Source organism: Geotrypetes seraphini, chromosome 4 (genome assembly GCF_902459505.1).
Source record: "Geotrypetes seraphini chromosome 4, aGeoSer1.1, whole genome shotgun sequence".
NCBI classification, from domain to species: domain Eukaryota; kingdom Metazoa; phylum Chordata; class Amphibia; order Gymnophiona; family Dermophiidae; genus Geotrypetes; species Geotrypetes seraphini.
The window spans coordinates 13,683,366-13,788,260 of record NC_047087.1 but is presented as its reverse complement, the minus strand read 5'-3'; the positions used below and the strand labels follow the sequence as shown (position 1 = coordinate 13,788,260).

The 104,895-nt window shown below is 45.7% G+C and overlaps 2 protein-coding genes across 5 annotated transcripts; both read right to left on the bottom strand.

Annotated features, from left to right (window-relative positions):
• Positions 1-5,527: 5,527 nt before the first annotated feature.
• LOC117358884 (meckelin-like) lies at positions 5,528-94,312 on the bottom strand. 4 transcript variants are annotated; one of them, XM_033940703.1, is made up of 28 exons: positions 94,005-94,312; positions 91,388-91,464; positions 90,169-90,253; positions 86,946-87,021; positions 81,514-81,568; positions 81,075-81,113; positions 71,229-71,288; positions 68,397-68,500; positions 68,161-68,257; positions 64,647-64,724; positions 64,360-64,425; positions 56,125-56,269; positions 49,887-50,004; positions 47,380-47,470; positions 44,484-44,540; positions 39,325-39,423; positions 38,946-39,044; positions 35,542-35,637; positions 29,342-29,444; positions 26,954-27,072; positions 24,965-25,105; positions 18,892-18,972; positions 15,058-15,174; positions 13,379-13,495; positions 10,738-10,842; positions 8,036-8,138; positions 7,057-7,199; positions 5,528-6,508 (listed from the first exon to the last, which is right to left on the bottom strand). In XM_033940703.1, exons 1-28 carry the CDS (start codon positions 94,192-94,194, stop codon positions 6,428-6,430), a joined length of 2,742 nt encoding a protein of 913 aa, XP_033796594.1. In that variant the 5' UTR covers positions 94,195-94,312; the 3' UTR covers positions 5,528-6,427. The 4 variants fall into 4 exon arrangements, with proteins under 4 accessions (XP_033796594.1, XP_033796597.1, XP_033796596.1 ...); XM_033940706.1 differs by lacking the exon at positions 94,005-94,312 and adding an exon at positions 91,779-91,914; XM_033940705.1 differs by lacking the exon at positions 38,946-39,044.
• A 3,841-nt stretch (positions 94,313-98,153) lies between these two features.
• Positions 98,154-99,667, bottom strand: LOC117359112 (extracellular calcium-sensing receptor-like). Its single transcript, XM_033941297.1, has 2 exons — positions 99,566-99,667; positions 98,154-99,094 (listed from the first exon to the last, which is right to left on the bottom strand). Exons 1-2 carry the CDS (start codon positions 99,585-99,587, stop codon positions 98,154-98,156), a joined length of 963 nt encoding a protein of 320 aa, XP_033797188.1. The 5' UTR covers positions 99,588-99,667.
• Positions 99,668-104,895: the final 5,228 nt, after the last annotated feature.

The window sequence follows — 104,895 nt, the reverse complement described above, 5'->3', positions numbered from 1 at the left end:
GTTCCTTTTCATTCTGATCTTATTGGGATAAATATTCAGCCAGTAGTTTTCTTTGTTTCTTTGGCCGCTGGTGACATTATTCCTGGATATTCAGTGCTGGGCCATGTCCAGATACTGGCATCAAATATCCAGGTTTAGGTGGTTGGCTGGCTCTTATCTGGTTAAGTACAATATTCAGCACTTAAGTGAAACTGGATCAAGATAGGACTGTGTTTTATGCAGTCTGATTTGTCTGGTTAATTGAGGTGGTTAAGTGTTCAATATCAGCACTTAACCACATATGGCTGTGCAATTCTGGTCGCTGTATCTCAAAAAAGATAGAGAAGGGCAATAAAAGTGATAAAAGAAAAGGGACGACTTCCCTATGAGGAAAGGCTAAAGCAGCAAGGGCTCTTCAGTTGAGAGACGAGATGATTCAGGGGTCTATACTGAGTAGTTTGTTTACTCTTCCCCAAAATGCTAGGGCTAGAGCAGGGATCTCAAAGTCCCTCCTTGAGGGCCGCAATCCAGTTGGGTTTTCAGGATTTCCCCAATGAATATGCATTGAAAGCAGTGCATGCACATAGATCTCATGCATATTCATTGGGGAAATCCTGAAAACCCGACTGGATTGCGGCCCTCAAGGAGGGACTTTGAGACCCCTGGGCTAGAGGGTATGCAATGAGACTACTAAGTACCGTAGATGGGTGATCATCTGATATCTAGTGATCACGGCATGGTGTGGATTAATATTAAGACAAGTGTGGAGAGGGCTTATTCAAAAGTGAATGAGAACATCTGGAAGAAGCAGGAAAGCAGTGGGCAAAACTGAAAGGAACTATTGTAAGGGCAACAAACCATTCTGTAAGGAAAAGTAAGAGGAAAAGAAATCTGCTTTGCTTCTCAAAAGTAGTAACTGAGAAGGTAAAGAAAAAGAGGTTAGCTTACGTAAACTACATAAGATTGGAGAGGAGGAAGGCAGGCAAAATATCTGGCAAAATGAAGAGTCTGGTTGAGTAGTCAGGAAATCTTAGATGCAAGGGGAAGAAAAATTGCATACACGGTAAAACGGGAGGACAAGGCATTTTGTACATATATTAGTGATAGGTAGAAGTGCAAAAGTGGCAATGTGAGACTCAAAGGTGAAGGGGAGGAATATGTAGAAGCTGATAAAGATAAGGCCAAATTGATTCATAAATATTTCCGTTCTGTGTTTACAGCTGAAGCGCCAGGAACGGGTCCACAGAAGGCACATGCGAATAGGGATGGAGGTGTGGTAGACCCTGATTGATTTTCAGAGGATTGTGTTCGTGAGGAGCTAGGCTAGCTAAACTAAAGGTGGACAAAGCGATGAGGCCAGAGGAAGAGATAATGGTTACTGCAGATGGGCAGACTAGATGGGTCATTTAGCCTTTATCTGCCATCATATTTCTATTGAAGTAAATTAACGCTTTTAAAACGGAGAAAAGTGACGTTTCTGGAATCCAGTGGATTACAGGACCTGAAGCAACAAGGCTTCACTAGAGGCAGGCCTTTTCAGACAAATCTGATTAATTTCCTTGGCTGGGTGACCAAAGAATTGGATAGAGGGAGATTGCTAGATGTGGTATATTTAGATTTTTGCAAAGCCTTAGACAGTGTTTCATACAAGCATCTAATAAATAAATTGAGTGCCTTCAGTTTGGGACCCAAAGTGATGGACTGGGTCGAGAACTGGTTGAGTGAAGGTGACAGAGGGTAGTGATCAATGGAGATCGCTCTGAGGAAAGTGGTGTGTCCTCAAGGTTTAGTTCTTGGGCCTGTTCTTTTTAACATTTTTTTGTAAGCGATATTGCTGAAGAGCTGTCGGGTAAGATTTGGAAGATACCCCTGTTGGTGTGGATAATATGAAGAAGCGAAGCTTGAAGAATGGTTTGAAATTTGGCAGCTGGTGGTTGGATACTGTTCCATCCCAACTTTTTGGACTTTATGGGTTTTTTTTATTGGGGGGGGGGGGGTTCCTTGTTCATTGGTGGATTTGTAGGACATTCCAGAATGAAGGGAGGTGGAGCGGAAAAAATATAAATGAGGCTCTCTACACAGGGAGGGACAGGGGAGATATGATTCAGACATTCAAATACTTGAAGGGTATTAATGTAGAACAAAATCTTTTCCAGAGAAAGGAAATTGGTAAAACCAGAGGACATAATTTGAGGTTGAGGGGTGGTAGATTCAAGAGCAATGTTAGGAAATTCTTCTTTATGGAGAGGGTGATGGATGCCTGGAATGCGCTCCCAAGAGAGGTGGTGGAGAGGAAAACGGTGACGGAGTTCAAAGAAGCATGGGATGAACACAGAGGATTTAGAATCAGAAAATAATAGTAAATATTGAAATAAGGCCAGTACTGGGCAGACTTGCACGATCTGTGTCTGTATATGGCCGTTTGGTGGAGGATGGGCTGGAGAGGACTTCAATGGCTTTGAGGGTGTAGATGGGCTGGAATAGATGTTAACGGAGATTTTGGCAGTAGGAATCCAAGCACAGAACCGGGTAGAGCTTTGGATTCTTGCCTAGAAATAGCTAAGAAAAAGAAAATTAAATTGAATCAGGCTGGGCAGACTGGATGGACCATTCGGGTCTTTGTCTGCCGTCATCTACTATGTTACTATGTTAAAGAATGATGTACCTGTTTACTAGAAATATTTTTGAGGTAAGCTTCTAATCTTCCCTTGATAATACTGCCTTTCTGTGGGACAATTGATAATTTACATCTGCTATGTATATAGTACTACAGCAGGGTTGCCTAAGTCCGGTCCTCAAGATCTACTGGCAGGCCAGGTTTTCAGGATATCTGCAATGAACATGCATGAGAGAGATTTGCATAGAAAGAAGGCAGTGCATGCAAATCTCTCTCAGGCATATTCATTGAGGATATCCTGAAAACCTGGCCTGCCAGTAGATCTCGATGACCGGACTTGGGCAGCCCTGCACTACAGTATAGAGGAAGAAATATGAGGGGCTCTCTATGCGATTAATTGCACAATTAAAAATTTTAATCAATGTACAGCCCTAATAAAAATGATAAATGAGTAAATGAAATGACCAGAGAAGAATCAAGTACAAAGAGATTAAGCAGCATCAATGCGAACCCGAAAAGACGTGAAGTTTTGGCACAATTTTTACTAGATGTGAGGTCTAATTTGATACATTGAAAGATTAAAAATGATTCTATATTTGTGATTTTCTTCTTCTCCCACTCCCGAGGCTTTGGGCTCCTTTTACTAAGCTGCGGTAGCGTTTTTAGCGCACGCTACGCAGAAAAACTAACGCCAGCTCAATGGAGGCGTTAGCGTCTATCGCTAGTGTAGCTTCGTAAAAGGAGCCCTTTGTTTCAGATCTTGGATTTTCCTATAATGGTGAACTATTGAAATTAGTTTGATTTAGCTCACACCTTTTTCACTAATAGCTGATGGTGAGACTGTAAATCTTCCAGGAACAGGGAAATTCCTAGTGTATCGTATTTTTGTTCCATAATGACAGTAAAAGAGAACCCTTTGTATTTTAGAATGCCAGCTAGAGAATGACGAGGGGAAAATATTTGTCCCCATCCTTGCGGACTCTATCCATGTCTCCACCCCCTCCCTGTGGACTCTGTCTGATCCCTTCCGCACAAGTCTTGAATAGCTATTTTATATTGAAATCATTTTATTAAAGTATAAAAAGCAACAATATGCTGTACAACTGTCATTTTATAAATCACAAATACAGAAAAAGGATCAACAAAACCCATCTCCCCATTATCAGGAAAACGGAATGCTACATAGAAAATTCATCCTCACAGAATACCTTGGTCACACACACAGAACACAAATGCCAAATGCATAATAGCTGACCAAAAATGATAAAACATAAACCAAAATCCCAAGAAGCTGCACCTTCCATGAAGTACAACACCAAAGAAATAAGAGAGATCTATTTCCTCCTATACTGTGTAAAATATAAAGATCACACATGCCAGGGATGGTGTTAGGCAAAGGAGCGCAATTAGGGCAATTACTCCCTTGCTAGAGAAAGCCCTAAGCCTGTTGGAAGTTGAAGATGGCACGGGCTAGTAGTGGGCTTTGGGGTCCCCTCCCACATTTCTGCTCTGGGCCCTACCCATGTCTAACACCAGAACTGACAGGATAAACAGTTCAGTTTAGTCAAGCCTCGATTTGCGAGAAACCCAGTTTGCGAGTGTTTTGCAAGACGAGCAAAACATTCTCGCAAAACTTGTCTCGCAAACCGAGTGTTGACTCGATTTGCGAGCACCCACCCCGAGAACCGGCATCACTCCCCCCCCCACTCGCAAAGCCCCCCCCTGCTCGAATTGGCACACACCTTCCCCCCCACCATGCGAACCAGCACCCCCCGCCCGACCTACTTTAACTCACCCCCCGTCTGGCGCCGGCACGAGAACCGGCATCGCTCCCCCCCGCTCGAATCGGCACCCCCCGACCAACTTTAACTCATCCACCCACCCCCGTCTTGCACCGGCACACAGCCCACAGGACGTGCCGGTGCCGCTTGAAGATCTTCCTTCTGCCTCTGCCGACTATGAGCATGCATCTGCGCATGCTCAAGCCCTTCTAATTCTCCCTCTCGCTGAGATTCTCGGAGAGAGGGAGAATTAGAAGGGCTTGAGCACGCGCAGATGCATGCTCAAAGCCAGCAGAGGCAGGAAGAAGATCTTCAAGCGGCACCGGCATGTCCTGTGGGCTGCGTGCCGGTGCCAGACAGGGGGGGTGAATTAAAGTTGGTCAGGCGGGGGGTGCCTGTTCTCGCAGAGGGGGGTCCTTTGCGAGCGGGGGGAGCGATGCCGGTTCTCGTGTCAGTGCCAGACGGGGAGGTGAGTTCAAGTTGGTCGGGCGGGGGGGTGCCGGTTCGCACAGGGAGGATTGCCGGTTTGCGTGGGGGGGTGGGAGCAGCGCCGCTGGCCCCGGGGGCGGGGGGGGGGGGGGTGGGAACGTATCAAAGCGAGTTTCCATTATTTCCTATGGGGAAACTTGTTTTGATATACGAGTATTTTGGTTTACGAGCATGCTTCTGGAACGAATTATGCTCATAAGCCAATGTTCCACTGTATTCTAATCACAAAATAGTCCCAGGCTTTGGTTTCTGTTTCCCTCTGTCATCTCTTAAACTCATTCACCAGGATCTCCAGCTTATTTGACATTTCTTCTTCGCTGTGCTCACCATCTTTTTGTGTACCTATCTTTCCCTTCTCTGGGTCCCCTATACCTCCCTGTCCAGCATCTCCCGTGTCCCTCTCCCTGTTTTTATCATCACTACTCTATGTCCTGCGTTATTCATCTCCCTTCTGTGTTCCTATTCTCTCCCACATCTAGCACTTTCCCTCTGTATCCATATACCCACTCTCATGTCTGGCATTGCCCCCTCTCTGTCCATGTACCATTCCCATACAGCATCTCCCTTTGTGCTCCTGTCCCTATTCTCCTCTCCATGCCCCATTATTTCCCCTCTGTTTCTAATCCATCTCTGTGTCTCACCCTCTCTCTGCTGTGTTCTGTATTTCATTCCCTATTCCTTCATTTACTTAGTATGGCATCACCTCTTCCCTCCAGCAGCCCCTCTTCAACAAGTGCAGCATCTCTCCACCTTTCCTCCAGCTCCTCATCCTGCAGGTCCTATAGCTCTCTCCCTTCCCTTCAACTCCAGCCCTCCTCTCCATAGGTCAAGCATCTCTCACTCCTTTACCTTCAATTCCAGCCCCGCTCCTGTGCCCGTTTTTGTCCAGCCCTGCCACTGGCAGAGTGAGCCGATCTCTATATAGTCTTGCTCAACAGTGCTCATGATCTTCCCTCTGCCGGGCTCCTCCTTATGATTCAACTTCCTGTCTGTGTCATAAGGAGGAGCCCAGCAGAGGGAAGGTTGCGAGCACCGTCAAGCAAGCCTGTGTGGCGATCGGATTGCTCTACAAGGTGTGTGCCAGCGCAGGGATGAAGCTGGCTGGAGCCGCCAGATCCGCAAGTGACGGGGGTGGGCTGGAGTCGCCAGACCCAGGATCAAGGGAAGGTAGGCTGAAACCACCGGATCAATGATAGGAGGAGGGTTATTGGGGGAGCGGTGGGGTTCCCTGGAGGAACAAAGCTCTTGAATCAAGTAACAATATACCCCAAACCAGAGTGTAAACCCCTAGAAAAGTGAGGATATGTGTCTTCCATGTACTTCTTAGGAAAGTTTTTCTGAATCTTTCTTGGTTTATAGTTACATTTAGGCTTGGACTTACAAATGTTTGCAGCAAAGTACAAGTATGGGACTTTCTTCAGAGAGGATTTTGCCCCAGTCTGTCTTAATACAAAAAGTTTTTATTAAATAATCAGTCCCTGAATTAAGAATGTAGCTCTCGCAGACGAAAGCCTGTTTTTTATCCTCCGCTCCTGCCCTGTCGTGTCAGGAATGTTCATTGTTAGATGAGAAACTGTTCTTCTACCATTGTCTCCGCAGACAGGTTTTTCCTTCCAATTACCTGGCGCAATATTTCCAGACTCTGTAAAACAACAGACGGATTAATCATAGATTAGTTGTAGAAAAGAGAGACGAGGACAAGTTTTAGCATAGCATCTTCTTTGCAGTATTTTTTTTTTTTTTTTTTACTAAGAGAGAAATTTCCCCTCCACCCATTCTAACCTTCCGTTTCCAAAAAAAAATCTAATAAGGAATAAATTCTAAACAGAATCACAAACAGAAGAAAATGGCCTAAAACCTTGCAGGGCAGCACATGTCACTGAACCCTACAGCTATCCACATGAGAAAAGCCTTCAGAACGAAAGGCTCCCAGTTGTGTTTCTCTATGAATACCAACATTCTATCTATGGCTCTTAAAATTGGACATGTAAATTTGCATGAACATCCAATTTGCATAAGCAATTGAACTCTCTCACCTCCCTTCCCAACAGAACTTCCACCTCATATGATCAATCAAAACATGAAGAGATGAGATGTTGCCTTGGAAGTGCGATCCCATTCATGTCAGTAAAGCCTCGAAGCTGGTTTACAGGGAATCAGGGTGAGGGGCAAGGCATGTGCGAACTTTACCTTTTGGATTAGATAGGTAATAATTGCTGCCAGGACAAAGTTTTGAGTACCGAGATCTACGACAGAGAACAGCAGGGTGTCGAAGAGGAGCAGGACCAGCTCATTGTTGTAGAAGAGGGTGCGACCAAACAGGGCTCCATCATCTAGAAATTGAAAGACGTTGAACTGAACCTCCCTGTATACTTGGGTAATTGCATGAACATGCCAAGGAGCAAAAGGAATTGACCCCAAAATATCCACAAAGAAGAAAATCCAGAGAAAACCAAAAATAACTGTGGAGTGACGATGTTCCTAAATGGACTTTATTTGAAAGTGTCAAAGTTCCAAAGATACACTGAAAATCATTGACATAAAATAATTCCAGCCACATAAAAGCCTTAAAGGACCTAGTTCGCTAGGGATACAGGACCCAACACGTTCTGCGTTTCGACAAAAGTCTTCTTCAGGGGTCCCTGGGGGTCCTATAAAGGTGAGTACGTAGGAAACAATTGTCTCACTTCCGGCTCACCACACAATTGTTTCCCACGTACTCACCTTTATAGCTAATATAGGGTCACCATGGGTTCAGAACATAAGAAATGCCATATGGGGACAGACCAAAGATCCATCAAGCTCAGTGTCCTGTTTCCAACAGTGGCCAACCCAGGTCCCAATCACCTAGCTAGATTCTAAGTAGCAAAATATTCTCATATTTAAAGCAACAGTAACATCTGTGGGTGGGTGTATTCAGGCCTGCAGCTAGTTATATGTGGCTACACAGGGTGCAAGGAAGACTGGGGTACCAAAATTGCTTCCCTTGCTGACATCATGGAAATGGGCAGGGCAGGGGTGTGTCAAGAGCACATGGGGCACCTTGCACAGGGCATATTTGCTGACTGCAGCACTCCTGTTTACAGGTTGGTAGTTTGTACGTGAGTTCAGAATTGAAGAAAACTCCAGCCCGAGGTGGACTGAAGCCCTTGGACCTGTCGGCACCTACCATTATAAAAAATGGATTTGTCTACCGGCTGCTGAAATTCCATGTCCAAGATCCGTTCCAAGCAAAGCTTATCTTTCACTATGTAATCCATATCTTTATAGACCTGAAAGAGAAGCAAAGGGACAAACGAGTTCCGCAGTAAGAAGATAAGGTGGGAGTCAGACTAAAAATGGCACCTATAGTTAAATGCCCAAATGCATATCCAGTTATAGACTAGGGTCAGTTACACATGCAACATAGTTAGTTAATTGGCACTTAATTGGCTGATCTTTGTGTTTTGATTGGGTAGCGAGGGAGTTTAATTACCCTAGAGGGCTATAAGAGTTCAAACCTTCTAGGGAGAAGATTCTCAATACTTATCGTGCCTTTAATGATGGTCGCTAAACCATATTGTACCGGCTGGTTTTCAAAACAGCTCACTGTGGTCTTTTCTGAGCTTCCTGGCAGACTCCAAATCTGCCATGCAAATGTATTACAATGAGGTCATTAATATTAAAATGGTAGTAAAATGAGCTCATCAATATTTAAACGAGCACTCTGGGCAATTATCATGACTTGGTGATTCTCCAAGTGCGGTGCTGGCTTTTGACAACCAAAAATTAGCAGCTGGTCCGGAGGTGCCAGTACTGTGCAAAGCGCATCTCAGGCGTGCGTTTCTGGCTGTGGCTCATCGTAGAATTTTAAAAAAAGACACCATTCACATAAATTATAGTAGTTTTGGGGACAAAAAGATCTCAAAAGCACGCACTGGGCTTTTTTATTTATTAATTTGTTTAATATCTTGTCCTCCCCAGAGAGCTCAGAATGGGTTACAATATAACATATTTAATTTAAAAAAACGTAAGAATAGCCTTACTGGTTCAGACCAATGGTCCATTAAGCCCAGTAGCCCATCCACACGGTGGACAATCCAGGCCACTAGTAGCAACATTCCATGCTACCGATCCAGGGCAAGCAGTGGCTTCCCCCATGTCTTTCTCAATAACAGACTATGGACTTTTCCTCCAGGAACTTGTCCAAACCTTTCTTAAAACCAGCTACGCTATCCGCTCTTATCACAACCTCTGGCAACGCGTTCCAGAGCTTAACTATTCTCTGAGTGAAAATAGATTTCCTCCTATTAGTTTTAAAAGTATTTCCCTATAGACAATTAGGTTATTTATTTTAAGTACATAAGAATTCTCATATTGGGACAGACCGAAGGACCATCAAGCCCTGTATCCTGTTTCCAACAGTGGCCAACCCAGGTCCCAAGTACATGGCAGAAACCCAATGAGTAGCAACATTCTAGAGTTGATATTGTGATGTCATAATGTCTCATTCCACCAATGCCTAAGAGCCAAATTCATCAGTGATGTCACAATAGCTTGATTGTCCTATACTTGGCTCACATAAGAACAGCTATACTGGGACAGACCAAAGGTCCATTAAGCCCAGCATCCTGTTTCCAACAGTGGCCAACCCAAGTAGTAAACAGATTTTACAGTTACAGGGAGATACTTTTAAAACCAATAGGAGGAAATATTTTTTTCACTCATACAGTTAAGCTCCAGAAAGCGTTGCCAGAGGTTGTGGTAAGAGTGGATAGCATAGCTGGTTTTAAGAAGGGTTTGGACAATTTCCTGGAGGAAAAGTCCCTAATTTGTTATTGAGAAAGACATGGGGGAAGCCACTGCTTGCCCTGGATCGGTAGCATGGAATGTCGCTGCTCCTTGGGTTTTTGCCATGGACTAGTGTCCTGGATTGGCCACAGTGAGGATGGGCTACTGGGCTTGATGGACCAATGGTCTGACCCAGTAAGGCTGTTCTTATGCTGCTTATCCTCTCATCTAAGCCTGAGTCCTTTGTCTCACTGCTGCTAATTCCTGGTTACCTCTACAACCTTTTCTCTGATGGGTTTTTCCAATACGTGTGCCTATGACGTAGCTTTTCCTGGCACATGTGCTCATTTACACCTCTTTCCGTGGTCTATTCCGTGCATGTGTTGATCGCTATCACCAGCGACTCATCTCATGTAAATTCAGTAACCCTCTGCGAACCTCATTTGCATGTGCGTTTTTTTGAGAATCACTCAGCTTTTTGAAATTGTTACATTTACGGCGGTGATAGCGGCCCGTCAGATTTTACCGGCGTTATTCGAGAATCTTCCTCTAGGGTGGCTGTGTTATCTGTGTTGGTTAGTAAGAACTGTGGGGGGTGGGGGGGGGAAATAAGAAACAGAGAATGAGGTATTGGAATACTGTAAGGGGAGATAATTGTTTAGATAATTGGATACGTTGCCTATAGATGTTACATCTTATACACCAGAGAAGGAAGCTTTCTCTGGCATGATGTAAACACTATAGAGCAGGGATCTCAAAGTCCCTCCTTGAGGGCCGCAATCCAGTCGGGTTTTCAGGATTTCCCCAATGAATATGCATTGAAAGCAGTGCATGCACATAGATCTCATGCATATTCATTGAGGAAATCCTGAAAACCCGACTGGATTGCGGCCCTCGAGGAGGGACTTTGAGACCCCTGCTATAGAGAGTGTTAGCATAACTTTGAGACAGTGAGTTCACACTCCACATACCCAGGATAAGGAGGGAGGTTCAAGGCTGTCATGCTATGCACAAAACTCATCCACCCCCCAAGAGATACCTAAGGAGAATTTCTATAAAAAAATAAACACACACAAAAACAGCTCCCCACGGCTTGCTCACATGTTCTATGAACGCTGCAAGAAAGAGATTGAAGGTGTGGTAGGTCTTTATTCTCTGCTCCAGCAGGGGGTCATCTTCCAGCCTGGAGTTTTGCCTTTTGGGTAACTGTAAATAGAAAGAGAAAAATCAACCAGTGGGCCGTGAATCTATGGAGCACGGAGTTGCAAAGGATAGTACAATTTCCGTTTCATTACAGCGGCGCCGTTTTCACCTGAATTCTGTTCAACCACTGTGAAACCACAGCGAGTATCCAATTTAAAAACAAGCCAGACCTTTTTTTAGCTCTGCATTACGCAGACCACAAAGCAAACCTGGAGTGAGCACGCTGCTGTGGTCATTTGACAGAAATTCCTTGAAGCATTCGGTGCCTGCAGTGTGATTTCCACTGGGATGCTTCCAAAGGCAGCCTGCATTTTCCACTCGGCTTCTTGAATTGTGGGATCAGTAGATGCAGGCTGTTATCTTACCTCCTGTTGTAAGCTTTTGGACTTAGAAGCACTAGAGTTACCAGATTTTACTTTAGTGTAGAGTCCTCCCCTGAAATTCACAGGGGTTATGTTCCTGGAGTGACCGCGAATCGTGAAAAACCGCGATTATTGGATGCGGAACAGGAGCGGAGATCGGAGGCGGGTGAGGGCTGCAGGGGTGGCGGCTGCTGCAAGTGCCAATGCGGGCGGTGGTGCTTGCGACCCAGGATCGCAGGTCAGGCAGAGCGGATCAGTGATGTTGCTAGGCCGGAGGATGCGCACAGTGGGGTCTCAGGTCACAGAAGAGGCGGTCGGAGGATATTTTTCTAGTACTGTAATTGCAGAGGGAAAAAACTGTGAAAGACTGGGGCCGCAAACCCTGAACCGCGACATCACGGGGGAGTACTGTAATCTGGCCCCCTAGCCCCGCTCCCCAGGCCCGCTCAGTTTCACTCATCCCCACCCTATTACGCCCTAGGCCTGCCCCAATCTTGCCCTAGAAATCTAAGTAAATTATATCTAGCATATGTCCTCGATCCAGCTCTCTGGTCACCCAATCAAAAAATTCAAACGAACCTGATTGAATTTTTTGATTAGGTGACCAGAGAGCTGGATCGAGGACATATGCTAGATGTAATTTACTTAGATTTCAGCAAAGCCTTTGATAGGAGGCTGTTGAACAAACTTGAAGGGCTGAAGTTAGGACCCAAAGTGGTGAACTGGGTTAGAAACTGGCTGTCGGACAGACGCCAGAGGGTGGTGGTTAATGGAAGTCGCTCGAAGGAAGGAAAGGTGACTAGTGGAGTCCCTCAGGGTTCGGAGCTGGGGCCGATCCTATTCAATATGTTTTTGAGTGACATTGCTGAAGGGTTAGAAGGAAAAGTGTGCCTTTTTGCAGATGATACCAAGATTTGTAACAGAGTAGACAACGAAGAAGGAGTGGAAAATATGAAAAAGGATCTGCAAAAGTTAGAGGAATGGTCCAATGCCTGGCAACTAAAATTCAATGCAAAGAAATGCAGAGTAATGCATTTGGGGATTAATAATAGGAAGGAACCGTATATGCTGGGAGGAGAGAGCTGATATGCACAGACGGGGAGAGGGAAATTGGGGTGATAGTGTCCGAAGATCTAAAGGCGAAAAAACAGTGTGACAAGGCAGTGGCTGCTGCCAGAAGGATTCTGGGCTGTATAAAGAGAGGCGTAGCCAGTAGAAGGAAGAAGGTGTTGATGCCCCTGTATAGGTCATTGGTGAGGTCCCACTTGGAGTATTGTGTTCAGTTTTGGAGACCGTATCTGGCAAAGGACGTAAGAAGACTTGAAGCGGTCCAGAGGAGGGCGACGAAAATGATAGGAGGCTTGCGCCAGAAGACGTTTGAGGAGAGTCTGGTAGCCCTGAATATGTATACCCTAGAGGAAAGGAGAGACAGGGAAGATATGATTCAGACGTTCAAATACTTGAATGTTATTAACGTAGAACAAAATCTTTTCCAGAGAAAGGAAAATGGTAAACCCAGAGGACATAATTTGAAGTTGAGGGGTGGTAGATTCAAGAGCAATGTTAGGAAATTCTACTTTATGGAGAGGGTGGTGGATGCCTGGAATGCGCTCCTGAAAGAGGGGGTGGAGAGGAAAACGGTGACTGAGTTGAAAGAAGTGTGGGATGAACACAGAGGATTTAGAATCAGAAAATAATATTAAATATTGAACTAAGGCCAGTACTGGGCAGACTTGCACGGTCTGTGTCTGGCCGTTTGGGGAAGGATGGGCTTGAGAGGGCTTCAATGGCTGGGATGGTTTAGATGAGATGGAGTAGGTTTTAACGGAGATTTCGGCAGTTGGAACCCAAGCACAGTACCGGGTAGAGCTTTGGATTCTTGCCCAGAAATAGCTAAGAAGAAAAAAATTTAAATTGAATCAGGTTGGGCAGACTGGATGGACCATTCAGGTCTTTATCTGCCATCATCTATTATGTTACTAGCCCCGCCCCCTGCTGCCTGCATGACTCGATTTTGAGGAAGCTTTTCAAAACCTGGACAAAGTTCCGGGTTTTGAAAAGCCGTCTGAAGCCCTAGACATGTTCTCGAAAAGGAGGCCATGTCTGGTGAAATCCAGACATCTGGTAACCCTAAGGTCATTTCCCCAGGCCTTCCAAGGGGTAGCCTGAACAAGTACCTCTTGCAGTGGTCCACGGATCCTGTCATACTGCTGCCTGACTCGGTCACTGAGGAGAATTTCAAAGGTCTGAATCTCAGAACTGGGTTCCAGGCCTCGTAACGGACACAGATTCTCCTACCAAAGCAAGCGAAAGATAGAGTAAAATGTGGCACAAGCTGTTTTTATGATCACCAAACCAATAACAAATAATTCTTAAACAGTTACAAGAAAACTTTTCCAAACTGAACTAGAAGTAAATCAGCTTCTTTAGTCTTGATAATGGCATCAAACCAAAATGCAAATGGGTCATTCCATAACAAGGCCCAGATGCACTAAAGCCAGCAATCGTCGCTAATCCTGTTATAACAGCTTTAGCGACGATCGCATTTGCCAACCCGGTGCAGAAAATGGCTCACCGCGTAGTTTTCTGCACGATTGCTCATTTCCCGATCCGACCATGTAAATAAGCTCATTAATATTGAAATGCCATGTAAACTAGTAGAGCGATTGATGCTCTAACATGGCTTCCACAGTTTTAGCGATCCAAAAAAAGTGACTGGTCGAGACCAATCGCTCACCTGTCTAACCTTAGTTTAAGCCTTTTTTTTCTTAATGGGCACAGATACTCCCTCCTGCCATGGAGACTCCCCCATGCGAAAGAAAGTTGACAGGAGGGAAGCCTACTCTCTCCTGCCAACGGAGGCCCCCACTGAACCATCCCCTCCCCTCCCCCTCCGCCCCCTAAAAAAGAAAGGCAGGAGGGATGCCTACTCCCTCCTGCCACCTACTGCTCCCCTGAATGACACCCCCCGTTAGAAACAGGAGAGAACACAATTCCTCCACCTTCAAGACCTGCCAATCCAAAATGGTGGGCCTTCTCTTCTCGGTGCATCATATGATGCATGGGGAGGGGCCTAAGGCTGTGACTGGCTCAGATGCCTTAGGTCCTTGGGAGGGGCTTAGGTATCTGAGCCAATCAGGGCCTTAGGCCCCTCCCCATGCATCACATGAGCACCATCTTCGCAGGGGGTGCCGGCACATCTCTGCTCCCCACATACCTCTTTAAATGTTTTCTGGCTCATGCAGCCTCTGCCACCTGCCGCTCACGCTGGCATCAGTTTCCTTCTGACATCACTTCCTGGCCATGAGGGAGCTGATGCCAGCGTGAGCGGCAGGTGGCAGATGCTGCTCACACCGGAGATCATTTCTAGAGGTACGTGAGGGGGCGTTTAAGTGGAAAGGAAGAGTGGGGAGGGGTACACAGCGTGGTGATGCCAGGTGCCACTGCCACTGAAGAAGCTATGGGTTTCCACATTGATAAGACTGACTTCTATGAAGTTTTATTTATGCAGTTACCTTGGCCACTTAAGTGCTGAAAAATTGACACATAACCAGCCAGACTCCACCCTTAGAATGGCTCCAAAATAGCTGGGTTTTCTTTAATTGCTAACCGATCATTTTCAGCAGCTCTAACTGATTAAGTGGCAGTGAAAATGACCAGTTAGCCCCAAACAGGTGATTTAGCCAACCAGGAGCTGTTTATAAAGGCGGTAAATACAACTTACAAAATAAATTGCTTTGAACAAGCCTTAAATGTAACTTGGCCACGAGGGTCTGTCTCCCCACCTGTATGTCGAGAATGAGTTCTGTTTCGGGTGGGGGAGTCAGGGCGCTTTGTACACGATGGCCCGCCTTACCTTCTCTTTCCTAAGGTGGTGGATCATTGTCTCCATGTTGACGTCAGCCTGTCCATGAACGGAACGCCCGTGGATATAGAAGCCATAACATCTGTGCATCAGGATGAAAACAGAGACCTGCAGAGTCCAAGACAACAGCAACTACCTTGCAGTTCATTGCGAAGCACAATGTAAGTTAAGTAGCCATCACTAGAAATTCTAACCTCAAAAAATCACCACCATAAACCTCAACAAACAAATAATAATAAACTTGATTTTTGTATACCGCCATACCCTTGAGTTCTAGGCGGTTCACATCAAGAAAAGCTGAACAGTCAGCGAATCATATAAATGCATAGCATATACATATCATAAATACAAAATGATCAAGATATGAATTTATCAAATAGGTTTTCAGTACTTTTGTACAGTGAAAGGAATCTAAGTATTTCTGAAATGGAACAGTTTTCAATTTATGACCGAAAGTCGTATAATCGTTACACAAGGGCATTCCAAATTCTCACTCGGTTCAAATATCTTTGCATATCTCATCCCTCTGGAACTAGGAAAATGAGGCAAAGTTCAACAATCCAGTTATTCATGTTACTTGTTAAGTTCCACTATAAGATGTTTCCCCCCCCCCTCCTCCCCTGAGATAGGCAAGACCTGTACTCCGACTATATGAATGTGGTAAAAAGGTGCATTCTTGTCCTGATCCAGGATATACGCCGTAGAAGTCCACCCAGCATCAGACACGTTGTCCCACCGCTGGAGTCGCCGTGCAAATTTCCTCCAGCCTATCCCGATCCATCTTGTCACGTACTGGATCCAGACCGTAGAAGTCCATCCGGCATTGGCTTCACTGCTGGGGCTGCCATTTAAGACCTGTTCCTTCTCATCATCCTGAAGTCAGAGCTCTGTAGAGATTTACGTCAAGAATCCTCTGTGTCTATCCCACACATTTTTGAACTGACACAGTTTTTGCTTCTACCACCTCTTCAGGGAGGCCATTCCAGGCATCCACCACTCTCTCCATGAAAAAAGTATTTCCTGACGTTTCTCCTGAGTCTACCACCGTGCAATCTCATCTTATGTCCTCTCGTTTTAGCGCTTCTCCTTCTCTAGAAGAGATTTGTTTGTAGAATAATACCTTTTAAGTATTTAAATGCATGTATCATCTCTCTATTCCTTCTTTCCTCTACAGTATGCATATTCAGGTATTTGAGCATCTTTTCATACGTCTGTCGGCGCAATCCTGATGTCATTTCCGTCGCCTTCCTCTGGACCGCTTCAAATCTTCTTACATCCTTAGCAAGATTCGGCTTCCAGAACTGAACACAATATTCCAGGTGGGGCCTCACCAATGTCTTGTACAGAGACATAAACACTTCCCCTTTTTCTGCTGGCGATTCCTCTCTCTATGTAGCCCAGTATCCTTCTGGCTACAGCCACTGCTTTGTTAATTTGTGAGATGTCCAAAAGGCAGGCAGTGATGATGTAACCACAGATCACCTACCACGGCACGTTACTGTACAGCATAGGAAACCTGTCTGTATGTTCATAGAACGGAGCCCCTTCATGTATGTTTACAGAACAGAAATCTTCTTAGTCACCCTTCCTATGACTAAAACGAGTGGCCCAAAGCAGAACAAGGCAAACTACCCTGGCACGACAAATGTAGAACGAGAACAAAGCAAACTACCCCAGTGCTTTTGCGCCATCTACTTGGTATGTCTTGTAATTACTCACTCTGTTCACTGACACATTGCCCTTTTTGGTATCCACTTATTTTGCATGTTTCAGTTCGGCATATATTTGTTAATCCTGTGTAATGCATGTTTTTTGTATGACATATGGTTGTTGATCATCATATTTTGTCATTTTATTTGCATATTTTCTCAGTTGCACATTATATATATACAGTGGTACCTTGGATTACGAGCATAATCCGTTCCAGGAGCATGCTCGTAATCCAAAATGCTCATTTATCAAACAGAGTTTCCCCATAGGAAATAATGGAAACTCGCTTTGATACGTTCCCCCCCCCACGAGAACCGGCATTGCTCCCCCCGAAGGCCCCCCCTGCGATCCGGCACCCTCCCCCCCATGATGCGGCACCCCCCGACCGCGATCGGGCACCCCCCTGCCACGATTGAGCACCCCCCCGCTGCGATTGGGCACCCCCCGCGATCCGGCCCCCCCCCCGACGCGATTGGGCCCCCCCACCCGCCGCTTCATACCGTCATCTGGGCACCGGCACCGACATGTCCTGTGCTTGGTGCCGGTGCCCGAAGATTGGCCTCCTCTTCTGCTGGGCCTTGAGCATGCGCAGATGCTCAAGGCCCAGCAGAAGAGGAGGCCGATCTTCGGGCACCGGCACCAAGCACAGGACATGCCGGTGCCAGTGCCAAGATGACGGTATGAAGCAGCGGGGGGGTGCCCAATCGCGTCAGTGGGTGTGCCAGATCGCAGGGGGAGGGTGCCCGATCGCGGGGGGGAGGATGCTGGATTGCGGGGAGGCGCTCGTAAATCAAGCCACGCTTGGTTTCTGAGGCACCGATTTTGCAAATGTTTTGCTCGTCTTGCAAAACACTCGCAAACCGGTGCACTCATAAACCGAGGTACCACTGTATATGTGTGTGTGTATATATATATATATATATATATATACAGTATAATCTCGTTATAACAGACTCACTTATAATGGAACTTGGTATATGGTGGACGAGGTCCACTGGTCCCACCTTTATGAACATGCAGAAAATCACCGCATATAACGGACTTTTGCATATAACGGACAAAAAATTTTTGTCCCCAGAGCCATTTTTAGCTGTAGTTTTGTTCAGCTATAACGGACATGCAAGCTCCGCCTACAAGGCGTGTGGTGTGCTGGTGATATAGTATCAAAATGCAGCCCTGAAGAAAATGACAGATTATTTTTCTTTCCAGTACAGTACGACATAATGCTTTAGAACAGGGGTGTCCAACCTGTGGCCCTGTGAAGCATTTTGTGCAGCCCCGGTTGAGGGTGACGCAGTGTTTTCCTCTGCTGCCCCTGGGTGTTTACCGTGTTGCCGGCTCCCTCCTCTGTCTTGCTGCAGCATTTGCGTGGCCCCAGAAACATTTTTTTCAGCCAATGCAGCCCAGGGACACCCCTGCTTTAGAACCATCTTTTAGGATTCTGGTTTTGTAATCATTTCGTGCCATACCAATGTTTTGCTGAGTTTTGTTCTTGATGTTGCCGATATGCTTGAGCAGTGACTGTTGTTCATTGACTGTACGTTTCAAGTTCACCTAAATAAAGTTTTTTAAAAATGCAACTCTGGATATAACAGACCGTTTTTCCAGGTCCCTTGAAGTCCGTTATAACGAGGTTATACTGTATACATATTCTTTTGTTTTTTGCTCTTATTTACAAATGTATATGTTTTGTAGAAAATCAAAGATACCCCTGAGGTAGGCTTCTGCCTTGAAGCCGAAACCCGGACCGTGTCGGGTCTTGAAGAAATCAGTAGAGACATTGACTGTTTCATAGTTCTCGTCTGTTTTTAATAAACTCATTTCTTATCCCAGGCTGATGTATAATATTAGTGGCCTGTATTTCATAACGAGAAGACTTGCTATTACGAAGTAAAGAAAACATAAGAACATAAGAATTGCCGCTGCTGGGTCGGACCAGAGGTCCATCGCGTCCAACAGTCCGCTCTCCTGTTCCTAGAAGTGTTTCTCTGTCTCAATTCTGGGATAGTCAAGGGGAATGAGAGTAATGACATTTTCAGTGCAGAGTGGAGCAGCTGCTGAAAACTCAGAAACCTGGTTCAGTGACATAACACGTACAAAAGAGGAGATACTCACGTTACTCACGGAACACAGGTCTACAAACTGCTGAATTTTACCCTCGACAAATCGCTCATAAACAGCAACCGTGAAGATGACCTGGAACACAAAGGAAAGTGAGACAGGGGCTGCAGAGCTCAGGTCAATTTCATAACCAGCACCCGGAGTCACCATGCAGGCTCATCTTAACTTTCAAAATTTATTAGCAATGCCAACCTTGAACCATATTAACACTAGAAGAAACGCTATCTTTTCAGTAGTTGCCCCACCCCTCTGGAATTCGGCACCAAATGCTCTAAGAGAGATAACCAATCTTAAGAAATTTAAATCTTTTCTAAAAACATTCCTTTTCAAAGATGCCTTTCAAGTGTAAATGTCCTTTTAAGGATTTTAAACATAAGTCCGCTTGTATTGGGCGTACTTGTTTTTAATCCCGCCCTTTTGTTTATACTTTTATATCTTACTTTTCTTTAATCATTGTAGTTCTCCCCTTTTTTCCACTCATACCCGTTTGTCTAATTGTGTTTGTCATTGTTTTGTCTAATCTTGTATGTTTATTTTGTTAAATTTATGTATAATTGTATTATTTGTTTTTACCTATTTTAAAATGTATAACCACCTTGAAATAAATGATAAGGTAGTATATTACATTTTTAATAAACTTGAAACTTGATCCATAACAACCAACCAGCTTTCCTAAATAATATTTTAATTCCATATACTCCGTCCAGACTACTTAAGATCCCAGGCTTACCATTCCCTCACTCTGCATCTTAAGCACCACACGTACATCAAATTTTGCAGTTACTGTCCCCACCCTATGGAATTCATTACCCCCCGAAGTTCGTGATGAGAACTCTCTAGAGAAATTTAAAGGAAAACCAAAAACATTCCTCTTTAAAGATGCTTTTAATCTTTAAATCTAACCCGTTGTTGCATTTCAAGTTCTCCTTGCTCTGGCTTTCAAGTTGATTAAAAATTTGTTATCCCACAAAGTCTCCAACCAAACTGACATGAAAGGAAAAGGCTAGAACTACAATAGGTTGAAAGAAAAGAACATTTAGGGCTCCTTTTACGAAGCCGGCAGTTTAGCGCACGCTAATCCATGCGTTAAACCGCTAATGTGCCTTCGTAAAAGGAGCCCTTAAGGAAAAGACAAAAAATAAGGGGTCCTAAATTTTTTTTTTTTTAAATCTAAGCTGCTATAATTGCCACGGAGACTGGGCTAGTGGTCAGTTAAGTTGTCCTTAAAAGGTCAATCATGCTGCAAAAAGCATTGGTTTTAAGCTGATCTTGAAATACCCCTTTCTTTGGATCACTCTACTCTTTTTAAAATGGATTTCCTACCTCCAACCCTTTCGTTCCAGTTAGTCCTGATAGTCACAGGTTCGCCTCCCTTTTTTAAATTATTTGTTCTTTATTTTAATTATTTTGTAATGTACAACCGCCTAGAAGTATGAGAAACGATATCAAATTCTTATTAAACTTGAAACTTTGATGTTGAATATTTCAAAGAGAAAAATAATGCTTGTTTCAAAGGAAGCAGAATTTGAATCTATCACTGCATTTTACTGTTTTAAATACATTAATGCATTTTTCTTACAGAGGTGCATTATTTGGGGGTGATATTAGATCCGCAGTTGGTTTTTTCGGTTGCATTTACAGAATGTAGTTAGGAAAACATATTATAAACTGCAAAAGATGAATAAGCTTTGGTTGTGTTTGACTGGTCATGATTTCAAAGAAATAGTTCAATCTGTTGTGTTAACTGGCCTGGACTCAAGGATCTACCGTATGAGGAAAGGCTGGGTAAGTTACAGCTATACTCACTCGAGGAGTGTAGAGAGAGGGGGGATATGATTGAGACGTTCAAATATGTCACGAGTCGTATTGAGGTGGAAGAGGATATCTTTTTTCCTAAGGGACCTACGGCGACAAGAGGACATCCGTTGAAACTCAGGGGTGGGAGATTTCATGGTGACACCAGGAAGTACTTCTTCACCGAGAGTGTGGTAGATCATTGGAATAGTCTTCTACCGCAGGTAATCCAGGCCAGCAGCATGCTGGACTTCAAGAGAAAATGGATAAGCATATGGGATCACTTCAGGGAAGAATTTAGGGGGTGGGTCATTAGAGTGGGCAGACTTGTTGGGCCGTGGCCCTTTTTTGCCGTCACCTTCTATGTTTCTACGTTTCTATATTTTGTTTCTGGTATTATCATCTTCAAACATGAGCGCTTTACGGGAAGTACAAAATTCAATAATACATGTCCTGTATGGGGTTAACAAATTTGAGCGTGTTTCTTCACATTTTCTTTCAATATATTGGTTGACTATGGAATTTTGTGTGATTACTTTGGTTTTAAGCAGCATTCGCCTCTCCAATTACCAGTTTTTCCACATGTTCATCATCATAAGACTCTTAGGGATGAAGACTTGTCGAAACGCAGATGGTGTTGGGTCCTGCGCTACTAGCGGACTAGGTCCTTTTGATTTGTATGTAGATTATTTACTATTTTTTCATGTGGATTATTTTATTGTATATTTGGAGCTTTGATTCTTTCATTAAAGTTCATTTCAGGATCATCGTCCTTCCACAGTGTTTTTTTGTTTCTCTTGCACTTGAGCTTACATCCCCAAATTAGCTCCAGGACTGTTTGGCATCTCATTTGCCATCAAGGTCTTTGCGCTCTGCAACTCAGTCAGGCCTAGTTGCTCCAACTCAGAAAAAACTGCATTTAGAAATAATAAGGAAGAGCACGTTCTCATGCACAGGACCAAAAGAGCGGAATAAGCTTCCAGTGTATCTCTGACAACAAAGAGATCTGTGCCACTTTAGGAAACTGTTGGAACAACCTCTCTTTTGTCAGATGAAATATGTGCTTTAATATGCTGTACTGGAAGAATGGATTGGCTGCTAATGTCTGTTTTAGACCGATTTACTAAGAGTTTTGACATGTCATATTTGATGAAGTTTTTGATGTGTGAATGGGGGAAGCCGCTGCTTGCCCTGGATCGGTAGCATGGAATGTTGCTACTATTTGGGATTCTAGAATCTTGTCATTTTTGGGGATTCTGAAATGTTGCTACTATTTGGGATTCTAGAATCTTGTCATTTTTGGGGATTCTGAAATGTTGCTACTATTTGGGATTCTAGAATCTTGTCATTTTTGGGGATTCTGGAATGTTGCTACTATTTGGGATTCTAGAATCTTGTCATTTTATGGGATTCTGGAATGTTGCTACTATTTGGGATTCTAGAATCTTGTCATTTTGGGGGATTCTGAAATGTTGCTACTATTTGGGATTCTAGAATCTTGTCATTTTTGGGGATTCTGGAATGTTGCTACTATTTGGGATTCTAGAATCTTGTCATTTTTGGGATTCTGGAATGTTGCTACTATTTGGGATTCTAGAATTTTGTCATTTTTTTGGGATTCTGGAATGTTGCTACTATTTGGGATTCTGGAATGTTGCTACTATTTGAGATTCTAGAATCTTGTCATTTTTGGGGATTCTGGAATGTTGCTACTATTTGGGATTCTAGAATCTTGTCATTTTTGGGGATTCTGGAATGTTGCTACTATTTGGGATTCTAGAATCTTGTCATTTTTGGGGATTCTGGAATGTTGCTACTATTTGGGATTCTAGAATCTTGTTATTTTTTGGGATTCTGGAATGTTGCTACTATTTGGGATTCTAGAATCTCGTCATTTTTGGGATTCTGGAATGTTGCTACTATTTGGGATTCTAGAATTTTGTCATTTTTTGGGATTCTGGAATGTTGCTACTATTTGGAATTTTGCCAGGTTTTAGTGATCTGGATTGGCCACTGTGAAGACAGGCTACTGGGCCAGATGGACCTGGTAAGGCTACTCTTACGTTCTTATGAATGATAAGTTTATATTGGGGGTTTTTTAATCATGTTTATATTGTTGTAATCCACTTTGAATAAAACTGGAATATAAGCAGTAACCTATTTGCGTGCAGCAGTTACCAGCCACAGAACGTGGCTCTGAAGTCACAGAATAGGCAAAATATTTTGAGGACCACTTTGTATAGCAGAAACTCCGGGCATTTTTTTTTAGGGCTTGCTGGGTAGGTGGTGGATTTGTAAACTCAAACTTTTGGTATTTTGTGGAGGGTTTAAGCAGCTGAGATGAGAATTATTCTCCCTCCAATTACCACTATAAACCTCAGGTCAGCTAGCAGATATGGATGACTCAGCAGGTGTAAATGCCAACATGGAAAAGTGTGAAGGGATGCATGTATGATTCATGTAGAATTATGTTCAGAGCTTGCCTCATTATCATTTCTGCATAGGTTTATGTTTATTTAAGATTTGATCTACCTAAGTGGTTTACAAAGTATCAAACTAAAATGAAATTAGGTACTTGAGAAAAACGACCTTATCTGTCCCAAAGGCTCACAATCTAGCTAAAGTACCTGATTAAACTAAAAATATGTAATAACAACATATAAATCGACTCAAAACAAAGAGAGTTGTTTCCAAAAAGTCCACAGAGAGAAGAAGAGTCCAAACCAAAGCAAAAAAACACTATGGAATAACGATGCTCCTGAAATGGACTTTAATGATGCAAAAAGTGATGGAGTACAAAAAGAAAAGAAAAGAAAAAGACTTTAAAATAATAAAATTAATACAACCAAAAAGACAGAATAAATGGATAGAAATGCTGAAGTGACAAGTGACTATATAAAGGTTATCATTTTTAACCATCTATTCTGTTTTTTTGGTCGTATTAATTTTATTATTTTAAAGTCTTTTTATTTTATTTTTGTACTACATCACTTTTTGCGCACGTTACACACAATTTTGGATTCACTACTATGGAATTTTCTTTATATTTTTCATACCATTCCTCTGTAACTTACCATCCACAGGACCCCTGAAGAAGACATCCTGTAGAAACGCGGACTGTTTATTTTATTTTTATCTTTCCTCTAACTCTACTTTTCACTTCTCTATTACCCTCCAGGTAATAGAGCCAGGTAGATTGTGAGCCTTCGGGACAGTAAGGGAATTTTTCAAGTACCTTTCTTATTTCTAATCTTAATGTATATTTTCTGTAAACCGCTTAGAACCTAACGGATGTAGCGGTATATAAGAAATAAATTACATTACAAATTACATTACTGTGTTGGGTCCTGCGCTACTAGCGGAATAGGTCCTCATGATTTCTATGTGGATTATTTACTATCTTCTGTGTGGAGCAATTTATTGTCTAATTGGAACTTTGACTCTATATTAAAGTCCATTTCCGGAGCATCGTTATTCCACAGTGTTTTCTTGCTTTGGATAACAACATATAACACATTTTCAACATCAAAAATCAAAGAAATAGAAAATTAAAAATAAAATAAAACAAATTTGAGATTGAAAAGTCTCTGAAGCGGCCTGATAGCAAACAGTCCTATTTTAGTGCAGGTCTTAATACAACTCCAGGCACAGCCCACGTCACAGAGCTTGAGAGCATCAAAGAAATCAACATTTCCAAAACATATCCACTAAAACTGTTCTATGAAATAAATAAACCCAAATCAACACGAATCAGTACAAATTAAAACTGTGTGTGTGTAAATGGCAGCTAACCCTTCTAAGATCACCTCATTTACTTAAGGAGTGCAGTCGTTATTTTATATGGAACTGGGCAGTGGCGTAGTTAGGGTGGGAGGCGCCTGGGGTGGTGGCCCCCCCATCCCCTGTGCATGCTCCCCTTCACTTCTCCTGTACCTGCTTAGCACCGAAATGTGAGCAGTATCTCTAACTTGCTGCCCACCCCAGTGTCGGCTCTCCCTGTGACATCACTTCCTAGTTGCGGGACCCGGACGTAACATCAGAGGGGAGCACCAAGGCCGGCGTGAGCAGCAGGTTGGTGGCGGGGAATTGAAGGCGTGCGTGTGGCAGGGGAGGAGTGGGGGGGCAGAGAGGAGAAGAGGTGCTGGCGCCCGGGGCAGTCCGCCACCCCCACCCCCTAACTACACCGCTGGGAATTAGCATGTCCATGCCTCAAGCCTTCCACTTTCCTCTGGGGAGCTTCACAGGGCATTTGAGGACAGGCCGCATGACCCACCTGCACAGCACCCACTGCCAGCCACATGGAGGCCGAGATCCCGAATCGGAGGATTGGGCTCCAGGGAGCCAGGTAGGCGTTAGCTGCAGGTTGCAAATCTAGATTCAGATCTCTTGCTGCAATATTTTTCAGACCAACCACCTGAAAATACAAACCAGAGTGAGAAAATCTGCAGTGACCTTTCAGGCATGGAGGAGGAGGAGGTGCACTGCCAGCCTAACATCAGAAGCTTTCATTAACACAAAGATGGCAGTCTGCATATGGAACAATCTAATGTATAATTAAGTGGTACAATGTTTCTGATCTTTTTGAACTGTTCAAAGACTGTCTTATATTCACGTGGGACCCAAAAAAGGTACTAGGTCTTATTTTCGGGTAGGGTATATTTTTTTCATGTACATGATCATCTCTCCCTTCCTCTCCTTCACCCCAATTCTTCCTCTTTGCTTTCCCCCGCATGTGCAACATCTTTCCTCCCCTCTCACACATCCCCTTGTGCCTTCCCTCTGAAGCATCTTTCTATCCCCCCATCCGTCCCATCCCCCTGTGCAGCAGAACCCTTTGCCAAGCTTCCATCCTTCCCTCCCTTCCATCCCTTGTGCCGAACCGTTGATCAACCACTGCCACGCAGCCAAAATGCCGAGCCCCCGCTGACCCTACATCCTACCCTCCCAACTGATCCCCGCCGATCGCGGCCATAAATACCTTCTGTCAGAGAAGCGTCGGGCCAGCAGCATTCACAGGCTGCTCCGTGGCCTTCTCACTGGGGTCTTCTGTGTGCCGGTTACTGGTGATATCAGTACACAGAAGTCCCCAGCAAGAAGGCCGCTAAGCAGCCTGTGAGTTTTGCTGACCCAACGCTCCTCTGCCGGGAGGTATTTATGGTTGCGGTCGGCAGGGATTGGTTGGGAGGGAAGGATGGAGGGTCAGCAGGGGTTTGGCGGCACAGCGGGGGGCAGGTCGGGGGGAAGCGTGGCTGCCTATGACTAGGGCTTATTTTAGGGGGTAGGACTTATATTAAGACCTACCCCGAAAATCATGCTAGATCTTATTTTTGGGGAAACACGGTATTATAAACCTAAGTTCTACTAATGAATGCAATAACTTAAGCAAGAACAAAATAATAATATTAATTTTTATTCTTATATACTGCCAAACCATTAGTTCAAGGCGCTTTTCAGCAAGAAGGAACTGCACAAACAGTGAATTACTTACATAAACATATCAAAATTTCTCAGAAAATACAAAATGGCAATTAAGTCACATATTTATCAAACAGATAAATTTTAAGAATTTTTCTAAATAAATAATAAGACTGAGCTTGGGGAATAAGAATATTCCAACATGAATTCATTGCACTAGCCTGGAATGCAAAAGTTTTTCCTAAGAATCTCATATAATGACATGCTTTTACCGATAGAAATGTAAACCAGTAAGTTTTTCGTGCATTCTTATTTGAATTAAAAAATTCAAAGCGGGAAGAGAGGTAGGACAAAATAACAGTAATAAACAGAAATTAAACAAAGAAAAGAAAAAAATGATACATGTTGGCAATACCTTTGGACAAAATAATAAAAACTGGATACAATTAAAAAGTAGTTCCAAATTTTAGGATTATATATTACTTTACAAATATTCTTATATTCTGCCTGAAACAATATTCTTTAGATAATGAGTAACGAACTGAACTTTCTTCACACATCCATCACCAATGAGTATCCAAACCCTTCCTTAGTCTTTGTTCCCAGTTCTCAAAGACTACCAATGGGCCAGGATTTCAGGAAATCCGTAATGAATATGCATAAGAGAATTTGCATGCTTACTTTATTGTATGCAAACTCTCTCCATTAGGGAGATCCTTGAAACTTGCCTGTTGGTAGCTCTCAAGTGCTGGGAGTGATGACCAAGGATGTAGACTGCAGGGTTAAAATCCTTTCTGGAAGATAATAGCATTTCAACACTGGCACAAGATTAGAAATAGGCCTTTACCTCCAGGAGCAGTAACACAGCGAAAAGCTGAAACCGCGGGTTCAGTTTCCTGAGGGTTTGGATTTCATTCCATTCATTGGCCACCAAGAAAGTTCTCCAGATACTTACGGAAGGGCTTCCTGAAAAAATCAAAGCAGAAATTTCAGTTTTATAGCATTCTAGGATCTGCCAACAAAGCACCTCCCCCTATGCCTCAGTTTGCATCTTGGGAATTTACTGCTACAGAATACAATAGTCTGGCACTGGCATACTGAAATCCTCTCTCTATTGACAGGTCCAGTTCTAGAAAAAGAATAATATAATAACTTTATTTTTTCTATACCGCCATAATCTTGCGACTTCTAGGCGGTTCACGGTAAAGATTAGCTGCACAGACAGCGAATCACAGTGTACAGATGAAGAAGAGGTCACTGGGCGGTCAGTGGTTACATGGTACAATTTGGCAAGAGGAAAGATATACATAGGTTACAACATAATTTTGGCATGTTACATTGAAATGGTTGAAAAGCCAGCGAATAGCTGGATACAAATTGTGAAGAAGACATTGAACGGTCAGTGAGTACAGGATGCCGTTGATGAGGAAAAGTGGATTCAGTATGGTCAACAGAAGCTTTGAAAAAGAATGTCTCATAACACACTAATAATAGCAAAAATACAAAGCAATTGGACCATCCAGGCCACCCTGTTATTCTGGTCTAATCACTAAGGATAGATCCAGGCTGCCAGCCTTAGAAACTTGATGGATAGGCTAGTGTTCCCTGGCCTTCTTCCCTGGCCTGGTTCTCTTCCATTGCGGGTAGAGGAGCATACAAGATGCCATACTCAGTCCAGCACTCATCTCCGTGCCTAAGGGTTCTTCTGTGTCATGACTAAAGAGTGTCCCTTTATAAAATACACATTAGCTTGGAAAAGATATGAAAAGGATGGAGTCGGTCCAGAGGAAGGCTACTAAAATGGTGTGTGGTCTTCGTGATAAGGCGTATGGGGACAGACTTAAAGATCTCAATCTGTATACTTGCAGGAAAGGCGGGAGATATGATAGAGTCGTTTAAATATCTACATGATGTAAACGCACATGAGTTGAGTCTCTTTCATTTGAAAGGAAACTCTGCAATGAGAGGGCATAGGATGAAGTTAAGAGGTGATAGGCTCCGGAGTAATCTAAGGAAATACTTTTTTACAGAAAGGGCGGTAGATGCGTGGAACAGTCTCACAGAAGAGGTGGTGGAAACAGAGACTGTCTGATTTCAAGAAAGCCTGGGATAGGCACGTGGGATCTCTTAGAGAGAGAAAGAGATAATGGTTACTGCGGATGGGCAGACTGGATGGGCCATTTGGCCTTTATCTGCCATCATGTTCCTATGTTTCTATAACCATAAAGTTCTATGACCTCACAATGCAGGTGTAAAGAGCCTTAGCCAATAAGAAGAGGAGATGCAAATGTTAAAAGCCTTAGCCAATAGGGAGGGGAGGAGACAGTGGATGCTGCAGATGAGCAGACTAGATGGGTTGTTTGGCCTTTTTCTGCCATCGTGTTTCTATGTTTTTAATAGGCTGAATATGCTGGCTTATTTATTTTATTTATTTTCTACATTTCTATTCTGCACTATCCAAAGTTCTAGGCGGATTACAACAGACATACACAGCATTAAATGAAACAATAGACGATGAACAGTTAGTGGTAATTAGCAAACACCACCAAACCAAGGCAGGATTTTTAGCACACTGGAAGTCTGAACTAATGGCTACAAAGTGCTTAGCACATAGCTTATAAAACATCCCCCTAATCAATCCATAATAGTAATTTTAGAGAGTGTGAGGTACAGAATAGAGAATGACACGGGGACAAATTTTTCCCCGTCCCCGCGGGGACTCTTTTTCCCGTCCTGTCCCCGCAAGTTCTTTTCCTTTCCCTGCCCCATTTCTGCAAACTCTGTCCTCATCTCATAAATCATAAGTATTTGAGGCTTGTGCAGTTAAGGCAGAGTTTACAGGAATGGGACAGGGACAACGATAAAACCTGCGGGAACGGGAAAAAATTGGTCCCCGTGTCATTCTCTAGTACAGAACAAGCTGCTTCAGGAACACTGAGCTGACCACAAGATTTGGGGCTCCTTTTACTAAGCCGCGTTAGGGTTTTAATGCGTGGAATAGCGCGCTGGACCTTAACACCAGCATTGAGCTGGCGTTAGTTCTAGCCGCGTAGCGCGGGTTTAGCAGCTTAGTAAAAGGAGCCCCTGGTGTCAGGAAGGAATTCTTTTTTTTGCAAATGACTCATCTCCAGATCACTGCACAGAGCGAGAGTTCTCCACTGATCAAGGAAGTCCAAGAGCTCTAGTCTTCTTTCAACCCGGCTGATTATCAGACTCTGGAGCTCCATCAACTTGCCTTTCGCTGCGTTAAATGTTGATCTACCTTTTGGCTTTTCCCAGTCTATTAAAAAGATTGAAATTGATAACTGGACAACAAGGATATGTAGCACTTCCAAAGTCTGGAAAAAAAAAAAAGAGAGAAAAAGATTTATATTGTATAAAATACATAACATTAGCCCCAGGTACTTGGGCAATTATTTCTCTTTTTTATTTAGAAATCATTTTGTAAAATCTAGTAACCCCTCAGCCGATATTCAGCCTCCAGCAGTCAGCGTTTTCTTTTTAACCCCACGCTGGTTGCTGGTGAGCACCTTTTATTTGAAATCTTTTATTAATCCAATCAAGATAACGGCAGTTAATTGAACAACGATGATCACAAAATGGTTATGTTACTACTGAAGAGCATTTCCCCTTTCAAACTCCAACAGTAATCTTCGCCCACTCCAAAACACGCCAGAATTAAACACCAATAACACGAGAAGTCTTTTGTCTTATAACTTCCCACTACATTGAGGCCCCCGCCTTAAGAATCAAAATCCCAGGTCAGCGTTTTTATTTCTCCTGCTGGCTGTATTCCTGGGTATTCAATGCTGAACCATGTCCAGGTACTGACATTGAATATCCGGTTGTATGTTGGCCACTAAAACTTATGTGGTTAAGAGCGATATTCAGCCCTTAAATAAGATGACCTGCCTAGGGTATACTCGATGAAGTTACAGGGATATACAGTACTTTTAAAACCAATAGGAGGAAATATTTTTTCACTCAGAGAACAGTTAAGCTCTGGAACGCATTGCCAGAGGTTGTGGTAAAAGCAGATAGCATAGCTGGTTTTAAGAAAGGTTTGAACAAGTTCCTGGAGGAAAAGTCCATAGTCTGTTATTGAGAGGGACATGGGGGAAGCCTCTGCTTGCCCTGGATCGGTAGCATGGAATGTTGCTACTCTTTGGGATTCTAGAATCTTGCTATTCTTTGGGATTCTGTATGGAATGTTGCTACTCTTTGGGATTCTAGAATCTTGCTACTCTTTGGGATTCCGGAATCTTGCTATTCTTTGGGATTCTGTATGGAATGTTACTACTCTTTGGGATTCTAGAATCTTGCTACTCTTTGGGATTCTGGAATCTTGCTATTCTTTGGGATTCTGTATGGAATGTTGCTACTCTTTGGGATTCTAGAATCTTGCTACTCTTTGGGATTCCGGAATCTTGCTATTCTTTGGGATTCTGTATGGAATGTTGCTACTCTTTGGGATTCTAGAATCTTGCTACTCTCTGGGATTCCGGAATCTTGCTATACCTTGGGATTCTGTATGGAATGTTGCTACTTTTTGGGATTCTAGAATCTTGTTACTCTCTGGGATTCCGGAATCTTGCTATTCTTTGAGATTCTGTATGAAATGTTGCTACTCTTTGGGATTCTAGAATCTTGTTACTCTCTGGGATTCTGGAATTTTGCTATTCTTTGAGATTCTGTATGGAATGTTGCTACTCTTTGGGATTCTAGAATCTTGTTACTCTCTGGGATTCCGGAATCTTGCTATTCTTTGAGATTCTGTATGGAATGTTGCTAATTTTTGGGATTCTAGAATCTTGTTACTCTGTGGGATTCTGGAATTTTGCTATTCTTTGAGATTCTGTATGGAATGTTGCTACTCTTTGGGATTCCAGAATTTTGCTATTTTTTGGGATTCTGTATGGAAATTTGCTACTCTTTGTGATTCTGGAATATTACTACTCTTTGGGATTCCAGAATCTTGCTATTCTTTGGGATTCTGTATGGAATGTTGCTACTCTTTGGGATTCTAGAATCTTGCTACTCTTTGGGATTCCGGAATCTTGCTATTCTTTGGGATTCTGTATGGAATGTTGCTACTCCTTGGGTTTCGGCCAGAAACTAGTAACCTGAATTGGCCACCATGAAAATGGGCTACTGGGCTTGATAGACCATTGGTCTGACCCAGTAGGACTATTCTTATGTTCTTATGCCTACCAGCAGGATTGCTTTTTTATTTATTCATGTATTTATATACCACCTATCAAGGTCATCTAGGCAGTTTACAATCAGGCACTGAAGCATTTTCCCTCTCTGTCCCAGTGGGCTCACAATCTATCAAATGTACTTGGGGCAATGTAGGATTGAGTGACTTGCCCAGGGTCACAAGAAGCAGTGCAGGATTTGAACCCATAACCTCAGGGTGCTGAGGTTATAGCTCTAACCACTAGGCCACTCCTTCCTTTATGCAGTTAAGGACTGAATATCAATTCAATTGGACTGTCCAACACTCGTCCACCCTCTCATTTGACTGTAAGATTTGTGGACCTCAGCGGTGACTAATTTCACATGGGTACCGTTCGACCCATGACTCACCTGCTTCCTCACAGGTCCTTGGACTACCTTTTAACTGATTTTTGAATTTTTATAACTCCCTTAGAAATGCTGTACTTAATTTAAGAAAGAGTGAGTCATGAGTCACAGAGCGCCCATGAAATGAGTCGCCGCGGAAATCTATAAATATTACAGTCAAATGAGCGGGAGGCGCTTAGCGATATTTACGAGTGTTGGGCAACCCAATTGAGTTGGTGTACATAAGAACATAAGAAATGGCTTCGCCGGATCAGACTCTAGGTCCATCCAGTCCGGCGACCCGCACCCGCGGAGACCAAGTCAGGTGTTCCCTGTTGAGAAACCTTGTTTACTCGTATCCCCCAATGTGATTTGCAAGAAGGTGTGCATCCAACTTGCTCTTGAAACCCAGAATGCTGGTCTCCATCACGACCTCCTCAGGGAGAGCGTTCCAAGCGTCCACCACTCGTTGTGCGAAACAGAACTTCCTACTATTTGTCCTGGGCCTGGTGCCCCTCAGTTTCAGTCCATGACCTCTTGTCCGAGTCACATTTGACAATGTGAATAACAATGTTTCTTGCTCTATTTTGTCAAATCCTTTTAGTATTTTAAAAGTCTCTATCATGTCTCCTCACAGTCTTCTCTTCTCGAGGGTGAACAATCCCAGTTTTCCGAGGCGTTCTTTGTAGCTCAAATTCTCGATACCTTTAACTAGCTTCGTGGCTCGCCTTTGCACCCTCTCCAGTAGGGTTATATCCTTCTTTAGGTAGGGAGACCAGTGTTGAACACAGTACTCCAAGTGTGGTCTGACCATTGCTCTGTAAAGCGGCATTATGATGTCCGCCGATCTACTTGTGATTCCCTTCTTTATCATGCCCAACATCCTATTTGCTTTCTTTGCTGCCACTGCGCATTGAGCCGACGGCTTCAGGGTCCTGTCTATCAGTACCCCCAGGTCCCTTTCTTGTTCGGTCTTGCCCAGTGTCATACCTAACATTTTATATTCATATTCCTTGTTTTTCTTACCCAGGTGCATCACTTTGCATTTTTCTATGTTGAACTTCATCTGCCACTTTTCTGCCCATTTCTTTAGCTGGTTCAAATCTCTCTGAAGTTCTTCTCTGTCCTTTTGTGTCCCAACTACCCGACATAGTTTTGTGTCGTCCGCAAACTTGATTAAATTACTTGTTGTTTCATCTTCTAGGTCGTTTATAAAGATATTGAACAAGATGGGCCCAAGAACCGATCCCTGGGGTACTCCGCTCGTTACCTCTTCCCAGTCCGAGAACTTCCCATTTATGCCCACCCTCTGCAATCTGTTTTCTAACCATTTGCCTATCCATCTTAGTATATCTCCTTCTATTCCATGGCTTTGTAGTTTCTTCAGAAGCCTTGCGTGGGGAACCTTATCAAACGCTTTCTGGAAGTCCAAGTATATTATATGCACCGGCTCACCGCTATCAATTTGTTTGTTCACCTCCTCAAAAAATTGAAGTAAATTAGTCAAACATGACTTCCCTTTCCTAAAGCCATGTTGGCTAGCTCTCATCAGGTCGTGATTTTCCAGGTGTTGCTCTATGCTATCCTTTATTAGTGCTTCAATCATCTTCCCAGGAACCGACGTAAGACTCACAGGTCTATAGTTGCCCGGTTCTCCTCTCGATCCCTTTTTAAAGATTGGGATGACATTCGTTATCCTCCAGTCGTCTGGCATTTGCCCGGTTTTAATTGACAAGTTAGCTAGGGATTGTAATAGTTCTCCGATTTCTATCTTAAGCTCCTTTAGCACTCTCGGGTGAATTCCATCTGGTCCAGGGGATTTATCACTTCTCAATCTGTCGATCTGATAATATATCATGTTCAAATCCACATTTACTGTGGTAAGGCTATCCTCATTTTCTCCCTTGAATACTCTCCCTGTTTCTGGCATTGATGCAGTGTCCTCCTTGGTAAAGACAGACGCAAAGAATGAGTTTAGCCTATCCGCAATCTGTTTGTCTTCCTTGATGCACCCTTTTCTTCCTTGGTCGTCGAGAGGGCCCACTGCCTCCTTAGCTGGTTTTTTCCCTTTTATGTATCTAAAAAAGGGCTTGAAGTTTTTTGCTTCTTGTGCTATCTTTTCCTCATAGGCTTTTTTGGCGTCTCTTACTGCCTTGTGACACTTCTTTTGGTCGACCTTGTGACTGTTCCAGGCCTCCGTTGTGTGTTCACGTTTCCATTTTTTAAAAGAGTTCCTCTTATCCCTTACTGCACCCTTCACCTCTTTAGTTAGCCAAGCTGGTTCTCCTTTGTTTTTATTTCGCCTTCCTTTGGATATCTGCAGAATGTAGAGATTCTGCGCTTCGGTGATGGTGTTTTTTAGTAGGGACCATGCTTGATCGACCGTTCTGATTTTGGCTGCCTTTTTCTTGAGCCGTTTTTTAACCATGAGTCTCATGCTGTCGTATTTCCCTTTTCTGAAGTTAAAGGTTGTGGTTTGAGTCTTGGTACATTTCCCCTTCCCGATGCCAATGTTAAAATTGATCATGCTGTGATCGCTTGTCCCCAACGGAACAGTGACCTCTACATCTGTTGTCCTTCCAGTTATGCCATTTAGGACCAAGTCCAAGGTGGCAGTTCCTCTTGTCGGTTCTCCCACCATTTGTTCTAGGAAGCAGTCCCCCATCGCCTTTAAAGTTTGTTTTTGACTCGAAGGTGATTTGTTAAGGACTGAATATCGGCACCTAATTGTATAAATGCCAACTTCGGCCCTGAAATGCGCACACCTTAGCCGATTTCAGCTTAGGCACTGCCCGTGGATATTCAGTGGAACTGGTTAAGTACTGCTGAATATTTGCAGTTAGCCATGGACAAGCCATATAAACTGTGCCATTTAAATGGCTTGGAGTATTAGGCGCAAAAATAGAAGTGGGAAAGGGACACGAGCAACTAACTGTAAGGATAACCAATTTATTGAAAATACAGCATATATAACATATAGAGAAACTATAGAGCAAGCCTAACAGACAGTCCTTTAATCCTTTTTGTCCTGGACCCCCAACACAGTCCATGTTTCGGCTTGAACAGCCTTCCTCAGGGGTATATGACTTAAGACCAGTAGATGGCGCCAAAGGACGGGCTATGAAACCAAAAAGGAATGCTCTCGGTAAACAGTATGGAGCCTGCTGCTCAACATGGAACCAAATCGAGAAACGCTGCAAACTACTGCATGAGCCGAGTAGTATCGCTGCTGGCTATTGGGCGGCCTGCTTTTCAGCTGGTTGGACCTGGATGCTTGTTCATAGAATTAAAACTGTTTGGCAGGTGCAAAGACAGGAAGTGATCATGATCAGCTGAGTGCATTTGACTCGGAAAACACTGCTCTCCCTACGAAAGACTGCACGCCATTACAGTGGCACAGTAAGGGTGAGCGGCACCCAGGGCGGCCTCCCCCCCCTGCCACGTGCATGCCCCTTCCCTTTCCCAGTACCTTTTAAACTTCCCCAGCTTGGGCAGCATGCTTGGGCCCATGTCGGTATCAGCTCCCTTTGACATTACTTCCTAGACGCGGGTCCCGGAAGAGAGAGCGCCAAAAAGGGGGAAGGCAAGGGGTGCGCATGGCGAGGAGCAGGGAGAAGGCAAGCGGGAGGCAGAGAGGTGGAGGGGTGCCACTGCGCCCATGGGAAGACCGCGTCTGGGGTGGAGCGCACCTCCCATTACTATGCCACTGCTTCATTACATCTCATCATAGCAAGCTCACACACGGCTATACCAGCTCTGAAAAGAGGAGCTTTCTTATCCCTCGGGGGCATGTTGAGCGCTAGCAATGATACTCTTACGATCTCAGACAGAAATGCCAAACCAGGACCCCCCCAGGTCTATTCTGTTTACCTTTAACGCAAAAGCACAGGAGAGATAGATGATAAAGTCGTTCTCAATCTGACCACCAGCAGGAGGCAAGGCCACTTGCACTGTTGAATGCTGACCCTAGAGAGAGAGAGAGAGAGATTGGAAGATTTGAATAGGGCCAGAGAGAGGAGTGGAGCTCTCTGCTCTGCTCCCTCCCTCTCATTCTGCAGCTTTGCAGAGATCCGGCGGCAGTTGAAGAGGCTGGATCCAAAATCTGTTCAAAGTACATTCTTCTTAAAAACGGGGTCACACCTGAAAAAGACTGACTTTATAGAGAACCATAGCATGTGTGAAATTTGCATCAAAAGGCTCTTATTTCTAAGACATGATATTGCGGGAAAGCCTCCTCTCATTTTCCCCAACAAGCTCCAGCCATGTCTGGAGGGCCTGGAGAATGCGCGGATGTGTGTGACGTCACCTGCGCATGCTTAAAGGCCCTCCAGATGCAGCCGAATCTCATCGGGGTGTTCCAAAACCCGGACAAACTGCTGGGCTTTGGAAAGTCCGTCTGGGCACCTGGACAGTCCTCTACAAAAGAGGGCATTTCCGAGCTTTCCCGGATGTCTGGTGCCACTGTTCCCTCTAAGCTGAGCAGGAGTCCTCCACCCACAGTCTCACCAATAGAGGGTGCTGTTTTACTGTCACATTTTTCAATTGTGAGGGACAGGCAAGTTCTGCAGGACTCCAGGGAACATACCTGTCCTTAGCGACTGAAAATATTCCACCCCCTAGTGGTAGCAATGCAGCTGGAGGACACCTGCTCAGCTTAGAGGTGGTACTGCCTGCAAATTTATCTTGATTATATTCCTTGTGGATAACCTCATTGGCTGGCTGTGCCCTGAGGAGGCCTGCCCTAAGCTCCATAATTGGTCAGGCCAAGGCCCCTAGTAGCCCATCCCGTTCCACTGCCTATAGGCCATGCCACATGCTACATCATTTCTCCGAGACAACATTGGTTCTGGTTGCGAGACCAGTACAACCTTGGATTCCATTTCCAGTCTTCCCTGTGACGGTCGTTCCCTCTAAGCTGAGCAGGTGTCCTCCAGCTGCATTGCTACCACTAGGGGGTGGAATATTTTCAGTCGCTAAGGACAGGTATGTTCCCTGGAGTCCTGCAGAACTTGCCTGTCCCTCACAATTGAAAAATGTGACAGTAAAACAGCACCCTCTATTGGTGAGACTGTGGGTGGAGGACTCCTGCTCAGCTTAGAGGGAACTGTCTGGCAAGGAGGTCACAAAATTAAAATAACTGGGTTAACCCAATGCAGGAGGCCTGAGTTCATGTCCTGAACTCAGCTGGGTTGTCCAGGGCTCAGGAAGCTCCACGGCACCATGTATATGGGCAGTGAACAGCAAGACAAATGATGGGGTGTATCCGCAGAGGTTTCGTCAGCAGGAGACCTGAAGTTATGATGCCGTTGTACAGAGCCATGGTGAGGCCTCACTTGGAGTACTGTGTTCAGTTTTGGAGACCACACTACCGAAAGGACGTGCTGAGGATCGAGTCGGTTCAGCGAACGGCCACCAGGATGGTCTTGGGGCTCAAGGATCTCACGTATGAAGAAAGATTTAAAAAATTGCGGCTGTACTCACTTGAGGAAAGAAGAGAACGGGGAGATATGATTGAAACATATAAGTACATCACGGGACGCATCAAGTCAGAAGATGATATCTTCTGGCTCATGGGACCCTCGACCACCAGAGGGCATCCGCTGAAAATCAGGGGAGGGAAGTTTCATGGCGACTCCAGGAAGTACTTCTTCACCGAAAGAGTAGTGGATCATTGGAACAGACTCCCACTCCAGGTGATAAAGGCCAGCAGCGTGACGGATTTTAAGAGAAAATGGGATACTCACGTGGGATCTTTAAGGGAGTAAATTCAGGGGAGGGGATACTTGGAATGGGCAGACTTGGTGGGCTATAGCCCTTTTCTGCTGCTTTTTTCTATGTTTCTAAGGTTAATAACCCCCTTCAGGAACTGCTGTGATTGCTGGATTTTAAACAGAAGGGCAAGGGAAGTCCCTAGCAAAGCCACAAACAAAGCCTCCTGGTGGCACAGCCCTATTTGAGTTAGCCTCTGATCGCCCTGGAATCTCATTGGAGAGCAGGATACCAATACAGGTATTACCCCCCCCCCCCCCACCCACACACACACAACAAAAAGACAAAACACAGGCTGGCCCAATGGTTCAGTTGCAGTGCTACATACTATCCTGTGCAGGGGCCACTCAGAATTTTAGACAATCTGTAAAAAAAATAAAAGATTTAAACATTTCTGGCTCAGGTCTTCTGATCCTCAGTCAATCCTGGCTGAGGATATTGCAGAGACAACACTAAGCCCCTGGCGGAAGGGTGTCACAGTCATTGAGCAATAGCGACACCTGGAGGTCAGATTCAGGGCCCATGGCTGCAAGTTTCCAAAAGCCGTCAAAGTCTGTTAGATGCACAAATTTGGGCATGGATCACAGACTAATTAGTTAATTAGGTGCTAACAATAATTGATGTTTCGTGCACTTGTTTGGCGGCAATTAGGAGTTACACATTGGTCCGCTCCTTCCCACACCTCCCCCCCAACACCTGCGCCTTCGCTTCTCCCCCACCCAACCTCTATCTCTTTGCCAGCACAAGAAGCAACTCGAACCTGCTGCTTACGCCAGCGTGGGCGCTCCCTCTGACATCACTTCCGGGTCCTGCGCCTAGGGGAAGCTGAAGCTGATGCAGGCAGTGAGCTGGTGATGCTGCTCGCAGCGGGGAAGTTAAAAGAGGTACGGGGTAGGGAAGTGGTGTGCATGGGGGGCCGGGAAGGAGTGGGGGGGCGGAGAAGAGGGCGGCAGAGGGGCACCACCGCCCCAGGCGCCTTTCACCCTTGCTACGCCGTTGGTGCCATTTACAGCATTTAGCCCAAGATGTCTTTGAGTGTGATGCCAGTGCAGGGTTAGCCAGGGATATAATATAGAGGAGAACTCCCCAGGCAGTTGCAAATGGTGACGCGGCGGACCGACAATTGAGCGCAGGACATCGGCGTGCCAGATTTAAACTCAATTTCAAAGTGCTCCGAGGATGTGTGTGTGGAGGAACCCCTCCCACTTAACTTAATAGTGTTGGCACTGCCGTTGGGGGGTGAGCGTAGGGGAGAACCCCCCACACACACATTACAGAGGAAACAACTTTTTTCCCTAAAAAAATAGGGAAACAGCCTGTTTCCTCTATAATAGGGGGTTCCCCCCCTCAATCATTGGCCCGTCTTTGTCTCGCGCGGTTTTAACTAAGAACCGCTGCAAATGAAAGGCGCACGAGGCCAGATCTGGTTCCAAGTGAGCTAAAAGTGCACAGGAAAAAAGAAGCTGCCCCCATCCCCCCTCCAAAATACGAAACCCACAATGTACCTTGAAAGCAATAAGCCAATAGATTCCGGTCCCGAGGGTGACAAAGAAGAAAATATTAGCCAGTGCTCCCGAAAGAAAAGCCAGAAACTTCACTATGAGCTGTGGAAGAGAAAAGCAGGATCTTTATGCAAATTAAGCTACCATGAAAAGGCCCATCAACAATGGGTCCATCAACAATAAATCCTACTGGATTTTCCCACAAATGGATGGCCTTTGTTGCATTTTTCCTTCTTGTCCTAATTCACTACCACCACCACCACCACCACCAGGAAAATCCAGCCAATGTCCATCTGCTCTAAGTCTGATTTAAAGATTGCTGAAATGAGATGTCATAGGCAACCATTAAGTCACCGGGTGATAGAGCAGAATATTTCCTTACTGTAACGCCTATGCTCTGAAGTCTGGACCGACGCACCCAGCTGCTGGTTTCCATGATGGCGTACAAAACTGAGAGGGACCCCAGGACTGCCAGGGCAATCTGTGAGAGGAGCACAGAAGGCTACGGGTTAATTCCAGAAACAGGTTACAAAATTCAGACCATTCAAGTTTCAAGTTTAATAATTGTTTTGATTAATCGCTTAATCATATTTCTAAGCGATGAACAAATTAAAATTACAATTTATGGGAAACAATACATTACAAAACAGTACATAATGACATTCAAAATTAAAAGTTTAACTTACAAGGAAGGGGGGGAGATGAAATACAAACTCAATATAGAAAAGTAGAACAAAAAGGGAAAAATACAAAATGAGCAACAGAAAGACAATATAATATAGTACAATAAAAATAATCTGAGCTGCGAAGAGTTTCGTTAATTACCAAAAGCATCTTTAAAGAGAAATGTTTTTAAATTACATTTGAATTTCTCAAGGTTCTGCTCTTCCCTTAAATAGATTGGAAGGGCGTTCCACAACTGAGGTGCGGTAACAGAAAATAAGTTGTCGTCTTGTATTGATAACCTTAAGAGATGGAATAGATAGTAAGTTCTGTTCGTTGGATCTCAGAGTTCTGTTTGAAGAATATGGAATTAATAGTTTATAAATAAATGCTGGGGTTTTATGAAGAAGGGCTTTGAAGGTGAGTCCTTCACCCTTAACTTTGCTGGTTTTCCTCTCTATGAATTAAGAGCTTTGCAGATCATTCATTTTTGACAGGATTCTTTTTGTGGAACTCTCAATTTGGACGTTATCACCTCTGGTTTGTGGAGTTACACTGGTGGCTCCCAATTACATACTGGATCAGGTATATACGCATACTGGTGTTTAAGGATATGGCTACAGAATGTTTTATCTGTGTTATTATAAACATATTAATTTGTTCACTCTATATCAGTTTCTCTTTAAGGAACATTTGTGGTGTTAAAAAAAAACAAGTTACCCATTCTCAGGTCTTTTTGGTTCTTGTCCCTGGTCTGTAGAATGGGTTACCATATGAGATTAGACTGTTATCAGATTTAAGTACCTTCTACAAAAGGGTAAAAAAAAACCATTACCCTCCACAAGAGCCTTGTAACCCCCTACATGGCTCCCCACTCTCTGTATGCCCCCGGGGTCCCCATTGACCTACAGCGTGTTTCAAATTCCTGGTGATCTAGGGGTCATTGGGACAGGAATGATCCAGATTCAAAATGTCTGCCATGACCTCTAGTGGCAGTCTTGTGGTACTAGCAGTAGTACCCCTGAGGCTGCTATTAGAGGTCGTGGCAGCCATTTTTAATCTGGAGCTGTGATAGGCAGGATTGAGTAGGCATCATTCCTGCCCAATAACCTCTCTAGATCACCAGGAATTTGAGAGGTCAACCTGTTTACTTGTGGTCCGTTTGTATGCAATATGATATAGTGTTTATGTTTCATTTAAGCTATGTAGAACCTTTATGACTGGGTGGTATATACAACATACAAGACAGTTAACTTGCCAAATTACGAGATCTCCAGTTTCAAACGCTTTCTGAATGTTTACGGGAAGAGAAGGAATTTTGGATTTAGCTCACACCTTTTTCGGTGGTGGGTTCTATTTAGGTATTATAAGTACAGTATTTTCCTGTTCCTGAGGCAATAAAAGATTAAGGGGCCCTTCTTCTAGTGTGTGATAACAGAATTATCACACAGCAAATGCAGCACATCACTACTGTATTTTATACCCTATGGGCCATAAAGCATTTAGCACATGATTCTATAAACAGTGCCGATATTGGCGGCCGCCTTAAAAACGGCCTACGTTCCCGCCACCTATCTTTGATGTGAATCGCAGCTATGTAGGTGCTTTACCACTTCCAGTGTCAGCCACGCCTACAGTGGCGCGATTCTGGCACCTTTTGTTTAGGCACTGGCAGGCGCTTTGAATTTAACATTAATTGGCGTTTCAAATGGTTTCCATGCTAGCTTAGGCATCAGTAGGGCGCCTACTGGAACCTACGTTAAGGTGCAGTTTATGGAATTTTCCCTTTAGCGCATGATTCTAGACACGGCGCCTAAGAAAACGATACTTACTCCATGTTATTCAAAGTTCGGCGCCATTTTTAGAATCAGGCCTAGTGATTTAGGTTCCAGTAGGCATCTGTAACTTAGGCACCTCATTCCATGCCCAAACTCCACCCCCCAACCACACCTAGTTTTTTGGTAGGTACCTCAGTGGGACCTCCTGAGTTAGGTGCCAACCCCCCCAAATTATTATTTTTTTTTACAATTGTTTTTTTAATGGCGCTAATCTATGCATCTAACTGTAGGTGCAGTAACTGTACTAATGTGGGTACTTACACAGCCACACTCAAACTAACATCTATTTTGTACCTGGGGCCCCGGAGGATTAAGTGATTAGCCCAGGGTCGCAAGGAGCAGCCCTGGGATTTGATCCCACAGCCTCTGGGTGCTAAAACAGAAGCTCTACCACTAGGCTACTCCTCACTAGGCAGGGCGGTAGCTAGGATTCCATTTTGGTGGAGATCAGAAGGAACTGGGGGCTGGAGGGGGGCACACATTTCCTTTTAGTTCTTTCCCCCCCCCCAATACACCTGACAAGGGTTGCCAGATTTTACATTCATAAAATCCGGATCCCCTAGACCCGCCCATCCCCACCCTGTTATGCCCCAGTCCTGCCCCTAATCCCGCACTTGCTATTCTTTGAGATTCTGTATGGAATGTTGCTACTCTTTGGGATTCTAGAATCTTGTTACTCTCCTCTCTTCTACCTTCCAAAGTATTTAGATCAATGCTGTCTTATTAAAATGTTTATTTTTATTTTTTAATTTTTCCTCTATCTCTACTTTTCACTTTTCTATTACCCTCCAGGTACTTTAGTTAGATTGTGAGCCTTCGGGACAGTAAGGGAATTTTTCAAGTACCTTTCTTATTTCTAATCTTAATGTATATTTTCTGTAAACCGCTTAGAACCTAACGGATGTAGCGGTATATAAGAAATAAATTACATTACATTACATTACTTGCTATTCTTTGAGATTCTGTATGGAATGTTGCTACTCTTTGGGATTCTAGAATCTTGTTACTCTCTGGGATTCTGGAATCTTGCTATTCTTTGAGATTCTCGATGGAATGTTGCTACTCTTTGGGATTCTAGAATCTTGTTACTCTCTGGGATTCTGGAATCTTGCTATTCTTTGGGATTCTCTATGGAATGTTGCTACTCTTTGGGATTTTGGAATCTTGCTATTCTTTGAGATTCTCTATGGAATGTTGCTACTCTTTGGGATTCTAGAATCTTGTTACTCTCTGGGATTCTGGAATCTTGCTATTCTTTGGGATTCTCTATGGAATGTTGCTACTCTTTGGGATTCTAGAATCTTGTTACTCTCTGGGATTCTGGAATCTTGCTATTCTTTGGGATTCTCTATGGAATGTTGCTACTCTTTGGGATTCTAGAATCTTGTTACTCTCTGGGATTCTGGAATCTTGCTATTCTTTGGGATTCTCTATGGAATGTTGCTACTCTTTGGGATTCTAGAATCTTGTTACTCTCTATGATTCTGGAATCTTGCTATTCTTTGAGATTCTCTATGGAATGTTGCTACTCTTTGGGATTCTAGAATCTTGTTACTCTCTGGGATTCCGGAATCTTGCTATTCTTTGAGATTCTGTATGGAATGTTGCTACTCTTTGGGATTCTAGAATCTTGTTACTCTCTGGGATTCCGGAATCTTGCTATTCTTTGAGATTCTGTATGGAATGTTGCTACTCTTTGGGATTCTAGAATCTTGTTACTCTCTGGGATTCCGGAATCTTGCTATTCTTTGAGATTCTCTATGGAATGTTGCTACTCTTTGGGATTCTAGAATCTTGTTACTCTCTGGGATTCCGGAATCTTGCTATTCTTTGAGATTCTGTATGGAATGTTGCTACTCTTTGGGATTCTAGAATCTTGTTACTCTCTGGGATTCTGGAATCTTGCTATTCTTTGAGATTCTCGATGGAATGTTGCTACTCTTTGGGATTCTAGAATCTTGTTACTCTCTGGGATTCTGGAATCTTGCTATTCTTTGGGATTCTCTATGGAATGTTGCTACTCTTTGGGATTTTGGAATCTTGCTATTCTTTGAGATTCTCTATGGAATGTTGCTACTCTTTGGGATTCTAGAATCTTGTTACTCTCTGGGATTCTGGAATCTTGCTATTCTTTGGGATTCTCTATGGAATGTTGCTACTCTTTGGGATTCTAGAATCTTGTTACTCTCTGGGATTCTGGAATCTTGCTATTCTTTGGGATTCTCTATGGAATGTTGCTACTCTTTGGGATTCTAGAATCTTGTTACTCTCTGGGATTCTGGAATCTTGCTATTCTTTGGGATTCTCTATGGAATGTTGCTACTCTTTGGGATTCTAGAATCTTGTTACTCTCTATGATTCTGGAATCTTGCTATTCTTTGAGATTCTCTATGGAATGTTGCTACTCTTTGGGATTCTAGAATCTTGTTACTCTCTGGGATTCCGGAATCTTGCTATTCTTTGAGATTCTGTATGGAATGTTGCTACTCTTTGGGATTCTAGAATCTTGTTACTCTCTGGGATTCCGGAATCTTGCTATTCTTTGAGATTCTGTATGGAATGTTGCTACTCTTTGGGATTCTAGAATCTTGTTACTCTCTGGGATTCCGGAATCTTGCTATTCTTTGAGATTCTCTATGGAATGTTGCTACTCTTTGGGATTCTAGAATCTTGTTACTCTCTGGGATTCCGGAATCTTGCTATTCTTTGAGATTCTGTATGGAATGTTGCTACTCTTTGGGATTCTAGAATCTTGTTACTCTCTGGGATTCCAGAATCTTGCTATTCTTTGAGATTCTGGATGGAATGTTGCTACTCTTTGGGATTCTAGAATCTGTGTTACTCTCTGGGATTCCGGAATCTTGCTATTCTTTGAGATTCTGGATGAAATGTTGCTATTCTTTGGGTTTTGGCTAGGTACTAGTGACCTGGATTGGCCACCGTGAGGACAGGCTACTGGGCTTGATGGACCTTTGGTCTTATCTTCCCGGGTTCTCAGGTCACTGCCCTAACCATTAGGTCTGCTCCTTCATATACTCACATCTGTGTCCCTCTTATATGTTTCTTGACTCTGCGTATAAGACACTGCAAAGGAAAGCTGCATTGGAACAAAAGAAAAGCATGGATTAGACACACTTTAGGGGCTGATTCTCCAAACGGTAGGTGCCGGTAGACATCGTATCACCGTCTCATAGCCAATCGGGATGCACACTTTTCAAAAAAATGCAGGTATATGTCGCACGCCTAGGGAGACATATAGAGACGCGAATGGACCCCCAAGACATGGCGTAGGCGTGGTCTCCACCGGAAGTGGCCTTGGGCATCTGTAGGCATCCCTACACATCTCCGTAGGCGCCAGACAGATGCCTTAAATGTAGGCCAGTAAAGTGCTGGCCTACATTTAAGGCGTCTTTCAATAAAAGCAGACGCGATTCTCTATGGGACGCCCGCTTCTTAGGCGGCCTCCGAGATCAGTGTCCTTTAGAGCAGTGTTCTTCAACCACCAGTCCATGGACCAGTGCCGGTCCACAGCCACATGCATCAGGCCCAAAACAGTGTTCTTCAACCACCGATCCATGGTGCGATCGATGCGGCGTTATCTTCGAGCCAGCTCCGTCTTCCTAACTGATTCAGTGCACAAAGCCATGGGCAGTGGCTCCTACGGGCATCCTGCGCCTGAACCGGTAGCCTTCTCTCTGACGTTGTAACGTCAGAGGGAAGGCTTCCAGATGAGGCACAGGACGTGCAAGGTGCAATTAGTACTATTATGGGGGCGGGGTCTGGGGTGGAGATTGGGTATGGATGGGCGGGGTCTGGCCCACGACTTAGCCCCGTGTTCTTCAACCGCCGGTCCACGGTGCGATCGATGCGGCGTTATCTTTGAGCCAGCTCCCTCTTCCTAACTGATTCGGTGCACAAAGCCACAAAGCTCTCGCAGGCAGGAACGCATCCGCGGATGTGCTCCTGCCCGACAGCGATTGGCTCCAAGCTTTTCAAAACCCGGACAAAGTGCCAGGTTTTGAAAAGCCATCCGGACACCCGGACATGTGCAAGGAAATCCGGACATTGGTAACCCTATTCCTAAGGGAACTTACAGAATCCGACTGCAAGAAGGCCCTTGCCTCACCTAGCCTAGCCCTGCCCCCGCTGACAGTTTTAAATTTGATTCTTTAAACTTTTTATTTAGGAATTTTCAAATAAAGGCAAACCAAACAACACCCCCCCCCTCTTTTATTAAACCGCGATAGCGGTTATTAGCGCAGGGGGCCGCGTTTAATGCACCACGCTGCTCATAGAGTTCCTTTGAGAGCAAAGTGGAGCATTTCATCGCGGTTTATTAAAAGGGGAAGAAAACTTGTACAGAAAAACTGATTCAAACAAGCACAATACTGTCTTAGGAAAACAAGTATCAAGCTTCACCCTCCTCCCTCAAAATCAACCATTGAATATATGTTTATTAAAAATGTAATATACCACTTAGGCTTAATAGAGATCAAGGTGATGTACAAAAAAGAAATAAAAGATAAAATAAAGAAAAATAGCTCTGTTATAAGAACAGGAAAGACCTAAACATCATTCACACCAAGAGCAGTTATAAAAATCTGTGATGCACATATATGTCCAAACGCTAACATACTCCCATTAATAAATTCAAAATAAGGAGAAATTAGGTTCTTGCCTGCTAATTTACTTTCTTTTAGCTTCAAAAGCAAAAAAAAGGGGTCCAAGCTAATCTGCAGAAAAAGCCAACCAGGAACATACAAAACAAAACTGCAGACTGTGTACAAGATGCAGGCAAAATTTATTGTGACAAGAATCTATATATATAAAATCGGAGGTATGTATGTGTGTATGTATGTGTGTATGTGCTGCGATCACGCAAAAACGGCTTGACCGATTTGAACGAAACTTGGTATGCAGATCCCTCACTACCTGGGGTGATATGTTCTGGGGGTCTCGCGGCCCACAACTCTATGTTGCTTGCTCAAGGGTGGGTTCACCCAACAATTTATATGTTCTTGCTCCAGGAGGTGAAACTAAAATTGTTGTTTATAATCACGTTTTGCGTTAGTTGTATTGTATTCATTTTGTCAAATATTTCACATTATAATTTGAATATTGTACTTTTTATTAAGCTGTAAAAAAATAATTTCATTCACCACTATAAAGTATCTTTATTTGAATCCATTTACAGTGTTATTGCTATAATTAAATACCCGTGCAACGCCGGGGCATCAGCTAATAAAAATATATAAAACCCTTTTGCCAATCAAGGGACCCGATACGGTCCGTGTTTCGGACAAACGTTCATCAGGGGTCCATGGTAAAAAAAGGGGAGGGCTAAAATATGCCACAAAAAATGGAGAATAACAACTATCATAAAACCGAAATGCCTGTGTATCAAGTTCACCGAGGATCGCCAACAAGTAGTAAAGCGTTGTTATTTTCCATTTTTTGTGGCATATTTTAGCCCTCCCTTTTTTTACCATGGACCCCTGACGAAGTTTTGTCCGAAACACGGACCGTGTCGGGTCCCTTGATTGGTAAAAGGGTTTTATATATTTTTATTCTTGTCACAATAAATTTTGTCTGCATCTTGTACACAGTCTGCAGTTTTGTTTTGTTTGTTCCTTTCTTTTAGCTTCGCCAGGCTTCTTTCAGTCTCCACCTGCTGGTCATGATGAGATATATACCCGCTTGTAAGATCCTATACCGGTCTGGAGAGTGCTAAAGAATACTCTTTTTTCTACCTTTGTTGTCAGGACATTTTGGGTTTCTACCATCTTGGTTCTACGGCAGCAGGAAATTATGTCTTTTTAATGCCATCTCCTGCTGCTAATGGAAGTGGAGGTTGCTTAGCATGGTGGTGTATCTGGGATACAGTGAGATCCCCGAAGGAAAAATTCATATGGACCCCTCCCCTGACAAACACTCACCTGGGTGCCCCCCTTGGCATCCTTTTTGGCATACTTCACTCTCAGCAGGAAAGGAGGCCGACTTCCTGGATTACTGGTTGGCAGATATATACTGTAAAAGATAAGAGAAATCATAGGGGGGCCACAGCATAACTTTTGATGCAAGCAAAGAGGCCTCTATTTCAAGGAGACACTTTCTTCTGACTTTGTACTAAACTCTTGTCAACCTAGTTAAGGGGTGTCAAAGTCCCTCCTCGGGGGCCACAATCCATTCAGGTTTTCAGGATTTCCCCAATGAATATGCATGAGATATATTTGCATACAATGAAAACAGTGCAAGCAAATAGATCTCATGCATATTCATTGGGGAAATCCTGAAAACCCGACTGGATTGCGGCCCTCGAGGAGGAACTTTGACACCCTTGATCTAGTTGATGCATTAAAATGTCGCTCTGCCCAGTCTACCCGTCTCTTCAAGTCACTTCAATGGCTCTCTATCCATTTCCACATACAGTTCAAACTCCCTTTACTGACCTACAAGTGTATTTGCTCTGTAGTTCCTCAGTATCTCTCCTCTCTCCCCATGCCCCCCCACCCCAGCACTCCGCTCATTGGCCAAGTCTCTCTTATCTGTACCCTTCTCTTCTACGGCCAACTCTAGACTCCGTCATTCCTACTTTGCCTGGACCAAAGGCCTGGCTCGGTACGTCAGGCTCCATCTCTGGTCATATTCAAATTCAGACTGAAAGCCCAGTTCTTTGAAGCTGCTTTCAATTTCAAACTCCAACCCGCCTTCTAAGCACCAAGATCTGTCTTATCCTTCCCTCTGTAATTCCCCCACCTGAGCACTGTGTATTGATGCACCTTCTTGCCCAGTTTGTCTGTCTTGACTAGATTGTAAGCTCTTTTGAGCAGGGACCGTCTCTTCTGTGTTTTGATATAAGGCTCTGTGTATGTCTAGTAACGCTATGCAAATGATTAGTAGTAGTAGAAAAACAGAGTAAATTTAGGTTTGTGGAGCAACAGTTATCAGCTTTAGAGTCACCAGCCAATTCCAGGTCACCTCCACAGGTTGAGCCAGGCCTGGTTTTTGCCTGAAATATGTTCGAGAAATCAGGAAATCTCCTATCCTGATGGCACTGAGCCAGGTCAGTAACTCCAGTTCAAGAGTCTAGTGCAGTGGTCTCCATTAGAGAATGACACGGTGACAAAATTCATCACCGTTCCCGTCCCCGTGGATAACCGCGGGAAACCATCTTCATGTCATTCTTTAAGGAGAGAGGGAAGAATCAGAGTATGAATGGCCACAACCACTGACCCTCAACCCTGGCATTGAAGAATGCTGGTGGAGAAGGACTGAGATGGAGATAGACACCAAAGAATGACAGTCTCTGGTATCCAGAGCAGAGATTGTGATGTCATAATGCCTCATTCCACCAATGCCTATGATCCAAACTCATCAGTGATGTCACAATGGCTTCATTATCCTAAACTTGGCTCACATAAGAATCAGTATGAATGGGCCCAGCCACTGACCCTCAAGCCTTGCTTTGAAGAATGCTGGTGCAGAAGGACTGAGGTTGAAATAGACACTAGAAAATGACATGGGGTTATCCGCGGGGACGGGAACAGTGATGAATTTTGTCACCGTGTCATTCTCTAGTCTCCAACTCAAACCCTTTGCAGGGCCACATTTTGGATTTGTAGATACTTGGAGGGCCTCAGAAAAAATAGTTAATGTCTTATTAAAGAAATGACAATTTTGCATGAGGTAAAACTCTTTCTTTTTGGCTAAGTCTTAATAATAATATTGCCATTTATAGCTAAAGAGACATTTAGAGCTAATTCCACCCCCTAGATTTTCTCAGCAAAGGGTTCAAACATTCAAGTGCTGGGATCACAGCGGAAGCATGAGATAGTTGCGGGATAGAGCTTGACCTTCTGCGGATCGGTCAAGCTCAAAGTAGCCCCAGCTCTTTCAGGAAGATGCAGAACCCAGCAGTGTGTTGGTCTGCAGAACACAGAAGAACTGGATCGGGAGTTCTGGGATGCGAGTTCACGACTCCTTTCTGCCACAGAACAGGTACATAATTTTATGTACTGTTTCCCCGACTCTAATCCCAGCTGTGCCCCAGATAAGCTGCAGTTCTGGGCAAGTCACTTTATCATTCAGGGCCTTTCTTCAGTCAGCTCTAATCAAGTACCATTAATAACCCCATTTCCTCTCTTCGGAAGGTCAGACCGCTATAGGTATCTCATCTCATATGTGGCTACAGTGCGCATTAGATTATGAAGCCGATTGTGATCCCATTTGGATGATAGCCAGAGACACTATCAAAATTTAATTCAGGCAGACAGTAGTACCCTGTGTGCGATCTCAGCAAATAGCTTTTAACCCTTAATCTGCCAAACTTCCTGAAGTCCATCTCCTACAAAGCAACGGAGGGCAGTGGTGTAAGCCTCTACAGGATTTCTATTAGTTGGTAGTTATTGAAACAGATCAAATTCTCAGCCAGAAGTATTCTTACCTTAGGGTTAAGCTTGTTGCGACTGTGACCAATTTGGGCTCACTACTCAGGCTCTCAGTTCTGCCAGACAGTCCATCCACCAGGAAGAACCTTCTTAGAGCTGTGGTATCCAGAGAGCCTGTGGGAGGTAGAGGTAGGCATGACATTCAGCTGCAGGCCTAGCTCCTCCCCCTTCACCCCACCTCATAGCGAAGCGTGACAAACATCCTATAATTTCAAAGGACCACTGCTGCAGAATTATTTGCCACTTGCTTTGGGGTTTTTTTGTTGTTGTTGTTATTGTTGTTTAATAAATTATACATTAGAGAATGACACGGGGACAAATTTTTTCCCGTCCCTGCAGGAACTCAATTTCCCTGCGAGTTTTGTCGCTGTCCCTGCCCCGTTCCTGTAAGCTCTACCTTAACTGCACAAGCCTCAAACACTTAGGATGTTAAAGTGTTTGAGGCTTGCACAGATGAGGACGGAGCTTAGGCATTGGTGGAATGAGGCATTATGACATCACAATCGGAGCTCTAGAATGTTGCTACTTAGGATTTTAAAGTGTTGGAGGCTTGTGCAGATGAAGACAGAGCTTAGGCATTGGTGGAATGAGGCATTATGACATCACAATCTGAGCTCTAGAATGTTGCTACTTATGATGTTAAAGTGTTTGAGGCTTGTGCAGATGAGGACGGAGCTTAGGCATTGGTGGAATGAGGCATTATGACATCACAATCGGAGCTCTAGAATGTTGCTACTTAGGATTTTAAAGTGTTGGAGGCTTGTGCAGATGAAGACAGAGCTTAGGCATTGGTGGAATGAGGCATTATGACATCACAATCTGAGCTCTAGAATGTTGCTACTTAGGATTTTAAAGTGTTTGAGGCTTGTGCAGATGAGGACGGAGCTTAGGCATTGGTGGAATGAGGCATTATGACATCACAATCTGAGCTCTAGAATGTTGCTACAGGATTTTAAAGTGTTTGAGGCTTGTGCAGATGAGGACGGAGCTTAGGCATTGGTGGAATGAGGCATTATGACATCACAATCTGAGCTCTAGAATGTCGCTACTTAGGATTTTAAAGTGTCTGAGGCTTGTGCAGATGAGGACGGAGCTTAGGCGTTGGTGGAATGAGGCATTATGACATCACAATCTGAGCTCTAGAATGTCGCTACTTAGGATTTTAAAGTGTCTGAGGCTTGTGCAGATGAGGACGGAGCTTAGGCGTTGGTGGAATGAGGCATTATGACATCACAATCTGAGCTCTAGAATGTCGCTACTTAGGATTTTAAAGTGTCTGAGGCTTGTGCAGATGAGGACGGAGCTTAGGCGTTGGTGGAATGAGGCATTATGACATCACAATCTGAGCTCTAGAATGTTGCTACTTAGGATTTTAAAGTGTCTGAGGCTTGTGAAGATGAGGATGGAGCTTAGGCATTGGTGGAATGAGGCATTATGACATCACAATCTGAGCTCTAGAATGTTGCTACTTAGGATTTTAAAGTGTTTGAGGCTTGCACAGATGAGGATGGAGCTTAGGCATTGGTGGAATGAGGCATTATGACATCACAATCTGAGCTCTAGAATGTTGCTACTTAGGATTTTAAAGTGTTTGAGGCTTGTGCAGATGAGGATGGAGCTTAGGCATTGGTGGAATGAGACATTATGACATCACAATCTGAGCTCTAGAATGTTGCTACTTAGGATTTTAAAGTGTTTGAGGCTTGTGCAGATGAGGATGGAGCTTAGGCATTGGTGGAATGAGGCATTATGACATCACAACCTGAGCTCTAGAATGTTGCTACTTAGGATTTTAAAGTGTTTGAGGCTTGTGCAGATGAGGACGGAGCTTAGGCGTTGGTGGATGAGGCATTATGACATCACAATCTGAGCTCTAGAATGTTGCTACTTAGGATTTTAAAGTGTCTGAGGCTTGTGCAGATGAGGACGGACCTTAGGCATTGGTGGAATGAGGCATTATGACATCACAATCTGAGCTCTAGAATGTTGCTACTTAGGATTTTAAAGTGTCTGAGGCTTGTGCAGATGAGGACGGACCTTAGGCATTGGTGGAATGAGGCATTATGACATCACAATCTGAGCTCTAGAATGTTGCTACTTAGGATTTTAAAGTGTCTGAGGCTTGTGCAGATGAGGACGGAGCTTAGGCGTTGGTGGAATGAGGCATTATGACATCACACTCTGAGTTCTAGAATGTTGCTACTTAGGATTTTAAAGGGTTTGAGGCTTGTGGGTGTGGGAAGGGGGAAGCCATTGGCACATATGCGCATGAGAATGGAGGCCAATAGAGAAATCGCCGCAGGGTCCTACTGCGCATTCAGCGCAACAGACGCACGGATCAAGGAGTCAGGGATCATGGCGTTTGAAGTGCGCATGAGTGCATAGGGTTTTATTATGACAGATGATGACACCCAAATCTTTTTCTTGGGCACTAACCCCCAAGGTAGACCCTAGCATCCGATAACTGTGATTTGGGTTATTCTTCCCAGTGTGCATCACTTTGCATTTGTCCACATTAAATTTCATCTGCCACTTGGACGCATGGAGGGGCCTAATCAAAAGAAACGTCTAAGTCCGTTTTAGGCCTATGTTGCTAGTCGCCCAAAGTCGGACATGGGAAAAGATCCATTTTCGAAAAATACGTCCAACATATTTTTTTTTTAAAAATCATCTAACTGTACAACCAGCCATCTGATCGTCCAGACCACTAAGTCGTCCAACTTTTTACCCCATTTTCGTCCAAAAATTTGCCAAGTCAAAAACACTTAGGAAAAGACCTTTTGGGCATGGGCGGAGCCAAAAAAGTGATGGACTGGCACCAGAGTAGTGGGGTACCTTACAGGACACTGCTGTGAATTTCACACAAAGGGTGCCACATATACATCTCACTACAACTCCCTTATAGGTCATGGTGAGTCCCCCCAAAACACCCCCAGAACCTACTAGACCCACCTATCTACCACCCCAATAGCCCCTATGGCTGCAGGTGCCACTTATATAGCAGTACAAAAGGTTTTGGGGGGTGCACATGTTTCACCATGAATGCAGTGATTAGAGTGACTTATGGGCCTGGGTCCTCCTCTCCATGGTTCACTAGCCCACCCCCAAGACTACTTAAGCCACCTCTGTGCAGCTCTACTAGGCTTTCTTTTGCCAGGCTGCCAGGTGCTGATGTTCTGGAGGCAGATATGTAAAGTTGTTATTATGATTTTTAGGGGGGGGGGCTCAGTGATCACTGGGGCAGTGTGTGGGGGTCTGTACTTTGTGTCTGCAGTGCTTATCTGGTCACTTTGGATACCTTCTGTGGACTTAGACCTGGTTTTAGATGGCCTAAGTCATAACGTCCAAGTTCCGTCTAAACTAAACCTTAAGTTTATATACCGCATCCTCTCCATGGAAGTAGAGCTCGGCACGGTTTACAAGAACTTAAAATATAAGAAGAGAAAGGAAAAGGTTTACATGAGCTTATATATAGAATGGAAGAGTAAGGGGGAAAATAGAATTGCATGTTAGAGAAGAGCCAAGTTTTCAGTTGCTTGCGGAATAGTTGGAGAGAGCCCAGGTTCCGCAACGGGATAGTAAGGTCGTTCCAGAGACCTGTGATTTTGAAGAGAAGAGATTTTCCCAGTTTACCTGCATAGAGAATACCACATAGAGAGGGGAAGGATAGTTTATATCTTTGGGCAGGTCTGGTGGAGTCAGGACTCGAGGAGTTAAAGGATAGTGGGATTAGGGGAGGAAGGATGCCGTGAATGATCTTAAAAGCCAGGCAGGAGCATTTGAAATGGATTCTGGAAATCACTGGGAGCCAAGTCTAGGCAGTGTTGTAAAACTTTCGGTTATACATGCAGTACGACTAAGTCTAGGACAGCCCACGTCCCGCCCAAATCCCGCCCTCGACACTCCTCCTGAAACGCCCCTTTTAGCTCTGGGCGTACTGCAGCACTGTGAAGGCCTAAGTCATTTTTAGATACATCTAAAACCCGATTCGATTATCGACGCTTGGACGACTTGTGTTACTGATTATCCAAGTGCCGATTTAGGCCGGTTTTTAGACATATTTCCATTTCGATTATGAGCCCCCTAGTCTTCCAATTTCCTAAGGTCCGCCTGCAATTTTTCACAATCCGCATGCGTTTTAACAACTTTGAACAGTGTAGTGTCATCTGCAAATTTAATCACCTCATTCGTCGTTCCAATTTCCAGATCATTTATAAATAAGCTAAATAGCACCGGTTCCAGTACAGACCCCTGTGGCACTCCACTGTTTACTCTCCTCCATTGAGAAAAATGGCCATTTAATCTTACTCTCCGTTTTCTATTCGATAACCAATTCCTAATCCACAACTGAACTTTGCCTCCTATCCCAGGAAGTTTGTCGAAAGCTTTCTTTCATGTTTATTCACACCTTCAAAGAAGTCAAGCAAATTGGTGAGGCAAGATCTCCCTCAGCTGAACCCATACTTTACCCAGATGACTCTTGCAATCCAGTGTAATTCATTTTTTTGTGAAGAATAACCAAGATATAACATTGGAAAGTTGGTCCTCAATCTGGTAGCTAGGCTTCAATGCTAAGAAATGTAAGGTCATGCACCTCGGAAGTGGAAATCCTTGCAGGACGTACTTCTTGAACGGAGAAACTTTAACTAGGACTTCAGCAGAACGAGATTTAGGAGTAATCATCAGTGCAGACATGAAAACTGCCAATCAAGTGGAGAAGGCTTCATCTAAGGCAAGGCAGATATTGGGTTGTATCAATAGAAGTTTCGTCAGCCGAAAGCCTGAAGTCATAATGTCGTTGTACAGGGCCATGGTGAGACCTCATCTGGAGTACTGTGTGCAATTCTGGAGGCCACATTACAGTAAAGATGTGCGCAGAATTGAATCGGTTCAGCGGACGGCCACCAGGATGATCTCAGGGCTCAAGGGTCTCTCGTACGAAGAGAGACTGAACAAATTGCAGCTCTACACTCTCGAGGAACGTAGGGAGAGGGGAGACATGATCGAAACATTTAAGTACCTCACGGGACGTGTCGAAGTGGAAGATGATATTTTCTTTCTCAAGGGACCCTCGGCCACAAGAGGGCACCCGCTCAAACTCAGAGGCGGAAAATTTCATGCTGACACCAGAAAGTATTTCTTCACAGAGAGAATGGTTGATCATTGGAACAAGCTTCTAGTGCAGGTGATCGAGGCAGACAGCGTGCCAGACTTTAAGAATAAATGGGATACCCATGTGGGATCCCTACGAGGGTCAAGATAAGGAAATTGGGTCATTAGGGCATAGACAAGGGGTGGGTAAGCAGAGTGGGCAGACTTGATGGGCTGTAGCCCTTTTCTGCCGTCATCTTCTATGTTTCTAAGGCAGTGTAGTCTAGTATCATGAAGTGTTTTCATCATGCACTTGAAGAAAGCAATGGACAAGATCAAGAAAGAGGATGAAGCAACGCTTCGAGAACTAAACCCCACTGGTCTAGACAGAAATCAATGGAAAGAAATAGTCAAGAAGGTGTTGGATGCCTCTCTGTGCTCAGCCCATGGTTGTTGACAATGGTGATGAGGATGAGATCAAAACGGATTGTGCAGACAAAGAAGGGGCTTCAGATCAGATATACTACTCCTCTGCCACCTACCGTACCAGCGCTCAAGCTCAGGAAGACAAATTAAATAGAAGAAAGACCATACACAGAGAGCCTTGGCCTCCTCCCCTTGAGAAGCCTCCTGTTCAGTGTTTAAGGTACAGTCATGTAGAGGCTGACTGAATTTCGCTTTGGTTCAGCCCACTTTTTATTGGGAAGGCATGCCACCCAGTTTCGATTTTGGTTTTGGCCAAAATTGAAAACCCTGGTTTTGGTCACCCTAGGGTTACGATGTTTAAATAAAGAAAACCCCGGACACATGATCCTGCCCTGTTCTGCCTCAGCCCTGCCTGGATCCACTTCCTGTCCCACCCTCCAGCCCCGCCTCCAGAAAGCCTTCTCTCTTTGCGACAAGCTCCGGCCGCATCTGGCGGGCCTAGACTATGCGTAGATGCTTGCGACATCATCCACGCAGGCTCAGAGGCCCTCCAAATGCGGCTGAAGCTTGTAGAGGCTTTCCAAAACCTGGACAAATGCTGGGTTTTGGAAAATTTGTCCGGCAGCCCGGACAGTCCTCTAAAATAGAGGACATGTCCAGTTTTCCCCGGACGTCTCCCTCTACAGTCATGTGGTAGCTCTAGCCCCATGTTCTTACTTTGAGTGGTGGTCCGTAAGTTTGTGTTCTCTACAGGAACTGGCCACAGCAGGATCTTCCCTCCTTGATCCGAGTACTGAAGGAACAACTCATAAAATACAGGCTCTGGAACCCGGCTCAGAAGGTTGGGCAGCTGAAAGGTGCACTGGGAAAGCACAAGAGACTGATCAGGCGTAGCAGACAAGGATGCAAAGCGGTTTCTTGGCTTTTAACATCTTTTTTATTAGGGGTAAAGCAATACAACAGGGCAATAACTTCATAAACAAACAATATTTCAGTTGCAGATCGTTTGCACCTCCTCGGGAAGATACAAAACAGAGGCCAGCCTAAATTGTTTCACTAAATTGAAAGGAGAATAAAACACGAACAGCTGAACCATTAATACTTCCTTCCGTCCCCTGAGTTATCAGTATGTTTTAAATCCAGATCTCAGCTCTGCTTCTGGAACAGTTTTCTGTATGATGGGGAGGGAAAGATCATTTGAAAAAGAATAAAATCCAGTTCTCTTATAAAGTTGTCATTAATAGGGGAGAGTGTGGCACAGTGGTCAAAGCTACAGCCTCAGCACCCTGAGGATGTGAGGTCAAACCCACGCTGTTCCTTGTGACCCTGGGCAAGTCACTTCACTGCCCCAGATGGATTGTGAGCCTGCCAGGGCAGACAGGAAAAATGCTTGAGTACTTGAATAAATTAATGTAAACCGTTCTGAGCTCCCTTGGGAAAACAGTATAGAAAATGGAACAAATAAATAGTGTGAAGAGTTTCAACCTCTGATAACCAGAGCTGGTATTGTGACATCATAATGCCTCATTCCACCAATAAGAGCCATCCTCATCAGTGATGTCACAATGGCCTGATTAGCCTTTACCTGGCTCACTTTTACTACACTCTGATTTCTAGAGTGGCGCAGTGGTCAAAGCCACAGCCTCAGCACCCTGAGGTTGTGGGTTCAAATCCACGCTGCTCCTTGTGACCCTGGGCAAGTCACTTAAGCCCAGTGGCGTACCTAGGGGGGGGGCGGGGGGGGGCGGGCCGCCCCGGGTACCAGCCCTGAGGGGGTGTTCCCGGCCTTGCCGCTCAGTCCCCCCCCACGCCCGAAGGACCGCTCGCCCCACTGACCTTCCAGCACACCTATGAAGCAGCCCGCAGCAGGATCGCGACGTCAGCAATCCCTCAGCTGCTTGGGCGCTGCTTCCTGCGCCGCGGTCCCGTCCCTCCTCTGACGTCAGAGGAGGGGGCGGGACCGCGGCGCAGGAAGCAGCGCCCAAGCAGCTGAGGGATTGCTGACGTCGCGATCCTGCTGCGGGCTGCTTCATAGGTGTGCTGGAAGGTCAGTGGGGCGAGCGGTCCTTCGGGCGTGGGGGGGGCAGTAGCTTAAGGTAGCCCGGCGCAGGAAGCAGCTCCTAAGCAGCGCAAAGATAGCTGACGTCGCGATCCTGCTGCGGCTGCTTCATAGGTAGTGCGGGGAGGCCAGGGGGGCGAATGGTCCTTCGGGGTGGGTCGGGGCATCAGGCCTTCAGGGTGGGGCGGGCGGGCGGGCAGGCAGACTTTCAAGGGGGAGGGGGTGACAGGCAGGCAGGCAGGCCTTCAAGGGGGGGTGCAGGTCTTCGGGGGGGGGGGTGCAGACCTTCAAGGGGGGGCAGGCCTTCAAGGGGGGGGCAGGCAGGCAGGCCTTCAAGGGGGGGACAGGCCTACAAGGGGGGGGGACAGGCCTACAAGGGGGTGCAGGCCTACAAGGGGGGGGGACAGGCCTTCAAGGGGGGACAGGCCTTCAGGGGGGGTGCATGCCTTCAGGGGGGATGCCGACCTTCAAGGGGGTGCAGGCCTTCAAGGGGGGGACAGGCAGGCAGGCCTTCAAGTGAGGGGACAGGCCTTCGGGGGGGTGCAGGCCTTCGGGGGGGGTGCAGACCTTCAAGGGGGGGCAGGCCTTCAAGGGGGGGACAGGCAGGCAGGCCTTCAAGGGGGGGACAGGCCTACAAGGGGGTGGGACAGGCCTTCAAGGGGGTGCAGGCCTTTGGGGGGGTGCCAACCTTCAAGGGGGGGTGCAGGCCTTCAAGGGGGGGGGACAGGCCTTCAAGGGGGGACAAGCAGGCAGGCCTTCAAGGGGGGGACAGGCCTACAAGGGGGTGGGACAGGCCTTCAAGGGGGTGCAGGCCTTTGGGGGGGTGCCAACCTTCAAGGGGGGGACAGGCCTTCAAGGGGGGGACAGGCCTTCAAGGGGGGACAAGCAGGCAGGCCTTCAAGGGGGGGTCAGGCCTTCAAGGGGGGGACAGGCCTACAAGGGGGTGGGACAGGCAGACCTTTAAGGGGGGACAGGCCTACAAGGGGGTGGGACAGGCAGACCTTTAAGGGGGGATAGGCCTTCAAGGGGGGACAAGCAGGCAGGCCTTCAAGGGGGGGTCAGGCCTTCAAGGGGGGGGGACAGGCCTTCGGGGGTGCAGGCCTTCGGGGTGGGTGCAGGCCTTCGGGGGGGGTGCAGGCCTTCGGGATGGGTGCAGGCCTTCAGGGGGGGACAGACCTTCGGGTGGGGGGTACAATCCTTCGGGGAGGGTGCAGGCCTTCAGGGGTGGGGTTTAGGCGTTCAGAGGGGGACAGACCTTCGGGTGGGAGGTAAAGTCCTTCGGGGGGTGCAGGTCTTCAGGGGTGGGGTGTAGCCCTTCTGAGGGGGGACAGACCTTCGGGGGGGGGGGGTCCTGGTGTAAAAGTACACAGAGGGAGAGAGGGAAGGGGGGGTTCAAAGATACGTGCATATGCCAGACTTTGGGGGTTAGAAATAATGGGTCTAAAAACAGAGGAGTGGGAGAGAGATGGTGCATAATGGGATTTAGGGAGGGAAGGAACAGAAAGGGAGAGAACTTGGAAACAGGGGATGGTGTGGAGGGGGGATAGAGATACTGGATAGGAGGATAGTTGGGAACAGAAAGGGAGAGATGGTGGATCCTGGGGTGGTGGGGAGTTGAGAAAAGGTGAATCTGTGGATGGAGACAAAAAAAAGGAAAGATGCCAGATCTCCGGGAGAGGGAAGGGAAACGGAAGGGGAGAACAGAGATGGCAGACGGATGGTTAGCACGGAGAAAGGAGACCCTGGCAAGCAAGACAACAAGAGCCTGGGACCAACAAGATTTGAATATTGATCAGAGAACAAAAGGTAGAAAAAATAATTTTATTTTCTGTTTTGTGATTACAATATGTTAGATTTGAAAAGTGTACATGAGACAGCTTGAAATGGGAACTTTTCTATTTTTGTGAATGGCAAGGCTGAGTTCAGTTAAAATATATGCTTTATAAGAAAATATAATAATGTGTTTTATAAAGTTTATAAGCATTGCTGGCATACTCGGTGAGGTGTTCCTAGTGTTGGTGGTGGTGGTAGCATGTCAGTGTGTTGAGAGGAAGAGGTAGTCTGGGAAATTCTGCTGAGCAAACTCTGGGCCCATTTCCACCCCCAGTTAGTCCACTCCACTCAACTGGTTCACACACTGAGTGGGTCTTTGGGTGTTATTTCTGGGTAGTTGTTTTAGAATCTCTTCCAGTGGTTTGTCAGTATCTCCTTCTGGTCCAAGGAAGGAAACTTTGTCAACCTTAGCATTGACCTTCAGAATATGTTTGTAACAGCGCTGCTTGTGTGGCATTAGGCTATGTAGTGATCGAAAGAAAAAAACAGACCTTTGCACATTTTTGCACTATATGGTGGGTGTATGAGGAGATTCATTTCCTGCACAGTTAAGTCCATGTGAAGTTACCTTGTGCTGTATTTGACATCTAGCAAGGTCTCTGTTTGGAAGGAAAGATCTAAGCTTAAAAATGAAGTGGCCAGAAGTTATGTTAAAAGTAGATAGCGTAGCTGGTTTTAAGAAAGGTTTGGACAAATTCCTGGAGGAAAAGTCCATTGTCTGTTATTAAGACATGGGGGAAGCGTCTGCTTGCCCTGGATTGGTGCACTCAGCAGCAACAAATACTAGTTTTGGCTGGCTCTTTCCCCGCATTTCTCCTCTCTTCCCCACGATTTAATATCCAGTTCAGGCAGTAAGTAAATGCATCGGCAGGGGGGGTCTGGTAAGTCTTGGGGGCTGGGGATGGAAGGTGAGAATCAGTTCTGTAGGCTATCAGAAATTTGCTTAATTATCTACTCACACAGAAAAGCAGTAAAGTCAATAGGTTGTCTGAGTGGGAACAACCTGTTTGATCTTGCACTCTTGTGATTGACCAATTGTTTATCACTGTTTAATTTATCACATTGATTAATTTGAGCACACCTGAGGTGTCCTATGATGGTGTGCACTGCAGGCAGAGGAGCCTTATTGTGTAAAGCACTGGAGAATTCTCTCCTCTCGCTTACCTCTCACGCTGAGGACACCCTGCTTCAGTATAATCATTTATATGATTTATCTTATAAACATTATTACGTGGTCTTTTCCTCAAGTGCTGAGACATCAGGTTGTTCCCACTTGGAGAACCTATTGACTTTTACTGCTTTTCTGTGTGGCTTTAACATTTTTGCTATTCAGTATACCTAAACTATTATTCAGTAGAAAAAATATGGTTTGTTCAATCAAATCCTGTGTGGACATTGGACTTCTATGAGTGAATGTTCTGCTTGATTGAACAAACTAAATTTTTTCTACTGAATAATAGTCTAGGTACAATGAAAGTAAATAGCAAAAATGTTTGAGTAGATAATTAAGGAAATCTTTTTCATATTGCTTGCTTATGGACTGGGAAAAAAGACTGTTCAAGCAAATGTCTCCAGAACTGCTTTAATGGAAAAATGTGATTTTTTTTTTTTAAGTACTTTGTGAAATTTATTGTTGTTGTGAAATTTATTGTTATACTTTGTTTAAACTTAAAAAGCGGTGTCATTAACAGTGAATCTAATCGAAAAATCGATTCAACAGGGTGAATCGAATCGAATGAAATATTTTTCTCTGAATCGGGCAGCACTATTGGCTACCATGAGAATGGGCTACTGGGCATGATGGACCATTGGTCTGACCCAGTTAGGCTATTCTTATGTTATGTTCTCATCTGTAGGGGCCTTTGTTTTCACTTCTTATTTTAATGTATTTTTTTTTCTGGGAACTTATCAGTGTTTTTTATAATGGGAACAAAAATGGAAGAGAATTAATGTGTGTGGGATGAGGGGGTAACTAATTTCTTCAGCTAAATAATTCAATCCACTTCAAACAGACATAGGAGAACTCACGCACCATTCACACACCCTCCAACCAAAAACGTCAAAAGAAAAAAACTGTTCGACAACCTCCTAGCCATTCGAGCTGCAACACTCGACCCCCAACCCTACAACCAATTGACATCGACCACATACTGCAAAACCTTCAAAAAGAAATAAAAACCCTTCTATTCAAAAAACACATAAAACCGAACTAACACAATCAGAACTGTCCCAAGCATCACCTGCAACTACTCCATATGTACTTCTGATGTCATGACAATTCCGACATAATTTATGTTATGTTATGTTTGGAATAATGGTTACATAAATGAGGTTCAATAAAAGAAAATTTTCACTGCCTGTTTCTATTCTGACCATTTATTCCATTTCATGGTTATTGCAAAAAAAAAAAAAAAAAAAAAATTTTTCCATGGGGGGGGGGGGGGTGTCAAAAAATGATGGGCCCCGGGTGCCACATACCCTAGGTACGCCACTGCTTAAGCCCCCTTAGATAGATTGTGAGCCTACTGGGATAGATAGAGAAAATGCTTGAGTACCTGAATAAATTCATGTAAACCATTTTGAGCTCCCTTGGGAGAACAGTATAGAAAATTGAATGAATAAATAAATAAGAACCTGAGACTGTTTGAACTGGTTCAGGCCAGTAACGGAACCAGGTTTCCCGCCCTTCGCAAAGATTAATTGTCACATTAAAAGCACCTGCTCACTACAGAACAGGGATTCTCAGCCTCGGTCCTCGGAGCATGTTCGATCAGTCAGGCGTTTAGGAAACATGCAAAGAATTTGACAGTTACATACAATGGAGGTGATGCTTGCAAATTTCTCTTGTACAAATTCATGGTGGAAATCTTGCAAACCAGACTGGATGGATGTTTGCCCAGCATTGGGTTGAGAACCCTTGGCATAGAAGGTGTGTGAACTAACACGGTGACCTCACTACTAGAGAATGACATGGGACACATTTTCCCTGTCCCATCCCCATTTGTCACTGTCCCTGTCCCATTCCTGTAAGCGCTGCCTTAACTGCACAAGCCTCAGACAATTATGATTTTAAAGCGTTTGAGGCTTGTGCAGATGAGGACGGACCTTAGGCGTTGGTGGAATGAGGCATTATGACATCACATCTGAGCTCTAGAATGTGGCTACTTAAGATTTTAAAGCGTTTGAGGCTTGTGCAGATGAGGACGGAGCTTAGGCGTTGGTGGAATGAGGCATTATGACATCACAATCTGAGCTCTAGAATGTGGCTACTTAAGATTTTAAAGCGTTTGAGGCTTGTGCAGATGAGGACGGAGCTTAGGCGTTGGTGGAATGAGGCATTATGACATCACAATCTGAGCTCTAGAATGTTGCTACTTATGATGTTAAAGTGTTTGAGGCTTGTGCAGATGAGGACGGAGCTTAGGCATTGGTGGAATGAGGCATTATGACATCACAATCGGAGCTCTAGAATGTTGCTACTTAGGATTTTAAAGTGTTGGAGGCTTGTGCAGATGAAGACAGAGCTTAGGCATTGGTGGAATGAGGCATTATGACATCACAATCTGAGCTCTAGAATGTCGCTACTTAGGATTTTAAAGTGTTTGAGGCTTGTGCAGATGAGGACGGAGCTTAGGCATTGGTGGAATGAGGCATTATGACATCACAATCTGAGCTCTAGAATGTCGCTACTTAGGATTTTAAAGTGTTTGAGGCTTGTGCAGATGAGGACGGAGCTTAGGCATTGGTGGAATGAGGCATTATGACATCACAATCTGAGCTCTAGAATGTCGCTACTTAGGATTTTAAAGTGTCTGAGGCTTGTGCAGATGAGGACGGAGCTTAGGCGTTGGTGGAATGAGGCATTATGACATCACAATCTGAGCTCTAGAATGTCGCTACTTAGGATTTTAAAGTGTCTGAGGCTTGTGCAGATGAGGACGGAGCTTAGGCGTTGGTGGAATGAGGCATTATGACATCACAATCTGAGCTCTAGAATGTCGCTACTTAGGATTTTAAAGTGTCTGAGGCTTGTGCAGATGAGGACGGAGCTTAGGCGTTGGTGGAATGAGGCATTATGACATCACAATCTGAGCTCTAGAATGTCGCTACTTAGGATTTTAAAGTGTCTGAGGCTTGTGCAGATGAGGACGGAGCTTAGGCGTTGGTGGAATGAGGCATTATGACATCACAATCTGAGCTCTAGAATGTCGCTACTTAGGATTTTAAAGTGTCTGAGGCTTGTGCAGATGAGGACGGAGCTTAGGCGTTGGTGGAATGAGGCATTATGACATCACAATCTGAGCTCTAGAATGTTGCTACTTAGGATTTTAAAGCGTTTGAGGCTTGTGCAGATGAGGACGGAGCTTAGGCGTTGGTGGAATGAGGCATTATGACATCACAATCTGAGCTCTAGAACGTTGCTACTTAGGATTTTAAAGTGTTTGAGGCTTGTGCAGATGAGGACGGAGCTTAGGCGTTGGTGGAATGAGGCATTATGACATCACAATCTGAGCTCTAGAATGTGGCTACTTAAGATTTTAAAGCGTTTGAGGCTTGTGCAGATGAGGACGGAGCTTAGGCGTTGGTGGAATGAGGCATTATGACATCACAATCTGAGCTCTAGAATGTTGCTACTTAGGATTTTAAAGCGTTTGAGGCTTGTGCAGATGAGGACGGAGCTTAGGCGTTGGTGGAATGAGGCATTATGACATCACAATCTGAGCTCTAGAATGTGGCTACTTAAGATTTTAAAGCGTTTGAGGCTTGTGCAGATGAGGACGGAGCTTAGGCGTTGGTGGAATGAGGCATTATGACATCACAATCTGAGCTCTAGAATGTTGCTACTTAGGATTTTAAAGGGTTTGAGGCTTGTGCAGATGAGGATGGAGCTTGCAGGAATGGGGCAGGGACAGGAAAAGAAATTGCGGGGATGGGACAGGAATATTAGTTCCCACAGGGACGGGGACAAATTTGTCCCCATTCTCTACTCAGTACTTTAACTTACAGAGCATAACCTACTTTGCTTCTTTAGACTCGATGCCCCAACGATCGCTACTCACCGACTGGCTGTAGGACGTTCCAAATGCATATGCAGCGTCCAGTCTCTCTGGGGTGTCTGGGCACATCTAAACAACACATTTAGAAATAAAATGTTCAGATAAGTTCTGGAGAACCGGTCTTTATGCCACGGTATGTGCAAAACTAAGCCAACATGAGGACATTGCCCCTGAGAAGTTCCTGTGAAGTGAAAATGCACAGCGGATTTGCTGTGAATAAACGGGCAAAGTCCGAGTAGGTCTTGTGAAGTGTCTGAAGCTCCTCTGAAGCTTAAGCCCACATTGTTTACCTGAAGTGTTCCACCTTTCGCATCCTCCCAGCCCAGGAAGTTTCCACGCACGTCGTACCTTGCGAGCTTAAATTGCATCTGAGGGAGCAACAAACAAGAAGTTTAATACCAAATTTTCCTTGACCAGAGGATATTGGTCAAATGTTAGCCGACACGAGGAAGGACAGAAGTAGCACAAGCAGTGGTGTAGAAAGAGGGGAGGCGAGTGGGGGCACCAACATCCCACCTGCTCTCTGCCCCCCTGCCTCTTCCCATTCCTCCCCTCCACATGCACGCCCCCCTTCCCTTCCCCAAGTTGTTTGTGGCTTTCTCTTGGGTTTTGGTTTACAGTCACTTGAGGATTAACATCACACAAATTTTCAGTTTCAGTTTAGGTTTCACCACTGCACTTCCTTATATATTGTTGACTGTGACATCATTCCCCAAGCTTCATACCATTGGTCAAAGCAATATCTGTCTTTTTCGATGATTCTTTATTTGTCACCCCCTTCCCAACCCCCACAATATTTTTGCCCAGCTAGTAATTGATAGGTATACCATGTTTGGTTGAAATCTGTCCATGCATTACATCCGACTTTATATATATATAGATTAAGAACATTAGCCAGTTAAGTGAATGACTCTCATAGCAGTGTGCATTAGGCTAAATTATTCACTCAGCATATACTATCTCTAACTCAATGAGGTTTAAATAAAGCACTCTGTTGACTAAACATTAGAACTTTTATCACTGCTATGACCAGCACTAGCAAGGAAGGGTTAAGTAATCCCTTCCCTCACTGGGAATCTTTCTAAGTAACAATGCGTTAGCCTTACTTCCACCTTAGCTTCACACTACTAACCACCACATTGATACTGAAACCACTCATACATCAAGTCTGAACCTCAGGCTCCCATTGCATTTCTCTGCTATCATCTGAGCACACTAAACTAAACCTTAAGTTTGTATACCGCATCATCTCCACAGAAGTAGAGCTCGACACGGTTTACAGGAATAGATATAGAAGGAACTCCAACGAAAGTAGAAGGACTTAGTAAAGAGAAAGTTTAGAGGGACTTAGTATATTGAATAGGGAGAGGTCAATTATATTTTAGAGTAAAGCCAAGTTTTCAAATGTTTTCGGAAGAATTGGAGGGAGCCTAGACTCCGAAGCAGGACAGTAAAGCTGTTCCACAGTTTGGTGATCCTGAAGACGATGGATGTCCCTAATTTTCCTGAATGGGATATGCCTTTTAAAGAGGGGAAGGATAGTTTGAATTTTTGAGTGGATCTGGTGGTGTTGGGATTCGAGAAGTTCCAGGATCGTGGAAAAGGGGAGGAAGGATGCTGTGTAGAGATTTGAAGGTTAGGCAGGCGCATTTGTAGTGGACCCTGAGGATGACTGGGAGCCAGTGAAGCTTAGACATAAGCGGGGAGACGTGGTCAAACCATGGCTCATTCCCACTTTCCCCAGACAGTGGAAGCATTTCTATCTCTTGCTCACGTGCCTTGGAGAAGCTTATCTGCTTGGCTGGGCTCTAAGGGTTCCTTTGGCCAGCCTTTCTCCCTTTAGTGGCTGTGATAGTTGGGCATCTGCATTTGCCCTTCTGTTTTCAGCTGCTTGAAGCTTTCTCCTGGAATGAGGCTCTCTCTGCCTGGTCTCAGGCTGCTGCTTAGGCAACCGGCTTGTGTGCCCTAAAGTTTTCTCCATTGTTTTCTTTGTTCCTGTCTTTTCTACCCCACCCCTTCTCTCGTCTTTACCTGGTGTGGGATATGTGGAATGTGGAACTGGATTTTTATTCACAGGACCTTTGTTATACAAGAATAGGGTTACCAGATGTCCGGGAAACCCTGGACAGATCCTCTTTCTAGAGCTGGTGTGTCAAAGTCCCTCCTCGAGGGCCACAATCCAGTCAGGTTTTCAGGATTTCCCCAATGAATATGCATGCGATCTGTTAGCATACAACGAAAGCAGTGCATGCAAAAAGATCTCATGCGTATTCATTGGGGAAATCCTGAAAACCTGACTGGATTGCGGCCCCCAAGGAGGGACTTTGACACCCCTGTTCTAGAGGACATGTCCGAGGGCCCGGACGGACTTTCCCGGCAGTGTGTCCAGGTTTTGGAAAGCCTCACCGCATCTGGAGGGCCTCTGAGCATGCACGGATGACATCACGCGCCTCCGTGTATGTTCAGAGGCCCTCCAGAACCGGCAGGAACGAAGAGATGAGGCTGTGTGGAGATGGGGCTGGAGGCGGGATGGGGTGGTGTCTTCCGTCTGGGATTTTTACCATTTCAAATATGGTAACCCTATACAAGGGCAAATAAACCTTTCGACTAGGAGTATCTTTAATTCCTGGCGCCTTTTGCTGTCCTTGATTCCTACTCTGAGATTTATTCTCAATAATTGGGCTGGTTTCATGACTGGCAGGCTGAAACCTGGGGTTTTAAGGATTTCTGCCTTTTCCCTGTCACAGTATTCATGTTTTTCTTATTTGGGCTTGATATGTCACTTTCAAAACATGAATTAAAGCGGTTTAGAAAGGCTGAAAACAAATGTGAAAAAGAAAGGAACTCCAACTTGTTGATAGTTTCAAGGTTTTCAAGTTTTCTTAGGATTTTATATACCGCCTATCAAGGTTATCTAAGCGGTTTTACAATCAGGTGCTCAAGCATTTTCCCTCTCTGTCCCGGTGGGCTCACAATCTATCTAACGTGAAAAGGTGAAAGGAAGTGGGGAGAGAGGGAAGGATAGGATAGGATGAGAGGAGAAGGAGGAAGGTAGAGGAAGCGCTACATCCCTGAATGTCAATTGCTTAGCTCATGAAACATTGCCGAATGTCAAGGAAAAGGGTACGTTTTAGGGAAGTCTTGAATCTAGGGAATTTTCAGTCTTTAATATTAGGCAAGATTTTGCTGCACAAAACACCAGCTGCTCTGGAATTGCCCTCTCTATAGGCAGCAGATATCCTGTTTTATATTCCAGGTGTTGTGTATGGTGTGGAACTGGGGTGTACAGACAGCCAAAGATAAAGAATGCGGCAATGACCCAATAGCTCAGGGACTGTCCATTTCCTGGTTACATTCCCGGGTATGACTTTTTCTCTGTTTGGAAGTGCTACGGAGGCAGTGCTCACAGCCCTTGAAAGGCGGAGAGGAGGGAGTCTTAGCTATTGAAGTACAGTGACCCCTAGTGGCCAGATTCAGGCTACACACATGCCCGATACAGGAAGGAGCAAATAGTCTGTGAGCCCTATCACTGCAATAGCTGGACTAAATGGGAAGGGACAGAGGGCTAAAAATGGGGGGAAACCCCTCTCCTAAGTACTTGAAAATGAAGTCTCACGGTGACACTGTCCAATAGATGCCAGCTGGATGCCCAAAAGAGCAAGAGAGACCTACTTACCACCCCTCCCCCCAATAAATAAAGAAATGTAAGCCAATGTGGGGTATAGGGCTTGTTCTCTTTTCTTGTGTCTTCATTTTCCTGCCTATCTGTTATCCTATCACTCCATCGCACATACCATGACTTGCCTGAGAGTTTTTCTGGAAGGAGAGGCCTATGGGAGCTGCACTTCCCAGATCAGCCCCGTTGCTGGAGTACAACACTTCTGGACGGTACTTAGCATTGCTGCAGAGAGAAAAGTGGATTATTTCTTAGTAAAATAAAATAATAATACAAGACAGGCAACCAGCCAAAGCTTACCGTGACCCTTTAACGCATGTTAAATCCCTCCTGATGCCCAGTTAATGGAAGCGAGCATACTCACGGGGGTAATGACTTGTAGACTGTATAGGCTGCACTGTCCAAGGAAAATGCATTCATGACCACCATGTTGGTCAGAAGCTGGCAGGCGGTCAGATTGTTATAGTCCTGAGGAAAAGAAAAAGGAAAACTAGTGAAATACGGAGTTCAATGCAGTGAAAGTCCTCAGCTCAGTGGCACAATAAGGGGGGCGCCAGCACCGTCCTCCTCTCTGCCCCACCCCCCACTACCACACATGTACACCCCTTCCCTCATACCTCTAACGTTCCCAGCGTCAGCAGTAACCCCAACCCTCTGCTCGCACCAGCGTTGGCTCTTCCTCTGATGTCACTTCCTGGACCAGCACCTAGGAAGTGATGTCAAAGGAAGAGCCGATGCTGGTGTGAGCAACAGGCTGGGGCTGCTGCTCGCGCTAGGAATGTTAAAGAGGTGCATGGAAGGGAAGAAGCGGGCAAGGGGGCGGGGAAGGAGCAGATGAGGCAGGGGAGGGGTACCTCACACCCTCGCTATGCCACTGCTTCAGCTGGAGACCTCAGCTCTGTAAAAGTAGTACCAACGCTTAGCCTCCAGATGTCGCCACTGCACAATGAGCACTCCCTCCACAGCATCCCCAGCCTTTGCCTCAGCTGATCCAAGGGAGCATGAGTTTGGCCAAGGGATTTAACCCAGGTGTTCTGCAAAGCACCGAGCAGGCCATCTGCTGCCATCCTTTTGTTTTATGACGGTGTTATCGTATAGACATACTATATTTTTATTTAGATTCTAGATCAGGGGTGAGCAACTCCGGTCCTCGAGGGCCAGAATCCAGTCAGGTTTTCAGGATTTCCTCAATGAATATGCATGAGATCTATTTGCATGCACTGCTTTCAATGCATATTCATTGGGGAAATCCTGAAAACCCGACTGGATTCCGGCCCTCGAGGACCGCAATTGCCCTCCCCTGTTCTAGATATTCACTTTTGAATGCAAACATTAACTTCCGCCACTAGGTGGCAACAACATACTGTACATCAGGGGTGCCCAACACGTCGATCGCGATCAACCAGTAGCTCAGGAAGGCAACGCGAGTCGATCGCGGAGCCCATCCTGGGCTCCCTAATAGACTCGTGTTGCCGTCCTGATCTACCGGGCCGATCAGTCTTCCTCTCCAGTGTTCTCTCTAGGGCCTTTTAGCTGGGCGGTCCGCCCAGCTGTCATCTGCCGCTGCCGCCGCTGCTGAACATTAAAAAAAAACAAAAAAAACCGGCTTGGAGATTTCAGCCCGTAGCGAACTTATGCTCCGTGGCTCTAACGTGTGCGTGCCGGCTTCCCTTCTCTTCCCTCTGAAACCGGAAGTTATGTCCGGAGGGGGGGGGGTGGAGAAGGGAAGCCGGCATGCACATGTTGAGAGCCCTGAAGCAAGCGTTCGCTATGGGCTAAGGCGGGAGACAGGTTAGTGAAGCATTTGCTCTTCTTGCTGCCGGGTCCTGCCTACTTTCTGTTTCCGCGAAGGCAGGACCCGGCAGCATTTCCCCCCAATAGGTCGATCGCGATCTTGGGCCAATCAGCCTTCCTCTCCCCGACGGCAGAATTGACGTCGGGGAGAGGAAAGCTGGTCGGCCGAAGCAGGGAAAGCTTGGGGCGGTGTCGGCTTTCGGACCTGTTATTGGAGGCGGTTTGGGCTGTTATTGGTGGCGGTTTGGGTCCTGGTCCCCGATGGCAGTGGCTTGGGGGAGGGCAGGGAGAAAGAAAGAAAAAGGGCAGGCAGGGAGACGGAAGGAAAGAAGAGAAACAGAAAAAAAAGAAAGGGAGGCAGAGAGAAAGAAACGACAGGGAGAGAGGAAGGAAAAGTTGGGGGAGGGAACGAGGTCTGGAGGAGAGGAAGCATACAGGCTAAAAGAAGGGAAGAAAGATTGGATGCACAGTCAGAAGAAGAAAGTGCAACCAGAGACTCATGAAATCACCAGACAAGGTAGGAAAAATGATTTTATTTTAAATTTAGTGATCAAAATGTGTCTGAATTTATATCTGCTGTCTATATTTTACACTAAGGTCCCCTTTTACTAAACCGCAATAGAGTTTTTTAGCGCAGGGAGCCTATGAGCGTCGAGAGCAGCGCTGGGCATTCAGCGCAGCTCCCTGCGCTCTAAAAACTGCTATCGTAGTTTAGTAAAAAGGGAGGGGGGTATATTTGTCTATTTTTGTATGGTTGTTACTGAGGTGATAGTGCATAGAGTCATCTGCTTTGACCTCTTTGAAAAACCCTGGAATAGGAATGATAATTAACATTTTCTATGCGTACAGTGTGCGTTGTGTTTTTTTAAAATTTTATTGTTGGTAGATCATTTTGACTTGGTCATTTTAAAAAGCCCAAAAAGTGTGGGCACCCCTGCTGTACATGTTATCTGAGAGACCGCCCCCACCCAGTGTCTGTGCTGTGTACAGGGGTTCTCTGTCTCTCTAAGTCTGCATAACAAGTCATGTAGGCAGGCCTGAATAAATTTGTAGCTCTTCTACTGTAGTTCACCATAGGAGCTACCCCAACAAGAACCTTTTTTTAAATTTAAACAGTCTTAAAACAAATGCCTAGTGTGCTGTCTAAAGTGTTTCTAAAGGCCTAAGTCTTTGTTCTTATCCTTTTAGCCTTTGTGAAGAACCAACGCAGATGGCTTTATATTGCCTGTCTTATTGATGCAATTCTTTTTTTGTATTCTTTGAATTTTATATTATTTCTTTAATAAAAATGTATATATAGAGAGATATTTGAGTCCTAGCAGAGTGGAAGAGCCTCGCAGGGTTTCCCTGAGCAATCCGGACAGGATCTATATCCCGAATGAGGGAATGCAGAAGCACTTACTCTGCAGGCCATAGAGCTGGCGGAGAGGAACAAGGACTCCCAAGCAGACTGTACCCCGTTCTGTGGAGAAGAAAACACAGCCCAGTCAGTCTAGGTGCTCATAAACAAAGCCAGCCTTTGAAGGCAGTGGTTTTATTTTCTCTTTCTCCCCTTCTCAATTTTGTGTGGGAGTGATGAAGACTTTTCCACTTGCTTTGATAGCTTTTCTTTCCGGACAGGAGCTGAAGATGGATACTGAAGCCAGATAGATGTGAATCACTAAATGCTGAGCCTGGCAGAGGATTCCAAAGCAGGTTTGTGATGCCAAAGAACTGGAAAGTTCTCAGCTTTTAGGGATAATTTTCAAACGGATAATGTGTATGAAAAAAACCCTTGCACTGGAACTATGGGAAATTTTAACTTGTCTAAACTGTATACTATGGGCTCCTTTTACTAAGGTGCACTAGCGTTTTTAGCGCATGCAGGAAATTACCGCGCGCTATGCTTCTAGAACCAACCGAGGTGTAGTCCTTTGTGGGGGATGCGGCCTTCTGGGGGGGAGGGTACAGGCCTTCCGGGGGAGGGAGGGTACAGGCCTTCAGAGGAGATTGGCAGGCAGGCCTTCAAAGGGGGGGGCAGGTAGGCAGGCAGCAGGCCTTTGGGGGGGGGGGGCTGCAGGCTTTCAAAGGGGGGGACAGGCAGGCAGGCCTTCGGTGGGATGCAGGCCTTCAAAGGGGGGGACAGGCCTTCGGGGGGATGCAGGCCTTCAAAGGGGGGGACAGGTCTAGCGCGCGCTATTCCGCGCATTAAAGCCCTAACGCGGCTAAGTAAAAGGAGCCCTATGTGTGTCAACCTGTAACCCGTTCTCAGCTCTTTGGGGAGATCGGGATGGAAAGCGACTTATATAAATAAATAAACGTCCATACAGTGACAAGGCAGCGCCTGCTTTTACGTGACTCCCTTGTAGACATGTTTAGGGGTGGAGTTTGGGCCGAAAGTGCACAGAGTCAACCATGTGACAAAATATTACCCCAAATTGAGGCGAGAATATTGTTTCAGTTTAGTTGCAAATGTCTGTCTCTACAAATCAGTGGCTCTCAACCCTGTCCTGGGGGACCCCCAGCCAGTCGGGTTTTCAAGATGTCCCTAATGAATATGCATGAGAGAGATTTGCATGTAATGGAAGCGACAGGTATGCAAATCTCTCTCATGCATATTCATTAGGGATATCCTCAAAGCCCGACTGGCTGCTGGTCCCCCAGGACAGGGTTAGGAACCACCACTCTAATGAATATGCATGAGAGAGATTTGAATATAATGGAAGCGACAGGTATGCAAATCTCTCTCATGCATCTGCAGAAATGGTGTACCAGAACCTGGACCCAACGCGGTTCGTGTTTCGAAGAAACACTCCTTCCTCAGGGTCCAAACTGTGTCATATACAGGGAAACCTTATGGATAACAAGTGCAAAGAACAGTGTGATGAGCAAACAAGCAAACTGTATGAGCTCCTACCAAGACGAGTGTCGGGTCCAGGTTCTTCAACCTTTGTGGATACAAATTGTTATCTGATTATGTCCAGAGAAGAGCGACTAAAATGGTTAAGGGGCTGGAGGAGTTGCCGTACAGTGAGAGATTGGAGAAACTGGGCCTCTTCTCCCTTGAAAAGAGGAGACTGAGAGGGGACATGATCGAAACATTCAAGATAATGAAGGGAATAGACTTAGTAGATAAAGACAGATTATTCACCCTCTCCAAGGTAGGGAGAACGAGAGGGCACTCTCTAAAGTTAAAAGGGGATAGATTTCATACAAACGTAAGTTTTTCACCCAGAAAGTGGTGGAAAACTGGAACGTTCTTCCGGAGGCTGTTGTAGGGGAAAACACCCTCCAGGGTTTCAAGACTACGCTGGACAAGTTCCTGCTGAACCGGAAAGTATGTAGGTAGGGCTCTGGTAGGGCACTGGTCTTTGACCTGGGGGCTGCCGCATGAGCGGACTGCTGGGCACGATGGACCACTGGTCTGACCCAGTAGCGGCAAGTCTTATGTTCTTATGTTATGATTACTTTCATGTTTATTAAAGACGTGGCATTTTGTACACCATTCCTGCCGTTTTTTCTTTTGTTCTTTGATTCGATATATCACTGTAGTTCTGTTGAATTTTTCGCTTTTGTCTGCCTTGCGGTATATGGGATTAACATCTTGGTAATTTTATATTAAGTTCCAACACCTACTTGGCATTTAGAAAATTGTTTGGTCAATTTTTAACCAAGGGATTGTAATTCACTGTGAAAGTCTGGCATCTTTACTCTGCAAACCACACAGAACTGAGTGGTAGCTGCAGTAAATAAGCATATTGTTAGGTTAAAATAATTTTTTTAAATTAGTGTTTTGTAACATCATTTATTTGAAATCACTTTATTAATATCAAATCATGGAACACAGAACAACTTCTACCTTATGAAAGGTCAAACATAATTTAAATAAAACACATATATGACATGTTATTACAGTTACCATCTAAGTGTCATGTTACATTAAGTTCTGGTGTTAGTTTTTTCCTTCAAACAGTGGAAAGGTGAAAAAGGAGAAATTAGGTTCTTACCTGCTAATTTACTTTCTTTTAGCTTCTCCAGACCAGTAGAGGTTAACTTTACGAATGGGTATATATCTAATCATGACCAGCAGGTGGAGACTGAAAACAAAACTTTGGGACAGTATATACTATCCTCCCTTCTCTATTTCCCTCAGTCTGCCGAATAGCCAAGCAGAACCAAGAACTGGAAAACAGGAAGAAAACAATACTCCGAACAGGAGTAACAAATAACATACCCAAATGCTGTTGGAAAATGCAGAGGAGAAATACCCGAAGGAAAATGTCCCCACAGCTCGCCAGCTAAGCCAGCCGAGCCACAGCCGCTGTTCTTTAATTCTCCCCGGCCCTAGAAAAATACTAGAACCCGCAGCAAAAAACAAAAACTGCCCGCGAAAACAGCCCCAACAACAACAACAACAACAGACAGGGTGGGGACCTCTACTGGTCTGGAGAAGCTAAAAGAAAGTAAATTAGCAGGTAAGAACCTAATTTCTCCTTCTTTAGCACTCTCCAGACCAGTAGAGGTTAACTTTACGAATGGGACGTACCAAAGCAGTCCCTCTCACGGGCGGGACCCCCGAAGGGCCGATACCAGAACACGCTCACCGAACACCGCGTCCCGACGCGCCTGAACATCTACCCGATAATGTCTAACAAAAGAATACAAGGAGGACCAAACCGCAGCCTTACAAATATCCACCGGAGGCACGAGCGACGACTCAGCCCAAGAAGCCGCCTGACCCCGAGTGGAAGGAGCCTTGAGAAACTCCGGAACAGGCTGCTGTTTCAGAAGATAAGCGGAAGCAATCGTCTCCTTGATCCAGCGCGCAATAGTAGCCTTAGAAGCGCCAGCTCCCCGACGAGGACCAGCCAGGAGGACAAAGAGATGATCGGACTTCCGGAATTCCTGGGTCCGCTGCACATCAGAGCGAAGGACCCGACCGACATCCAACTTGCGCAGCTGCCGTTGCTCAGAAGAGCCCTCCCGACCACCCAAGACCGGGAGAACCACCGATTGATTGACATGAAAAGAGAAACAACCTTCGGCAGAAAGGAAGGAACAGGCCGCAAGACGACCCGCTCCCTAGACAACTCCAAGAAGGGAGCCCTACAAGAGAAAGCCTGCAGCTCAGAAATACTCCTAGCAGAAGTAATGGCCACCAAAAAGACCGCCTTCAAAGTAAGGTCCTTCAAAGAACAGTCGTCCAAGGGCTCGAAAGGCGGGCGCACCAAAACAGAGAGAACCAGATTAAGATCCCAAGAGGGAACCGAGGGCCGTAGGGGAGGCCTAAGCAACTTGGCCGCCCGCAGAAACCGAATCACATCAGGAAGAGCCGATAAACGCTGACCTGACACCAACCCTCGAAAGGTCGACAGGGCCGCAAGATGAACCCGGAGAGAAGACTAAGCCAGGCCTCTATCCAGGCCATCCTGCAAGAACTCTAGAATGTTAGGCAGAGAAGCGCGAAAAGAGGTCACTCCCCGCGCCCGACACCATTCCTCAAAGAGACGCCAAACCCGCACATAAGCCCGAGAGGTAGAAAGCCTCCGGGACCCCAACAGTGTAGCGATCACCTTGTCTGAATATCCCTTCTTGCTAAGGCGACCCCTTTCAAGAGCCACGCCGTAAGACAGAAGAGAGACGGGTCGAACAAGGGAATGGGACCCTGCATCAGAAGGTCGTCCGAGAGAGGCAGAGGAAGAGGAACCGCCACCAGGTGTCTCACCAGATCCGCATACCACGGACGTCGAGGCCAATCCGGAGCCACCAGCACCACCAAACCAGGATGGTGAACAATGCGAAGAAGCACTCTGCCCACCAGCGGCTAAGGAGGGAACACATACAACAGCCCCTCCGTTGGCCACGGCTGGACCAGAGCATCCAGACCCTCGGCCAGCCCTTCCCTGCGACGACTGAAGAAGCGGGGCACTTTGGCGTTGCCACTCGTGGCCATCAGGTCCATCAGGGGCTGCCCCCAATCTTGCACTATCAACCGAAACGCTCCGGCGCTGAGAAACCACTCTCCTGGATCCAGGAAGTGACGACTGAGGAAGTCTGCCTGAACATTTTCTACCCCGGCTATATGAGAAGCCGAGAGGTCCAGAAGATGGGACTCCGCCCAAACCATGAGCCGAGCCGCCTCCTGCGCCACAGGAGTGCTCTTGGTGCCCCCCTGACGATTGACATAAGCCACCGCCGTGGCATTGTCCGACAGGACTCTGACCGACTTGCCCAGCAAAAGGGAGTGGAAAGCTAACAGCGCCAGCCTGACCGCTCTGGTCTCCAACTCGTTGATCGACCAGGAGGCCTCCTCCGCGGACCAGGTGCCCCGAGCTGAGTGGCCCATAAACTGAGCCCCCCAACCGAGGAGACTCGCATCCGTAAGGAGCACCGTCCACTGCGGGAGATCCAGACCCACCCCCTGAACCAGGTGAGGGGTCCGGAGCCACCAGCGCAGACTGCAGCGCGCCAAGCCTCGCAGGGGAACCGGAACATCCAAATCTTGCCTCCGGGGAGACCACCTCCGGAGCAGAGCATACTGAAGAGGACGCATGTGGGCCCGCGCCCACCTCACCACGTCCAGGGACGCCGCCATTGACCCCAGGACTTGGAGGAAATCTCGCGCCCGAGGACCCCGGGACGCCAAAAGCAGGCGAATCTGAGATTGCAATTTGCTCACCCGGGCCTCTGGAAGGAAGACCTTCCCCAAGGAGATGTCGAACATAACCCCAAGGCACTCCAGACGCTGAGCCGGGACCAACCGACTCTTGGAAAGGTTGACCACCCAGCCCAGCGACCGGAGAAACTCCACCACCCGAGCCGTAACCCGGGAGCTCTCCTGCAACGACTTTGCCCGAATCAACCAGTCGTCCAGGTAGGGGAGAACCAGGATGCCCACCGACCGCAAGGCTGCCGCGACGACCACCATTACCGTGGTGAACGTCCGAGGAGCCGTGGCCAGACCAAAGGGAAGCGCACAGAACTGAAAGTGCCGCCCCAAGATCGCAAAGCGAAGGAAGTGCTGATGAGAGGCCCGAATTGGAACCTGCAAGTAGGCCTCCGTCAGATCGAGAGACATCCAGGATGGGCCGAAAGGTCCCCTCCTTTATGGCCACCACAAAGTAAATGGAGTACCTGCCGGTGCCCCACTCCGTAGGGGACACCGGCACCACTGCCTCGAGATCTAGCAAACGCTGAAGGGTCTGACGAAAAGCCTGCGTCTTCCATGGAGTCTGACATGGAGAAGCGAGGAAAAGGTCCGGCAGAGAGCGGGTAAACTCCAGAGCGTAACCGTCCCGCACCACCTCAAGGACCCACTGATCGGACGCGATCTCGGGAAAAAGTTGCGCAGCCGGGCCCCCACCGGAACCAAAGAGGGCGCCGGCAAGGAGTCATTGCGCAGGACGGGAAGCGGGGGAACCGGCGGAGGGATTCCCTGCCCCCCGACGGGCCCCCCCGAAAGGGCTGCATGCGCTGGAAGAACCGACCCCGGGAAAAACCCTGAGCCGGGAAAGAAGCAGCCCCACGCCCCGGGCGATACTTGCGAAATTCCCGCAAACGCCCCCGGGCAGCCCCACACCTAGACGCAGGGCGGGCACGGTCCTCAGGCAGACGGGGCACCTTCGAGTCCGTCAGAGTCTGAATCAACTCATCTAATTCCTCTCCAAACAAAAAGACCCCCTAAAGGGAACTTTAGTAAACTTAGCTTTGGACGCAGAATCCGCCGCCCAAGCGCGCAGCCACAAAATACGCCGCGCGGCCATGCCATAGACTTAGCCGAAATCCGCACCAAGTCATAAAGAGCATCTGAGAGGAACGAGGCAGCCATCGCAATCTTCGCTACCTCCTGATCCACTAGAGACCAGTCATCAGACTCCCGATCCAGGACACGCTCAGCCCACCGAAACACGGCGCGAGCGACTAGCTCCCCACAAACAGCCGCCTGGACCCCAAAGGCAGAGACATCAAAATCATACTTAAGAAGAGTCTCTAACGCACGCGCCTCCGAGACCCTAAGAGCAGAACCGTCCATAACAGGCACGGTATGCCGCTTAGGAAGTGCCGAGACCACCGCGTTCCCCATTGGCGAAATTAAGGTAGCCCTACCTCCCTCCGGGACGGGATACCCAAGAGCCAAGGCGCACACCAAACGAAACTGCGCCCATAGGCCACTGCGCCAACACAAAATCCCGCAAATCCTGACGCACAGGAAAAGAGCGGGAACCAGGACAGACCCCCTGAAGCAGAGGGGCCCCCATACGCGGGGTCTCCGGCGGCGCCACTGCAAAAATGCAGCACCAAGGAGACCTGCTACACAGGTCTAAAAGCTCATCCCTCTGAATAAAAAAACGCACCACGGACGCATCTGCTCTGGAAGACGGGAAACCCGCCGCCCCGCTGCCAACAGGCGTCCCCTCTAGAGGATCCTGGAAGCCCGCCAAAGCAGCCAGGTCCTCAACCAGGCCAACACGCTCCTCCGCCCACCAATTCGCAATCCAAGCCCCCCCGCGGGCGCTTGGAAGAGGGAGGAGGAAGAGGGGACGCCAAACGAAAAGAGGGAGGCAAAGCCATAGGGGGCGCGGAGGGAATCCCCCCCCGAAACCCCCCAGGCGCACGTGGGACCCCCAAAAGTCCGCACAAAGAAAGAAAATAAATTGGGGGCAAAAAACCCCTGGGGGTCCCCAGGGACTCCCTGCCCCAGCAGGGGTCCAAGCTGAAACCTGCCCCTGTGTTCGCCATACAGGGGGAAGGTCACCTGAGGTTGCAGACAAAATGGAGGGGCCAGACAAAGAAAATGGCGAAGTTCCCGCCAAAAATGCTCCCTCCATGGCCTGTAGCGGCTGAGAAGACTGAACAGTCCCAGCCGCTAAGACAGGCAAGTCGGCATCAGCTGTCAAAAAATCAGCTGAGAGGGAATCCTTCGGGGAATCCCTCCGTGGGCGGTTGTGGAAGACCGGGCTTCCCCACTGCTCCAAGCCGACTCGCGAGGCACCATCGGCGGGGAGCTCTGGGCGCCTGCAGCCGCTGCCGACGGAGCTCCACCACCTCACCGACCCAAACCGCCGAGTTCAGGCCGGCCGCGAGTGCCTCGCGGCTGGACTAAAATTGTGGCCTACTCCCCCGGAGAAGGGCACAATTGCTCCAGACGCGACCTAGCTATAAAAAAGTGCTGGTTACATGAAAAAATACAGTAAAATACAGTTTTCTTAAAGGGAAACAACCCTTCAGACCAGCACTACCTCAGGATTTTTTTTTTTTTTTTTTTTTTTACAGAACAGACTCCACAGGCTCTCGAAGCAATATGCCTTGCTTGACTTAGGGGGCAAGGCTTACTGCTGAGGCTCCTCTAAAAAAATGTGGGGAGGTGGAGGAAGTGGGGGGAGGGACCCCGCTCGTGACCCGCCGGGTTTGACACCCCCGAGGTCGGACGGACCCCCAAACAGGGCCCGACCAAGCTCCGTCCGGCCAAAAACAGGGACAATAAACCCCTAAACAAATTCCAACAGCCCTACCAAGAGAGATGGGTACAGATCACTCAACACCTGCTGGAGACTGAAAGAAGACTGAGGGAAATAGAGAAGGGAGGATAGTATATACTGTCCCAAAGTTTTGTTTTCAGTCTCCACCTGCTGGTCATGATTAGATATATACCCATTCGTAAAGTTAACCTCTACTGGTCTGGAGAGTGCTAAAGAATGAATATTTCTCTAAGCAATATAACGAGCCACCCAGCAAACTCTTCTTAATTAATGCAAGAAAGATAAGTTACTGGGTCAAGCTCAGTAGCCCGTTCTCAAGGTGGCTAATCCAGGTCACTAGTACCTGGTCAAAACCCAAAGAGTAGCAATATTCCAGGGCAAGCAGTGGCTTCCCCCATGTCTTTCTCAATAACAGACTATGGACTTTTCCTCCAGGAACTTGTCCAAACCTTTCTTAAAACCAGCTACGCTATCCACTCTTACCACATCCTTTGGCAATGCGTTCCAGAGCTTAACTATTCTCTGAGTGAAAAAAAATCCCTTCTATTGGTTTTAAAAGTATTTCCCTGTAACTTCATTGAGTGTTCCCTCCCTCCCCAAACTTCACATGGGAGATGAAACCCCTTTCTGTCACTAATTAAATATTGCTGGATGGCTCGTCATGTTGATTAGAGATATATTACTTTTTCACCTAGGCATTTTTTTTTTTGGGGGGGGGAAGGCTTTAGTCACTATTTTTTTCAACTTTTGTGATTTATTTTCCCTAACATTTCCTATCCTCAGACCAGGTGCTATCATCAGGGCAGGATTAACCAACAAGCCAAGTAGGCACGTGCCTAGGGCCCGTAATGGCCAGGGGGGCCCGATGAAGGAGGGCATCAACATTGGTTTTTCCAAACGGCGATGGGCCCCTCCAACATCAATCGGCAACGCGGGCCACCCCCCAAACGACAATGTGGGCTCCACCCCGATCGACGGAAAGTAAGACAAGCAAGCAACGCGGGTAAGAAAGACAACGGGAATTGTAATTGTGCAAGCGGTGCTGCTTGCCCAAAGCTTCCCTCTGACGCAGCTTCCTGTTTCCGCCTGGGCGCATAGTGGGGTGGGACGGGGCAGGGGGCCCAGTGTACTTGTGTGCCTAGGGGCCCTCGATGAATTAATCCTGCCCTGGCTGTCATGGATCCTGCTGAGGTACAAATGCATCCAAAAATGATAAAGCCATCCCCTCCACAAATCCATCTGTGCCTCCACGTTAGGAGAAAGCAGTATGCATAGATCAGTGGTCTCAAACTCGCGGCCCGGGGGTCACATGCGGCCCGCCATGTACTATTTTGAGGCCCTCGGTATGTTTATCATAATCAAAGTAAAATAAAACAGTTTCTTGATCATATGTTGCTTTAGCTATAAACTACAATATTAGTATTAAGACTTAGTCAAAAGGAAAGATTTATAAACTATGAAGAGTTTTACTTTATGCAAAATTGTCATTTCTTTAATAAGACATTAACTATTTTTTTCCGAGGCCCTCTAAGTACCTACAGATCCAAAATGTGGCCCTGCAAAGGGTTTGAGTTGGAGACCACTGGCATAGATCATGGGTTTTCTGAAGACAGGGAGCTCTGTGGAGAACGATACGAGGGAGGCTACATGTCTTGAAAAATGTACCATTAATTTAGAGACATAGAAATGTTTGAACAAAGCATATAGCTCCACCAACATTAAGAACACATTGCAACACAGCGATGCAGCCTTGATTTGCAATGGATCCCAACAGCGATGGCAACATTTACCTGGGGCGTGACAGCAGAGGGGAAACAAAGTCCTCCGGTCTGAAATAAAGGCAAGACATCGCATTTATTGATCATATAATAACTTGCTTGCAGCTAAAGCATGCGAATGTTCAGTGTGGGCCTTGTGAGGCATGGCTACTGCTCTGTGCAGCTTTGGCTCCACTCTCCTCTTTGATACGGATGGCCAGGTGATTGAATGATGCATCTGGCACACCCACCCACCCTTATCTAGTGAAACATGGTTCCTACAGCCCCGCACTAGATCAGACTCTGATAACAAGCGAACATAACCGCTGCTTCTCATAACCAGCACGATAGTCCTAATGCCTCTCTCCAACATCTTAACATACTACAGAGAAGCACACAGGGTTGAGGAACAGTACCGTTTGGTGCACAAATGAATACTTTCATGCTAAAGGTGAGAGTCCTCAGGACTTACCTGGTTGGCTTCTGGGCATTTACATTGTGGAAAAGTTGCCTGGCATGGTACACACCTGGGAAATGCAGAAGCAGAGAAAGGACCGGTCACTAGGACTGACACAGATTTATAAAATAACAGCTAAAGAAGGGACAGTCGTTTATGCATTCAGAAAGTGCTAGGACTAAAAAAATATACTCCTTTAAAACAAACTGGAGAAAGTTTTTTTTTTCCCCTCGGTGCACGATCAAGCTGTGGAATTTTTTGCCAGAAGATTCGGCAAAGGCATCTAGCATGTCTGAGTTTAAATGAGGTTTGGATAAGTTCCTGGAGGAAAAGTCCATTCAAAATTATAGGCAGATTTGGAGAAAGTCATCACTTCTCCCCAACAGAAGGCATCAACAAGCATCACTCTTCGATCGGGCAAGACCCTCCCTGTAGAAGAATCCTCCAAAATCCTGGGTTGCATACTTGACTCCACACTTACCACGGAACTACAAGTCTCCAGTCTCCGAAAGAAATCCCTTTACACCTTGAGACAACTAAGATTAATCAGACCATACTTTCACTAGCACTACTTTGCCCTAATTGTACAACTGATGATACTACCACAATTAGACTACTGCAACTCCATCTACATAGGACTCAACACCGCTTTAATCCACAAAATGCAACTTATCCAAAACACAGCTGTCAGATTAATCTTCAACCTGAGAAAATACAACTCGATTACAGCCTTCACCAGGCAACTGCACTGGCTACCCATCCCATCACGAATAACCTTCAAAACTTCATGCATCATTCACCGTATACCTTATGAAAACTCCACGGCTCCTCTCGTCCAATTCTTCTCCAAAGTATGGTCTACCTCCTGCAGAACCCTCAGCAAAATATTTCTAAATCTCCCCTCCACAAAAAATCTTCAATACAAACATGTTTTCCAGTCTATGTTCACCTTTTTTGGTTTAAAAACTTGGAATGACCTTACTGAAGCGATCAGAACATAACCTAACCACACCATATTTCAGAAGAAATTGAAAACTCAGCTATTTGACACTTAATCACCTGTATCCTCCCTTTCCCCTCCCCCCTCTCTCTTCTCCCTCCCCTCCCCTCCCCCTCCTCCATCCTCGTTCCTCTCTATAAGTCACCTTGAGCCCACCTAGGTATAAGCGACGCAGAAATAGAAGATTAGATTAGAAATGAGAACACCCCGAAAAGATCTTACTCGCAGTACCTACTGTGCCTCTGGAACAAACTACCTACCCGCATAAGATCGTTAGAAGGTCTACTGAACTTCAGGAAGGCAATAAAAACCCACCTCTTCCACTGACCCTCTATGAGAGTGCGCTAACCCACATTCCATGGACCTTCTGATAAAAGGGCTCGACTCTTCACCGCCTCGAGTCTCAAACATGGCAGATAAAGGCCAAATGGCCCATCTAGTCTGCCCATCCGCAGTAACCATTATTTCACTTATGTGTTTCATTCTATGTCTCGCACAGGAGACATATTCCTTCTCACACCAGGAGACAAATTCCTTCTCACACCGGAGCAGGAAGGAGACCTCTGGGTTCCAATCATTTTATTGATTCCAATGCAGACTCGACACGTTCGTGTTTCGGCCAAACAGGCTTGCACCAGGAGTCTTGATCATTATGAGAAACTTATCAAACAGCCTTATGTTATCTTGTGCTTTCGGATACACTCAGAGTGATGTAATAAAACCATGTGAATAAATGCAACAAGTGCAATGAGAACCAGCACAGCCGGCAATCTGTTGTCTTTTCTTCCTTCTCACGCTGTGTCTCACCATACCATGTTTTGCCATATTATATTTTTACCATGCTTTGTAAACTCTATTTTGCCATCTTTGTCAGACTTGCCCCAGGCACATTAGATAGATTGTGAGCCCACCAGGACAGACAGGGAAAAATGCTTGAGTAGCTGAATAAACTCACGTAAACCGTTCTGAGCTCCCCTGGGAGAACAGTATAGAAAAAAAACTGAATAAATAAATAGTGTGAAAAGTTCCAGCCTCTGCTACCAGAGCTGGTATTGTGACATCACAATGCCTCATTCCACCAATAAGAGCCAACCTCATCAGTGATGTCACAATGGCTTGATTATCTTATACTTGGCTCACTGTTACTACACTTCAATTTCTAGAGTGGTGCAGTGGTTAAAGCTACAGCCTCAGCACCCTGAGATTGTGGGTTCAAACCCCCAGTGCTCCTCGTGACCCTGGGCAAGTCACTTAATCCCCCCATTGCCCCAGGTACATTAGATAGATTGTGAGCCCACCAGGACAGTCAGGGGAAAATGCTGGAGTATCTGAATAAAGTCATGTAAACTGTTCTGAGCTCCCCTGGCAGAATGGAATAGAAAAGTGAATGAATAAATAAATTGGCTCTCTGGGATCTGATGGGTACTTGCTAATGAGTCAAAGTATCCCTTGTTGAGACAAGATGTTGGGTTTAATGAACTTTTGGTCTGAACTAGAATGGCGTGTCTTATGTTCTTAGGAGGCAACAAGCCAAAAACCAAAAAAAATGACCCCAAAATAAACTCTGTGGAATGACGATGTTCCTTAATGGACTTTATTTGAAAAAGTCAAAGTTCCAAAGGTACACTAAAATCATCCACATAGTCCGCTAGGGATACAGGTCCTTTAAGGCTTTTATGTGGATGATTTTAGTGTACCTTTGGAACTTTGACTTTTTCGAATATAGTCCTCTCCAACCCTAACTGAATTGTTCCCAAAATCTCTTATGCCTCTCCTCTGTATCCTGCTCTCCTGTATTTTGATGATCTTACAATGTACCTGTATTCGCTGTTTGTCCAGCTCTTCTTTGTTGTAAACCGCCTCGAACTACCACGGCTTTGGCGCTCTATAAGAATAAAATTATTATTATTATTATTCCACAGAGTTTCTTTTGGTTTCTTATGTTCTTAGGAGCCCACAGGGAAAAGGTGTGTCTGATGGATGGAGAGAGCATTGTCAGGCAAAAGGAAAGAGTTCAAAACACACACCTGGGAAACCTTTCTGACCAATGAAAGTAAAAAGAATTGAGAAACTTCTAAAGACCAGTATTTGAACACAGGCACATGCCAAATTAGGTAAGAGGTGCATAAGAATAGCTAGACTGAGTCGGACCAGTGGGCCATCTAGACCAATATTCTGCTTCCACATTAGCCAATCCAGGTCACAAAACGTCTGACAGAAACCCAGAGAGTAGCAACAATCCATGCTAGGATCCCAGCAGTGGCTTCCCCCATGTCTGTCTCAATAGCAGACTATGGCCTTTTCCTCCAGGAACTAGTCCAAACCTTTCATAAACCCATCTACGTTAACTGCCATTACCACATCCTCTGGCAATGTGTTCCAGAGCTTAACTATTCCGAGTCAGTTGTCTCTTTATTGTGAACCACTTAGAACTTGTCATGGTATTGCGGTATACAAAAATTAAGTTGTTATTATTATTTCCTCCTGGAACTTCATCGAGTGTCCCCCCCCCTAGTCTTTGTAATTTCTGATGGAGTAAAAAACAATTGATTCACCAGTACCCATTCCATACCACTCAGCATTTTGTAGACTTCAATCATATCTCCTCTTGGCTGTACCTTCTCCAAGCTGAAGCGGGGGGAAGGGAGATTAGGACTTGTATACCACCTTTTTCTAGTTACATTACCACACTCATTTTGTACCTGGGGCATTGGAGGCTTAGGTGACTTGTCCAGGGTCACAGAGAACAGTCCTAGGGTACTCCTCACCTGCCCTAACCGCTTTAGTCTTTCCTCATATGAGAGGAGCTCCATACACTTTATTACCTTGGCTACCTTTTCTAATTCCACTATCACCTGATCTGAGCTCTTTGGGGACAATGGGATAGAGAACAAATTCAATAAATATATATGTTTTGAGATAAGGGTCATGCATTTGAAATATTGTGTTTTATGTGGTAGAACCACAGCAGTTTATTTATTATGAACAGATAGTTACTTTAGAACCATCATGACACTTGGGCCCAGAACCCTCACCCTGAGTTCAAGTTCCATGGAACCCCCCTTGGCTGTGTAGGCACCTAGGGCGGACCCCTACTTTCTAAGCTAAGCAGTGGCAATGCTGTTTCAATTAGAGATACTGGATGTCCAGATTTCCCCGAACATGTCCTCGTTTTTGAGGATATGTCCGGGGGTCCAGACGGCTTTTCAAAACCCGGCACTTTGTCCGGGTTTTGAAAAGCTCCCTCGACATCACTTCGGACAGGAGGGCATCCGCGTATGCACAGATGCGCTCCTGTCCAACAAGAGCAGGCAGCTGGGGGAGGGGGGATGACTGGGGTCGAACTGGGCAGGGATGGGTGGAACTGGGCGGGCCTAGGGGGACGGATCTAGGAGGTCCGGATTTTACTACAGTAAAATCTGGTAACCCTAGTTTCAATGTCAGACTTTCATTCATGAAGGACAAGCACGTTCTGGAGACTCCAGAGGATCTCTATGTCCCTAGTGATTGAAAACACAATATTGAAGCATTGCCCCCCACTGGCAGGAAAGAGGTTGGAGGACTGTTACATGGCTTAGATTAGAGCAGTGGTCTCAAAGTCAAACCCTTTGCAGGGCCACATTTGGGATTTGTAGGTACTTGGAGGGCCTCAGAAAAATAGTTAATGTCTTATTAAAGAAATGACAATTTTGCATGAGGTAAAACTCTTTATAGTTTATAAATCTTTCCTTTTGGCCAAGTCTTAATAATAATATTGTAATTTACAGCTAAAGAGACATATGATCAAGAAACTGTTTTATTTTACTTCTGTGATTATGATAAAAATACTGAGGGCCTCAAAATAGTACCTGGCAGGCCACAAGTTTGAGACCACTGGCTTAGAGGGATCGTCGCCCTGCTCTCACCCTCCTGTCTTTCCTACAGGTGTCAAAATCTTAAGACAACTTTTTCTGGACTTCCATAGGAATTCTTCATTCTGTGTTATGGCTCCTACTTTCTGGAATTCTTGGCCTTTTTACCTTCGTTCAGAGAAATCATTTGTAACCTTCAAGGCACAATTAAAGGTCTACGACTTCTCTTTGGCCTTTAGCTCTTCACTTACTTCCTCCTGATGGCTACTTTTCTTCTGTGTGGACAGATTTAAATTCTTTGTTCTCTCCCTTACCACATTGTTCATCCCTTTTCATTTTTCTTGTAATCCCCGATTCCCTCTTTCCCCATATTCTCAATTGTTTTCCTTTCTGTTTTGTCTTTTTTAATTGTAAACCGTTTAGATTTGCCTTCTGGTGTTATATTTGAGGTAGATTAAATAAATTTGGAGTTGTATGGCCACTTGTGCTTAATTCTCATAAGAGCACAGCGTTGGTGAAATGGATAAAGCGTGGTGCCCTGACTCCCCTGTTCAAGGAACCCCCGAGTTCTTCCATGGCATCATGCCACCACTTACTCATTTCCAATTGCATTTGGAAGCGACAGTCCACTGCAGTTGGCACATAAGGCTGTCAGCACACTGAAGTTTTCCTCTACAAAATACAGGAAAAGATGATTCAACAGAGAGGCAGCTCCTGAACTGTCCGCAAGTCTCTTCTCAGTGTCTCCCAGCTAACTGTCCCTGTACCTCTTGGGTGGAAATGTTTATACACCTCATCCACTGGACAAAAGCTGTCATAGCGGACCTATAACACTATTACTGATATTTATTATTTGTATAGCGCCACAAGACGTACACGTACATTAAGCACACAAGAGACAGTCCCTGCTTGAAAGAGCTTACAATCTAATTATGACAGACAAACACGACAAAAAGGGTGAATCTATATACACATTGCTCAGGTAGGGATGAGGCGGATAGGGTAGCGGACTAGAGAGGGATTTCTTTTTAAATTCTTGCTTACTTTGTAATTTTTATATTTAATTTATTAGATTTACTATTCAAAATTTGGAAATGTAATCTTTATTTCATTCTTCCTCGTTATTGTGGGTTCAATTTTGCTATTGGGTTGCTAATATTATGTCTTCTCTGGGGGGGTTTCTCCTTTTCTTTCTCCCCCTAAACTGTACCGTTCCCTCTGGTTTTGGCAGAAGAAATGCATGACCTTGCATTTCTTAGCATTAAATTTTAGCTGCCAAATTTCAGACCATTCTTCAAGCTTCACCAGGTCTTTCTTCATGTTATTCACACCATCCTGAGCATCTACTCTATTGTAGATTTTGGTATCATCTGCAAAGAGGCAAATCTTACCTGACAACTCTTCAACAATATCATTTATAAAAATGTTAAAAAGAACAGGCCCAAGAACAGAACCCTGAGGCACACCACTAGTAACATCCCTTTCCTCAGAGCGATCTCCATTGACCACTACCCTCTGTCACCTTCCACTCAACCAGTTCTTGACCCAGCCCGTCACTTTGGGACCCATCCCGAGGGCACTCAGTTTATTTATCAGACGTCTGTGTGGAACACTGTCAAAGGCTTTGCTAAAATCTAAATACACCACATCTAGCGCACTCCCTCTATCCAATTCTCTGGTCACCCAGTCAAAGAAATTGATTAGATTTGTCTGACAAGACCTACCTCTCGTGAATCCATGTTGCCTCCGGTCCTGTAATCCACAGGATTACAGAAATTTCACTATTCTCTGTTTTAAAAGCGTTTCCATTAATTTGCTTACCACAGAAGTCAGACTTATCGGCCTGTAATTCCCTACTTCTTCCTGACTTCTACTTCTGTGGAGAGGGACCACAACAGCCCTTCTCCATTCCTCCGGTGATGTTCTCCTCTTAGGCACTTTAGTTTGGATTGTGAGACCAGTTGGGACAGATATTTAATTCTGTAAATCGCGTAATACTCATGTACGAGTGGTAGATCAAAATACAATAAAGACAATACAAACAGAAATGGGTGCTTTACAAGTGGATTGGATTATGACTTAAACAGAGCTTTAAAAAAGTGAGCTTTCAGCCTGGATTGGAATACTGCCAGAGACGGAGCCTGACGTTCCGAGTCAGGTAGGTTCCAGGCAAATGGTTGCAGCAAAGTAGAAGGAGTTGGCATAAGTGTTGCAAACATATTCCACGAGAGCCGCTATTCTCACATTACCCCTCTCCTCAAGTCGCTTCATTGGCTCCCCATCCGTTTCCGAATACAGTTTAAACTCCTCTTGCTGATCTACAAGTGCGTTCGCTCTGAAGCTCCCCGATATCTCTCCTCGATCATCTCCCCCTATGCTCCTCCCCCCCCCCCCGTGTACTCCGCTCATCGGGCATCGGGCAAGCCCCTCTTATCTGTACCTTTCTCTTCCACTGCCAACTCCAGGCTCCGTCCCTTCTTTCTTGCGGCACCGTATGCCTGGAACAGGCTGCCTGAATCAATATGTCGGACTCCATCCCTGGCAGCGTTCAAATCCAAGCTAAAGGCCCGCTTTTTTGAATCTGTTTTCAACTCTTAACTCCCACTCACTGCTGTCAGATACCTCTACCCACTGTATCATTTCCTCTACCATAATCTCCCCAACCCTGTAATGTCCTGTCTAAATTAGATTGTAAACTCTTCTGAGCAAGTCCCAATAAAAAGATTGTGAACACCTCCTTGAGACTAAATGGATCAGACTACCCAATTAATCCCACAACCAAAATCCTTGGCGTCACCCTGGACCGAAGCCTGACGTTTGAAGATCACACTAATGCTCAAGTCAAAAAATGCTTTCTCACTCTATGGAAACTTCGTACCATTAAACAATGCTTTGACTTCTTTCGACTGTTGGTTCAATCCCTGATCTTAAGTACCTTAGACTACTGCAATATTATATACTTGGGATCTCTCAAAAAAAAACATCAAACGACTGAGAGTCATCCAAAATGCTGAGGTCCGTCTCATTTATGGCCTCAAGAAATCAGACCATGTAAGCCCATATTACAGAAAACTACACTGGCTGCCTGTGGAAGCAAGGGTCGTTTTTAAGTTTGATTGCCTTTGTTTCAAAACCATGACAGGTTCATCCCCATCCTATCTGTCTCACCAATTCGAATTCCCAGGCACAACTAATACCTACTTGTTCGCTTTTCCATCCCTAAAGGGTTGCGCCTACAAGCGATACCTCGATAGAACTTTATCATTCAAAGCAGGCAAATGTTTAACCAACTTCATCTCAAATGCACTTTCGTACTAAACGTAAATAATAAAAACTTATCTCTTTGACAAATTTATCTGACCCCCACTTCAACCTGATGTACTTCCAAAACACTTCCAGATAAACCTGACTAAACTTAGCATGCCAATGTAATTTCGAAAGTTCTCTGTAATGTCGCCGTCTGTACACAGTCTCTTCCCTTGTAAACCGCTTAGAACTATTTGTGGTATGGCAGTATATAAAATAAAGTTATTATTATTATTGTATGTTAAAATGTACAGCACTGCGTACGCTTTTTAGCGCTATAGAAATAATAAATAGTATTACTAAACAGCCTATTTTATTGAATATATTTTCTGAAAATAAGAACTCAGACATGGAAAAGTAAGCACCAGAAGCTGATGTCAAATATCCAGGTGTTTGGGTTTTTTTTTTAATATGATTGCATTTTGATTGGTGCTTTTATAACTTTTTCTTTCTACCTATTTTGTACATTGCATTGATTGTTTTTGGATGGAAGATGAAGACCATAAACTCTACCTCGCACTTGACTGGATCCACAATGGCAGCTTTCACTTAAACACTGGAGGCAAAATCTTTGGTCAAAGGACACAACCTGAACGGCCTGAAAGAGGACACAGGAAGGGAACTGTCAGTAGCATGTAGGGTTACCAGATTTGTTCAAGAAAAAAAGGACACGTGGACCCCCCCCACACACACACACAAACCTCATCTCTTCTCCTTCCCCGAGTCTGGGCTGTGTCTGGAAGACTTCCGAGCATGCATGGATGTGATACTGTGACATCGCAAGCATGCGTGCGACATCATCACTTCACATCTGTGCGTTCTCGGAGGTCCTCCCGATGTTGCCCCAAGCTAAGGGCCTTCCAAAACACGGACAAACTGCCGGGTTTTGAAAATCCATCCGGACACCCAGACGGTCTGGTGACCCTAGCAGCATGTGCGGGGGACAGAGACTCCCACACCCCACTTTTCTGAGAATCTCAGGAAGCGATGCAGCTTCTCATTGGGATGTTTCTAAGGATTAATGCAGAAACTGTGGACATCACGTGAAAAGTTTTGAGAAACAGGATTAGAAACAGAAAAGTGGTCTGGTCTTAAGTCTCTTCTGAAATGGACAGAAGATGGGAACTTTTCCTCTTAGGAGGAAGCTTGAAGCTGCTGGCTCCGATCACCCAGAGTCCAGGAAAATCTACTCATGCCCAGATGTAGCTCACCATCCCTGCTTTCCATTTTTTTAATGGAGTCCAGAAGGCACAGTGAAACATGAACAATAAAGACTGAGTTAAACTTGCACTAGAAAATAACATGGGGACAAATGTTTTCCTGTCCCCGTGGGAACTCATTTTCCTTTCCTGTCCCTGCCCCATTCCTGCAAGCTACGTCCTCACCTGCACAAGCCTCAAACACTTTAAAATCATAAGTGTTTGTGGCTTGTGCGGTTAAGGCGGAGCTTACGGGAATGGGGCAAGGACAGGAACAGGGAAATTGAGTTCCTGCGAGGATGATGAAAAATTTGCCCCACTTGTCATTCTCTTACTTGCACATACAGTAGGTCTATTAACTTTAGTCCAAAAATATGACCAATCAATGTTGTGAACTGAAATTTTTAGACCTTTTCCCCAAACCTTAGTAATACCCAAGTTTGCTGGGAAAATCAATCTATTTAAAGCTTCTGTTAATTTTACTGACACACCTGCACTGCCCCCATCCCCCCTTCTATTTGAATAATACCTACATTACAGGAGTTGCATTCCACGACCGGATTTCCCACATCTCTCATGGAAAATGTGCTGGCGCAAACACATTTCAGACCTAAAAACCAGAGATTGTAGTTATTGTTGGGAGTTTCTGGATTGCTCACCACCCTCACAGAAATGTCAATTACCTAGTTCCAGCCTGGAGATTTTGGAACAGTTATTGAAGAACCTTGTACTGGAACTATGGCAAATTTTCACTTGTAAACTGTAGACTATGTTTATTGGTTAAGATCCCTAGTGGATGTCAAATTAGGATAAATCCAGTGCAAAACGTAACCTGTTAACTGTATAATATGTAGGTTTAACCTGTAACGGGAAAACGGGATAGAAACGAATTAAATCAGGAAATAATTCTGGGTTTGAACTTACATTACAGAGCAGAGTGGAATTTGTATTGCCCGATCCGGCCCATTGAAATCAGTGCTGCAAGTCCCATAATGCACCAGGATAAGGTTACCAGATTTTCCCCAAGGAAAATCCGGACCCATGGCCACACCCCCAGGCCTGCCCAGTTCTGTTCAAATCCTGCCCCCCAGCCCCACCCCTTAACCTGTTCATGCGTTGGGACGGCATCCACGCACGCACAAATGTGACGTGATGACATCACACGCGTCCGTATGATGTCACCGCGTTGCATCCGCTCATTCGCGGATGCCGTCCTGACATCAGGAGCTCTTCAAAACCCGGACAAAGTGCCGGGTTTTGAAAAGCAATCCCGACCCCCCCCCCCCCCCCCGGACATATTCTCAAAAGGAAGGACATGCCGGGGAAATCCGGTCATCTAGTAACCCTCCACTGGGTTGGAATGATCAGAAATCCAGGACTGTCTCAAATCTCCAGCCTGGAACTGGGTAACTTGGCATCTCTGCCCTCACAACCATCATCAGTATAAAGCTTGGCAGCTCTGCTCATTCTCTCCATAGAACTATACTCCCAAGTCACATTATTACTGTAGCACTATACTTGGGAATTCGTAACAGCGCTGGTCTCCCACATTACATTTCTATTGCACTCTGAGGTTACATAGCAGCACTATTCTCTCAGGTTATATCATCACTGTGGTACTGCACATCAAATTTAAATTGTAGCACTATACTGCCAAGCTTATGTTCATTGAGAACTTCTATCCCTCTACTAATGACTGGGGAGTCAATTCAGAGTGGTTTACATGAGCTTCTGTAAAGGTGTTATGCTACTGTGATGACTGTAGCATTGTACCTAGGATTACCATACGTCCAAATTTAGAAGGCGGAACCGGGCGTCCAGACGGCTTTTCAAAACCTGGCACTTTGTCCGGGTTTTAAAAAGCAAATTGCGTTGGGAAGAGCATTCAAGCATGCGCGGATGCCCTCCAGATCGAGATGAGCAGGCTGATGGGGCGAGGCTGGGATGTGGCAAGGGCGTAATGGGGGTGGGGATGGGTAGGTCTGGGCGGGCCTGGGGGCGGGGCTAGGGGGGGGTCCAGATTTTACATATGTAAAATCTGGTATCCCTAATTGTACCTCCAGATTACACAGCATCACTATATTTCCAGGTTACGTTCATACTGTGGTACTGTTAACAGTTCAGTTAAACATTAGCACTATACCCCCTGGTTCCACTATTAGTGTTGCATCATATATCAAAGTTATATAGCAGCACTATACTCTATAGCAGGGGTGTCAAAGTCCCTCCTCGAGGGCCGCAATCCATTTAGGTTTTCAGGATTCCCCCAATGAATATGCATGAGATCTATTTGCATGTACTGCTTTCATTGTATGGTAACAGATCTCATGCATATTTATTGGGGGAAATCCTGAAAACTCGACTGGATTGCGGCCCTCGAGGAGGGACTTTGACACCCCTGCTCTATAGTGATGGCTCTCAACTCTGTCCTGGAGGACCATCGGCCTGTCAGGTTTTCAGGATGGCCCTAATGAATATGCACGGAGCGGATTTGCATGCCTGTCACCTCCATTATATGCAAATTTCTCTCATGCATCTTCATTAGGGCTGACCCTGTCCTGGAAACACAGCAAGCCAGTGAAGTTTTCACAGTGAGCATGCATGTGGGCGTGTGTGGCACAGAGGTTAGGTCTACAGCCTTAGCACCCTGAGGTTGGGGGTTCAAATCCCTCGCTGCTCCTTGTGACCCTGGGCAAGTCACTTAATCCCCTCATTGCCCCAGGTACACTAGATAGAGTTTGAGCCTGCTGGGACAGATGATAAAGTACCTGAATGTAAACCACTCAGGATATAAGTGGTATTTAAATAAATGACATAACTTGAAGCCCTGAATTATGCCAATCTATCTTATGAATTTTTGTTGTGGTAATCCTGAAAACCCAGCTGACTAGGCATGCCTCCAGGAGAGGGCTGAGAAGCGCTGCTCTTTGCTTAAATTGCTCACTGTAGCACCGTACCTCAGGTTACCCGGCAGCTGTACACGGTGAAGTGACACAGGACAGGATCCCTGTATTCCCAGCATCCACTGTTACTTTGGCAGTATAATGTAAGGCTATGTTCCCCAGTTAAAACGGCTACCCTGGCGGTGATCGAGCTCTTTAATGAAAAGCAAGAGTGTCTGGCATTTGCAGGCATAGCCTTTCCACTTACCGTCGGGACTCTTCACCTGGTGAGGCCCACAAGGGCTGCAGGCAAGGCTCACAGTGTTGAAGAACTCGTTGCCAGCACAGTTGTCTGGCAGGGAGAAAGCGATGGAGGATCTCCCTGCCTGAGACGAAGGAGGAGGCCGGGAGAGGAGGAGGCAGGCCCAGGCAGCCAGGATGCAAGGAGCAGGCTGCATTCTCCCAGAGCTCAGCTTCCCCCTTGGACCAGCTCCTGGCCCACCAGGCCTCTGTTTAACCGGCAGCCGCCATGGTTACCAACCTCCAGCTCTCAGGTTACAGCAGGCTGAGGCCTGGCTCACTGAATAGACGTAATCGGCCTGCCAGCCCCCAGCCAGGCGTGGGCATTGCCTCCAGCCTGCTTGAAACGCCCCGTCTGCGAGTTAATCAGGTTCACAACTGCAGCTGGATGTTCACCACTTCCAGAGCTTGCAGGTGGAATGGAAAAACAGTAAATACATGAATGTTTACAGGCAGAATGAATCCTTTAATTTGGTTTCTTTTACTTCATTTCTATTGGATCGTAACCTAGCTAACATCCACAAAGAGCTGCTCTTTACACGTTCACGTACACCATATGGCTCCAGACAAAAGGAGGATGGATTGAGACATCCGGGTTTTACTGCCATTGCTTTTATATGGTACGATCGCTGAAGTTTTTTTAAAGGCAGGCCTAGGGGCAGGGCTAGGGTCCGGATTTTCCGAAAGAAAAATCTGGCAACCCTACTTTCAGTAGAATTAAAACCTGGATGCCTCACTCCATCTTACTTTTTCTGGAGCCAAATGTAGGGGTACCAGATGTCTGGATTTACCCGGACACGTCCTCGTTTTAGAGGACATATCCGGACGGCTTTTCAAAACCCGGCACTTTGTCCGGATTTCGAAAAGCTTCTTCTTTGGGACCGCGTCGGAAGGGCATCAGCACATGCACGGATGCCCTCCCGACCTGCGAGAACAGGTTGAAGGGGCGGGGCTGTGGCATGGCATGGGCAGAATGGGGCAGAACTGGGCGGGCCAGGGGGCAGGGCTATGGGTTCGGATTTTAGTTAACTAAAATCTGGTAACCCTATGCATAGGCCTTCTTTTACTAAGGTGCGTTAAGGGTTTTAGCGCGTGCTAATATTTATCGCAGCGCTAAAAAGCAGAGCGCACCTTAGTACAAGAGGGGGTTAGTTTCCAAAGGATTCTTAACTCCCCACCCCCAGGAAGCGACATTAGAAATCCCCAATTAAGCAAAATCAACACAAATGAGCATGGGGGAAATACCGTACTATATAAGGAGCCTAAGAAATTGGGGCTGAAAAAAAGTGTTATTCTATAAGCCACGCTTAAAGTTAGGCGCAGTTTACAGAACAGCTTAGGCCTGGGAACCATGAATAAGTTCAGGCGCAGTCGTTTGTACCAATGAAAAACCTGGTGCAAAGGTCAGTTAGGGGTCGATGCCTGTATTGTATAATTGTGCACATAACTTGGCCATTTTGGCCCTTACAAAAATACGCACTAAGTACAACATCTACAATAGAGCAATTTTTGAACTAAAAATACAGACCTTTTTGTGGTTCGAAACTGGCCGTGTTTGACGTTGGATTTGGGGACGTTTTTTTTTGCAAAATATGCAACATCCGATTTGGACGTCGTATTGAAAAGGAGCAGCTTCTGAGTCTTATCAACTCCCGCTGCCTCTGCCAGCAACCGGACATAACACAAATGCTCTCTGCCGTTTCTCTCTGCTTCTTTTTGGCCGGCTTTCCTCCAGTGATGGCGGTGATCGCAGCTGCATTTCTGGCTAGGGTTACCTAACGTCTGGGGAAACCCGGACATGTCCTCTTTTTAGAGGACTGTCTGGGTGCCTGGATGGTTTGTTCTTTTTTTAAAGGGGGGAATCTGTCCGGGTTTTGCAGGCGCTCCCGACCCCCCCCCCCCCCCCCACCTACCTCCTTCTCCCTCCGCTGCATTGAATTTTCGGGCAGTCCATCAGCAGCAATGAGGGAAGCCTGCTGCCACTGGCCTGACCTGGAAGCTACCTCTCTGCAGTGACTTCCTGTTCCCGCGTAGAAACATAGAAACATAGAAGATGATGGCAGAAAAGGGCTATAGCCCATCAAGTCTACTGACCTATCCTCTTAAGTCTATACCTAGCGACCGATATTCCAGTTCGACCCTCGTAGGGATCCCACATAGTTATCCCATTTATTCTTAAAGTCCAGCACGCTGCTGGCCTCGATCACCTGCGCTGGAAGCTCATTCCAACGGTCAACCACTCTTTCTGTGAAGAAATACTTCCTGATGTCGCCATAAAATTTCCCACCTCTGAGTTTGAGCGGATGCCCTCTAGTGGCAGAGAGTCCCCTGAGAAAGAAGATATCATCTTCCACTTCGATACGTCCTGTGATGTATTTAAATGTCTCAATTATGTCTCCCCTCTCCCTATGTTCTTCAGGGGCTGGACTTGCAGAGAGGCAGCTTCTGGGTAAGCCGGTGGCAGCAGGCTTCCCTCGTTGCTGCTGCTGCCCAAAGATTCAATGCAGCAGCCAGGAAGGAGGTAAGTGGGAGAGTTGGGAGCTGGAGAAAGAGGTCTATGGTTCCCACTGGGGGGTGGGGTATAGGCTCTGTTGTCGGGATGCAGTTGAATGAAGAGGGAGCGAGTGGCAGATGCTGGGATGGTGAAGGGGGGAGTTGCAGTACCATGGGGGCAGGGGAGAGAAGAGAGAGAGATTGGTCCTAGGGTGGGGTACAGAAGAAGGGGTAAAGAAGGAAGAAAAGCTGGTCAGGGGTGGAATATGAGGACAGGGATATTAGGATGGCCTTGGAGCAAGGGAAGGAAAGAGAGATAGGGATGGAGCTGGGACTGAAAGACTGATGAGATGCTATGAAGGATAGATGAGGGCTAAAAGGGTACCCAGGATGGGAAGGGGTCTATGGAAACGGGTGGGACTGGGACTGTGGAAGGCAGGGGCAGGGCTTGGTAGAGGCAGGGTGGAGGTGGAGTCAGGGGCAGGGTGTGGGTGGGGCCGGGGGAGGGTCATGGGTCCTCTTTTGCATTCACCACTATGGTAACCCTATTTCTGGGGTCAGGCCTCAGGTCACCACCGATCACTGTTCTGCCTGCTGGAAAAAGGGGCTTTGTGAGCTGGAAACGGCCCACAGGCTTTATGCTTGACCCCCCCTGCCCTAGCCACTCTGATGTTTAGCTATCCATAATGAATATGCATGAGAGGGATTTGCATAATACAGGCCGTGCATGCAAATCTATTCTTGTGCATATTGATTGCGAATAGTCTGAAAACCAGACGGGTTGGGGTGTACTCTAGGATTAGCTTGGGAAAGTGCTGTGTTGCCCAGGCAGACCGTCACAAAAAATGGATCCAGATTGATATTCAGATCATTTTATTGGCTTGACAATAATATGTGTTGTCAAAGTAACAATAGAGAAAAAGACAGGAGGAGGTCATTTACAGAGTAATAGAACAGTAAAATGAAGTTATGAACACAGAGATCAATTACAAAAACAATTTCCAGGTTCTAGTTCTGATCCTTATAGCTCCTGGCCAGATTATATTTCTTCTCTAGTGGGAGGATACAACAGATTTTGCTGCTCTCGTAAACTGCCATAGAGAAGGGGAAAGGGGTTTTTTTAACTAGTCCTGCAGGAGACGCAGGTGCCAACAACTTGCCCATGCTGCCCTTGACCTGGGCTCCAATAAAGAGAATTCAGAACACAGGCCCTACTGTTACTGAGTAAAAGGTACAGGAGAGAGTGTGATGCAGTGGTTAAAGCTACAGCCTCAGCACCCTGAGGTTGTGGGTTCAAATGATGGGCTGGAGTTAGCTTTGACGGCAACTCCAGAAGTTGGGATTTAAGGACAATACTGGGCGGACTTTCAAGGTCTATGGCCCAGAGATATCAAAGAAAAATGGACAATTTAATTAAATTATGAATTTATAATGCATGTAACTAATGGGCAGATTAGAAGGACCGTTCAGGTCTTTATCGGCTGTCATTTACTATGTTACTATGTAATGAAGTATATTATTTATAAGATCATATTTTTATCTGAGGCACTTCACAATCTTTTTTTTGTCAATTTTCCTTGGAGGTCCTAAGCTTATAGTTTATGGGGCGTACAACAGGGCTTGTCTACAGTCTGATACTCAGATTAGCTTCTCTGGAGATCTTCTGGCAGTATTCGTACGTAGATTTTTTAATCCACTCTACTGTGTTGCATTCTGGTTTAAAGAGAATAATATAACAGTTGTGGAAGAAGAGAAACACCAGGAAGCTATGAGCAGATGACAATATGACAAGAGCAAGGATGATACTTCTCGGGGTATAGTGGTTGGAAGAGTGCAAAACTGGGAAAACAGACAGCCAGGTAACGAAAAAGATAATCGTGGCAAAGGATACCCCCTGAGCCTCGTTGAAGTTTGAGGGCAAGGACTGGCTCCTCATAGTACAAGCCAGTAAACAAAACGCCAAGAAACACAGGTATCCCATTGCAAAGGAGGCGCCCAACCCTGTCTCTTTGAAACACTCCAGAATAATGTAAGGCTTAGCTTTAGGGTACACAACGTTCATTTCTGGAGGGTCTATAGAGACCCAGAGTGCACAGATAAGAAACTGAATTGAGGGTCCAAGTGCAACGATAATGAGATACAGGTGGGTTTGCAATTTGCTTGGTTTCCCTAAAGGGCTTGAAAAGGCACACAGGATGCGAATGGTCTTTGCTAACATACAGGAAAGGCAGACAGCAAAACTGATATAAAATATGGGCTTTCGAAGTTTGCATTTCCAGTTCTGAGGTTCTCCAAGGATGAAGGCAACACTTGCAAAAGAACAGAACAAGCCAGCCATGTTGAAGTAGAATAAACCACCAGCAGTTTTGACGATGGGCGTGTCCTGATGCTTGACATAAACAGCCAAGACAAAGAGAGTAAGACCCATCCCCAGGGCTGACAAGATCCCCAGTGCAACGCTGACATAATCTGGCCAAAACTGGTAGACGGAACTCTTTGGCCAACACGAAGAGCTTCCTGGGTCTGACCATTGGTCCTGAGGGCAGAGCCAGCACTTGTCTGGAGCTAGGAAAAGAAGGCAAAATGTAGATAAAACATCTGTCATCAAATATGATGAATGTTGAGAACATTTAGTTAAGTGCAGTATGGTGTCTAACAGAGATAACTGAAAAGGTGTGTGTTCATCTCTCCCTTTCTCTGTGTCAACAAAGCCATCTTCTAATACCATTTCTCTACATCTTATTAGGAAGTTACTCTTTGCCAGAGACCAGAACTCTAGGTGATGCTGCAGGGTCAGTATCTGATATACCCTCGGGGGAGCTCAAGGCTTCCCCCCCCCCAATAGCTCCTTCTATTCCCAACTTCCCAAGGCATCCAACTTCTATCCTTCCTTTTCCTCCCCCTCCCAGATGCCCATCATCTACCTCTCCTTCCCTGGTGAACGGCATCCACTCTTCCTTCCTATATCTACTCCCCACTCCCATAGATTCCAACATCTCTCTATCTCCATGCTTCCCTACCCCCTGCTAGGCCTACCTTGCTCCAAGTCCTCCCACATGTTGCTGTTGCTGCCGTGCCGCCATCAGTGCAAAACAAGAGTACTATGGCTCATGCTCAAAGCCTGCCATGATCTTTACCCTCCGAACTTCCAGTTATGGAGGGGGTGGGAGGCAGCAGCAGTACGTACAGATGTTCAAGGCACCTGGACCAACAGTAATGACTTTTGTTTGTTGTCATGAGTGCTGGGCTGGCGACAGGGCTGGCTTCACCTATGGACCAGGTAAGTTTCTGGTCCAGGGCGCTAGTGAAAAAGGGCACCAAATGCCTGGGCCAGTGACATCACTGGCCCTATATGTCAGCCAGCAGGTCTTTCCTTTCCCCTTCTGCCACCGATCTGGAACCTCTTCCACTCCTCCTGCCTCAAATCAAGCACCTCTTCCTCAGCCTCCGTCAGCACCCCTGGACCAGCAAACCTGTTCTTCTCTGGTAGCAGCAGTGGTAACACGCTACCTGAGTTGAGCCGGCCCCTTCCCTCTGCAGTATCCCATCCCTCTGATGTAACTTCCTGTTTATGTGTGGGTGGGATTCAGCAGAGGAAAGGAGCCGGCTCAACTCAGGCAGCGTGTTACCACTACTGCTACCAGTGAAGAACAGGTTAGCTGGTCCAGGGGTGCTTTGGGAGGCCGAGGCCAAGGCACTGGCAAAGAAAGATTTGCTGGATTGAAAGTGGTGAGGAAGCCGAAGAAGAGGATGTGGGGGGGGGGAGGGGAGTGGTGCTGGACCTGTGAGTTGGATGGTTTCAGCAGAGATGTCAGCCTTCGGGGGAGGGAACAGGGGAGAGGGAAATGTCAGAACATGGGAGGTGGAGAGAGGGGCTCAGGGTGAAGAAAGGATGACATCAGACTTTGGGGGGTAGGGAGAAAGGGACACAAAAAATGTTAAGGGAAGGAGAGGTCCTGGACTGCAAAGTTTGAGGGTTTGGCGGGGGGGGGGAGGGGGGAGAGGTGCAAACAAAAATTGGACCAAGGTGTCAGAGCCTCTTGAGTCAGCCTTGGGTTAGGCCAGGTTTTCAGGATATCCACAATGAATATGTATGAGATGGATTTGCATGCACTGCCTCCTTGAGATGCAAATCGCTCTCATGCATATTCATTGTGGATTTGCTGAAAACCTGACCTGGCTCCGGCTCTCGAGGACCGGAATTGACTACCCCTGCTCTAGGCAGATGGGTCGGCCCTAAACACTGGAGGTGTCAGCCCTGACGCATTTCCTAAATATCAAGAATGATATTATTCGATTCTCCGATTGGACTGTGTTTAGAGTACCTGAGGCGTTGCTGTACGTCCCCTCCTGGCATAGATCACAGCTGTAGCAGCAGTGCAAAGGGAGGATGTCGTGAGGCTTTCTCTTGTATCCGGAAGGGCACCTTTGGGTGCAATAGGATAAGATTTCCTGGTAAGAAAAAAACCCACAAAAGAATCTTTTCTATTCTAAGGGCAACTCTATAACTTATGAGCTCATATTTGCCCACATAAATACATTTATTTATTTATTGGGAGTTATTGACATTCCGTAAAATGGTAAAGACCCTCCTCTTCAACTAAAAGTCACCCTCAGTCCACACCCCCTTAAACCCCCCTCTCTCTTCCCTCCCCTGTCCAACTTCTCCCTAAATTTCAGTACAGTCCTCTCTTAGTCTGTACTCTGATAAATTGTACCGAAACTCAACTAACTTGTACTAAACTAAACTACATATACTTAAACTCTACTCTTAATTTACTGTATACTCCCTGTATTTAACTACTTCGCAGTCCTGTATGTCCAAACATTTAACCTATAGAACATGTTATTTGTCTAATTACTCTCCATTGTGTATGTTTATCTGTAGACCGTTCTGAGCTACTGGGAGAACGGGATAAAAATCTAAATAAATAAATAAAATTAACCGCCTTTAGAAAGAGATTCACCCGAGGCAGGTACGATTCAACATAACTCTTACAATACTGTTAACAGTAACAAAAAAGACCAAATATTTCACCATCTGCCTATTAAAGGGTTAAATTGATCTTGAATCAGGTTCAGACGAAATATTTTTTCCCCTGCTTCAATATCATCGGCATCATTAAATAGAAAAATTTTGGATTTAAATTTAGTAAATGAAGATTTATGAAGGAGGTAACATAAGAACATAAGAAGTTGCCTCCGCTGAGGAAGACCAGAGGTCCATCTTGACCAGCGGTCCGCCCTCGCGGCGGCCCATCAGGCCTAATTGCCCGAACAGTGCCCCTGTCTAATTTTTCTACTGCCTCTAATCCTCTCCCTATAACTTACCTCTACTCCTATCTGTACCCCTCAATCCCTTTGTCCTCCAGGTATCTATCCAAACCTTCTTTGAAGCCCTGTAGTGTGCTCCTGCTTATCACATCCTCCGGTAGCGCGTTCCACATATCCACCACCCTCTGGGTGAAAAAGTACTTCCTAGCGTTTGTTCTAAACCTGTCCCCTTTCAATTTCTCCGAGTGCCCCCTTGTACTTGTGGTTCCCCATAATTTGAAAAATCTGTCCCTGTCTACTCTTTCTATGCCCTTCATGATCTTGAAGGTTTCTATCATGTCTCCTCTAAGCCTCCGCTTTTCCAGGGAGAAATGCCCCAGCTTTTTCAGTCTGTCACTATATGAGAGGTCTTCCATACCCTTTATTAGCTTAGTTGCTCTTCTTTGGACTCTCTCAAGTACCGCCATGTCCTTCTTGCGGTACGGCGACCAGTACTGGACGCAGTACTCCAGGTAAGATGGAAGAACATTCCAGAGAGTGGGAGCTGGTGCTGAACAAAGTGGTCTCTAGATGCTTCATAGCTATCATGTCTCCCTTTTAATATGCATTAGATCTCTGTTAATGAGTATATTTTTAAAACTCTTTCATGGTAGTCCTATAATTGAGCTTCAATCTGCTGATTTTGAATTTACCTCATTCATTGCATATAGGTTACGTTAGTAAAATCCGGATCCCCCTAGACCGACCCCTAGGCCCGCCCAGTTCCACCTGTCCCTGCCCTGTTACGCCTCAGCTCCACCCCCCACTGCCTGTTCATCGGACATGCGACGTGATGATGTCACATGCATGTGTGAGACATCACCGCATCGCATCCATGCATGCGCGGATGCCCCCTCCAGATGTAATTTCTTTTCGAAACCCAAAGTGCCGGGTTTTCTAAAACCATCCGGACCTCCGGACATGTCCAGGGAAATCCGGACATCTGGTATCCCTATATTTATGTAACTTCATGTTGAATGTAGAGGTCTGCACGGGAATGGGGATTGCGGGAATCCCGCGGGGGGATTGCGGGAATCCCACGGGGGTCCCGCGGGAATCCCCCCCTAACCCACGGGACTCCCACGGGGACCCCACTCTGGCCCACGGGACTCCCAAGGGGATGGAAGGCTTTGGAAGCAGGGTTCGTCCATATAATATAATGGACACGTCAGCCTTAGTAAAAGAGGGGGTTTATAAGTTAATTACCTGAACAGAAAACAAAAAAAGGGTTCCACCAAAGAGATTCCACCAGGAAAACAGCAGCGCAAACACAAAAGAAACTGTGGAATTGATGATCCTGTCGGAAGTAATTGCTACTATTTATGGGGACGGGCGGGGATGGAGGTAATTCCTTGCGGGGACGGGTGGGGACGGAGAGGATCCTGGCGGGGACGGGTGGGGACGAAGAGGATCCTGGCGGGGATGGGTGGGGACGGAGAGGATCCTGACAGGGACGTGTGGGGGCAGAGATGATCCTGGTGGGGACGGGTGGGGACGGAGAGGATCCTGACAGATGTCGGGTGGGGACAGAGAGGATCCTGGCGGGGATGGGTGGGATTTCTGTCCCTATGCAACTCTCTAGTTCAACGAGAGCAAGCGTGCCAGGCAACAGGCATTTGGAGATGTGGATCTACCATAAGAGCCATAGAAGATACACATTGCTTCTGAGCAACAAGGCCAAGTAAAAGGTTAAAAAATTCCCTTATTCTCTTCCTTTTTGTGGTATTCCCTTTCTTTCTTCCTTTCCTATCAAGATATCGTAGTTCCTCCCCCTCCCCCAGTACTTGCTTACCCTAATATAGGGGGTCCTTTAATTAAGGTGCGCTAATCAATTTAGGGCTTGATTCACTAAAGTCAGCGATCATCGCTAACAGGTTTAGCGACGATCGCTCCTAACCGACTCAATTCTCTAATGGCCCACCGCGTGTTTTTCCCCTCGGTCGTCCATTTTCCGATTTGATCCAGCCATGCAAATTAGTAAAATACCATGCAAAATAGCCAAGCGATTGATTCACTTACATCGCTTGGCTATTTAGCATTTGTATTACCGACAGGTCTGCCGGGTTTTTTTTTTTTTTTTTATGGCACAGATATTTTACATGTATTACACACACAAAATATCTGTTCCATAAAAAAAAAAATGTTTTAATCCCCCACTGCCAGCCCTCCCCCAACAACCCCCACAAAACACGCCCCCCCCAGACAAATGCGGGGACCCACAAATGGCAAGAGGGATGCCCACTCCTTCCTGACATGAAGAACCTCCTCCCTACCCCACCCTCCCTCTGAAAAAATGGCAGGAGGGATGCCCACTCCCTCCTGCCACCACAGGCCTCTGTACCCCGTAACAACTACCTTAACATTGAGAACAGGAGGTACTCAAAACATCTCCTGCTCCTCCTTTCTTATGATGACACTGGGGAGGTCCCTTGGGAGGGACCTGAGGCGTCTGAGCCAATCAGCGACTTACATAGAAGGAGCCTAATGAAGTCCCTGATAGGCCAAAACAATTTGAGAGGCACTGGTCTAGTAGAAGGTATCAGACAGCAAGAAGTATTTTCAAGAGAACCAGTGCCACATCTAGAACTTTACATTTAAATAAAATGTTTAACTGCTAGAGAATGACACGGTGACAAAATTCATTACCGTTCCTGTCCCCGCGGATAACCGCGGGAAATAATCCCATGTCATAGTTCAAAATACGGCCATCCGTCTAATATTCGGACTAAAGAAGAGCGATCATGTTAGTCCATTCTACAAACTTCTTCATTGGTTACCAATTGAAGCACGAATTCTATTCAAATTCTCCTGCCTCTGCTATAAACTAATCTGGGGACTGGCCCCCAGCTACCTACTACCTCACTTCGAATTCCACTCCTCTATTAGGCCTACCAGAAACCGTAACCTCTTTACCTACACAAATATCATAGGCTGTAGATATCGCACCTTCTTTGATAGAACATTCAAATTCCAAGCAGGTAGACTGCAAACTTGGACAGGCTACTTCACTTATGCCGCCAGAGAATCATATAGTATCTTTAGGAAAGAACTAA

Coding starts and splice junctions, on each gene's coding strand:
- LOC117358884 (XM_033940703.1), bottom strand. CDS start 94,194: ATGCAGCCTGCTCCTTGCATCCTGGCTGCCTGGGCCTGCCTCCTCCTC. Junction 50,005..56,124: donor CTTACGGACCACCACTCAAA/GTAAGAACATGG, acceptor TACCTCCCACAG/GCTCTCTGGATACCACAGCT. Junction 47,471..49,886: donor GCAACAAGCTTAACCCTAAG/GTAAGAATACTT, acceptor TATCTTTTACAG/TATATATCTGCCAACCAGTA.
- LOC117359112 (XM_033941297.1), bottom strand. CDS start 99,587: ATGTGGGAGGACTTGGAGCAAG. Junction 99,095..99,565: donor GTGGGAGGACTTGGAGCAAG/GTAGGCCTAGCA, acceptor TTCTTTTCCTAG/CTCCAGACAAGTGCTGGCTC.